The 140,465-nt window shown below is 51.6% G+C and overlaps 3 protein-coding genes across 3 annotated transcripts; 2 read left to right on the forward strand and 1 right to left on the reverse strand.

Annotated features, from left to right (window-relative positions):
* Positions 1–499: 499 nt before the first annotated feature.
* Positions 500–55,869, forward strand: URB1 (URB1 ribosome biogenesis homolog). The gene is made up of 39 exons (XM_058661700.1): positions 500–761; positions 2,521–2,660; positions 3,658–3,809; positions 4,501–4,633; positions 9,801–9,897; positions 10,705–10,790; positions 11,992–12,126; positions 13,418–13,542; positions 17,219–17,414; positions 19,214–19,351; positions 20,568–20,741; positions 22,819–22,948; positions 23,677–23,793; positions 25,144–25,256; positions 27,661–27,777; positions 29,157–29,273; positions 29,580–29,718; positions 30,462–30,632; positions 31,402–31,595; positions 32,924–33,142; positions 33,667–33,846; positions 35,083–35,941; positions 37,755–37,956; positions 38,450–38,636; positions 40,057–40,115; positions 42,410–42,603; positions 43,570–43,680; positions 43,774–43,837; positions 46,275–46,446; positions 46,992–47,097; positions 48,794–48,954; positions 49,364–49,475; positions 49,759–49,865; positions 50,236–50,379; positions 51,503–51,612; positions 52,290–52,487; positions 53,193–53,434; positions 54,141–54,707; positions 55,650–55,869. The coding sequence occupies exons 1-39, from the start codon at positions 638–640 to the stop codon at positions 55,838–55,840; spliced, it is 6,783 nt and encodes a 2,260-aa protein (XP_058517683.1). The 5' UTR covers positions 500–637; the 3' UTR covers positions 55,841–55,869.
* Positions 55,870–58,452: 2,583 nt separating this feature from the next.
* Positions 58,453–66,152, reverse strand: MRAP (melanocortin 2 receptor accessory protein). Its single transcript, XM_058661236.1, has 3 exons — positions 65,997–66,152; positions 60,728–60,827; positions 58,453–58,636 (listed from the first exon to the last, which is right to left on the reverse strand). Exons 1-3 carry the CDS (start codon positions 66,100–66,102, stop codon positions 58,519–58,521), a joined length of 324 nt encoding a protein of 107 aa, XP_058517219.1. The 5' UTR covers positions 66,103–66,152; the 3' UTR covers positions 58,453–58,518.
* Positions 66,153–76,987: 10,835 nt separating this feature from the next.
* MIS18A (MIS18 kinetochore protein A) lies at positions 76,988–86,630 on the forward strand. The gene is made up of 5 exons (XM_058661237.1): positions 76,988–77,307; positions 79,469–79,535; positions 83,181–83,303; positions 85,563–85,659; positions 86,545–86,630. The coding sequence occupies exons 1-5, from the start codon at positions 77,037–77,039 to the stop codon at positions 86,620–86,622; spliced, it is 636 nt and encodes a 211-aa protein (XP_058517220.1). The 5' UTR covers positions 76,988–77,036; the 3' UTR covers positions 86,623–86,630.
* Positions 86,631–140,465: the final 53,835 nt, after the last annotated feature.

Below are 140,465 nucleotides of genomic sequence, written 5' to 3' on the forward strand. Positions count from 1 at the left end.
GGCTGGGCTGGCACTGCCAACTTCCATTTCTCTAATTTGGGTGACTTCCCGCTCCCCCTTTAGCGGAGCAATCAGCCCAGAAGGATGTTGGTTTGTCCAAGGTATCCAGACTGAAACTTGACTGGTCTCTCCCCGCTGTCTCTTCTGGTTGATGCATCCTGGCAGAAGCCCAAGCTGGTATTATCAGTAAACCAGAGCAGAGCACCCGGGCAGACAATTAGCCAGAAGTCCGCTTTTACAAAGAGTAATGGTTCTCCGTTCTCCCAAGCAGCAGGGGCAGTTCCCCGCGGCTGATTTTCCCCTGGGCAGGGACAGTGGCGGACGAGGCCCAGGTGCACGCCTGGGTGGGTAACCACAACCGCCATGGCCCCCAACGAACCACTGCGAGGACCAACCGGACACACTTGTAACCTAGCAACCCCTCCTCCGGGTCCCGCCCCTTCCGCCTGCTCGGGCCTTGAGCCCCGCCTCTTCCGCCAGTCCCAGCTTCTCAGGACTCGGCCTCTTCCGCCAGTTTTGCCCCTGCTTCCTGGCCATGTGAGGGTCTGAGGCGCGTGTCTGCCGTCCGTGCCCGCTGTCCCTGGAGGTCCCCGCCCGGTGCGCGGTTGACGTCGCTCCCCACCCACCCAGTGCGGCTATGGGGGTTCCCAAAAGGAAGGCCCCGGGAGGCCGGGCCGGGCCGGCCAAGCGAGCCCGCCAGGAAGAGTTCACGGGCGTGCGGTTCAAGGCTCAGCTGAAGGACCCGCAGGCTGTGACTGCAGGTGCGTGCGGGGCGGTGGGCGTAGGGCCGGGTGCTCGGGTGCACCCCGCGATCTGTGCACCCCTGCAACTTTTGCGGGTCTCCGAGGGCCTGAGCCAGTGCCCCTGGGGAATGCCGGCGTCGCAGGCAGCAGCTTAGCTCACTGGTCCCCAGCCGCCCCCTCTCCTAGAAACTTCTAAGTAAGTTGTCTGAGCAAGAGGGCCTAAGGGTTGGGAGAGAGGCTGTATCCGCATTGCACAGCCTTGTCCCGTGACATCTGGCCACTGCCTCGTGCCGACAGGTGCCAGGGCCAGTAAGAGCTGGATTTGGCGAGCCTGCTGGTGACTGTGGGTGAAGACTAGGGTGCTCTATGGGGGAGTGTGCTTGGGTCTGGGCTCCCTTTGGATAATGTTCGCTTGGAGGTGGAGTGCAGGGGTGGGAGTTGGGGTGTTGTTTGCACCTGGAGAGGTTTCTGATGACGCACCCCCTGTTGTGTAGTGGAGGAAACTGGGGTGTCCCTGAAGGAATGGAGGGATGTGCATTGGGAGGATCAGAAAACATCACCTTATCATCATTCCAAGTGTGGGTGCTGTCAGTCCCTGCCAGGCCAGTGGCTAGGCTTGTCCAGAGAGATCCCCTACCTGATGGGTCACTCCCCAAATGGCCATGACGGCCAGGGCTGGGCTAGGAGGTGCTCCATTGGGGTCTCCCAGGTGGGTGCAGGGGCCTGGTGGACCATCTGCTGCCGCTGTCCCAGGAACATTAGCAGGGAGTTGGATTGGAAGTGGAACAGCCTGGAGTCGAACTGGTGCCCAGAAAGAATGGTGATTTTTCAGGCAGTGGCTTGACATGCTATGCCACATGTCTGCCCCAGAAGATATATTCAAACTTAAGATCTGATCATGTCATTTCTCTCATGACACCCTTCAGTGGTATCCCAGCACCCTCAGGATGAAATACAGTCATTCCTGTTACCTTATCTAGTGTGCTCAAGACATGTTGCTGGCTCTTGGAAGTCCTGCGGCTCGGCCATCTGTGCAGAGTTGGGTCTCACAGAACCCCTGCAGATGCCTCCACCACTAGGGCTGCAGGGGTCAGTTTCTTGAGGTTCTGGGTGGCTCTGCCACTGACTGATTATGTAGCTCCACCCCAGGGGCCTCAGTTGTCCCGTCTGTGAAACAGGAGGAAATATGAATGCTTGGGGCAGAGGGCTGCAGGGGACCAAATGGAGACATCCAAGTAAAGCTGTTGGTGCTGTTTCCTGACCTTGGCATGTGTCGTTTGTCCTGTGGCCGAGGGAAGAGATGCTAAGGGGTGGCAAGGGTCCAGGTGTGTCATTGTTGGAGCCGGGAGAAAGCTGTGAGTGTCGGTTGTCTTCCTGCCCTGCCCTGGTCACTGTCTTTCGGGGTCGTGGGTTATTACACCCTTGTGGGCTTGCTCAGGCAGCCATGATGCAATGCTGCACACGGGGTGACCTAATGCAGCAGATTGGTGTGACATGGTTCTGAAGGTGAAACGGCCAAGCCAAGGGCTCTGGTGCAGACTGCCTTCCTGGCTTTCATACAGCCACCTCCTTAGCCTATTGAGGAGCCCAGACCTATGGGGCTCGGGGTGCACCCTCAGCACCCAGAATCACCTCCTTGAAGGCCCTGTCTCCAGTGCAGTCGCTTGGGGGTCACCTTGTGAGCCTGGTGGAGGGTTTGTATTTAGGCAGGCCATGCTGGGGGAGAGCTGGTTCGTAAGGAGGCCGTTTAGAGCCAGGCGTACCTCTTCCTTTCCAGCCTTGGAAGCGTTCCTCTCCGCTGCCCGGAAGCTGCCCTGCGTGGACGTGTATGATGTGGTAGAAGGCTTCATCAAGATCTCGGTGGAGTGCGCCGAGCTTTTCCAGCTCCTGAGTGGCGAGAAACGACCCGAGAGTGAAGTAGGTAGTTCTGACCTTGATGGAGCCTTCCAAGTCAGGGCCAGCGGCCTACAGACACTCCGGCTCTGTGCTGGTGCCACGGGCATCCATCTGAGCACATCACTGCCTTCGTGACCATGGGGGGCCTTTCGCGGAAGACGCTGTCTCGTTTATGTCGGGTTAATGGTGGAGAGAAGGAGCCTGCGTTCTGGCTCAGTGTCTGGTTTCACCATGGTTGGTAGTGACATAAAGAAATAGGCACCGGCTTCATGGCTCTGACTGAGAAAACACTGGATTATCGCCTATATCCAGAGGGGCTCAAATGGAGGGTAACTGGGCACGGGTTGAGACCTCCGGGTCATGGCGGTAAAGTCAGAGGCTTGGACAGCCTCAGAGCCTGAGGTCCGCTCCTGAAAAGCATTTGCTTTTCTTTCCTGTTGTGTAGTTGTGAGCAAGCTGTCGGCCGTGTGGCTACATTGTGAGAGCAGGACAGGGCCTTGGTCTTGAAGGGTCAGTCTGCAAAACTGTCTCCCGCCTTACCTTGGCTCATGGACTGGAGACGCCAATCCTGCAGGTTGAGGTGGTTTTGGTTTTGTTTATTTTGATTTGAAAAGCAGAGCAGAGTTCTAGAGAAAGAAGGACAGAGAGAGAGAAAGAGATCTTCCATCCACGGGTTCAGTTTCCAAATGGCTGCAATGGCTGGAGCTGGGCCAGTCTGAAGCCAGGAGCCAGGAGCCTCCTCCATGTCTCCCCTGTAAGTGCAGGGGCCCAAGGACTTGGGCCTTCCTCTGCTGCTTTCCCAGTCTATAAGTAGGGAGCTGGATAGGAAATGGAGCAGCCAGGACTCAAACCAGTACCCATGTGGGATACCAGCACCCCAGGTGGTGGCTTTTCTTGTTGCACCATGGCACACTGGCCCCAGTAAGCCTTTGGGTAATGGTAGCTAAGACAAGGAACATTTTCTGGATGAGGGGAAGGTAGGTGATGATTAATAAGCAGTTCATCCCTGCCTTTGCAGTTGCTATTAATATTTCAAGTTTTTGAAGCCATCTTACTGCGGACAGCAGGCGACCTGTCCCATTTCCATGTCGCGGGGATCAACATAGTGAAGAAGCTGCTGAACAACCACATGAAGCTCCTGTGTGAATCCCTGTACGCCTCGGGTTACAGGTACGCTGCCTGCCCGTTTACCTTCGCTCATGAAGGACACATGAGCTGTTTCCAAGGATCTTGTCTGGGTCTCTGCCCCTTTTTCTTTCTCTGAGCCCAGCCCCCGGCCATTGCTCTGCCACATTGCTACGATCCTCACCACCCTAAAAGAACTCCTTCATCCCAGTGCTGGGTTCTCTGTGCCTGTCAGGTTTGTCAGGAGTGTCACTTGACAAGATCGTCCTTGGCCAAACTGTCCCATAGCATTTGCACCTGCCACCCTTGTTCAGCCTGCTCTACTTTTCTCCCAGAGATAGCCTTTTTTTTTTTTTTTTTTTTTTTTTTGCGTAGCACATTCTGTGCCTGTCTTGATGGGGCTGTGAGGTGCTTGCAATGGCGCCGCCCCAGTCCTGGGCCTTGCTTGTCGCAGGTGCTACCTGAATGGTGCGTCACAGGTGACTGTAGAGCAGAGGCGGTGCTGAGAGCTCGCTCTTGGGGACGCCACGTGGGTTCTCAGCCACATGCTTTGTTTCCTGCAGGGATCCTTGCCCAATGCTATGTATTACATTCTGTTCTAGTTTTACTTTTTATTAAAAGCAGGATGTGTCCATGGACTCTTCTGTCCGTCCTCAGCCTGGGGAGGGGAGCAGATGACACAGCCAGCTACACAACGAGCTGTCCCTGACAGGTCTGTTGTCTTTATCCCCTGCAGGATGGCTCGAGCCTGCCTGAACCTGCTGGCCGCCATGGTGACCCAGGGGCCCGAAGCTGCCAGGGATGTCTGTGGCCACTTTGATTTAAATAAAAAGACCTTGTACACCCTGGTGACCAAGAGGGATTCAAAGGTGAGTGCCCCAAGTGTGTTGTACCTTTTGTGTCCCCCTCCACTTTCCCTCCACCCCCTCTGGAGGCTCGCAAGGTTTTCCACTGTATCTCACAACTTGGTCCCACCTGCCTGGAGCAGGGCCCGGAGGAGGGGCCCTGTGGTGGAGCTTGCCCAGGCTGTCCCTCGGGGCTCAGGGTGCAGCCTTCCCAGTTGTGGGAGCGAGTCTACTGGTGAGCGTGTCCTCCACTAAGTAACCAGGGAACCTCTGTAAGTGGAAATCCTTGTGGCGCTAACCCCGGAAGACTTGCGTGATCTGGGACTCGCACCTGCCAGTTACTATCCTAGAGTGGGTAGGGCTGGGTCGTACCAACAGAAAAGGGGCATGTGATTTGTTTGTATGGCCGAAAAACTGCAAAAAAAAAAAAAAATTCCCGGTGGCTGGTGATGATTCCTGGTTTGGCAAGACTGTTGGGGAGGTTGCCCACGCCTGAGAGAGGCTTCCATCCCTTGGCACCTGCCAGCTCCAGGTTGTACCCTGGTGCTATGAACAGTCCCGAGTGGTAGTACCCTCTGCCTGAGCGTGACGTACAGGTGTGATGGCGTCCACCCAAGTAGAGATCCACACCAGCGTCACTCAGGCCAGAGCTATATGCCCCTCTTCTTCCAGCATGCCTGGGGGTGACGCAGCTCCCCTTTGGCAGCTCTGGGGCCTGTACTGTGGTACTGAGGTGTCCCTTCTGGAGGAAGGCAAGCCAGGTCCTAGTAGCTCGTAGCTGCTGTGCTTGGCCTAGAGTGCCGACAGGCTCCATTTGCTGAGGCAGGGCTCATGACATCCAAGCACCGTTTTCTAGAGACGTGTGTTCTGTCTGCATGTGGGGGGGATTTCCATGGTTCTTTGCTCTCAGCTGGCCTAAGCCTGGTCCCAGTTACCACTTACCTGCCCACCTTCCAGTCAGTTCTGAATTAGAACCTTCCAAGCATGTAATTGAAGTAGATCAAGGTGCCCTGGCCAGATTATGGGATGCCCTACCAGGGCCTTGGCTTCCTGAATTCTCTCTATCTCTTTTTTTTTGTTGTTTTTAAAGATTTGTATTTATTTATTTTATTGAAAAGGCTGATGTACAGAAAGGAGGAGAGACAGAGAGGAAGATCTTCCATCCAATGATTCATTCCCCAAGTGGCCGCAATGGCTGGTGCTGTGCCGATCCGAAGCTAGGAGCCAGGAACTTCTTTCCAGGTCTCCCAAGTGGGTGTAGGGTCCCTGGGCCGTCCTCGACTGCTTTCCCAGGCCACAAGCAGGGAGCTGGATGGGAAATGGAGCTGCCGGGATTAGAACTGGCACCCATATGGGATCCCAGCACATTCTAGGTGAGGACCTTAACCATTATGCTATTGTGCCAGGCCCTCTCTCTTTTTAAAGAGACTTATTTTTATTTCTTTAGAAAGCAGTTACAGAGAGACAGAAATCTTCCATGCACTGCTTCACTCCTCAACTGACTGTAGTAGCCAGGGTTAGGCTATGCAGAAGCCAGGATCCAGAAGCTTCTTCTGGATGTCTCACATGGATGCAGGGGCCCAAACACTTGGGCCATCTTCTGCTGCTTTCCCAGGTGCTTTCGCAGGGAGCTGAATCAAAAGTGGAGCAGCTGGCACTTGAATGGATGCCTGTGGGGATGCCAGCATCACAGCAGGCGATTTTACTTGGTAAGCCACAGCGCTGGTGCCCCTTCCTGAACTTTCATCTTGGGGCCAGGGCAGGCTGTGCTTCTCAGGGAGCTGTAGAGTGGGAATTACTGTTGAGTTGGAGTGTTTTTACCCTCTTTCCTTGTTCTTCCGCATCGGTGTCTTAAACAGGAATGGTACCTAGATACACACCTTTACAGCCTAGGGCATGTCAGGGATGCTCACAGATGGAAGAAGCTCCTGGCTGCTAAGGAGCATACAGCAATCCTAATCTTGGATGTTGGCGTGTGCTCTGACGCTGTAAGGTCTTCCCCAGCCCTTGTCTTTAACACTACCACACGCACCATCGATCAGTTCCCAGTGTCGTCTCATAGACCCAGTTCCGACTACCCCCAAATAGGTTTATGCTCCATGGCGAGGGGCGCACGTTGTGTCTGGCTGATAGGTTACTTAAACTTCTTTCGAATCTTGGGAGTTTTTCCTACTTTGCCTCACCCAACACCCTTTGTTATTGTGTGTGTGTGTGTGAGAGAGAGAGAGACTTTTAGTTGTTGAATGTACTAGTTAAGTGTTTTTTTCCCCTCTCCTTTTATGAGTGCATTGGAACATTATTTAAAGCCTTGTGCACGAAGAGGATTATGGATATACTCACTCAGCCAAAGAAAGCATTGTTAAAATCCTGTGCCAAAGAGCAGTTTTACCAGATACATCGTGGTCTGTTTTAGACAGGGTTTCGCAGAGCAAGCCTTAAAGGTTCAGGACGCCCTCTTCCCGGGATCATCACGCCGTGAGGTCACACGAGAGGAATGAGGAATAGGCGCAGGCCTGCTTTGGGTGGGAGTGGGTTCGTTTCATTTCGTTTCTTTTCTCTTCTCTTTCTTTCTTTCTTTCTTTCCTTCCTTCCTTCCTTCCTTCCTTCCTTCCTTCCTTCCTTCCTTCCTTCTAAGAGTAATTTGTTTGAAAAGCAGAGTTTGAGAGAGAGAAGGAGAGACATAGAGAGGGCTCTTCTGTCAGTCTGTTCACTTCCCAGTTGGAGGTGGGCTAGGCTAAAGCTAGGAGCTCTGAGTCTGCCCTGCCAGTGGCAGATGCCAAGCCACTTAGGCCATCTTCTGCCGTCTTCCCAGGTGTATCAGCAGGGAGCTGGATTGGGGTGGAGCAGCCGGGACTCACACCTATGCTCCTGTGAAATGCTGTCCTCAAAGTGACGGCTTAACCTGCTGCACCAGAGGGAGTGGGATGCCTGGGATGAAGTGTGCTGTGAGCAGCAACCCAGGCAGCTATGTGGACGCCTGCACTGTGTCCACCTTGGAGTGACCACCAGGCGAGTATGTGTCAGGGATTCCGTCCCATTCCTGCAGTGTTAGGGAAGTGTCTGGCATATACAAGATGGAGTTAGGTGATAACTGAATTGCTTTAGGGACCTGAAAAACAGTCTAGCCCAACTCTGCCATGTACAAGTAGGGTAGAAAGATCTAGTACAGGAGACAGTGGGTCCAAGTGTCCAAGTATTCCAGGGCCCTGACTCCAAAAATGCTAGTTGAACAGAAAATGGGACCGTTGTGGGTCCTCTCCACTAGCAGGGAACAAGCACAGCCTGATTCATTCCTCCAAGGCCAAGGGTTTGCCAACAGTCCTTTCCTGCGGTCAGTGTTGGAGCTAGTGCCGTCTTGTTTGAACAGTGAGGGAGCACGTGACGAGCTTCCTGGAGACAGAGACGATAGCCCAAGCATCTCAGGATCCTTGTATCAAAGCTAGCCTTGGGCCTGGCACGATGGCCTAGCAGCTAAAGCGCTGGGGTCCCATATGGGCGCCGGTTCATGTCCTGACAGCTCCACTTCCCATCCAGCTCCCTGCTTGTGGCCTAGAAAAGCAGTCGAGGATGGCCCAAAGCCTTGGGACCCTGCACCCGCGTGCAGGTTCCTGGCTCCTGGCTTCAGATCAGTGCAGCCCCAGCTGTTGTAGTCACTTGGGGAGTGAACCATCGGATGGAAGATTTTCCTCTCTGTCTCTCCTCTCTGTATATCTGACTTTGTAATAAAAATAAATAAATCTTTAAAAGAAAAGCCAGCCTTGACCAAGCAAGGGCGTGCTGAAGTATCACGTGATGGCGCACAGAAGATTCAGTCAGTATGACGCATGCACGAGACCTAGATCCTTGGGTGAGCCAGCAGGGGTGTGCGTCCTTTCCTTTCTCCCAAGGTCACTGAGACCTAAATGGTGCCACTCGGAGAGAAGGTGACATGAGTGGGCCGCAGCATTGAGAAGCAGCGGGGAGCTGCTCCGCAGTCAGGGTAGTCAGGCGTGTGGCCGTGGGGTCCTGGGCACTCTTGCTGTGGGCCTTTGAGTGAGCTGTTTGTATTTTTAAGTTGTTTTAGTTACTGAAATTGGCTTCAAAGGCAGAGACGGGCAGAAGGAGACAGCTGCCGTCCGCTGGTTCACTCCCCACCAACCCACAGCAGCCAGGAACACCCGGAACCAGGAGCCTCATCTGGGTCTCCCATGTGGATGCAAGAACTCAGGGACTGAGGCCATCTGCTGCTGCTTTCCCAGGTGTGTTAACGAGGAACTGGATTGGAAGCAGAGCAGCTGGGATTGGAACTATATCCCTTATGGGATGCCAGCCTTGCACATAGTGGCTTAACCCACTGCACAACCAACATCGGTCTCTTGAGTGAGTTTTTCTTTGCCTCAGTTTCCTCATGTGTGAAATGGCTGTGGCAGGCATCCGCACCTCGAGTTGCTCTGAGGACTTGATGAGGTAGCAGGTGTAATGGTCATCTTGGTCATCACTCCTGCTCCCCGCCCTCTACCGCCATTATTCAGGGACACAGAAATCTCTGGAAGGCAGAGACTGCTTCTTTAGTTTCCCTGGTATTCAGGGATTCAGTCTCAGTGATTCCGCTTGTTTCTTGGCGGTGAACTAGTGCACCTGCAGAGTGACGGTTGGGGAGGGTCCACTTCCAGTTCCACAGTGCAGGGTTAACCGCACATGTTGGCTCCAACATGGTCGCCCGGGGCCTTTCCTGACATGTGCTTTGGGGGCCTTACCATGTGTAGAATGATGCATAGTTTGGCTTAGCCGCTCATCAAGGTTTTTAGACTCTTGACAAGGATACCCACCATCCTGGGCCACATAGCTGAAGCCCACAGGGCAGTGCCGGCCACAAGGCCTGGGGAGGCCTGCAGCCTTTGCACCTGGGAGGGCAATGGAGGATTGCTCCGATCCTGACGCCCACATGGGAGACCTGGGAGAAACTCCTGGTTCCTGGCTTTGGACTTGGCCATTACAGCTGTGTGGGGGAGTGATCAGCGCATGGAAGGTATCTCCCTGTCTCTCTCTCTGTAACTCTGTTGTTCAAATAAAAGTAAGCAAAGAACGCTGGCTTTGGGCTTCCACCGCCTGCTGACGGTGCAGCAGAAGAGCGCATGTGCCTGCCACTTTCCTTCTGCCCTTTGGTGCTATGTGGGCTGTGCCCTTGACACATGGTCTCCTCCGTCCTTAGGGAGTGCCCGATGTCCGGCTGGCCTACATCCAGTTTGCCCTGTCCTTCCTCATCGCAGGGGATGACAACACCATAGTGCAGGTGCTGGAACTGAAAGGTATGTGCGCATGCGTGTGTGTGGCGAAGCAGAAGTGGTGTTGGTTTGTTCCCGCAGTTCGGAAAGCACATGGGTGTTCCTGTTCCACCAACCAGCTGCCAGCCAATACCCTACCCTGGACGGGTGCCAGCCTTGGAGCAGCAGGGTGGGCAGACAAAGGTGGAACACACACCCATCCTATGTAGGATGCCAGCATTGCAGGCAGAAGCTTAATGCACTATACCACAATGCTATCTCCCTGATTTTCTTTTTTCTAAGAATAAAGAATTTGCTTTCATAGAGATGATGTGCAGAACAACTCACATTGGAATGGCTCAGGTGCTTCTGCCCTGGGTCACGGTGCGTTGGCCAGGGACACAGTGTGGCACTCCAAGGGGTGGCTGTCTCTTCAGGGGTCAGAAAGTACCAGGAGCGAGCCAGAAGCAAACAGAGTCACACAGAAGTCTGCCCTAGCCTGGTTCTCCTGCCGGGAACACAACTAAACAATAAAGTTTTAGAAAACTGTTGCAACACACACTTACTTTCAGACAGTCAGTGTTGCTTTTACTTAATGTGAGTAAAGAAAAAGAATCATGAAACTGCTTAAATTCTGTCATTGTTTCGCCTTTAAGAGCTCTTGGTTTACTTTGTCAGGTAAGGGGTTAGTATGATACAGTGAATTTGTATAATTAAAAAGGACAATGCTAAAGTCATTTCTGGAAAAAAAAAAAAGGCAGGTGACATTGCTTCCTAAACAGTACTGTGTGCCCACCTGTTTTCCTTTTCAAAATACTTCTGAGTTTAATGCTTTGAAACTTTTCTTTTCAGAATTTATTCCTTGCATTTTTAGCTCGGGTATAAAGGAAGATAGGATTTCTACCATCAATATTTTGTTGTCCACACTGAAAACAAAGGTACGTGTTTGGTAAACAGCACTCCCATTATCCCTTTTTTGCTCTCATCAGGGAAGAGGGATTCCCTGGAGTTTTGTGAGGTGCTAGGACCACTACTGCCTTCGTAGGGGGTTACAGTGTGTAGGGTGAATGGGAAGCAGTTACGGAAGCAGACACTTGCTCTTGGTGATGAACAAAGACCAGGACCAAAAAAAAGCTGAAGATTGGCAGGTGTTTCACATCCTGTCAACTGTGGGAGAAAAGCCTTGTTTGACATTGCCTGGTAACCCCGTGTAACCATCTTGAGCTTTATTTACTTGAAAGGCAGAGTTAGAGAGAGATGAGAGAGAGAAATCTTCTGTCCACTGGTTCACTCCCCAGATGGTTACAGTGGTTAGGGCTGGGTCAGACGGAAGTCAGGAGCCAAGAGTTTCTCCAGGTCTTCCTCGTGTGTCTTCTACTGTCAGGTTATTAGCAGGGAGCAGAGTCAGAAGCAGAGCAGCTGAGACACGAACCAGCACACACATGAGCTGTTGGCGTTGCAGGCCATGGCTTTACCCGCTATGCCACAGTGCCAGCCCCCACGATGATGCTGTAGTGCAGGGGTGGGGAGCTTCCTGCCTGCAGGCCACTTCAGGCCTGCAAAGATAATTTGATCTTGGCCCTGCCAGAGCAACCACAGGTAGGATTCAAAATTGATTAAATCTGTAGCAGGCTCATTTTTATTTATTTATTTATTTATTTATTTATTTATTTATTTATTTATTTATTTTCAGAAAGCCAGTTCAGGCTCATTTTTAAGTTGATAATTTTGTATGTCCCGCAAGTGATGTTATAAATATCTGTTGGCCTTTGGCAAGGAAAAAATAGATTCCCCACTCCCTGTTCTAAGAGAATATTTAATAAAGTAGAAAAGGCAGCTTGCCTAATGTAAGTAGAGGAGATACACGGCCATGCATAAATGTAATCTCAGATGATAAGCAGTGCCTGTGTGCTTACACACATGTGTGTGCTTACACACTCGCACACGTGTGCAGAGACTGAAAGAAAATACACCAGAATGCTAACGGGATGTCTCAAGGTTGAGAATGTGGATGGATTTCATGGTTCTGTTTTCCTTTTTGTTCAATCAAGTTTTTGCCATTAGCATGTGCTGTGGTTAGGGGGATGAAAACACAGCAGAGGTCACTGAGGAAATGAACCGAGTTTCATCCTCTTGCAGGTGGTTCACAACAAAAGTATCACGAAGACCCAGAAGGTGCGTTTCTTCACGGCGCAGCTGTTGAGCCACATAGCCTCTCTCTACTCCTGGAACGGGATTGCCGACGTGAGCCCCGACAACCCGGAGGCCGTGGAGGTGCGTGGTCCTCGGCGGCTCACAGGTGCCCTCGTCCCGGGGCGGGGGTGAAGGGGTCCTCCCAGCTGAGAGCAGAGAGCCTCAGCAGCATGCCACACCCTCAGGAGATCGGTCTCTTTGGACTTATAGCTATCTGGCTAGCTGGTCCTAGTTTCTGTGCCACAGGTTTTGTAAAATTTAAAAAAAAAGTTGTAGCACTAAGACTTCTGTTCTGCTCCCTGAGTTATCCTAATCTGTATTGGATTTTGTTTTCGTTAATGAGAAGCCCGTTGGCACCTTCGGCCAAGTGGGCAGCCCCTGAGGTTTTCCTGGGATGCATGTCCTTAGCTTTAGACCATCGTGCCCACCCCTGCTCTTTCCTTCAAGTGTCCACAGCCTCAGTTACAGATGTGAATAATTTTTTTAAAGGATGTTTTCTCTCTCTTTTTTTTTTTTAAAGATTAATTCATTTTTATTGGAAAAGCAGATGAGGAGACAGAGAGCAAGATCTTCTGTCCAGTAGTCCAAAGCCAGGAGCTTGCTCCAGGTCTCCCACACGGGTGCAGGGTCCCAAGGCTGCTTTCACAGGTCACAAGCAAAGAGCTGGATGAGAAGCAGGGTGCCGGCATTAGAACTGGTGCCCATATGGGATCCTGGCGTGTTCAAGGCGAGGACTTCAGCCACGAGGCTGTCAAGCTGGGCCCAAGATGTGAATAATTTATTTTAGAGCAGCTAATATGATACCAGATTGAAAGCAGTCACTCTCACATCAACCCAAGTCCAGCATGCATTTGAACTTTCCCCCTTTGCGTTTTCCCTAGGGACATTTCTGAACGTGGACTTGGCCCGAGTCATGAGGACTCACGCTTCCTGCTAGCTCTTTGATCATTCATCCACCCCCGTGGCCCACTGTAATTTTCTTGCTTTAGTCTTGATGACTTTCGCCCAGGTCCTCCTGTCTTGAACTTGTCTTTACACCCCATTGCCAGGAAGCCTCAGGGGCTTCATAAAAACCCTCGCAAATGTGGGGTTTTGTTCAGAAGAGCAAGGGAAATTAAGTCATTTTTAAGCTTTTAGAAAGACATGTTGAATCGCTTCTCGGCCTTTTGGCTAAGATCAAGTGTAGAAAGACATGTTGAAATCCGCCCCGTGTGAGTGCCTTTCCATCCTGCTGGTGCGTCCGTGTTTTGCTTCCTGCGTCTTGGGCTCTTGGACTGATGCTGAGTCTTCAGTGTCGTGGAAGTCATCTGTCTTTATGCCCTAGCTGTGCAGAGGCTTGGGATTCAGCGTTTCCGTTTTGCACCCCTCTCAGGTGTCTGCGGGAGAGGCGGGGAAGGCCATGGTGCGGGAGCTGGTCCATGGCTTCCTGCTGGAGCTTTGCTGCTCGCTCAAGCATGGCATTAACTTCTATGATGCGTCCCTGGGCACCTTTGGCAGGTAAAGTGAACCCTTTGGGGACACGGGAACTGTTCCTCAGATGTTACCACGAGCATGACTGCCTAGTGCAAATAAGGACCTCATGCAGCTGTTAGAATGGTGGGCGTTGCCTCACCTCGGGGGATGGGCAGTGAGAGACAGGGAGAACTTCTTGGTGTTCCATGTCCCACCCCAGGTGGAGAGCGGTTGTAAAGGATTCTGCAGAGGATGTATCCTTTCTCCCAGGGAGGGCACCTGACTGTGTCCTGACTGCTCCACTTCCAATTCAGCTTTTTGCTAATGCACCTAGGAAAACAGCAGAAGATGGCCCAAGTGCTTGGGTCTCTGCCACCCAGGTGGGAGAGATACATGGAATTCTAAGTTCCCGGCATTGGCCTGGCCAAGCTCCAGTCACTGGAACCATTGTGTGTGTGTGGGTGTGTGTGGGTGTGTGTGTGGGTGTGGGTGTGTGTTTTCCCAGCTGTTCCACTTGTCATTGCGTTCACATTTTGTTGTTACAACAAAGTGCCTAAGGAAAGCCACTTGGGCTGGAAGGAAGCTGGTTTTGCCCCCTGGTTTTGGAGGCTCACAGTCTGACTGTGGGCTGCCACCTTGCTTCAGCCGCCAGTGACCCATGGCTGTGCTGAGGTGGGGCACACAGACAGAGAAAAGCATCGTACCACAGGCAGGAAGCAGAGCCAAAGGCTGGCCTGGCTTACAGGTGCCGCCAGCCTGCTCTTGAGCACTCCCTCCGCAGAGGGGTCTAAGGACCTCCCTCCAGCCACGCCTCAACTGCATAATTAGATTAAAAGTCTGGTGCCCACCCACTTCGCGCTGCTGACCTAAGAGCTTAGCAATTACACACTTAAGGCCTTGGTGAGTCAAGTTGTCTCTTCATCCTTTTGTTTCTCTTTGCCTACTTGGTTTTACTGTAGCAATTTGCTTTTGTTTTTGTTTTCTTGTAGTAGTAACTCCTTTCACCTGCCAAGTGAAGGTGTAGGAATTTGAAATCAGTGAGAAACAAAAAAGGCAGGTGGGCAAAGACCTTGCGCTGGCCTGAGTTTTAGAAATGGTTTTATGACGTTGCAAAACATGCACTAAGCTCTGGAGCACTTTGGATTAAAACCAAACTGGGCCTTGTGTGATGGCCCAGTGGTTAAATCCACACCTTGTATACTGCAGGATCCCATATGGATGCTGACTCATGTCTCGGCTTCTCCACTTCCCACCCAGCTCCCTGCTTGTGGCCTGGGAAAGCAGTCGAGGACGGCCCACAGCCTTGGGACCCTGCACCTGTGTGGGAGACTTGGAAGAAGATCCTAGCTTCTGGCTTTGAATCGGCTCAGCTCTGACAATTGCAGCCACTTGGGCAGTGAACCAGTGAACAAATCCTTCTGTCTGTATCTCCTCCTCTCTGTTTACCTGACTTTCCAATACAAATAAGTAAATCTTTTTTTAAAAATTATTGAAAAGGCAGATTTACAGAGAGGAGCTACGGAGAGAAGAAAGATTTGTTCACTGGTTCACTACTCAAGTAGCTATAATTGTCAGAGCTGAGCCAATCCAAAGCCAGGAGCCAAGAGTTTCCTCTGAATCCCCCATGTGTATACAGAGTCCCAAGGCCTTAGGCTGTCTTTTTTTTTTTTAATTATTTATTATTTAACTTCATTAATTACATTGTATTATGTGACACAGTTACATAGATACTTGGATTCTCCCCACCCCTCCCCAAACCCTCCCACCATGGTGGATTCCTCCACCTTGTTGCATAACCACAGCTCAAGTTCAGTTGAGATTCCCCCATTGCAAGCGTATACCAAACATAGAGTCCAGCATCTTATTGTCCAGTCAAGTTCAACGGCTTCTTAGGTATATCCTCTCTGGCCTGAAGACAGAGCCAGCAGAGTATCATCCCAGTCAATTGAAAGCTCCAACATACCATCAGCAAAAATTTACATCATTATGGAATTAATTGACATAGTAATGAGTAACCAATATGTTAAAAGTAAATGCGAGTTCCCAGCCACCTTCTGTGACCACCTCACCTATACTTCAATTTTAGTTTATACACAACATATAACATTCAAAACATGACATGTTATACACTTAGGCTGTCCTTAACTGCTTTCCCAGGCCACAAGGAGGAAGCTGGATGGGAACAGGGACTGCTGGGACACAAACCAGTACCTATATGGGATTCCGGCACATGCAATGCAAGGAGTTTTAGCCACTAGGCTACTGCGCTGGGGCCCAATAAAAATGTTTTAAAAATAAATCTTGGGCCCAGCATGATAGCATAGTGGTTAAAGTCCTTGCCTTGAACGTGCTGGGATCCCAAATGGTCGCCGGTTCTAATCTCAGTGGCCCTGCTTCTGATCCAGCTCCCTGCTTGTGCCCTGGAAAAGCAGTTGAGGGCAGCCCAAAGCCTTGGGACCCTATACCCGCATGGGAGACCTGGAAGAGCTCTGTCTCCTGGCTTCTGATCGGCTCAGTTCCAGCCATTGTGGTCACTTGAGGAGTGAACCATCTGACGGAAGATCTTTCTATCTGTCTCTCCTCCTCTCTGTATATTTGCCTTTCCAATAAAAATAAATAAATCTTAAAAAAAAATCGTTAAAAGCAAGTGATTAGACAACAAGTTAAGCCATTAAAAAGGAAGGTGTCATATGCCATGTTTGTATTTTTTACACTGACACATTCGTTGTTTTCATCTGAGGAAAGAGCTCAGTGAACTTTTGGAAGGGAGTTCCCCCTGCCGAGGTTTGATTTTGCCATTCCCTTTCCTTTCCTTTCTTTTAGATTTACCTTTTTTAAAATAAAGATTTACTTATTTTTATTACAAAGTCAGATATACAGAGAGGAGGAGAGACAGAGAGGAAGATCTTCTGTCCGATGATTCACTCCTCAAGTGACCGCAACGGCCGGTACTGCGCCGATCCAAAGCTGGGAACCAGGAACCTCTTCCAGGTCTCCCACATGGGTGCACGGTCCCAAAGCTTTGGGCCATCCTCGACTGCTTTCCCAGGCCACAAGCAGGGAGCTGGATGGGAAGTGGAGCTGCCGGGGTTAGAACTGGTGCCCATATGGGATCCCGGCGTGTTCAAGGTGAGGACTTTAGCCACTAGAGCACGCCGCCGGCCCTAGATTTACTTTTATTTGAAAGACAGAATTACAGAGAAAAGGGGAGAGAGGTTATGCGGTGGCTCACCCCCCAGATGACTGCTCCCGTGTGGTTGCAGGTGCCTAAGTCCTGGGGCCATCTTCCACTGCTTTCCTAGGCCGTTACCAGGGAGCTAGATCGGAACTGGTGTCCATAGGAGATGCCAGCACTGCAGTTGTTGGGTGACAAGGTCCTTGTTTGTGTAATCTCAATGCCTGAGCTGGCCAGCTGATGGATGGCAGGGTAGGGCAAGAGCAGTTTCCTTCCCCCTTTGAAGCCACATTGAACTCAAGGTAGAAAAGGAGAAATGAGTGAAAGACTGTCAGTCACAGGAGTCGGGGGTTGGGATTGCAGGTCCTCAGGCGGGGAGTTGGGACCCCACGGGCCATGGCCTTGCCCCCATCCCCTGCCCCCTGTGAGGAGCTGGGACACATCCCCTTCTCCCCCCCCCCCCCCGCCCCCAGGGCAGCCATGGAAGGGGGAGTTGTAGCATTGTGAGCGCCCCCTGCTGACTGGCCAGCTGCCCTTTCTCCCCAGAGGAGGCAACCTGACCCTGCTGCACTTCCTGCTGGGGTTGAAGACAGCAGCGGATGATGAGCTGGTGGCCGAGCTGGTGGTGAACATCCTCAAAGTGTGCCCGGACTTGCTCAACAAGTACTTCAAGGAAGTGACCTTCTCCTTTCTGCCCAGAGCGAAGGCCACCTGGCAGAATAACATCAAGCTCCTCAACAAGGTCACATTCAGGGTCATGGCTGGGGCCGGAAATCTGGGAGGGTCCCTGCTGACGTTCTAGCCCTGTAAGCACTGCAGTAGGAAGACTTCCTCTCTGGGCCAGAAGTGTGGTTTTTGATCCTGTGAATTTTGTGTTCTTGTCCTCTAAGTACAGCCTTGTTGCATTTCACTGAACTGAATTTTGGGTCTTGAGGGTTTGTTTTTCCTTTTGAATTTGTTGAAATGGGGTGTCTTCCCCATTGAAGTTTTGCTTGGAGTGAAAGATCTTGTTGCCTTTTGGCAAGCACAGGAACAGCCACAGTGCACCAACTGTGGCAGAGTTCTTAAAAATTGCTGTTTCAGTGACTTTGAATAAGCTCTGTGATGTGGTCTGCTTGTTGTGGCTGTCTGTCAGTGTCCTTTTGTTTTTAGTTAAAGTTTAGACTTACAGAGAGACAGGGAGAGACCCAAGGGAGAGCTCTTCCATCTGCTGGTTCACTCTCCGATGAGCCATGGTGCTTAAAGTTGAGCTTGTCCAAAGCTGGGAGCCACTCACTTTCTTCCGAGTCCCCCACATGGGTGCAGGGGCCCAAGGCCTTGGGCCATCCTCTGCTGACTTGCCAGGGAGTCAACCACAGGGAGCTGGAGTGGAAGTGGAGGAGCCAGGACATGAGATGATGCCGGTTTGGGATGCTGGCACTGCAGGCAGAAGATTAGCTTGCTGCAGCACCATGTTGACCCCAGTGCCCTTTTTTGTTTTATGAATACTTATTTATTTGAAAAGCAGAGTTAGAGAGAGGGAGAGACAGAGAGAGATCTTCCATCTATTGGTTCACTCCCCAAAAGGCCTCAATAGTTAGGAGTAAGCCAGGCCAAAGCTAGGGTCCAGGAGCTTCATCTGGGTCTCCCACATGGAGACTTGATCTTCTGCTGCTTTGCCAGGCCCTTAGCAAGGAGCTGGATTGGAAGGGGCGCAGCCAGGACTTGAACCTGTACCCACATGGGCTGTCAACAGTGCGATCAGTAGCTTGCCTGTTGGGCCACAACGCCAGCCCCTGTCAGTTTCCTTTCCATCTCATGCCAGCAGCCCTCATCTTCCCATGAGAGCGCTCACTGAGATTTTTGGCTGTGCTGCTGGGCTCCAGGGAGCTTTCTGTCCGTCTGCCTGATGCAGAGATACCTGTGTCCTAGGCTTCTAGCTGGGCCTGGTGGCACTTGGGAAACAGGCCTTGATCCCGAGTCCCTGGAGTCTCCTTGTTTGCCCTTATGTGCCCACGTGAATCCTGCGGTGAGAATGTGCACTGTGCCCCTTGCCAGGGAGCACACAGTCCCGCTGTCAGCACCCCTCTTGGGAGCTGCTTTGGGCCCCACTCACCCAATGCAGGGCATGGGCAAGCCTGCTTCTTGCAGGCCTGGGGGCCAATCCTGGCTGTTCCTCTATCTCTGTGGTCCTGGGGCTGTGGCTTAGCTTCCTTGATGCCCAGTTTTGTCACCCATAAACATGTTTTGTTTTTACTGTAAAATGTGTCCACCCCCAAGCTTCCAAGAGGTGGCACAGCCCATCAGGTGCCCAGGCAGGGCGGCGGGAACTGGGGGGCAATGCTGTTACCGGCTCTGGTGGTGATCATTTGCTGTCAGAGGTTCTGACACACTCCCTGGAGCACAGATCAAGCTCTGCTTTGGGGTGGCCAGACTGGGAACAGATGACCTTGGGGACCCCAGGCCTTATTGTTGGTGGCAGCTTTCCTGTTGGGTGGATGGCGCACATCAGGCTTGACAGCTGCTTCTGACATTGTCTGACTCTTCTTGTCCTCTTTCTAGATCTATGAAGCCCAGCCGGAAGTTTCCCGAGCGTTTCAGACCCGGGAGTTTATCCCCTTGCCGCGCCTGCTGGCCATGGTGATGGTGACCACTGTGCCCCTGGTCTGCAACAAGATCATGTTCACCCAAGCTTTAAATGTAAGGCCATATGGTTGTCCTGCTTCCAGAATGTTCTCCCACTAAGCCTTCTGGCTATTCTACATGATTGCTCTTGTGAATTCCAGCCTGGATGCGTTTGATTGGGTGGCAGTGGAGGGAGGGAGCCCTCTATAGGACCAGGCAAGAAGGGCTTTGGTTCTATTGGCCAAATCATCATATGCAAAATCAGGGCACAGTTGGCTTGCCTGTCTGTTCTGGAGGAACAGAAAATCATATCACAAAGCCTGTGTTCAGTGTACATTCTTGGGAGGTTGTGTTGGTGCACCCCTCTGCCACCCACTACCCCCAGCTTTCTTCGGGTGGGCTGGGAAGTGAAAGGCTGGCCCTCACCTGCTCATATGGGATGCTGACATCACAGAATGCCAACCCCATCTGAAAACTCATCCAACAGTGACATCTGAGGATGGGGAGGGAAAGAGCTGATTTTGGAAACAGGACATAAGGTATTTGGAAGCAGGGTGCCTGCTGTTTCAGTGTGTTGCCAGCCTGCAGGTGTCCTGCTGAGTCTTGTTTGAACCCTGCCTTCAGAGTGATAGAGCTGTTAGTGGCTTAGAACATTTTAGTGCAGCCCTCCTGCAGTGTGCCATGGCCACTGGGAATGCTGGGGCACTGGCCTGAGGCGGGCATTAGATTCACTCATGGGACCTCTCTGATCTGTGCGATCTCCAGCATCCCACCCCAGCTTCCTTCCTGTGCACATGGGGCATTGCCACGGTGCAGGTCCCGCATGTGCTGATCTGGACTGGGCTCTGGGGCTCTGGGCTCCCTCTTGGTGCCATGGCAGGATTCTGTGGTCTTTGAGTCTCACCTCTGTGGTGAGTGAGGACTCAGGAGACCTCCCTGGCTGTGGTTCGTAGTAGTAAGAGGCCTGCGAGGGGGCTGCTCGCTCCCTGAGCCGTGAGCTGTACAGCAGGAAGTACATGTTAGCTGAGTGGCTGTCAGAGATGGCTTACCAAAGAGCCTGTGGCAAAAACCACCACGGGACTTTTCAGCCTTTCATGTAGCTGTTTTCCTGGCACTGCCGAGGTAAGACCTACAGGCTATCTGGCAGGGCTAGCGGGGAGCGCAGGTCACCCTTCTGATGTAGCTGTCACGTATGTGGCTTTACCTTGGAGGAATCCAAGAAGAGCAAGAGGCATGCTCTGGGCACTGTGCCTCCAGAAACATCTGTGACTTCACTGTTTTGTATCCGCAGCTGGACAGCAAGTCTGTGAAGCACACAGCATTGTCCCTGGTTTCTGCCATTTTGAAAAGAGCGCTGAAAACCATTGAGCACTGCCTGGACAAAGAGGTGTGGCAGGGCCCAGGCGTGTACACAGCCACCATGATGGAGGAGTTTGTGCAGCTCTTCAGAGAGGCCCTGAGCAAGGTAGGCTGGGCCTGCACTCTTCCACTGCAAACCACGGTGGGAAGCGCAGGGCAGGGCTCGGGTATGTCCTGAGGCACGGGGTGCGGGGAGGGCACAGTGTGGTGGTGTGGGTGCCAAGCCCCTGCTGATAAAACCTGCTGCCTGCCATGATGGTGTAAGCAGCGCTGGTCACACCTAGGGCGTAGTGCAGAACTTTTTTTTTTTTATTTAGTTTTATGACACGGTTTCATAGGTTCTGGGATTCCCCCAACCCCTCCCCAGACTCTCCCCCCATGGTGGATTCCTCCACATTGTTGCAGTAGTACAGTTCATGTCCAGTCATGGTTCTTTCATTGCAAGCATGGACCATGCATAGAGTCCAGCCTCTCGTTGTCCAGATAAATTCAACTGTTTCCTTGGGAGACCATCCCTGGTCTGAAAGTAGAGCTGGCAGAATATCATCCCCTCCAATGAAATGCCACAACATAACATCAATAACAATTTACAACATCATGAAGTTATTTGACATGGTATTGAGTGACCAATATGTTAGAAAATGCAAGTTCTTTTTTTTTTTTTTTTTATTAATTTCATTGCATTATGTGACACACATTTTTTTTTTTTTATGCACTGGAATTCCCCCTGCCCCTCCCCAACCCCCCCCCCCCACGGTGGATTGCTCCACCCCGCTGTATTTCCATAGTTCAAACTCAGTTGAGATTCTTTCATTGGAGGTTTTGACCAATCATAAAGTCCAGCATCTAATTGTCCTGGCAAGTTCAATGGCTTCCTGGTGAGACCATCTCTGGTCCAAAGGCAGAACCAGCAGAGTATCATCCCAATCAAGTAAAAAACTCAACCTAATATTTACAACCATTTACAGCATTATGGCATTAATTGACATGGTATTGATTAACCAATATGTTACTAGGAAAATGCGTGTTCTCGACCACAACCTGTGACTTCCTCATAGACATTTCAACTTTGGTTTACATTCAACCATGGTCTATATACCTTAAAATGGCTATAGATTGCTATTCAGCTGTCTCTTGTCTATTTCAATGTTAGTAGAAAATGCAAGTTCTTAACCACATCCTGTGACTACTTCATTGGCATTTCAGTTTTAGTTTATACACAACTGGCTGCTATACACCTTAAAATGTTTATAGGATACTATTCAGCTGTCTCGTGTCTATTTTCATTTTTATATTTAGCAGTTTATAGTGTTGAAGCATAATTTTTCCTGAACTTGGTGAATTTTAGGATAGTCCAAACTGGCTTATAACTCTAACAAGGCATATGTTAACAGTTGAGGCACAGAACAGTTTTAGGAGGGGTGTGCAGAGAAATCTTCACTACCTTAGTGAGGAGTAACTAATCTTTGTGTCATACCGAGTATGGTGTATGTGAGTCCAATCTGACCGTTTCCTGTCTGGTTCTAAGCTTTCCTTGTTGTTCTCTGTCTATCTAGTCTAATTTTAATTTTTTGGGAGGGGTGGGGCTCCAGAGCGACCCTGATGGTCATTGTAAGAGAAGGTGGGGATCTAAAGTTGGAACTAAGTAAGGACCAGAGAAAGCTCCCATCCCTAGTGCAGAACTTCTGTGCAGGATTGAGAATTCAGGTCATCTACACGCTGTCCTGTGACAACAGTCACTGTGGCTCTCCTGGGATCGTGTAGCCCTTACACTTTGCTGCAGTGCCGACTGTCCCATGGCCCCGGGCATGGAGTGGCTTGGGAAGGCCTCCTTGGCCCTTCCTATGATTCGGTTTGCTCACGAGGGAGGCCAGGCACCTGCTAATTGTCCAGCAGCTCTGACACCACCCAGGTCACGTGGACCATGTGTCTTTTGCCTGGGTGAATGATCAGTCATCAGGGGGTTGTCTTCGTGATCATGGTTGTTTGTGTACCACGTCATTCCGGGGTGGGAACATAGCGTGTAGGGAAAGTGGCCCCAGTCTTGCCCAAGCCTTTTTCTGACATGCACGCTCACACACACTCAGGTACTTGCTCGGCCCCCTCTGTTTGTTGCCTGTGATTGCTTCCTTTGCTCGTCTTCATGAACGTGACCGATTCCTCGCTTCTTTTTCCCGTCTTAGATCTTGCCAGACCTGAACACTATCGTGTGGGTCTGGCAGTCCTTGAAAAAGCAAGATACAAAACAGGAGGACCGGAAAGGGAAGGAAGGAAGTGACAAGACCGTGGTAGCCCATGACGTTCCCCAGTGCGGTGAGGGCTTTGGGGGTGCCGGGTGGGCTGCAGCTGGCATGGGCAGCCCGGAGTGGCTCCAATCGAAAGGCTCTTGGATTCGTCTCATTTCTAAGCCCCTCAGTGGTTGTGACTGGGTCCTGGTCCTTTCTTTTCACTGAGAGAAAGGAACTGGAGTGGCCGTGCAGATTGAATGGGAGCAGCCCCGAGGGCCAAGCCCATGCTCTCTGGCTATGTGGCGTTTCCCTGAACGGCTGGTTGCCTGCTGCTCTGGCCTTTTGGGGAAGGGGAGGGATGGCCAAAGGGGAGGGCCGCAGCTCTCGTTCTGCAGGTAGTCATGGGCCACACAGCCTCCCGCTGGGCACTGTGCCCTTATTGTTAGTGAGGCCGTGGGCCCTGTCCCTGTGGCTGCATCGCATTTAACCCCTATCACAGCCCTGCCAGTGGAGCCCCTCGTCTGTCCCCTCCTTGCTCATATGAGAGTGTGGAAGCCCATGACAGGCTAGCCTGGTCCTGTCTTGAGGCCATCGCAGGGAAGCAGGGCCACACCCCGACCCCTTGAGCGGCCTCTGTCTTTCTACCACCTTGACCCCATCATCTGAATCTGGAGGGGTGTGTCTGTGACCCTAGTGTCTGGCATGTAGGAGGCTGCCATGTGGCACCAGGTGTGGCCCTGCTGCCTCGCTGCTGCTGGCAGAGGGCAAAGGCAGGTAGCTGTTAACACAAGGTGCATGTATGCTTTGGTGCAGATGATGCGGAAACCATTCTTCTGAAGGCCATCCTGCTGCAGGTCATCTGCCTCTATCAGAAGGTGGTGCCGCACGTGGTCACCCAGTACAACTTCGACTTCAGCAAGCTCCTGAAAGGTGGGTGGCTGGGAGCGGCAAGGCGTCTGCCGCGGTCTAGGCCCCTGGGGCGAAGGGAACACCCCCACGTACAAGAGGAGAATCCCCTGGTGTGGAGCAGGGAGCCTGCCTGTGCCCAGAATGTTTTGAAATACCTGGACTGTCTTGAGTCAGTAGAGGAACCCTTAGCTTCAGTGAGAGGAAAGGAGGAGCCAGCCAGCCAACCTACTGGGCAGCCCACAGGTCAGGCCACGTGAAGCCAGTGCTGAAGCGGCTTTTCAGGGGCAGGAGGTCAGTGTACAGCAGAAATCAGGACCTTGTCATGAGGACATCTCATCTGTAAGGGGCATCGCCACCCTGTGTTCTACCTACATGGGTCAGGGTCAAAGGGCAGCTTGTCAAACTAGCACGCTTGTCTGTTCACACTGCCTAGGGGTGCACTTGGCCCAATAAAATCACCTTTCTAGTGAAGACTTGCAGACCAATCAGACTTGGAATTGATATACGTGTTCAATAACCCCTTTCCAAAAGCTACAATACAATTTTTTATATATTTTTTAAATTTATTTATTTTTATTGGAAAGGCAGATTTACAGAGAGGAGAGAGAGACGAAGATCTTCCACCCACTAGTTCGTTCCCCAAATGGCTGCAACAGCCATAGCTGAGCTGATCCAAAGCTAGGAGCTTCCTCTTGGTCTCCCACATGGGTGTAGGATCCCAAGGCTTTGGGCCACCCTCTGCTGTCTTCCCAGGACACAAACGGAGCTGGATGGGAAGTGGAGCAGCCAGAACATGAACCATGCCCATATAAAATATTGACACTCAAAGGGGGCGGGGGATTAACCAACCAACTGAGGCATTGTGCTGGGCCCCACCATTGAATTTTTTTTTTTTAATTTTTAACAGCCATTAAACTTTTAACCACCCAAAGGTGGAAAGCCCACTTTGCTAAAGGGATATAAAATTTGCTCACATGTGGCCACGTAGTGTTTGATAGCTGTGTCCTTCCTTCCCAAGCAAGGGAGAAATCCAGAGCTTGGGGACCCAGGCTCTGGCTGTTGCCCTCTGTGTGGAAAGGTCTGTGCCCCATGTGAGGGATGACGTTAGCAAAAGCCCACACTGGGGGCAGTGTAGTGTGGTGGTGATGCCAGTGGCAGGACCGGTTCAGCCTGGGCACTGTGGCAGAGAAGGGCTGCCTTGGGCCAGTGGATGGTGCTGGGTGGAGAAAAATGTCTCAAGTGCATCATGCCTGGGCCCAGGCTGTGTGAAGGTGGCCATAGAATCCCATGCATGTGTATCCCTCTGGTACTGGAGGTGGTTGCTGAGCCATGCCTCTGGGTAACCCTCTGTTTCTTCTCTGGCATCCACAGGCATCATCTCCGAGCAGGGCCTTCGGGAGGAGGCGCCCCCCATTCTGCAGCACCACATGCTGAAGGTGGCCCTCGAGCTGCCTGCCAACAAGTTTGTGTGGCTGAAGGCACAGGTAGGGAGCAGGCCAGCCCAGGCATCTGCTAGGAACTCAGCTGCCCCATAGGGCAGGACTGTGGGGGTGCGGTGGAAGATAGGAGCCGCTCTTGATCTAGAGGCGCCTGGTTGAGCCGAGCAGTCCCTGAGAGACGGTGCGCTTCGGAGCAGTCCCTGACGCGGGCTCTGGGCTGCTGGGGAAACAGGCACTTCGGAGCAGTCCCTGACGCGGGCTCTGGGCTGCTGGGGAAACAGGCACTTCAGAGCAGTCCGTCGTGCAAAGATACTCTTGCCAGGTGTAGGGAGTTTCCATTTATTTACCTCCACTGTTTTTTTTTTTCTCAGTTATTTAAAAACTTTTTGGGGGAAATAAACACACACTTCCTCTTCTTTGTCCTCAACCTGGAAGAACGTAGGGAGGAGCTGGCAACAGCGCGATCCCGCAGAGGGCTGGGTGTGCTGAGGAGATCCCTAAACACAACCAGCAATTTTTTCTGTCTTCAGTGAAGTCTTGCAGGCCCTGCTGAAGAATGTAATACTGAACTATAAAGGGACGCTCAAGACACCACAAATACTGTGCCCTCAGATGCTCCAACTCTTCTGTGCAAAGATAGGGAGATGGCTCGGCACACTAAAGCTCAATGAGAGATGTGTTTCTTTGTAGCTCAGGTTACTAATACTTTTTGGGTTTTTTTGTTTTGTTTTTGTTTTGTTTTTTAAGATTTATTTTATTTTTATTTGAACAGCACCGTTACAGAGAGAAGGAGAGAAAGACCATGTGCTGGCTCACTTCCCAAATGGCTGTAACACCTGGAGCTGGGCCAGGTCTCCCACATGGCTGCAGGGACCCAAGCACTTGGGACATCTCCAGCTGCTTTCCCAGCTGCAATAGCAGGGAGTTGGATCAGAAGTCAAGCAGCTGGAACTTGAACCAGCATTCATGTGGGATGCCAACACCACAGTTAGCAGCTTTACCCACTGTACCACAGTGCCAGCCCCCCTTTTAAATTTATGTTTATTTTTGATTTTATTTTTATTATTTTAAAGGAATTTATTTGTTTTTATTTGGAAGGTAGATGCTTTTAGAGAGAAGGAGAGACCTTGGACCCTTCACCGCTGCTTTCCCAGGCCATAAGCAGGGAGTTGGATTGGAAGTAGAACAGCTGGGATACATCATAAATGAAATGCCAGTGCCGCAGGGTGCAGAATTAGCCTGTTGAGCCACCGTGCCCCTCCCCCACCTTCCAGATTATTTTGTAATGACTTGGATTTTGTGTACAGTAGAATTGGTAGTATGAAAACACACATCGGAACTTTTATGCAAGGCATCTCCAGTGGAGTGTGAAATGCTGTGGCCCTGCACTGTTTGTCTTCCCTGGTCCGAGCTGTGGGTCATTGTTTCCAGTTCACTGCTTGTGTATGCCCTATTAGGCTACTGTGTGTGCCTCCTAGAAAGACAGCAGCGAGGGATATGGAGGGCTCAGGTGGCTTTCCCCAAGTGGCGGCCCTGCGTGGCCTCCCCCCTGCTGAAGTCACAACCCCCAGCCTCCCAGACCAGTCACAAGAAGGGGCTATTGTTGATTGACTTTCTCTGTAGCGGAACTGGACCAGTTGGTCTTAATGATTAAATTGCAAATTGAATCGTTGCCTCTGAACAGAGCTAGTGCTAAGACATTTATTCCATGTGTCCCACCTGCTACAAGGGCATGTCCACAAGGCACTAGAAATCTCCCATGAACTTTCCGAAGTACCCTTATCTGAGGAACTAATGGCGGTATGATCTTCCGGGCTCAGCTGACCCTGGCATCGTGCCAGGGGCCACACAGACCCCATGGAGTTTAGGTTCAGGCCTTTCCAAGATGCATGGTCCTAGCCTGGGAGTCTTTTGCGGAGGAGAAATGTTGGCCAGGGCGATGATGCCTTTAGCTGCAGCATCCTGGTGCTGTGCCGCCAGTTCAGCCTCTAATGGAGTCACACGGCCTTGGGGTTGTCCCCCACCACCCAGCACGGGGCTGTGCACCATGACGGTCTGGGCTGGGTCCATGCTTCCCAACTATGTGAAGTAGGGCAGCAGCTCTGCCCAGCTCACAGGGCTGTTGGGAGGATGAAGTCAGTGAGTACCTGTTAAGACCCACGCTTGGTGCTGTCACACGGTGGGGTTTGCCAGTGTTGGCTGTTGGCACTGTTCCTATAGCTGATGTTTGGAGTTTTGAATGCGTCTGTGAACCTCTCAGGTTATTTGCACGTAGTCATGGGACCTGGCTGAGCTGTGGCTGCAGCGAGAGGAGAGGAAGGGCCTGAGGCGGCCTGGGCACAGGCGCACCCATTGGCTTAGTGAGCAGCGGCCGGTGAGATTTTAAGGTTGTGTGGTTGCATATGTAATTACATGCCTTCAAAGCCTCCCACCATCATTTGCCCTCTAGGAAGGCCCGGATGCAGAGCATGTGGCAGAGCGCTCTGTGTTCTACCTGCTGATGAAAATGTTTGTGACCAGTAGCCACCTGCAGCTGAAGTCGTCCACCCAACTTCTCATCATGAAGGTGAGTCCTCTCTCCGCTGTCCCTACTCTCAGTGGTCAGCTCAAGAGCATTGCCCATGGGTCTGCTGAGCAGCAGGTGCCCAGAAAACGCTTCTCAGAGTCAGGAGGTGCCAGAACTTTTTAATTTATTTTATCGGAAGCTCAGATTTACAGAGAGAGGGAAAGACAGAGAAAAAGATCTTCCATCTGCTGGTTCATTCCCCAAGTGGCTACAATGGCTGGAGCTGAGTCTGTCTGAAGCCAGGAGCCTCCTCCAGGTCTCCCATGTGAGTGCAGGAACCCAGGGTGATCCGTTACCTTTTTCCAAGGCCACAAGCAGGGCTGGAAGGGAAGTGGAGCAGCCGGAACATGAACTGACACCCATATGGAATCCCGGTCCAAGCAAGGCGAGGACTTTAGCCACTAGGCTACTGTGCCAGGCCTGCCAGGACCATTTTTAAGTCTTAAAACAGAAGGCTTATGGCAGTTTGTTGTGTCTTGAACTCTGCCACATTTCCGGGAGCCAGCGTGTTAAAAGTGGAAAGGCAACATGGGCTTTCAAGTCCAACTCCCAGATTCAAATCCTAATGTTACAGAGGCACTTTCAGAGGATCTTGGAGAATGGATCAGAAAATAAGTTTATTCTGGTGCAGAAAGTTTCAAAAATCCCTTCACAGTTTTCCCATGATACTCACTTCCCACAGACTTGTCCTTGTACTTCCTGGGTGGCCTTGGGCCACTGGCCCCACCTTTCTAAAACTGTTAGGGTGATGGCATGTGTCGGGGCAGGGCACGCCTTGGCCGACTCACGCAGCCCAGTCCCTGTGAATGGGAGGAATTGGCCTGCTCGGCTTTCTGTGGAGACCTAGGCCTGTGGACATGGGCCTCGAGTCTGCCATCAGGCCATCCCTGTAGGATGTCATTGAGTTGCCTTGTGACTCCAAATCCCGCCTCAGCCCAGCTTGTGTTTTGCGGCATATGGGGGCAGTGTCTTACTAGGTCTGAACCTGCAGCTGCCACTGTGACAGCATCAGAGGGCACTGCCCATGGAGTGCTTCCTACCGGGCTAGGGTCGAGGAACCAGGAAGGTTCCTATCATGCCCACCAGCCTGGGTCTTGCTGAAAATTCAGATTTCTCCCCGTTTTGTTGTTTGGGAGTGAAGAGCAGGCCCGGACAGCAGCGAGTCGGGGTTCTAATGTCATCTCTGATGGAGCTCACGATGGTCTCTCTCCCTGCCCTCTCGGGGATGTGGCTGCTGTTACAGCATCCTTCCTAGAGGAAGACTGCAGGCCAGCCCTGTCCCACCTTATGCTCCCTGTGCTGGGATGCAGCGGCCTAAACTGAACACGAGGCGACTTCTGGGCTGACTTCTCCCCATGCACCTGTCACTCTCCCACCAGATCCTGCGGGACACTGGCGTGTTTGAGCACACTTGGCGGGAGCTGGAGCTCTGGCTGGAGCATTTAGACAACACAGCAGAAGAGCGCAAAGAGGCTGTGATTCAGTTTCTGGAACGTGTAAGCAGCATCCGCACGTGTGGAAGGGGGCAAGTTTGGGGTGAATCACTACAGGCTGGCTTCAGCCGCAGCCTGTCCAACATGGTGATGGCTGTGCCAGGTGGTATCCCTGCTTCGGGCCTCTGCCTGGATTCTTGCTGAGATCTCCAAGTCAGCTTGGCTTTGGGATCTGCACCACAGGAACCCAGGGCCGCCCCCTGCTTCATTTCCTTGGGGGAGTTTGCTTCTGCTCAGACGTACGCCACAACAGTGCGCTTTGCATGTGACACCATCTGAGCGTCCCTGTCTTGGCTGTCTCCCACCCAGGTGTTGTTGACTTTGGTGGCGAATCCCTACTCCTACACGGACAAAGCGTCTGACTTTGTCCAGGAAGCCAGCACGCTGCAGGCCACCCTAGCAAAGCAAGACGCCGATGATGTCAGCATCCCTGTGTCCCACATCGATGGTAGGCGCGGCTCCCTCTGCGTGGCGCTGGGCCCTGCTGGTGAAGCCACAGTGGGCCTGTGGTGACAGAGGGCGAGAGTCACACCAGGGCCTCAGTACACCTTGGCCCATTCTTCGGCGTCAAGGAGCAGCCTGCTGTGGAAGTAAAACTTGCCTTGTTTGTTCATGGACTGGGAAATAAGAATCGAACTTGCTGGGTTGTATTTGTCTGTGTGTGCCAGGTGCTGCCCTAAGTTTCAAACCCCTAGGGGAGGTCGGTGGTTCATGGGAGCTCATTTTGTCAATGGATAAGGCAGCGAGGCAAGAGGGTAATCCAGTAGCTTTTTCCAGCTCACACAGTAACTATACAGCCAAAGCGGGATTCGAACCAGGCACTCTGGCTCTCATCTGTGCAATTTTGCCCCTTTTACTTTGGCTTGTCTGCCTGAAGGTCCAACTTAATCATTATTGGGCTTCTCACATGACTTGAAAGTTGTAGCTCTTACCGGCCCCACCAAGCACACTGCGTTCTGTCGGAGACGGATCTTAAAGCCTCCACGGGCACAGTGTGCCCCCTGTGTTAAAGATCAGACAGCATCCTTCTTTCCCCTGAGCCGTGTCGAGATCTTGGTTTTTTGCTTTGCTTTGCTTTGCTTTGCTTGTCTGTTGCTGACTGTCCACTTGCTCCTCCCAGCCTGGAGGCTCTCTGCAGTGGGGCTTTCTGATGGGTTTGTGTCAGCTCGGGTCTCTGCTGGTCTCTCTCAGATGTTCTCGATATGGTGGACGTCCTGGTGGAGGGCAGCGAAGGCCTGGATGAAGAAATAGGGTTCTTGTTAAATGAAGACATGGTCCTGCTCACCTTCCCCTTCAGTGCGGTGGTCCCAGCAGCCCTGGAGGCCAGGAACAAGCTGCTGCTTGGGACGGAGAAGGAAGCAGGTACCTGTGGGCAGTCGCGATGCTCTGACTGCCTAAGGCCCCAGGCCTGTGGGTCTCAGAGGGAGGGCGGGGCGTACCCCTGGCTGCATGGCCAGCAGCCGTGACACAGGCATTTTCTCCTGGTATTGTCATTCCACGGCTCTTGATGCTAAAGGTGAGTCCCTTGCAGGGACTTGCTGGGCCCAGCAGGTGCTCACAGATCATGGCGGTATAGGGAGGGGAGCTCAGACTTGGGAGCGGTGGTAGGTAAGCCCTAGCATGTCAGTAGTTTGAAGAGAAAAATTCTTTTCCATGACCTTGTCAGTGTCCAGAGCAGGCTAGGGTGCTCTGCTGGGAGCAGACAGGGACCAGGAACCCGCTATAGCTCTACCACCTCCGTGTGTGGCTTTAGGATCCCTGGCGAAGGGGAGGAGACAGTGGAGCAGCAAGCAGGGCCCATCACGACCTGCAAGGGACTGAAGCAGGCATGTGGTCACCCCTTCCGACAGCAGCACTGTGTGCTGAGGCATCGGAAAGAGTTGGGCGAGCGCTTAGGGAGTGCCTTTGGCCTCTGGAGAAACTGTCCAGTGGAGGATGTCAGGCCCTGAGGTCTGATGTGCTGTGTTCACTAAGCCCAAGGCTATCAGTCCATAGCAGCCGTGCCTTCCTCTGGCTGGTTGTACTACATGCCCGGTGTGGGTATGGAAGTGGCTGTGGGAGGAGGAGGAGGTGCTGGTTCTGGAGGGCGGTCCCTGCAGGCCTTGTGTTCATGCCTCTCACTCTGTTGCAGGGGAAGACATCGTAGCGTACCTGACTGCAGTGCTCACCGACCTCCTGCACTCACAGCGGGACCCACTGGCCCTGTGCCTCCTGCTCCAGGCGTATGACAAGTGTGAGCCCCAGGGCCCCCCATGCTGCCCTCAGCTTGCCCGCTTTCATGGATACTACAGCCTATGGATCCCCGAGCAAGCCCGGGAGGCCTGGGTAAGCCAGGGCGATCTGAGTGCTGCGGGAAGCTGCTCTCCCTGCTCATGTCCCTCACATGGAGGGGATTTAATGCAGCCAAGAGAGCGCTCCTGCTTCCATGATAGTGAGAGCCACCAGTCGTGGTTCCAGTGCAATGTCCTGTGGCACTTGGCTTACTCACAAAGCCCCAGGCAGGCGCCATTGTGCTAAAACTCACTGGGAAGGTAAAAGAAAACAGTTTTCTTCCAGTGGATTTCACTTTGTGGGGGTATGTGCGCATGTATGTGTGAGTGCTTCCAGTGCTGGCTGCACGTTCAGAAGCAGATAGCTTGGAGTCTCTGTGATACGGACGGGATTTCTGTGTGTTTGCTGGGCCGTGCCAGGTCCCATACTAGCTGTCTGAACCCTTAACTGTGCCCTTTGGCAAGCCAAGGCTCCAAGTGATGGCAGAGCCAGGACTAAAGCGGGCAGCCTGGCTGCAGAGTCGCCACCCATCACAGCTGCCGCCAGCACCCTTCATATGCAGGTCCAGGTTGTAGGTATGAAGTGTCCTGCCCTGTTTCAAGCTGTGACAAATTCACTGCTGCTTCCTACAGGTGACCCAGGTGTGAGCGTGTGCCCTGCCTCCAGGGCACCAGGTCTGCACCTTCTCCGCCTCTGCCTCTGGGGTGCGTCTGAGAGGAGCACAGTCTGAAAACCCCTGAGTTTCAGGGCACATGTTGTCAGGCCTAGGAAGTGAGGTATTGATGAGAGTGAGAAGCACGTAGGATGTGGTGGCGCAGGCAGTACCTGCGCTCCTCTCAGGGATTCTGTTGGGGGATGTGAGCCACAGCCATGTGAGGCAGAAGGGTCCAACAATTTGTCCCAGCACGGTGACACCAGCGTGATGACTCCAGCACGGCTCCTGGGGGAAGACCCTCGGAAGGCGGGGGACTTTTGGCTGAGCCGCTGTAAGCCTGCAATTTTCCACATTCCCAGGGACGCTTCTAGGCGACCCCGATGATGACAGTCTTCCCTCTGCAGGTGCAGGCTCTGTTCTCCAGCGCATGGAGAAACTGCCTGATGGTTCTGCCAGCAGCAGTGTGTGCTGAGAGATGTGTGGGACTGATCGTGGACACACCCGAAGGGATGGGTGTGACCGGCTGGGGCTGCTCGCTAAAGGGCGGTATGAGTGAGCTTGCTAGGGATGTGTGACTGGCTGAGCAGGAGCTGGGCATGTGTGACTCGTGGTCTGGGAACTGGAGTGGCAGCGCTGAAAGGCCACCCGGCCCCATGTTCTGAGTCTTCGTGCACCTTTACTGGGGAGCATTCTGGTTCTGCATGTCACTTTGTGCCTCTGCCTCCAGCCTCTGCAGGTGTCTGTCGGCCCTGTGCCCGATGCTGCCCCCGTGGCCTCCAGCTTCCCCGCCCTGCTGCAGGCAGCCTACGAGAGCCAGACTCTGCACGACGAACTCGTGCAGGTGCAGCTGCAGGCTGCCCTCCCACACCTCCTGCTGCACCAGATCCCGCGCTCAGCCAAGCACGTGCTGCTCTACCTGCGGAGCACCGTGGACAACTTCGGCCAGGTCAGCCCAGGGCACCCACGCTCCTCTCAGGCAGTGTGGTCTTCTCAGGGTCGGGGCCCCACCCAGAGACACGCTGGTGTGCAAGAGTCAAGTCAAAGTAAATTGCTTTCATCGGGGCTTAGGGAGACGGGTCTGAGGATGACCCTGGGTGCCTGGCGTGCATGTGAAGGAGTTGTCCTTTCCTCTGTCCCAAGTGTCCACTCCTTTTCCTTGTTTGTTTATCTGGGAGTCGGAAGGACCAACAGGGCTCCCATCTGCTGGGTCCCAACTCAGATGCCTGCTGCAGGTGGGGCAGGAAGCCAAGAGCTCAGTCCAGTTTCTATGCGGGGTGGGCAAGCAGCCCTCTAGGGTTGAGCGTTGCAGCCAGGCACTGCCAGGTAGAATGCAGGGGTTGTAGCCGCCAGGGCCAAGTGCCTGCCCCAAATGTCCTTTGCTACTCTGGGGACATGTGCTTGTCAGTCGCTGTTCCGGTGGCCGTCATCCCTGCCCCATCTGAGGCTTGCATACATCTCTCATCCCCACAGCTGGGCAGAAGCACGGGGCCTGCCCTGCTCCTGCTCTGCCTGGACCTCCTCAGGCGCCTAGTGCTGCACTGTGAGCAGCTCAACACCCAGAACCGGCTCAAGTATGAGGCCGCTCAGGCCGAGACCGACCTCTTTTTGGACATGGAGTCCATGGCCTCGCTGGAATTGGCCAATGACAAGGTACTGCTGCCCTCTGCCCCTGGGTCCCCAGTTAGCCTTTGCCCGAAAAGTCACAGATGCGGCCTCTCCCTCCACTTCTGGTCGGACGCACATGCGTATGTGGTAGAAAGGTAGGGAAATGCAGAAAAGCACAGCAGAGCCACTACAAACTGCCCCTTTGCCTCCTGCCCAGAGAGGGGCTCTGGTATTTGCAGGCACTGCAGACAGCTGCCTCGATGTCTACCTATGATCCTAAGCAATCTGGCCTGCAGGGTTTTCACCCTGAGTCCTGATGGCGGAAAGCAGGTGCACGTAGGGAATGCCTGCTCCCAGCGGCAAAGTCAGCCCCTCACTGCTGGTGTCAGGTCAGGCAGTACTGTGTCGCTGGGGCTGGCCTCATGGCTCCTCTCGTAGTCTGCCACGTGAGCGATGTTGCTGCGGCTAAAAGGCAGCAACAACATTCCCCACTGCCGCGTCACAGCCCTCTTGTTTGGCCTTAAACTTGACTTTTTGGGAGGCCTTTGTGCGGGTGCTGGGCATGGGCTGTGCACCTGTGGCACATGAGGGGCTTCTGTGCCACTGGCTAGCTGGAAGGGGTGAGGGCTCCTTTTGCCTGGTGAATAAGAAAGCAGGGTCCCTCCCAACCTGCTTCAGGTGGAAGTTGGGCAAGGCTGGGTGGGGCAGTGGGCTCAGAGCTCTCTCCTGTCCTAGCCGGGGTGCCCAGCTGCCTTCTTATCTCAGCTGCTGGGACATTTGGACCCTGCCTCCTCCTGAAGGTAGAAGTAGGCCCACCACTTTCAGTTTGGGGCTGGGATGCATGGTCACCCCTCCCCACCTGCTGGGAGATGACACCCAAGGCCCTCCCCCAGATTTCCCCAGGGGAACAAGGCTGCCAGGGAGAAGGCAGTGGGTGACAGGTGTCCATTGCATTCATGTCTGTGTGGCCTGTCCTCTGCCGAGTGGTCATGAGAGCCAAGTGGCATGCAGTTAATCCACGCAGGCTGAGTGCAATAGGCAGCTGCTCATGCTCTAGGAGCGCTCCCCAACTCCCAGGTGCCCATGACCGTGCAGGAGAGGCCATGTGTAGTCGTGAGTTGGTGTAGCTATGACCAGACAGAAATTGGGGCATGGTGGGGTGTGAGGGTAGGCTGGGTACAGAAGACCGCTTCCCATTCTCTCAATAACAAAGGCCCACCCTCCCCCAGAAGTCCCTGCCCTGAGTACTGCCCTAGATGGTGCCTTGTCACTGTCTTGCAGACCCTGGAAGAAGTGCTGCTGGCCGTCCTCAGACACCCGACGCTGGAGGGCTGGTTTCTGGCCCTGGAGCGGCAGGCCCTGCCCCCGCACACCCTCAGCCCCATCCTCGTGAAGCTCTTGGCAGCCCACCTCAGCTCAGGGATCCTTCAGCTCCTGGCAGCCTGTGCCCCAGTCCTCCAGAGCCTGGGGCAGCTGGGCCTCCTTGCCAAGTACTCAGAGGCCATCACTCAGAGCATGCTGAAAGAGCTGCAAGACAAGAGAAAGCGCTCAGCTCCATCACCCCCGCCCAAGACCCTCCCTCAGCTGCAGGCCCTGCAAGAGCTGCACCCCTACATGGAAGGCGCCCAGCTCCGTGAGGTCACACTGGCCTTGCTGGGCCTGCCCGAAGCCCACCTGCTGACCCAGAGGCCCACCAAGGCTGCTGGGAAGGAGAGGCACCTGAGCATGCTGGGCAAGACCCTGGTACAGCTACTGACCCACAGCCCCCGGGAGCGGCTGCAGGGCGGTGAGCTCCTCTGCTCCGCCGAGTCCCTGAGGGGCCTGGCAGCGCTACTCCCCACGCTGGCTGTGGATGAGCTGGACACAGTGTTCCTCCACGCACTGCAGAGAGACCCCGAGCTGGCCCCAGTGGCTGGGGCGGAGCTGCTGCACTATTGCCTGACCCGGCAGACGCCAGCTGCCCTGGCCATCGCTGCGCTGCTCCTGAGACAGAGCTGCACCCATCTGCTGGGGTTCGAGCTGTGGTGCAGGCAAGCCAGTGCAGAACTTGGCTCGCAAGAAGCCATGGATGACTTCCTGCCCCTTTTCCATGAGTACCTGCAGTGCCACAAGCAAGGGCTCTTCACACGCCCAGCAGGAGGTACAGGGAAAGAGGCTTGGGCCCCCCAGAACTTCTGAATTGTAGGGGCTAAGGTAGCAATGTTGTCCACTTTTAATAACCCTAACAACTGTGCATTCTGATTGCGGAGAAAGATAGTCACAGCTCCTTGCCCCCCAAGATTCTGAGCTACCCCATAGAGGCTTTGGTGGGGCTGGGCGGTGATGGGGGTCAGAGGCTTGGGGTGCTGCACAGTGATGGGGGTCAGAGGCTTGGGGGAGGGCTGGGCGGTGATGGGGGTCAGAGGCTTGGGGGAGGGCTGGGCGGTGATGGGGGTCAGAGGCTTTGGTGGGGCTGGGCAGTGATGGGGTCAGAGGCTTTGGTGGGGCTGGGCGGTGATGGGGGTCAGAGGCTTTGGTGGGGCTGGGCGGTGATGGGGGTCACAGGCTTTGGTGGGGCTGGGCGGTGATGGGGGTCAGAGGCTTTGGTGGGGCTGGGCAGTGATGGGGGTCAGAGGCTTTGGTGGGGCTGGGCGGTGATGGGGGTCAGAGGCTTTGGTGGGGCTGGGCGGTGATGGGAGTCACAGGCTTTGGTGGGGCTGGGCGGTGATGGGGGTCAGAGGCTTTGGTGGGGCTGGGCAGTGATGGGGGTCAGAGGCTTGGGGGAGGGCTGGGCGGTGATGGAGGTCAGAGGCTTGGGGTGCTGCACAGTGATGGGGGGTCACAGGCTTGGGGGAGGGCTGGGCGGTGATGGGGGGTCACAGGCTTGGAGGAGGGCTGGGCAGTGATGGAGGTCAGAGGCTTGGGGTGCTGCACAGTGATGGGGGTCAGAGGCTTGGGGGAGGGCTGGGCGGTGATGGGGGTCAGAGGCTTGGGGGAGGGCTGGGTGGTGATGGGGGTCAGAGGCTTGGGGGAGGGCTGGGTGGTGATGGGGGTCAGAAGCTTGGGGGGGCTGGGCGGTGATGGGGGTCAGAGGCTTCGGGGAGGGCTGGATGGTGATGGGGGTCAGAGGCTTGGGGGGGGCTGTGTGGTGATGGGGGATCACAGGCTTGGGGGAGGGCTGGGTGGTGATGGGGGTCAGAGGCTTGGGGGAGGCTGGGTGGTGATGGGGGTCAGAGGCTTGGGGGGGGCTGGGCGGTGATGAGGGTCAGAGGCTTCGGGGAGGCCTGCGTGGTGATGGACCTGAGTCATGGAGGCTGGGTGAATGAGGGGGTCGCCCGGGGAACTAGTCAAAACCAGAAAACGCAGATTCCCTATGGGTCGCCCACATAGTTGGCAGGTACTTTAATAGTTGGACGTTATCTGATGCCGCCTAGAGTGCACATTCATAAGAAGCTGAGTGAGAAGGGAGGTGTGAAGCCCAAATGGGGGCAACTTGCCCACTTCTCCTTAGGTGCTGTGTTGCTCGCGTGAGTGTTTCTGCCTCACAGCTCTCAGCATTTTGCATGCCTCCTCCCGGTGACGTGTTTCACACAGGATAGCTCTTCTTCCCGTCTGCTATGGCACACCTGTCCTCAGGTGCCCTTCTTGCTCCCATGCGTGCTCAGAGCTTTGGTACACCCACTCCTGGCACAGCCTGCACTCCAAGCTATACCCGGGACCCACTGGATGAGGAGTGTCCGTGGGCCTGGACACTGATGGGAGGGAGTGCCCAGCAGCTGCTGAGTCCCACAGCTGACCCTCGGGTGTGCTGATATGGAACAAGGGCCAATTTCCATGGGTTTGGTGCCAAGCTCGAGCTATGAGTGTGGACATGCCAGGGCCACAGGATAGATAGATGCGACCCCTGGGAGCTGGTGTGGCTGCCCACCAACCTCACCTGCCTGTGGTGACTTCTCCCTGTGTCTCTGCCCTAGTGTCCTCCACTGCGCTTCCTGTCCTGAGGAGGGCCCTGTGGAGACGGCTGCAGGACAGGCTTCTCGATGCTGACGACTGCGCAGCCTCAGGCATGCACCAGGAGGTCCTGGCCCTGCTGGTACCGTTCGCAAGAGCCAAGGAGCTACACGTGCTCATGAGCAGTCTGCCGGCCGTGCTACAGACTCCAGGCACTCAGAAGGGGTAGGAAGACTCTGGGTGCTGGATGGCTGCCTCTCCCACCAAACTTTGCTGTTCTCTGTGGGAGTGAGAGAGACATGGCTGCATTGCTGTTGTGCTGGCCGGTGGATGGGAGGGCTGTTCCATTGAGAAGTCTTCCTTCTGGTCCTCTGGGCACATTCAGCTGCGGGTGGCAGGCAGAGAGCAGAGGGGCTCAGAGGCGGGTGATTGCAGGGAAACCATTGGCAGCTGCCCTCAGCAGAAAGGCCCCATTACATTGATGGGCAGCAGTGCTGTGGCTGAGACACACTGGACTTGACAAGCCTAGCCTTTGAACCATTTCCTGGAGTGCTGTTACGGCTCTCCTTGGTTGTAGAAATCCTGGGGAGTGTCAGACGTGGGCCTGAGGGCCCCGGAGAACCCTTGTTGGGGGTCCACGGGGAGTTGGGCTCAGGGTGTCTGTGCTCCTTGTGCTGCTGCGTCTCACCCAGCCATGCTGTGCTATCTCCCACTGCAGCTGGGTTGTGGCAGACGCCATCTCGGCAGCCTTGGAGGGGTCAGCGGAGGAGCTGCGGGGCTGGAGAAAGACCCTCCTGGAATGCTGCATCAGGTGGCTGGTCGCAGCTTTCAGCGGGGGCCAGCAGGCCACGGAGAAGCCTCGGGAGGCGGAGCAGCAGATGCTGGGGAGGCTGAGTGAGCTGCTGGTAGGTGACACGCGTGGACACCAGAGTCACTTCCCACAAGAGAGAATGGGTGCATGGGACAGGAGAAGGGCCATGCCCACAGCTGGGGCAGCACCCCGAATGCCTTCTGCCAACAGGAGTGGACGTTAGATTTTGCCATGTGCTTTTGCACATCTGCTAAGATACTTTGGAAGATCTTGCGTTTTGATTAGCCCATCGACAAAATGAACTACAGTCATTGATTTCTGATTATTAAGATACCCTTGATGTTCCTGGGACAAGCCTACTTGATTCCAATGAATTGTGCATTTTAATACGGATAATGCTGAATTTGATTTGGCCAGAATTTGTGCGTGAGGAGTATTTGGACACAATATGGGAAGAGTTCCACTTGTATAAAATCCTGGTTGATGGGATGTGTGTGTGTGTGTGAGTGTGTGACATCCACTTCCCTCCTCTGATCTCCAGAGCGTTTTGACTTACTGGGTTTTGTCAGTGTAAAGCCAGCGGACCTACTCACTGTAAATGGAGGCTAAGCAGAAAACCCAGAGGAGGAAGCAGAAAGCCTCCTAGGGCTCCTGCCTGGCACATCTCTATGCCCAGTCATCTCTAAGTGAAGTCCTGAGAGGAGCTGCTGGGGCAGTGAGAACCCATCTTTTTTTTTTTTTTTAAGATTTATTTATTTTTATTACAAAGATATACAGAGAGGAAAGACAGAGAGGAAGATCTTCCATCCAGTGATTCACTCCCCAAGTGAGCTGCAACGGCCGGTGCTGCCGATCCGAAGCTGGGAACCTGGAACCTCTTCCGGGTCTCCCACATGGGTGCAGTGTTCCTAAGCCTTGGGCCGTCCTCGACTGCTTTCCCAGGCCACAGGCAGGGAGCTGGATGGGAAGTGGAGCTGCCGGGATTAGAACCAGCGCCCATATGGGATCCCGGGGCATTCAAGGCGAGGACTTCAGCCGCTAGGCCATGCCGCTGGGCCCGAGACCCATCTTTTAAACCACGAGGAGAGGGAGGTGCACTCAGGCGAGGAGACACTGCTGCTGGCCTGCCCTTCCTCAGGCATTGGTGGCACTGTGGCCCCCCGGGCACAGCCAGCCTGCTGCGGGCAGTGGCCTGAGTGCCCACTGTGACTAGCCGGGCCCTCTAGTGCCAGCGTAGCTCCCGTCACACAGACCTTCTCACGCCAGGAGTGGTTTTCACAATGGACCACAATGGGGAAAGGAACAAGGGCACTCAGAAACTTCCTGTTGCCCGTCTGCCTAGAAAATATCCCAAAAATCTACTAGCAGAAATAACTACTTTGAAAAAAGGAGTGCTAAGGTGTGTTACTATACAGATGCCTTCCTAATGTTGGTGTTGCTGGATTTTCTTCTTAAGGGTTTTTAAAATTCCCTGAGATGATTCCACACCCATTTTTTGCTTATTTTATCCGCAGCATACACTTAATGAAGTTGATCCTGGTGACTGGCAGAAATTTGTAAAGACAGGACTCAAGTAAGTGGATTTTATTTTCTTGGCGCCAAAGGGATGAAATGTCGTCCACTAGTCTTTGTGGTTTTTTGCCATTTTTAATATTGTTTACATTGCTGAGGGATGCCTCAGATTAGGGTGGGGAGAGTCGAGGTATAGAGGAAGATGAGTGAGACAAATGTTTCAGTTCTTTTGTTTTTGTCCTGCCAAGTCTGCTGTCGGGGAGGGAGGAGGCCACGCCGTTGTCAAACTACATCAGCACCCAGGGATGGGGGACGGTCATTTGATGACACCTTAAGACCTTGATGTGGGGCAGAGTGTTCCAAAGGTGTTACTTGAGTGGTTTCTGTAATTCAGAGACTTCATGTAGGAAACCCGGAAGAAGCTCCTGGCTCCTGGCTTTGGAGCCCAGCCCCAGCCATTGCGGACTTTTGGGGCTTGGGAACTAAACCAAAAGCCCAGGGAAAAAAATGTGGATTTATGAGGAACCTGTAAGACTCCTCATATTTGTCCTAATTCATTGTCACTCACCCCTGCACCCCAAGCCTCGTCTTCTGAAGCTGTGCCCTTGAGTGCATCGGTGTTAGAGTTGTCCTTGATGTGTCACTGTGTGTTCTAACAATCGTGTTGCTTGGTGTGTGTTGAACATTACATGTGGTGTCTCACACTTTGAGTGTCCTTTTTCTCAGATGCTTCTGTTTTACCTAGACCAGTGCTTGTTCATCCAGGTCATTCTTGTGACCACCATAGAATATTCTGCCTTCCAGGTGGAATATTCCACCCTTTGCCAGGAATTCTTTGAGTCAACCCTCCATTGACAGAGATGCGGCATATTTCCCCCACATTCCTCCTTGCTGCGTGGTCCAGCAGTGACTGTCACACATCTTTTTTTTTTATGTTTATTGCAAAGTCAGATATATATAGAGAGAGGAGGAAAGACAGAGTAGAAGATCGTCCATCCAATGATTCACTCCCCAAGTGACTGCCACGGCCCAGGAGCCAGAAGCTCTTCCAGGTCTCCCACGCGGGTGCAGGGTCCCAAGGCCTTCGGCCATCCTCAGCTGCTTTCCCAGGCCACAAGCAGGGAGCTGGATCGGAAGCAGGGCTGCTGGATTAGAATATGGGATCCCAGCACATTCAAGGTGAGGACTTTAGCCAATAGGCCACTGCACCATAGGCATCGGTATGCCTCCAGCTCTTGGTGGTGTTGAGCCCTTGAATGTGGGCATGTGTGAGTCCCCCTTCCCTCATGTCATCACTGACACTTGATCCATTTTGAGGCAGTTGCAGAGTTGTGGAAAAGCATTTTATTGTCCTCATAATTAAAAAGAAATTGCACTTTGCTTGAAAGGTAGAGACACCAAGAGAGTTTCTGTCCATTGATTTACTCGTCAGCACCCGTAACAACAACTGGAGCTAGAATGGGCTGTAGATAGGATCTTGGAGCTGAGTACGGGTCTTCCACATGGACGGGAAGGACCCAGCACTGAAGCCATCACCTGCTGTCTCCTATGGTGTGCACTGGCAGGCAGCTGGAGCGGAAGCAGAGCCAGGGTGTGGGCGTTACAGAAGTCGCCTTGCCTCCTGCGCCAAACACCCATTCCTATACCTGTAAGCTTCGTTCTCCTGGTTATGAACTTGAAACAGAAAATTAGGTCACACACAAGGGGAGAAAGAAGCAAAGGAGGGTCAGGTTAATGACCACTACAGCTGACCCTGCTGGACAAGTGACATTTCTTTAGGCTTTAGAGGTGGGTTTTGTGTCTGGCATGCTTACTGCACATTAAGTGATCATTGGCATTTCTGGCTGAGACAACCTCCTGCCTCTGGAACAGGGGAAGTCCCTCCTTCCTTTAGTGGGTTCTGAAGGGATTTCACAACTTCCAAGCCCTTGGATGGAAAGTTTGCATAGAGCATTGAGGAGGGCAGCGGTCCTGGCAGGGTGGGCTTGGCAGCCCCGAGGGCAGGATCTGCTTAGGCTCTGCTCTTCTGCTGGCTCCTGGGGCCTTAGGTAAGCAGGCATCTGCTTGGCATCTGCGTGTTAAGATGACTGCACTGTGTTGCCTACCCTCACCCTCTGGAGAGGTGCCCCTAGTGAAGGTGAATGGGTTCGCATGTGAGAGCGAGAGTGGCCCTGCCAGTGGTAGAACCTGCAGGGCGAGTGTGTCACTGTCGGCTGGAAAACAGCCTTGTGCTGTGTCTGCCAGTGCTGTTAACATAAAAGTGCTAAGAAACAGGTGGTTTTCTGAATTTTGCTTTGCTTGTTTTATTTTGTTTCCCTTTTGATGAGCTCTTTTCGCTCTGTGTTCTGCTGCTAGGTTTCGGTACCAGGACCACTCGTTTCTGCAGACCCTGCATGCGGCCATCCAGCTCCTGTATTCCTCAGCAAGCCCCATGCAGGCCCAGCTCACCCAGCTCCCGCTGGTCCACACGATGCTCACCCAGCACTCTCTGTTCTTGCCCACGCTGCTGGAGTCTGAGGAAGAGGAGAGGCCCGACAGCCAAGTGAAAGGTGGCCCCCGGCCCGCCTCTCCCACTTCTGACTTGGGTTCCATTTCCTCCTCCAGCAGGCAGCTGTGCACCAAGGTGTCTCTAGCTGCCATGTGTCTTCAGAGCTTAGGGAACGTTACCAAAACCATGTTAGAGTTTCTTCTCGTTTCTGTCCATTGTAAAGTAGAAAGCAGCTTCCTCTGACTTACAGACAAGGCAAATGCAGCCCTGGGTTCCTCAGGCCCTACTTGGCTTACAAAAGTAATATTTGGGATCTTAGTGTGGGCTAGCATTGAAAGCTAGGAAGTTAGATTTGGAGAATAAAGTGTAGGCAAGTGATAGGAAGTTAAATAGTGGCGCAGATTATTTTTATTGGAGAGACAAAGAGAGCTCCCATCTGCTGGTGCACTCCCCAGATGTTTGCCTTGAGTAAGACTGAAGTGCAGCTGGAAGTCAGGAATGCAAGCCAGGTGTCCCACGTGGGTGGCAGGAGCCCATGAACTTAAGCCATCAGCACCACCTCCCGGGGTCTGCATTGGCAGGAACCAGAGACAGGAATCCAGGACAGGCTGGGAGACTCTTCCCACGCCCATATTTGGGCTACATTCCTCACTAGAGTAACTGTGTGCTTTGCTACCCACATGAGGGGTGCAGGGGGTGCGAGAAGGCAGTATGGAAGGTCCCCCATTCTGCCACCACACTCTTCCTAGAGAAGAAGTCACATCCCTGAATCCTCAGCAGTTACCCTAGGCTCAGTCCTGCTTCCCTTGCTCTGTGGTTTAGCGTTGGGAGGACCACCTGCAGGTGGGGCAGTGAGCAGAGCGTGACGTGCGGCCCACGCAGAGGCCCAGAGAGACGGGTGATGGGGAGGGTGTTCATGAAAAGGAATCCCCATGCTGCTCCTGCAATGGTGGTCGCTAGGGGCCGCCTGACTCAGACCCCGAGCGTCACTGTGGGGCTGTGTGTCTCCTGACCCGCTCTCTTTCAGAAGCGCTGGTGGACCTGATGCTGACGGTGGTGACAATGTGTCCCTCCGTGTGCGAGAGCAGCCACTTCGCCGTGCTTCTCGGGGCCTACAGTGCCACCCTCAGCGTGCTGGGTGAGGCCTGGGGGTGAGCGTGGGGAGCTGGGGAGCACTGGGATGGAGGATGAGGGGCTCCCCTCTCTAAACTGACCTGTGCTTGACTTGTAGACCAGAAGCTTTTACTTCTGCTGCGGGCGTACGAGCAGAGCAAGCTCAGCCTCGTGGACTTCAGGTGTGTGCCAGGGCGCCATCACAGCGGCAGGCCTCATGATGCCCGGCCCAGGACCGTGACCTCATCTCTGCCCAGCAAGCGCTAGCCTTGGCATTTCTTTCCATTCCTGATTGTAGGGAGAGGGTGAGGTGGGCGAAGCTGCCCCCACCACCCAGGAAACACGACTCCTTGCCTGGGTGTCCCCTGCTGACCATGGGCACCTGTCTGTCCAGGAGCTGCCCCACAGCATCTTACGATACAGGAGTTGCTCATGACAACAGAGGCTGATTAGACATGAAGTCAACACTGTCCTGTACTTGTGGATTCGTCCGTGTCCCAGATACCCAGAGGTGCTTTGCCCACACCAGGCAGATCAGGGCCCGTTGGAGGCAGTTCTTGCCACACTGAAGCCCCCATTTCTCCATCGAGCCCCCTGCCATGCAGAGAGCAGAGTGCTGCCTGGGGAGAGACTGGCCAGAGTGCGTGGGGAAGGAGCCTAGCGCCAGCTCCCCAGAGGGGAGAGTGGCTGGAGGCCGTGACACCCACGAGACTCTGGGCCATTGAGCACACAAGCTTTTCCTTTTTAAGTCATTGTCACCCACATGCTGAGAAGGCCGAAAAGGCCCAGACCAGGTAGCCCTGCGGTACATAGCACTGGGTGCTCTCTGGCAGTCATCAGTCGGGGGCCGGGTGATGGGGTGTCACAGAGTATGACAGTCTGCCTGCTGGGAGTATGGGCACAGCAGATAGCCTCTTGCACGGGCCTCCCCGTGTTAACATTACCCACCTTTGTTTCGGGGAGTAGAGAGGAGGCTGTAGTTAGGGGAATTCCCTTTGCAAGTATGTACCTCGAGAGCTGTTGGCCAAGCACCTGCTGTTGAGCAGGTCTTTGGCTTGGCAGGGTCATGACCACCAGGGGCCATAGTGACAAAGTCTCTGGTGAACCAAGATGTGGCTCCTTCTGAGGTCATGGTGCCATTCATGGTGGGGGAGGAAGGAATGGGGTGGAGCCCAGGTCATTCCTAAGAGAAAGGAAGTGGTATAATGTTCGGTTTTTGTTCTTTTTTTTTTTTTTTTTAAGATTTCTTTATTTTATTACAAAGTCAGATATACAGAGAGGAGGAGAGACAGAGAGGAAGATCTTCCGTCTAATGTTTCACTCCCCAAGTGAGCGCAACAGCCGGTTCTGCGCCGATCCGAAGCCGAGAACCTAGAACCTCTTCCGGGTCTCCCACATGGGTGCAGGGTCCCAAAGCTTTGGGCTGTCCTCAACTGCTTTCCCAGGCCACAAGCAAGGAGCTGGATGGGAAGTGGAGCTGCCGGGATTAGAACCGGCGCCCATATGGGATCCCAGGGCATTCAAAGCGAGGACCTTAGCCGCTAGGCCACGCCACCAGGCCCCTCAGTTTTTGTTCTTAAGGGGGCCAGGGTGGCTTCCGGTCTAGTGCAACCTTTGTCTTCCCACAAGCTACTCCTAGGGGTGTCAGTTTCCCTATAGGGCATTCCCCACTCTTTGTGGCCCCAGTAAACCCAGTTTCCATCTGAACACCCAGTGTCCTTCTCCATGTCTTCACTGGCAGGTGTCAGGGTGCAGGTGCAGTTACAAGGAAGAAAGGAGACTCCAGGACGGCAAAGAGCTTTCTATCAACTGTATGCTGGTTTCAGGCTCCCACTTACAGAGATGGGACAGGGTCTGGCACCAAGCACAACCACCTCCCCACTCCCCCAGTACCCAAGCCGTGTGGGCCAAGGAAGGGACAGGAGCCCTGAGGGCTGGGAGGTGGGAGGGCCAGGGCGAGCAGGTGGCCCATTGGGATCCTAGGATGGACATGTGGCAGGAAGGCCAGGCTGGCTGGGTGTGCAGGACACAGGCACCAGACAGCAAGTTTCCGCTCCATGGGGAGACCTTCCAGAGTGGAGGTGTGGCCCTCCTCACAGGCAGGTGGTGCAAGCACCCCTGGAGCAGTGAGGAGGAGGAGGATAGGGAAGAAGCAAGGCCTGCATCATTTTCTAGGAGTCATTGCGCCTGAGAGCTATAGCATGCTGGTCCTGCACACACACCTGCTTCTCTCATAGCCATGTGTGCTCAGGGAGGGGTCAGGATCCGTGGTCCAGCATGGACTGTGGCCATGACACTTAACCCTGGATGGGTGACCGGCTCCCCAATCGAACACGAGAGGAAAGTCCTTATGCCTGCCTTGCAGGGCTGTGAATCGGTTATCATATTCTAGGAAGTTGACAAACAGTGCCTGGCACCCCCAAATATCATTATCACCAGTCCTGGGAGCGCAGTTGCCTCCATGAGCTCCAGAAGGGTGTGCTGGGGAGTAAGGGACGGGGTGTGCGTGACGTCATGGGTGTGAAGCGTGCCTTGATGCTAGCTAGTGTGCTCACTGCTGCTACCGTTACTCTGTTCCCGGTGGGCCCCTGTGACCATTCCCCTCCTCTCTGGCCCTAGGGTGCTGCTGTGGGGCCCAGCAGCCGTGGAGCACCATAAGACATGCCGCAGCCTGGGCAAGTCACTGTGGCAACAGCCGAGCCCTGGGGACATCCTGCGCCTGCTGGATCGTGACCGTGTCATGCAGACCATCCTGCATTTCCCCCAGCGCCGGAAGCTGCTGCCACCTGAGGTACCCCTGCTGCTGGCATGCCCTTTCCCCTCCGCAGGTGCCATCTGCACCCTCCACAGAATTTGTAGTGGTGTTATAGTATTTATGGAATAAAATTCTTAACCTTGCCAAGGTACAGAGCCCCAGCACTTCGCAGCCACATCGCTTGGTGTACATCACAAAACTGGCTTGAAGCAGATTCCAAAGATCACATATTACATGTACAAATTCCACCTTTCGTGAAGCCACATTTTTATGCTCTGAATATTGGAATTCTGACAGTAACAGGCAAATTAACAAGTCGAGCACCCCTGACCCAAGGCCGAGCACCCCTGACCCAAGGCCGAGCACCCCTAACTCAAGGCTGAACACCAACAAAACACACCATTTCCCATCTTGGAGCATTTCAGATGTGGGATTTTTGCAGTAAGGGGTGCTTAGCCAGGAAAGTCTGTGAGCATTTTAACCATCTCACATCTGAAACATGCCAGTGCCTGGCCCTCTGGCTGAGGTCCCGGAGCCTGTGTGATGGACTTGCGCGTTCTACTTGGTTTGGGTTCTTTCAGGACGAGCAGGAGCCTGTGTTCAAAGATAAGAATGTGGCGGTGGATCTTGGTGGCCTCTATGACCCCTGCTTTCTGCTGCATCTCTTCAGTGAGCTGACCAGGCCCGGTGAGTGCCAGCCTCCTGTGGGAGCCCCGAGGGGCAGGGCCTCGCCGCGGGGACACCCAGATGGCCGCATTCTGACCGGGGCGTCTTCACCTATCCTCTCAACTTTTCATGCCAGTGATTTTTTTTTTTTTCCAACAAAGTCACAGTTAATATTTAGAATATAAAGTGTTGTGATTTTTTTTTTTTAAATAACATTTGTGTTTTTTAGAATCTGTCAGTGTCCCTTGTCCTGGATACTTTCCCAATTTAAGGTTTATTTATTCGTATTTATTTGAAAGTCAGTCAGAGAGTGAGGAGAGGCGGGGAGGGAGAGAGCTTCCATCTGCTGGTTCACACCCCAAATGGCCACGTTGACTGGAGCTGAGCTGATCAAGAGGCCAGAGCTTCTTCCAGGTCTGCCATGTGGATACAGAGGCCAAGGACTTGAGCCATCCTTTGCTGCTTTCCCAAGCAGGGAGCCGGATCAAAAGTGGAGCGGTTGGGACATGAAGCACTGGCTTCGGGGTCACTCACCTCTGTTCCTTCCTGGCTCATGGTATGCTGCAAATAATGAAATCACCTTGGTTGATGGCTGGCGTAATGGGTAAAGCTGCTGCTACTTCCAGTGCTGGCAGCCCACATGGGCACCAGTTGGAGCCCTGAGTCCCACTTCTGATCCAGGTACTTGGGCCTCTACACCTGTGTAGAAGACCCAAAACAGGCTCCTGGCTCGTGGATTTGACATGGCCCAGCTCTGGCCATTGTGGTCATCTGGGGAGTGAGCCAGTGGATGGAAAATCTCTCTGTGTAACTTTTTCAAACAAATATGAATTTTAAAAAAAGTTAGAGGCCAATGCAGTGCTTCAACTGGCTAAATCCTCTGCCTGCAAGCGCCAGCATCCCATATGGACACAAGTTCATGTCCTGGCTACTTCACTTCTCATCCAACTCCCTCTTGTGGCCTGGGAAAGCAGCAAAGGATGGCCCAAGGCCTTAGGACTCTGCACCCATGTTGGAGACCTGAAGGGAGATTCCTAGCTCCTGGCTTCAGATCTGTGTAGACATTGTGGCCATTTGGGGAGTAAACCAGTTGATGGAAGATCTTTCTGTCTCTCCTCTCTGTAAATCTGCCTCCAATAAAAATAAATGAATCTTGGGCCCGGCACGATAACATAATGGTTAAAGTCCTCGCCTTGAACGCACCGGGATCCCATATGGTTGCCAGTTCTAATCCTCGCAGCCCTGCTTCCCCTCCAGCTCTCTGCTTGTGGCCTGGGAAAGTAGTCGAGGACAGCCCAAAGCCCTGGGACTCTGCACACGCGTGAGAGACCTGGAGTAAGTTCCTGGCTCCTGGATTCAGATTGGCTCAGCTCTGGCTGTTGCGGTCACTTGGGGAGTGAACAGTTGGGCAGAAGATCTTCCTCTCTGTCTCTCCTCGTCTCTGTATATCCTCCTTTCCAATAAAAATAAATAAATCTTTAAAAGTAAATAAATAAATAAATCTTTTTTTATGTCCATTCCTTCCACAGTAGGGAAGGGCCAACTGCAGCAGAAGTGCTGGGGAGTTGGAAAGAGACTTACATTCCTTGGGGTGTCCAGCACTGCAGCTGCTACTGGCAAAATAAAATATCTTCCAAATTGCCCCCAAATCATGCAGCCCTAATGTGTGGTGTGATGTACATGTGTGTGTTTAATGCTATATATTTATTTCCTGTAGAATTCGTGGTGGATTGTCGAAAGTTTTTGGATTCCAACGCCCTGGGCCTCACCATCGTGGCCCTCAGCAGCTACGACCCCCAGATGCGAGCCGCAGCCTACTACATCTTGGCGGCCTACTACTCGCACCTGGAGGGGGCCCGGTTCCGAGAGCAGTCCCAGGTGAGGGGGCAGTGTGTGGAGGCAGGAACTGCCAGGACGGGATGCAGGAGCCTCTCAAGGCTTCGTTCTCTGGGGAACCAAAGAGGGGTGCACAGGCTTCCTTCTTATAGGTAGACAGAATGGATTCATTTCTTGGGTCTTCTTCTGGAAAAAGAGGCTGTTGTCCACGGGGCGCTGAGCCTCAGAAACCAGTGCCCCATGACAGTAGAGGAGCACGAGCAGGTAGAAGTGGCGTCAGCCTTCTCTCCGCCGTTGGGTGCAGGCCTGACTCAGGAGGACGGAAACCTTGCCTGCGAAAGCCTGGCCTTTGATGGGTCGCTGGCTGGGGGGTTGGAGCAGGTGCGTCCTCATGGAGCAGGGCGGGTCCCTGTGCTGACAGCGCTCATCCTCCTCCATCCTCATCTCCAAGGTGCTTTACCTGATGGATGTGGTCCGGAATGGGATTCGAACCCCCAACATGAGGCTCACTTTCACCCTGGCTCTCTTCATCGCCAAAGCAGCCCTGCAGATTTTGAAACCAGGTACCACAGCTTACTTAATTAGCTTGAGACTGAGCTAAGTCTACATTTGCACAGAGTTGGTCACCCTTCTGTGGTGACAGACATGTCAGAAGCCACTCAGTGCTCATAGGAGTGAAAGGTTGGGAGCCACGGAGGGATCCTGACCCGTGGGGGGCATCCTGTGCCGTGGACAGAGGTAGAAATCAGCAGGAGAACCCCAGCACAGGGCTCAGCCAGGCCCCAGGGCTGGCAGGGAAGGGGGTGCCGTGGGTGCCCGTGGGACCTGACTGCTTGCCCTTCTCAGAGGATCACATGTACTTGAAGATCAGCAAGTTCCTGCTCTCCCACGACTACCTGAACATGGACAAAGTCCCGGGCTTCTTCCAGTTCTTCTACAGCTCTGACTTCCAGGTGACACCCTCACAGTCCGCAAGCCGGGTCCCTCAGCTCCTGCTGTCACACCGCTGTTGTCCTGTCCATTAAACCTGTGTGTCTGTCTACCGAGAGCATCAGGGCTGTGTTAGAGTGGGAGGGTTGGGAAATGAAATGCGTGGACTTTTTAGGTTGGCCTTGTGGAGCGTGGTGGTGAATGTTGGGTTGAACGTTAGCTGACTTTCCCCAGCTCTGTGTTTGAACATGACTGCTCTATCCCTGACTTCGAGAAATGGGCCCCAGGCTGCTGTCCAGCATCCCCAGCCACTGCTGCCCTTGGAGTCGGGCTGCCACATGGGGTGGGGGGGACGCTTTCTTGACACCAGCACCCCGTTTTCCTGATCTGCAGCAAAAGAAGGAGCAGGAGTGGGTGCTGGGCCTGCTGCGAGAAGGCATCCGCGACAAGCAGTGCTACGAGCTCTACGCCCGGCGTGGCATCTTCCGCATCGTGCTGGCCTTCTTCAGCAGCCCCCTGTGCGACCAGGCAGCACAGGTGAGCCTGTGGGAGCCGGCCACGTCTATGCTCTTCCTCAGTTCCCGCTGGGAGGCTGAGTCCAGGTGGATATGCCACCCCCAGCCCATATGTGCTTGGTTCCCACAGTGCCAAGAGAAGATGCCAAGAACAGTCCCTGCTCTTGGCTGCACTGCACAGGTTGACCCTGGCATGCACATGATGTCGTGACACCCTGCCTCGGCTGTCCTCGGGTGACGTGATCCTGGCGCACGCATGGTGTCACAACACCCTGCATCGTCTCTCCTGGGATGAAATGCCCTTGGCTGATAGGAGCGCTTTGGTTTTTCATCCAGAGGGAGGGGCCGGTCGGGGTTAGATGCCTTTGGAGCTGGTCCAGGAGCCCGGCACAGCACCCTCCTTCACACTCATCTGTGGTGCTCTCAAGTGCCAGGATTCTACCTAAGGCCCAGAAGCTACAGTCAGTAGGGCCCAGGACCCTGGCGTCCTCACCTGCCTCCGGTCGGACAGTCTGCACTCACAGCTCAGTCCCCCAGTCTGGGGACGGGGTTGGGGAGGTGGTTCTAAATACCCCTGGTCATCATGAGGAAGCTGGAAAGCACCCTTGGCATTCTAGTTCCCAGCTTCTGTTTCTGACATGACCCAAGATGCAGGCAAGCTGGAGTGAGTCAGGATTAAGAAACAGGTTGGGATAAACTCAGAGGGGCAATTCTGAAGCCGTCGGTGAACAGCTGAGGGACAGCCCCCTGCTGTCACCCCTTCCCAGGTGTGAAACAGGGCACCTGTGGTTCACAACAGGGCTAGAGATGAGCCATGCCAGCTCCCAGCTCTGGCCAGTGCCTGTGGGCCGAGCGATATCTGTGGAGCATCCCTGCTGGCCGGCTGGTTGTTGGCTGGTTGTTGGCAGGAATCAGCGAGGGCGAAGGCCCTATCCTCCCAAGGTCCAGGCACTGCTGTACACACTCTTGTCCCTGGGCTGTCTCTCGTGGGGACGGGGATGGGCTCCTGCCAGTCCAACAGTAACAAAAATCAGCAGAGAAAATGTGCCCGGCAGTCGCCACCTGTAAGCGCAGTACCACCTTGAAGATAGAAGGCCCTTCCTTTGGTCACTTTTCAGAAGTTAACTCGCATTTGGGGTTTCCAGAATTGGATTCTAGAAATCCTGCAGAGCGCCGCACGGGTGGCCAGGTCGGCCTACGAGATCATCCGGGACTACAGCCTGCTGACGTGGATTGTGCACATCCTGGAGAACAGGTAAGGCCCTGCCCCTGCAGCCCCTGCAGCCCCTGCAGCCCCTGCAACCCTTCCCCTGGAGCCCCTGCAGCCCCTGCAGCCCCTGCAACCCTTCCCCTGGAGCCCCTGCAGCCCCTGCAACCCTTCCCCTGCAGCCCCTGCAGCCCCTGCAACCCCTGCAACCCTTCCCCTGGAGCCCCTGCAGCCCCTGCAGCCCTGCAGCCCTGGAGTTTCAGGGCCAGCTTGCTGTCATGGCCTGCAGCCTCAAGTTCCATGGCAGCTCCATGGAGGCCACGTGGGACAGTGGGTGACAGCACGCCATCAGGAGACAAGGAGTCAAGTCCATGTCCACTGCAGGGTGTCTCAGAGGACAAGGACTGGGCTGGGTCACAGCAGGCAGGACCTGGAGGTTATCCATTCTGATGACCATTTCGTTTCCAGGGGTTGCCCAGGTGTCCTGGATGGACAGCTGGTTCTAAACAGTACCCACGGGTCTGCAAAGCCTGGGACAGCCATCTGGTTAGAGGGCAAGGGCCTCATCTTGGTCATTGTTGCTGGCTAGGCAAGCACCCTGCATCTGCTCCGAGGCCTTGCTCAGTGGGGTCGGGGGGAGCTGGGCTGCGGCCTGGTGCTCCTCCACGTCTTGGTCGGCAGGCCGGTTATGGTGACACTGGAGCGTGGTTACGTTTGCTTTGCAGGTTCCTGGAGACCCCACTGCTGTCTCGCGTGATCTGCTTGCTCCACACGCTGTGGATGACCAACCTGGGAGACAAAGAGGTGCGGGCCGACGAGCAGCCTGCTGGCCAGCCTGGCTCCCGTGAGCCCCCCAAGATGCTCGCCCTGCATCTGGTCAATGAGTTCCTTTATGTGTTCCTCTCGCTCGCGAAGCACCTGAGGTGAGCCCGCCCTGCTAGACAGAGGCCGCGCGGCCAACGCCGCTCATGGGTACCACATCTGTGTCACCACAGAGAGGTGGTGTCAGGGCCCCCTGAACTTCACGCTGTCCCCAGCCAAAGCTGCGTGAGACCGGGTTGTGTTGTACTTTTGTGTCTGAACCCAGACACTGCGAGGAGGTGATGGTTCACAGGCGTGCATTTGCCATGACCTTCAGCCCAAGCCAGGGCACGCCCAGGCCAGCCTCCTGGCTCCAAGAGCCGAGAGCACGCCCCCGCCCGGGGGTCTTGACTGCTCGTGGTTTTCCCAGAAGAGCCGAGTGCTCGGGTCCCACTGTGTCATGGAGAAGACCTGGAACATGCTCACGGGTCCGCTTCTAGGGGGCTGGCAGTGGGGAGGGGGACACAAGGCTCTCACGGTGGGAGCTTTGGCCTGTTGTTGGATGCTGTTCCACACTGCTCGGTCCTGCCTGGGAGGCACGTGGCTATATTGAGCACCAGCTGCTGTTTGAGTCAACAGCGTTACATGTGAACTGGGCGTCAACAGGAAGACCCCCACTTAGCCGTGGCCTACAAAGAGCTTTCCATTGCCCCCAGCCTGCTGCTCAGGCTCTGCCTCCTTGGCACACCTCCCCCCTTGGCTGACTGCGCCCCCAGTCCCGGAGGCAGCCCTGACCCAGTGTGCAACACTGCCTTCCCCCCAAACAGGCCCACCCTGGCCCCCGCCCAGCTGACCAGCTTCTTTGGGACGCTGGACTCGGTGCTGAGGTACCAGGCCACTGTGGTGCGAGCCTTCAAGGCCATGGACCGCTTCGTCGTGAATGAGACCGTGCTCTCGGCCACGGACACGCTCGTCCTGCTGCACAAGTGGAGCCTCATCGAAGGAGATGCTGGGCTCCAGGAAGACCTGAGGGTGGCCATCGAGCAGTGCCAAGTCAGGGAGCTCGCCAGTGAGTGTTCCCCACTGCTGCCTGTGACCCCGCCCTTCACTGTGCCCACACCGGGGTGTGGGGACACCCAGAGCAGCCAGCCCACTCCCCCTCTGAGCCATGTCTCCAAAGATGCTGGGACCTAGGCGCCAGGCACAAACGGCTACACTCGGAGCTGGCGAGGGCTAGCTTTGAGTCGGGTGTTTCTGGTTTGCAGAAAGTCGCTTAGCCTGCAAGCCTCAGGACACTCAGCGGTCCGCTGGGGACGGGGGATGGTCAGGAGCCCCTGGGCCCCTCTTGGAGCTGTGGTACACGGTCCGAAGGACAAAGACCAGAGAGGGGCCTGCATCCAAGTGCTGCCAGCGCCACCTGCTGGCGGCTCCCTCACATGAACAGGAGGGGAGGCGATGGCACATGCCGGTGTAGTGCCACTAGCGCCACCTTCTGGCAGAGCCCTCACATTGACAGGAGGAGGGTGATGGCGGCTTCCTCACATGGAGGGGCAGGAGGGTGATGGCCGCTTCCTCACGTGGAGTGGCAGGAGGGTGATGGCGCCTGCTTCATAAGGGTCCCGTGAGGATTGTATCACCACGATAGCGAGGAAAGCGGGTAGCGGGTGCAGAGCTATTCCTGGGGACTGCGTTCCCATCCCACTCCCGCAGGTAGGGTGCCACCTGGTGCCCCGGGGGCTCCCTCGCTCATGGCCTGTTTTCCATACATTGAACAGAAATGCTCAAGGAGAAGGGCAAGCCAGCCGGGCCGGCCCGAGCCCGAGGCCCGCGTGGCCGGAAGCAGACTCCAGGGGAGGCGGAGGAGACGGCTGACCCCGAGCTGAAGGCGGCCTGCGTGGAGACGTGCCGGGGCCACCTACGCTCCATCCTGACGCACTGGGGGCCCGCGGTCCCCGACCCCGAGAGCGAGGCCCCACACCCCGTCTACGCCGCGGCCACCCTGGTGGTGCGCTGGGTGCTGCGGGCTGCGGTGGGGCGCCCACTCAGCAGGGCCGAGGCCGCGGGGCTTGTGGGCTGGCTCCGGAATCGCATCTTGCCACACCGGGCGCTGGTGGCTGGGCTCCTCGCAGACAGCACCGTGAGGAGCCACCTGTTCCTGCTGTACAGCCGGCTCTGCGGCGCTGAGGGCCTGGCCGGGCCCACGCAGGATGTGGCCTGCCTCTTCACCTCCGTCATGCTGCAGCTGGTGGCGGCAGGGGACACGGTGGGCAGTGCCTTGCACGCAGAGGTCGAGGCACTGTGTGCTTCCTGTCTGCAGGAGGACCTGGACGAGGCCACCCGAGGTACTGCTGGCTCCCGGTGGAGGAGGGGGAAGGGTTGGAGCAGGGGCGGGAGTGGGCCAGGCCTGGGTCAGGGACTTCTGCTACTTAGAGCTTGGTGGCCCTCTCCCAGAAACCTCCCTTGGTGCCATGTTCAGGTGGCCCCATGTCAGTTTTCCTCCGTTGTCCAGCCAGCCTAGAGGATGGCGCGGCAGAGGCCTCCCACAGCAGGAGACAGGGACTGCACGTACGCATGTCTCCTGGCCTCTCTACCTGCCTGCTCCTGCCCTAAGTATGGCTGCACCCTTGCACACTGCATCAGGCCCAGCTCCCTGCCTCCCGGTACCTCCCGGTGGGAATCAGGGCATGCTCAGACCACGGGCACCCCCTTCCCACAGTCTGGGAGCTGCCCAGCACCTGCTGCGTGTCCCTCAGCATTGCCTTAATGCTCAGTGGGGGCAGCTGTTGGTGACAGCCCCACCCACCTACACACACAGACTCCATGTCCCACCAGGGACCCTGCCACGGAGCAGAGCGCGTGCTGACACGTGTGTACATGCATGCATACAACACAGTTTATGTGCTTGGTGTAGAGCAGACGTCTAGAGGTTTGAATACACGAGTGAGCCAGTGAACAAATAGCACAGGCTTTGCACAGCTGTAGGAGAACTGGGGCCAGCATGCGTGGCCTTGCCCACGTGGGCGGGCCGTCAGGAGTGGGGATGGGGAGAGGACTGTGGGGGGCACCCACCATGGTGCCCTTGTTGCCGGAGCGGTAAGGACACCACAGCTGCCCCCTGGGTCTCTACTCGGTGCTCCGAGCCCAGGAGACACTTGGCTTGTTTGTCAGCGGAGTGTAAAATGAGCCAAGATGACCCAAGCGTTGAGCAAGGGCCAAGTCCACAGGCGGGCCTTGTGGATGGCCGACCTGCCCTCACTGCCTACCTCCTTGTCATGCCCCCGCAGCCTCCGCAGCCTTCCTGGTGTCACTGTACGTGAAGGACGTCTGGCTGGGGGCCCTGCGGCCTGACACCCTCAGCACCTACGTCCGCATGGTCTGCAAGGCGGCAGCCTGCGCCCGGGGCCAGGGCGAAGAGGAGGAGGAACCGGTGGTCACGCTCTGCGCGGGCCTCGCCACCTGCAGCCAGCACGCCTGAGACGCCCCAACTCCCACACTGCCACAGCCGCCAGGTCCTGCCAGAAAACCAGGGGCACAGATTCGAGGGGAGCCCGGCACATGGACTGGGTTCACTCTCGGCCCTCGGTGGGGGACAGGGCACCCCATACTGGCCCTGCCCGCTGGAGCGGGCTCTGACCTGTAGTGGGCCTCTCCGCTATGAACTGTGTCAAAAAGGTGTCAGAACCTTTTTGGACAAGCCTGAAGACGGACACTAAGCCTTCTGGAAGAAGCCATGCCAGCTTTTTGTGCGATTTCTTTTTTTGTTTTTTAAGAAAGCTCCCGCCAGGGTTGCTGAATATTTTATTAAGGAGAAGGAATTGTGCTTGATCATTACCGTGTGTGTGACATCGAATAAGCTGCGTTTTTCGGCAGCCGCACCTCAGACACGGTGGATTGCATCAACTCCCGCTAATAAACGCCTGTTTTTGTAAGGCGTTTCTGTTTCACTTGTCGCTCCATGGAGACTGTTCGTCCCTCATCCAGGGCTGGAGCATCTCACACACTTCACCAGGAAGCATCTTACCGTCCCTCGGAAGGCCCTCCTGCACACCCCGTGTCCACCGGGATGGGGCTGGTCTCTGCTCTGTTCGCCCACCCAGTACCCAGAGCCCCGAGGGGCATGCCTGCACTTGGCCGTGCCGCCAGAGTGCCTCAGGCTGTGCAGTATGCACAGAGGCTTGCTGGCCTGTGGCCCTTCCCGCAGTGGGAAAGCAAGGATCGTCACCCTCCTGCCACAGCACTCCCCTCCGACAGCCCTCGGAGGCGGGAATCCCCCCAGTAGACTTAGGTTGGACTCAGGCCTGCTCAGGTCCAGCCAGGGTCATGTGTCCATCCCACCGTCTTTACAGTTCCCTCCCATCCTTTTGAACGGCTCACTGGCATGCCTTTTTCTTGTTGAGTATGCCAAGAGGTGCTGTCCAGGAAGGTCTTAGTCACCCGGGTTGGGGGAACAGTGTCCGCCTGTGTCCACCTGCAGCCCAGTGAAGACTGAATGGGATGTGCAGCTGTACTGCCAGACAGTGTGCTTCACAAGCACCCAGGGGTGAGGGTGGAACCTCACATCTACACACTAACATCGTGTGAAGTCCCGCAAGTCATATAGGTACTACAGCGGCCTCTGTAAGGGAACTGAGGACCCCTGCATCCTGGCAGGCCCCATGGCTGCCACAGGACAGTTGCAATTTTTTAAAAAGACTTATTTATTTTTATTACAATTTCAAATATACAGAAAGAAGGAGAGACAGAGAGGAAGATCTTCCATCCAATGATTCACTTCCCAAGAGACTGCAATGGCCAGAAGAACTAAGCTGATCTGAAGCCAGGAGCCACGGGCTTCTTTCGGGTCTCCCATGTGGGTGCAGGGTCCCAAGGCTTTGGGCTGTCAGGGACCAGGCCACAAGCAGGGAGCTGGACGGGAAGTAGAGCTGCTGGAACACAAACTGGCGCCCATATGGGATGCTGGTGCTTGGAAGTGGGTGATTAGCCAGTTGAGCCATCGCCTAACAACTACATTTTAGAGGCTATAGTCAGAACAAAGCCCACCTGCCTCTTACTGACGGCTGTGGGATGTGTTGGCAGGAGGGAGGTTGGTAAAAGGATTGAGTTTTCCAGGTTTTGTGTGATATGCCCTGCTGCCTTCTTTGCCCAGGCCAGAGCAGTAGCAAGTAGAGGACTGAATCTTTGGGGATCTCAGATCTGGCCCAGTCAGAGGCCCATCGCTGCCAGCTTCCAGGTGATCTGTGCCAGCATTGGAGGCTGCGGTCCCTTCTGGGGCACAGCTGCTGGCTGCCCTCCCATGGGTTCTGTCCCCAAAAAGCCATAAGGACAGATGTGGGATATGACTGCGGTACCCCGACTACAGGCTGGCCTAGCAGTGTGGACATTGGTGCCCACTGGGCTCTGCAAGCCTCCCCAACCTCCCAACCACATAGGCACAGCCTGGCCAAGTGAGCCCAGGGGCCACGGAGTGTTCCAGAAGGAGCCTGGCATTGTGGTGCAGCAAGTTAAACATCCCATATCAGAGTGTCCATTTAAGTTGCGGCGGCTCTACTTCATCCACACCAGCTCCCTGCTGATGTGCCAGGGAAAGCAGCAGAGGATGGCCCAAGTGCTTGGGCCCCTGCATCCACATGGGACACCTGGAAGAGGCACCTGGCTCCAAGCTGTTTTGGACGTTTGGAGAATGAACCAGTAGATGGAAGAGCTCCGTCTCCCTGCCTCTACCATTCAAATAAAGCAAATCTTCTTTTAAAAAATAATAGTTTCAGAAGAAATGGGGCAGTGGCATCATGAGAACTAGCCAACAAGGGTTTTTCATCTTCAGGTATCTACATTTTATTTACCTAGCCTTCCCAAAATGGCCCTGACCCAGTCATTACCCACTGGAGCTATCCACTGCTGGAAACGGGCTTTGGGCAGAGGTGTTGCGGGTGCCACTGGCTGGGAGTTCCCCAGCCCCCTGGGCCAAGGTGCAGGCTCTATTTGCAGAGACCTCTGGCTGAGCCTGCTCCCAACGTCAGCAGGCACTGCAGGATTCCCAGTGGAATGCACACTCCTGGGTGAGTGCTGCAGGGGGCCGCAACCGTGGTGGTGGTGGTGGTGGTGGTGGTGGTGGTGATGGCAGGAGAGGGTCCAGTGGCTTCGCTACAGTCTCCGTCAGCTCCAGCTCTGCTCCCTGGCTCCCCCACCCTGCCCTTGGCGGGCCTTCCGCAACCAGGAGGGGAGGTGGAGGCTGAAGCTCCACGGGCATGCGTGGCGGGACTGCAGACTGGTCCTGTGAACACATGGAGCATAAAGGGCGTGTGGCATCAGAGAGGCAGGCTGAGCACTTCCCAGGCCCCACTCCTGTCTGGCCAGAGCCAGCGGGCAAGGCAGCAGGGGAGGTCAGCCCAGCTCACAGAGCCAGGCCTCCCTACAGCTCACAGCTTTCTCCTGGAGGGTGCTGGGCAAGCTGACCTCGCATCCAGCCACTTGCTGGAGTCTGGCTCATTCCTACTCACACACCAGGCTAAGGAATCTACCTCCCCTGGTGGATTCTCTAGCCTGACAAAATTGGGGGGTAAATGGACTTGGCAGCTCCACTTCCGATCCACTCTTCTGGAAGAACCAGGAGGCCCAACACCCAGGAAGGCAGCAGAGTGGCTCAAGTACTCAGTCCCTGCATCCACTTGGGAGACCTGGATGGAGTTCCAGGCTCCTGGTTTCAGCCCCACCCAGCCCTGATTTTTGGGACCATTTGAGAAATGAACCAACAGGTGTGAGATTTTCTCTCTCTCTCTCCTTGTCACCCTACTTTTCAAATAAATAAAAATGAATCTGAGACCACCAAACACAGGCTGCTGACCTGGGCTTAAGGGGAACAGCTGCTGTGTGTCCCCTAGGGCCAAGAACTCCTCCCCACCCCCCCAGAGAGGAATAACCTTTGCCCTCACAAGCTGTCCCTGGCACAGGACTTGCTATGAGTCCCCTCGGAGAGGCAGAAGGAAAAAAGATGTTATTAGTGTATGTGGTGCTCTATCACTGTGGCAAAATATCTGAGTTGTAGAAGCTGAAAGCACAGGTTTCTTCATGGCTCAAAAGCTGGTGCCGGCCTCTGCTCTGTGCCCTCTGCTTTGCTGTCTCTGCTGCCCAGCAGGTGGCGCAGCCTGCACCTGCTCCTGGATTCTGCGCCCCAAGGCTTCAGTTGATGGACACAATGGTCCTCCAGTAACCCGCTGCCTTCTGGGTCAGTTGTCCAACCCTGGCCCCATCAGCTGTGGGCAGGGAATAGGGTCCCCAGGGCGTGACGGCCACCAGGCATCTTACACAGGGAAGAACATGGAACCAGCAGGGGCTGGGTTGCTTCGGCGGCTCCTATCTGGTGCCTCTAGTTTATTTTATTATTATTATTATTATTATACTTTTGACAATTTTTACATAGTTAATTAGGGTAGGAAATTTCAAGGGCTACAGGAAAGTGGGTAAGACTATTATTTCCACCTTGTTTCCTTCATGTAACTGAGACTAAGGGGGATTTTAAGGGAGAAGCCCCACCCAGTCTCCCACCCGCCCCATGCTCCAGTTTAACCATCAGGGCGGTGGCAAGAAGGAACACACAACCCTCCAGCCTGTGCTCTCTGCCAGCTTTGTGCCCAAAGCAGCTGAAAGCCTCACAGCACCAGTTGGTGACAGAGTGGCCAGACCTGCCCAAGCTGTGGGCCCTGTTTTCCAGGGGAGTGACTTGGCATTGGTTTTGGTGGCCCATGGGGTCAATGTCAGCCTTGTTCTTTCTTTTCTTTTTTAACTGATAGATTTGCTAGGTCATAAAGGTCACTGTTCCAAGCCAGTCTTTGGACACTCACAGCTGTGCAACCCTGATCTCATTGGAGGGCATGTTGTCATCCTTTCCTCCTCTTGCAAAGAAATCCATCAGCAACCACACCTCCTCCTCTCCACAGCCCTCCATCCCCAGGGGCCTCGGCAACCCAGCTAATCTGCTTCCTGTCCATAGATGGCTCTGCCCTCTTTTGATATCACTGGCATTTGGGTGGCACTTGGCAGGGAAGCTTTGTTAGCAAGCAGTGCGTCCTCTATGGCTCAATTCTGAACCAGAAGATTTGCAAATGCCTGCATGGGAGGGACCTGCTAACCTGCCCCCAAACAAAAACACTAGGAAAGCGCACAGGTTGGAACCTGGGACCAGGGCGCACTCGGTCTAGTGCAGAGTGAGCCCTCCACTGCGCACACCTGACTCAGTGGAGCCATGTGGTGTGTTATCACCGGTCATTTCGCAGAGGCTACCTGCACCGCGCTGCTCTGGGGACTCGGGGGTGGGAGCGGGGAGGTGGAATGAGTGTCAGTGGCCTGCATCCCTGACCCCTCTCACCTCACGGGCAGGGAGCCTGACCAGGACATGAAGAGCAGGATGAGGAAGAGGAGCACCACGAAGGCAGCCAGGCTCACCCAAAAGGCGATGACGATGGAATCTGTGGAAGGAAGGGAAGCCACTCAGGGCTCAGAGTGGGGGTTGGACCCCGCCCCCTGCAAGGTCTGGGAAGGGGTCTCTGAGGACAGAGGCAAGGGCAGGCTTCCAGGAACGCAGGCCCCTGGGGTTAGAGATCCTGAAGAAGGTGGAGCTGGTGCCCTGGGGGGCGCTGCCTGCTCAGGAGAGGCTACCCTCTGGCTCAGTTCAGGGCAGTGGCCAGAAGGAACACACAGTTTCCCAGCCTTTGCTCTCTGCCGAATTTGTGGCCCAAGGCAGGTGGAAGCCACAAAACCCTCTTGGCCAAAATAAGTGTCTTTTAATTTCACTTTGCATGAACTATTTTTTAAAAAAGATTTATTTATTTTTATTGGAAAGGCGGCTCTTCGTTTGCCGGTTCACTCCTCCAGATGGCTACGATGACCTGAGCTGTTCCGAAGCCAGGAGCCAGGAACCTCTTCTGGGTCTCCCATGTGGATACAGAATCCTAAAGCCTTGGGCCATCCTCTGCTGCTTTCCCAGGCCACAAACGGGGAGCTGGATGGGAAGGAATCCTGGTGCTTGGAGGTGGAGGATGAGCCAATTGAGCATTGAGTCGGGTCCCACATGAACTCTTTTGAAGGGTTCAGAGAGCACATTGGCTTAGTTGGTTGACTCCAGGTTAGGATGAGGAATCCCCCGAAGGGAGATGCAGCACAGCCTGCTATCTGCAATCTTTTCCTGGCCCCAGCAGCTGGTGTCTGCGACCCCCTGAACCACCAGTGCGCATCCGGGGGAGATGAGACGGGAGGCTTACAGGGCAAGGAAGGGAGGACAGAAACTTCTCCACAATGGACCAGCCTTCCTCCGCGTCACCCTACTGGGGGTTCCCTGTGAGCAGCCAACAAGCCTGAGTGCCTTTAGACTTTTCCAGCACTGGAAAGTGGCAGTTTGGGCCCCTGAAACACAATGTTCTCTGCAGTAAGGACAGCAAGGAAACCAAAAAAAATGTGATACCCTTGACAGCCTTCCTGACAGTGCTCCCAAGTTCCTGGTACAGGGAAGGGCAAGCTGCTAGCCAGCAGCCTCTGGGCCTGACACTGTGTTCCTGTAGGGAAGCAGGGGTGACTGGGTGCTCATTTCCTGCCTGGGACAGCCAGTGCACGCATGGGAAAGGGGCGGGGCCTCCGTGTGGGACTCTACTCAATGGGAGGAGTCCCTGGCAGGAACTGCTACAGATGTCTAGCCCATGCACTGTTACTCTGAGCACTGACACCTGCAGAAAACTAGGAGACACGGCCCCTGCCCCACCCCTGAGGGAGGGAGGGCAGGATGAGAGCCCAGCAGCTATCGTAATGTGTGCAGGGCAGCCACTAAGTCACAGCTGCCTCGTGTTGTTTGTCCTGTGAGCTTAGCCCGGAGAACCCGGCCACAGTGTTCAGTTCAGGGTGCCACAACTGGCTTCTCAAATCAGGGACAAGAAGGAGATGTGGGAGCCAGGCTGGGGGTTCTTTGTCTGCTTTTAGTTATTTGTTGGAAAGAGACAGAGATCCTCCATCCATTGGGTCACTCCCCAGATGGCCGCAACAACCAGAGCTGAGCTAATTCAAAGCCAGGAGGCAGGGGCCAGGAGCTTCTTCTGGGTCTTCCATGTGGGTGGCAGGAGCCCAAGGACTAGGGCCACTTTCAACGGCTTTCCCAAGCCATGAGCAGGGAGCTGGATTGGAAGTGGAACAGGCAGGACTCAAACCAATGCCTGTATAGATGTGGGTACCACAGGAGCCTGCTTTGCCACAACACTGGTCCCCTCTTTGCTGCCTCGAGCCGCATGGTGGGTGCTGTGCTGTGACAGCTCTGACTAGCTCCTCCTTAGGCTCTGTTTGCAAGGTGACACCTGTTCTCAAGCACAACTGGCCCCTCACTGCCCACACCTGGAAAGTGGCAATGGGGGAGTGTGTCTGTTAGTTAATGCATGTGGACTTTGTTTTTCTTTCTGCTACCTACACAAGGAGGGTAACAGCTCTACCCATGGGACCTGGATTAGGAGTTCCCAGTCAAGTGGAGACAGTCTCAAGTTCACAGCGGCTGGTACTGGTCCATGTGGGGGATTCAAGTACCTGCACTTCTGACAGCTGCAGGATGGGCGGTCCTGGGACCAGCGTCCTGCTCCCTCCCCACCACAGGGGCCGAGGTAACTGTACCCTGACGACCCACTGCTCTAGCTGGCTGTCCACTGACCCACATGTGTGCTCACCCATCCGTGCATAACCCCTCTTTTTTTCTTTTTAAAGATTTATTTATTTTTATGGGAAAGGCAGATTTACAGAAAGAAGGTGAGCCAGAGAGAAAGATCTTCTGTCCCCTGGTTCACTCCTTAAATGGCCTCAACAGCCGGAGCTGAGCCATTCTGAAGCCAGGAGCATCTTCCGGGTCTCCCATGTGGTTGCAGAGTCCCAAGGCCTTGGGCCGTCCTCTACTGTTTTCCCAGCCATAAGCAGGGAGCTGGAGGGGAAGTGGAGCGGCCGGGACATGAACAATATGGGATCCCAACATGCGTAAGGCAAAGATTTAGCCACTGAGCCCCCACATCAGAGCCGACATTTCTTTTTCAAACATGACCCCAAATACTTCTCTGTTGGACCAGGACACAAAATAAGACTGTCCAGGGTTAGTGCTAGAGGTGCTGCAGGAATTCTAAAGAGGGGATGAAAGGATTTTTTAAAAAGATTACTTACAGAGAGAGAAGAGAGATCTCTCATTGGTTGATCTCACCTCTTGGGCCAGTCCGGAACCCCCATGAGTGGGTGCGGAGACCCAGGCGCTTGGGGTTCACCACCCACTGCCTCGCCATGTGCCTTAAGCAAGAACCAGGTAGGAAGTGGAGCAGCCAGGACTCGAACCAGTGCCCCTTGGTATTGCAGACAGGTGGTAGTTTATCTCTGTAGGCTGCAGGGCCAGCCCCTGGAGGTTGGCACTTGCTGACTGGCCCCTGCAGGGTGGGGCTTGCAAGAGTAGCGCCACAAACCCTTGGTGGGCTACGGTCCTCGGTGGCCTCTTTGGCTTGCCACACGGGTGTCTGGGACATCCCCAGCTTGGGATATCTGATTCACCTGGGCTGTGTTTTTTGTAACCCCTCTAGGTAGGAGCATTCTTGAGGTGGGGGATTTTTGTCTAACCCTGAACTTGTCTTCCAGAGAAAGCAGAAAATGAATCCAGATAAGCTCTAAAGACTGGGGCCCCTGGGACCCAAACAGGAGTAGAAGAGGCTTGTTGGGAACAGCCCCCCACTGGCGCCCCAGACCCTCGATGCTGCGTGGAACAGGACTGGCAAGCCTCCAAAATCAGTCTGGGATCTTCTCCTCCAGATCGAGACCGCCTTGGGAGCAACGCGCACACACACACACACACACACACACACACACACACACACACGTATGTGTATGTATATTTTTCCTGGCAGATTTCTCAACAGAATTTAACTTGCTAGCATTCCAGGATAATCTTTCAATTGTACATGTTTGCCTCTTCTGCAGTCTGCGTGCGAACTTGAGTTATTTTGGCCGTGCCCTGGGACGCGTCACTTGAACAACTGCTGACTCATCTTTCCCTAGGCCCCGATGGCAGCTTCCTCACCCAGGGTCCAGGGTCGTTACTGGGGCTGAGGAAGGTTCTCTCTGTCACCTCTTTCTGTGCTAGCCTCTAACTGTGGTGCAGGTACAAGAACAACTTTCCTCTTACACTTTTTTCCCCCAATGATTTACTGATTTAACACACACACCCCAAAGCTAGCAAGCTGGAATGCAGTGTCTCTCCCACATGGGTGGCAGGAACCCCCAGTCTTTGCGTCAGGCATCTCCCTTGGTTGCCCAGCTCTGGGCCAAGGAGATTGTTTACTGCAACAAACCCACAAGTTCAACCTCTGCCCTCCTTATAGAAAAAAACAAAACAAAAAACTTCCATTTCGGGGCAAGCAGCTGCTGTGAGGCTGGGAGAGGGCTGGGCCCTCGCAGCTAAGACACTGCAGTCCCACACTGGAGACACGCACTCAGTTCTGGTGTTGGCTCAACGCAGGCTTGGGGAGGCTGTGGTGGCAGGCAAAGGAGTTGGGGTCCCTGCCACACAATGGGGGAGCTCCTGACTCCCAGCCCTGAGCTCTCTCTCCCCCTATCTCTCATGGAAAATCCAAATTATGAAAAAAAATTATCCATCTATTCCAAAATTTTCCACATGCAAATAAGCCTTCACTTTTACATATGTAAAATGGACTTACTAAGTTTTACTGGAAAGGCAGATGTACAGAGAGGAGAGGAGAGACAGAAAGTCCACTAGTTCACTCCCTAAATGGTCACAATGACTGGAGCTGAGCCAGTCCAGAGCCAGAAGTCAGGAGCTTCTTCTGGGTCTCCCACGCGGGTGCAGGGTCCCAAGGCTTTGGGCCGTCCTCGACTGCTTTGGACCAGCCCCGACTGCTTTCCCAGGACACAAGCAGAGAGGTAGAAAGGAAGTAGAGCAATTAGGATTTAAACTGGCGCCCATATCGGATCCCGGAGCAACCAAGGTGAGGACTTAAGCCACTAGGCTACTGTACCAGGCCCAAGAAACCTCCCTTTAACAGAGTGTGGCTGGCACTGTGATGTTTGAAGGTTTTCTATCTGCAGTGCTGGGCTCCCATGTAGGCACTGGTTCGAGTTCCAACTGCTCCACCTCTGATCCGGCTCCCTGTATGTGGCCTGGGAAAGCAGTAGCCGATGGCCCAACTCCTTGGACTCCTGCACACCCAATGGAATACACAGAGAAAACTCCATGTTCCCAGCTTCAGACTGACCCAACTCTGGCTATTGCGGCCGTTTGAGGAGTGAATCAGCAGATAGAAGCTCTCTCTCTGCCTCTCTTTCTGTGTGTATTTGCCTTTCAAACAAATACATACTTCTTAAGAAAAAAAAGAAGAAAGAGAGAGACAGAAGAGAGGAATCTTGCTTTAAAGGAGTATTTTGTCTCTTAACATGCTGAGCTCCTTAGCAGGCCAATCACAGCTTCTTATACGTGAGAGCACATCTCAGTCCCCTCAGTTCTCTCCACCTGCTCCCCGGCCCTGTCCTGTCTAGAGACAATCAGTGAACAGAGAGCTGCGTGAGCGCGAGCCAGACGCCCGCACCCGAGCCGCAGCCTGGCTGGCTGGCTGAGCCTGACTTACGTTTGTTGGCTCTCAGCCTCTTCTCATCCACGGGAATGAGGTCCAGGTAGTCTAAGTAGTATTCATAGCCACTGGACGGAGCAGACGCGTTGGTCCTGTTGGCCATGCCCGCGGCACTGGGCGGCCAGCAGGCGGCCCGCAGCTCTCAGCAGGCGCGGGACTGACTCCAAGCACACCCCCCCCTACGCTCCCCTGGGGAGCAGATTGCCTAACTGGTTTCTGGAAGAATCATCCAAATGTGTGTGTTGGGGGAGTATGTGCCTTGTCTGAGACACTGGGCAGGAATGAAGGTCAGGGGATGACTGACTTCAACCCAGGCCGGGCAGAGGAGCCTCCCGTCTCATCCTGACCCTTTCCTGAGACAGCGCCAAAAGAAACAGAGCCGGGGTATGGAGGGCAGGCTTCCGGCCACTGCTGGCCACGGACCGCCTCCCTGGGTAAGAGAGCCAGGCAGACAGACAGGTGCTGGGGACAGGGGTTAGAGAGAGAGAAAGAGCGAGAGAGCTCCAGGGAGCTGGATAGGACAGTCCTTGCCTGCCTGCAGTACTTGAAAAGTGATTAAAACCCAAAGGAAAGCCCAACCTTGCCCTTGACTTACACTGAGACAATTCTCCATGTTATTAAGAACATACAAGCTTAAATTCAACATCTAAGGGTAGAAGTTGAGTGACGCTGACCCTGAATTCACTCATTCATTCATTTTTTTAAAAGATTTATTTATGTGTTTCATGGGACCGGCGCGGTGGCCTAGCAGCTAAAGTCCTCGCTTTGAACGCACCAGGATCCCATATGGGCACCAGTTCTAATCCCAGCAACCTCACTTCCCTTCCAGCAACCTGTTCGTGTCCTTGGAAAGCAGTTGAGGACGGCCCAAAGCTTGGGACCCTGCACTCGAGTGGGAGACCTGGAGGAGGTTCCTGGCTCCTGGCTACAGATCGGTGCAGCACTGGCCATGGTGGTCACTTGAGGAGTGAATCACCGGACAGAAGATCTTCCTCTCTGTCTCTCATCCTCTCTGTATATCTGACTTTCCAATAAAAATAAATAAATCTTTAAAAAAAAAGATTTATTTATGTGTTTCAAAGACAGAGAGAAAGATCTTCCATCTGCTTGTTGACTTCCCAGATGGCCATAATGAAAGGACTGGGCCAGTGCAAAGCTAGCAGCTTGCGCTTCTGCTGGGTCTCCCGCGTGAGTGCCAGGGGCCCAAGCACTTGGCCCACCCTCTACTGCTTTTCTAGGCACATCAGCAGCGAGCTGGATGGGAAGTGGAGCACGCAGGACTAGAGCAGCCCATATGCAATCCTGGTGTTTGCAAAGTGAGGATTTAGCCACTGAGGCATCACGCCGGGCCCAGGGTGCTCTGGCTCTGCCCTCCCACAGGGTAGGTGGGGTACTCGGGTGCCCCCCAGCAGGACACCATTTCTCTTCCGGTGTCCACAGTGACTTCACATATCCCCAGTGCAAGGACACAACGTGCTATTTCCTCGCTCCTCCAGTGTGGGCTGGCCTTGCAGCTGAGTTTGGCTTTGACTGATAAGACCAGTAAGGTTCTAATGAGAGTTCTAGGCCAAGGTCTCCCAAAGTCTCACACACTTCGCTGCCCCTGGAACCCTGCCCGCTTGCTTTGGGAATAAGCACATCACAAACTGGATCATCAGAGACCTGTTGCCCAATCGACAGCCACCAAACCCCAAGGCACAGGTCGCCCGCCTGGCCTCTGTGCTCCCAGCTACGGAGGTGGGGTAAGCAAAGCGGACACCCAGAGAATACCCATCGAGACTGCCTTAAATTGCCCATCTGCAGAATTGCAGGACTGGGTTACATGAGAATTCTGTCTTTCATGTCACCGGATCTATTAGCTCTTGGTTTGCCTTTAAAGATTTATTTTGGGCCCGGCGCGGTGGCCTAGTGGCTGAAATCCTCGCCTTGAACACGCCAGGATCCCATATGGGTGCCAGTTCTAATCCCAGCAACCTCACTTCCCATCCAGCTCCCTGCTTGGGGCCTGGGAAGGCAGTCGAGGACGGCCCAATGCATTGGGACCCTGCACTCGAGTGGGAGACCTGGAGGAAGTTCCTGGCTCCTGGTTTTGGATCGGATCAAGCTCCGGCTGTTGCAGTCACTTGGGGAGTGAATCATCAAACAGAAGATCTTCCTCTCTGTCTCTCCTCCTCTTTGTATATCTGACTTTCCAATAAAAATAAATAAATCTTTTAACAAAAAAGATTTATTTTGTTGATCCAGCCAAGTGACAGAGAGGGGAGGATGAGAGATAATGACAGAGAGAGAGAGAGAGATCTTCCACATGCTGGTTCAGTCCCCAAATAGCCGCAGTGGGTGGGGTTGGACCAGGTCAAAGCCTGGAATCTGCAGCCCCCAGTCTCTCACCTTGGCGGCAGGGGTTCAGGCACTGGGCCAGCATTCACGGCTTTCTCCCGTACTTGAGTAGGAAACTGGATGAGAAGCCAGACAGCAGGGACTCAACCTCGCTTTCCGAGGCATCACAGGTGGTGGTTTAACATGCTGTGTCCCAAAGCCGGTCTGCAAAGCTGGCCCATAATTAGTTTTTTTTCTTGTTTTTTTTTGTTTGTTTGTTTGTTTGTTTGTTTTTTCAAGACAGGAAGGCTACCCTGAATTTTCTGAGAGGGCCCAAGGTCATCACAAGTGTGCTTTTATGAAGACAAGATATGGGCCTGGTGCAGTAGCCTAGTGGCTAAAATCCTCACCTTGAACACACCAGGATCCCATATGGGCGCCGGTTCTAATCCCGGCAGCTCCACTTCCCATCCAGCTCCCTGCTTGTGGCCTGGGAAGGCAGTCGAGGACGGTCCAATGCATTGGGACCCTGCACCCGCGTGGGAGACCCGGAAGAGGTTCCAGGTTCCCGACTTCGGATCTGCGCGCACCAGCCCGTTGCGGCTCACTTGGGGAGTGAATCATCGGACGGAAGATCTTCCTCTCTGTCTCTCCTCCTCTCTGTGTATCTGACTTTGTAATAAAATGAATAAATCTTTAAAAAAAACCAAATAAATCTTTTTTAAAAAACAAGACAAAATGTGCTGTGGGTGGGGAGGACAGGAAGTGACATGATGGAAACTAAGCCTCTGCCTGCAGCATCAGCATCCTGTATGGGCACCTGTTTGAGTCCTGGATGCTAGACTTCCAAGCCAGCTCCTGCAATGTGCCTGGGGAAGCAGCAGAGGATGGTCCAAGGCCTGGGGCCTCTGAACCCACATCGGAGATGGAGAAGAAGCTCCTGGTTGCTGGCTTTGAACCCGCCCAACTGTGGTCGTGTGCCCATTCGGAGAGCGAATCAGCAAGTAGAAGAGCTCCTCTCTCTGTGTACCTCTGCCTTTCCAATAAAAATAAATAAATCGAAAAGAAAAAGATTTGCAAGAACAGAGATCTGACTACAATCGAGGAAGAAAGTTGGAGGGAAAGGCATTCTGATAGGAACCACAGCCAAGGACAGCCCCCAGACACTGGCAGGGCAACAGAGCGTTCTCCTGAGGGTCTCCAGGGTACAAGCCTGGGCCACACCTCAGCTTTAAGCCCCTGGAGTCTCCCCTCCCAGACTTGTGACCTCCAAAGCGAAAATCACAAATCTGTGCTGTCTGAGCCACCATGTTTGAGGTGATGTATCCCAGCAAGTGCAGGTCACCAAGACACCCTGGTTTTTCAGGTCTCAGGGCTGCTGCAAGGGGCACACCCTGCAGGCTGACCCTCTACCCGGGTCCCAGCTCCTTGCTGAAAAATGGGGCTTCTAATGCCCAGGGCAAGGCATTGTGGGATCCCCACAGAGCACCCTGCTGAGACTGTATTCTTTCTTTTTCTCTTTCTTTTTAAATAGATTTTTAAACTTATTTTTATTTGAAAGATAGATTTACAGAGAAAAAAGAGAGACAGAGAGAAAGAGATCTTCCACCAGCTGCTTGCAACAGCTAGAGGTGAGCTGATCTAAATCCGTTATCCAGGAGCTTCTTCCAGATCTCCCATGTGGGTGCTGGGACCCGAGGATGTGGGCCGTCCCCCTCTGCTTTCCCAGGCTGTAGTTGGGAGCTGGATGGGAAGTAGAGCTGTTGGAACACAACCTGGTATCCACATGGGGTGCTGGTGCATGAAGGTTGAAGATTACGGTGTGTAACCCCTCCTCCCCAGGTTAGTGTCAGTAAAATGTTTTTCCTCCTCTCTTCCCCATTTCCTCCTCCTCCCTCTCCCCACGTGATCTGCAGGTGCAACAATGGAGTGTGCACACTTCCTGTCACAGAAACCCCTAGAGCAGGCACCATCACCTTCGAGCTCTGTGCAATAAATTAAAGGGGCAAGAAAAACAGTGCTCATGAGCAAAGTCCTTGGGAGCTATTTCTTCAAATAAATGTGTCATTATGATCTCAGAGAGTGACCTTGATGGGGGTGTTAGCTCTTACTGAAAAAAAGCAGGGGACCAGCGCGGTGGCCTAGCAGCTAAAGTCCTCACCTTGTACGTGCCAGGATCCCAAGCGGACACCAGTTCTAATCCCGGCTGCCCTGCTTCCCAGCCAGCTCCCTCCTTGAAGCCCTGGAAAGCAGTGGAGGACGGCCCAAAGCCTTGGGACCCTGCACCCGCGTGGGAGATCAGGAAGGTACTCCTGGCTCCTGTCTTCAGATTGACTCAGCTCTGGCTATTGAGGCCACTTGGGGAATGAACCAGCAGGTGCAAGATCTTCCTCTCTGTCTCTTCTTTTCTCTGTAAATCTGCCTTTCCAATAAAAACAAATACATCTTTAAATAAAATAAACACATCTAAAAAGTTAGCTTTAATGGCGAAGGAAACACAGATCTATAAATATAAAAAAGATTTACATGCCATTTTGTAAAAGTAAATTTTTCCCCAGCAGTGAGAATAGCACAATAAAACTGCATCGTCACTCAACTTCCACCACGATTGAAGCCGTAGCTAATTTAGTTTATTCCTCACTCCTCCCTCTCCTCCCATTCTGAATAACTCTGTTGTAAATATTCAGTATGTGTCTCTGAAGGGGGACTTACAGAAAAATAAAATCATGGTACAATTATCCTATTTGAAATAAATCCTTTTACAAATTTGCTTATTTTAAGGCAGAGGGAGACACACACACAGAGAGAGAGAGAGAGAGAGAGAGAGAGAGAGAGAGAGAGAGAGAAAATATCTTCCATCTACTGGTTCACTATCCAAATGGTTGCAACCATCAGAGCTGGACTGGTCTGAAACCAGAAGCCTGAAGTTTCTCCCAGGTCTCCCATGTGAGTACATGGACCAAGGTATTGTCCTTCTTTGCTGCTTGTCCAGGCCATAAGCAGAGAGCTAGATTGGAAGTGGAACAGCCAGGACTTGAACTGGACCCCATATAGGATGTGGGGGTCCTCAAACAGAGGCTTAACCTACTGTGCCACAGAACTGGCCCCACAGTCCCTTGCCTTACTGGGTGCAGGGACTCAAGGACTTAAGTTACCATATGCTGCCTTCCAGGGTGGGCATTAGCAAGAAACTGGATCACAAGTGGAGGGGTTAGGATTTGAACCAGGTATTCTGATATGGAATACATAAGTAGTAATTTAACAGCTGTACCGAATGCTCATCTGTAATTCCATTTTCCATGAATTTCCTGAAGTGTCCTCGTGTATGTAGTTGTGATAGGTATCGCATATTATTTTCCACGGAGGGCATAATAGCTTGCATTCCTATCCGCCTTGTAGAAAAGTGCCTGTATTTCAGGGCAAAAGCATGGACATTAGGTCAGACTTCTCAAACTCCCTGAGTTCAGCCTGAACTAGCCCAGGCTACTGTGGCTACTTAGTGAGTGAATTAACAGATGGAAGACTCTTTCTCCCTTTAAATCAATCAATCAAGTATTTAAAAAAATTTCAATTTTTTGGTCTGGTGGTTGTGATTATTGTACTTGGGGGCTGGAGACCTTGGTTCTGCTTTTAGTCAGAATTCTTTTGATAGGAAAAGAATTCTTTTGATAGTATTCGATTCTGAATAACTCAAAATGCAGACAGGCAGACTGAGTGGAGCCTTGCTGTGATGAGTGGCCCAGGAACACTGGGAAGGGTGGTCCCTGGGACCGAAGGCCACGGTGAGCTTGGTCTCTACCATGCCTCTTGCAGGGTCAGGGTCAGTCCATGGTGTTCCCCATGGCTTGAAACATGGCTGGGGATTGGTCTAGAGCCATGACACAAGAAGGAAGGGTGAACAGAGGACCCTCCCTCTAAGAGTTGGTATGAAAAGTTCCAGGAGTGTGCTGAGCCTGGCTCTAGTTCAGCCACCTGTTTCCCTTGAACTGTTTTTTTTTTTTTTTAAGATTTATTCATTTTTACTGGAAAAGTGGATATACAGAGAGGAGGAGAGACAGAGAGGAAGATCTTCCATTCGATGGTTCACTCCCCAAGTGGCCGCAACGACTGGAGCTGAGACAATCTGAAGCCAGGAGCCAGAGCTCTTTTGGGTCTCCCACGCGGGTGCAGGGTCCCAAGGCTTTGGGCCGTCCTCCACTGCTTTCCCAGGCCACAAGCAGGGAGCTGGATAGGAAGAGGGGCTTCTGGGATTAGAAACAGCGCCCATATGGATCTTGGTGCACACAAGGCAAGGACTTTAACCATTACACTATTGCGCCGGGCCCCTCCTTGAACTCTTTAACTGTGGACAGGAGGATGGCCAGGACTGATCATTAGGACAAGGGCATAGCCCACTCCTTGCCGGAGACCAGCTCCAGCCGAGAGTTCGGAGCTCGGGAAGGGTGCGTGGATGAGGCGTGAAGAGAGAAAGAAAGGAGACGGACCACCAGGATTCCTTGATCGTAGTGGACTAAGCGAGAAAGCTGTCCGCTTTATTTATACAGAAGCAGTACAAAGTTTTTTCTTAGGGGCATATTAACATAGCTTCAGGGGGGCACAATTTACAACTTTTTGAGAAATGATTGAGGAAGGATTCCACATTCCTTGCTTATCTTGGCTTGCCAGTCTTCATCTGCTCTCCTCAGGTCTGGGCTATAACCTAGGCGCCGCCTGTGACAACCAGACCCCTACCTTGAATTATGTATGAGTTAAAAGGACTGGGGCCTTGGTCTATGGGGATCGGGGTTATTGACATTAGTTGGCCATAGGTCTGTAAGCTCACACAGTTTGTTAACCAAACAAGTAAAGCAAGGGTAAAAACGGCAGAAAGAATTGCAGTTAGCAATGAGCTAAGTTACTCTATTTAAGTTTCAACTCTACAATGGATGAGTGAGTGTTTCCAAAGACAATTCTACAAATTGATTCAGTATTAGACAAGGCATTATCCATTCCAACGTTGCAACCAAGAGTTTCTCAGTAGACAACACATCTTATACACTAATACACTCCTAATACAATTCTTATTCTACAACTTATCTATCACTAAATGGGAGAAATACATCAGGAGAGAAAAAACATGAAGATCTAAGACAAAAAGTTTTAAACATTACATTCCTCTACAACTGCAGGCTCTACAACTTCATAAGTGATCAAACAATAATCAAAAATATATCTTTATGATATTAGTGAAATCACCCTGTATTTCCTCTAGCTAAAAATTTATGAAAACAACTAAAGCAACTACATTTTCTAAAGAATTGCAAGGACAGGCTAACCTTTAAGACCACAGTAACTATATTTTTTGCCTTAGCAGGATAGGCTTCAGGGTTACAGTAGCTATATTCTTTGTCATAGCAGTATGGCCTTTAGGGTCACAGTAACTATATTCTTTGTCATAGCAGAATGACCTTTAGGGTCAAAGTAATAGGATAACTTTTAGGGTTCCTCTTATCAAGCCATTCCCCAGAAAGCATGCTAAATATCCGGGCCAGATTTTATGGCAATGGGTAACCAGCACAGACTTAATTATACTCCTGTGTGTAGTTAAAGGCCCACTCACCAGGACATCCTCAGTAACATTAACTCTTAAGCTCACATTGGTTGTAAAAGCCATCTCACAGGGACAGACAATGCCTCAATAGATTACATAGTGGGGTGGTTGAGTGCCCATGCGAAGGGGGGTGAAAACTGCGTCAAGGTGGTCAGAGATGAATCCACTTAGCCCTGCTAAGCAGCTGGTAGCTCCCCGGGCCCTGCCAGACAGGGAGCTGTTCTCTTCACACCTTCGTGTTATTCACACCTACTGCATGGACTCCATCAACTCCTGGGATGGGGCAGGCGTGAAGAAAGACCTTCAGGATGGACACCCCACCACTGTCAATTGACACTGTGCAAAGGGGCTCAAGAGGGCTTGGCAATTTAGTTGGACTCAGCCTTATTGCAATCTCCTACTTGCATAAGGAAGAGAGGGGAAGGTTGGGATTGGTTGTCCGACTAACAGTATGATTACACAAGCCAAGATCACCCTATTGTATCTCATTGTATCCTCACATAAAATACATCTTCATGGTGACCTGGTATTTCAGATTTATAGTACAAACACACAAACTCCAAAGTTCCTATCCAAATACTGAAAAGCTCATGTGGTTGTGTCAGTGCTATGACAGATAGATTGTACTTGAAGACTGCAGTATAGGAAAGCCAGGCTTGGCTCCTCAAAAGTAGCAGCAGGAGGAAAGTGAAGTTAAGGGCAGAAAGAATAACCCTAAAGTCCTTGAAGTATTTCCTGCCAGTTGGAAGCTGGTTAGCAAGACCAAACTGACCCCTAGGAAGCCTGCAAAGCATCCGAGAGGCACCTTTTCTGGCTGTGTGCAGGCTGGCTGACAGACCTGTTTATCAGACAGGTCAGCGAGTCTTGGGTGAAGTGCTCAAACGGCCTGTTTCGTCTTTGTCATCTGACCCAAACTTAGCAATCCTTTGTTCTCTGTCAACATGGTCCTTATTTCCAGAAATAAGCTCCTTCATCAGTAGCCCCTTCTCAGACAAAATACCTTGGCAGTAGCCGAAGCTGCAATCGTAAAGAAACCAATCTCCAACTAGTTAAGAAGTACGGCCTGCTTTCCCACACCTTTTTGGGTCAACCAATGGATGCCATCATATAATATATATATTCTGACTAGACCTGGACCACTATGGAACACTTTCCAGGCCCCATGGAGAGTAGCTGGGTTTGTTGCTCCTGAGCCTACATCATATATACTCGGTCCCGGATCAACCTTGTATTAACCTTTACACAGATTTTGTTTCTGTTCACATTAACTTTATGCTAAAATTCACAACACACATGTTCATGGACACTGCATTGCTGGATCCGCACAGTGATGAGTGTGCTACAAATTCTTTTTTTTTTTTTTTTAAAGATTTATTTATTCTTTATTACAAAGTCAGACATACAGAGAGGAGGAGAGACAGAGAGGAAGATCCTCTGTCCGATGATTCACTCCCCAAGTGGCCGCAATGGCCGGTGCTGTGCCGATCCAATGCCGGGAACCAGGAACCTCCTCCGGGTCTCCCACGCGGGCGCAGGGTCCCAAAGCACTGGACTGTCCTCGACTGCTTTCCCAGGCCACAAGCAGGGAGTTGGATGGGAAGCGGGGCCGCCGGGGACTAGAACCTGCGCCCATGTGGGATCCTGGCTCATTCAAGGTGAGGACTTTAGCCGCTAGGCCACGCCGCCAGGCACCCCCCCTTTTTTTTCTTAAAAAGATTTATTTTCATTGGAAAGGCAGATTCACAGAGAGAAGGAGAGAGAGAAGATCTTCCATCCGCTGGTTCACTGCCCAAGTGGCAGCAACAGCTGGAGCTGAGGTGATCCAAAGCCAGGAGGCAGGAGCTTCTTTCTGGCCTCCCATGTGGGTGCAGAGTCTCAAGGACTTGGACCATCCTTTGCTGCTTTCCCAGGCCTCCAGCAGGGAGCTGGATGGGAAGTGGAGCAGCCAGGACAGGAACCGGCAACCAAACGGGATGGCAGCACTTGCAGACGGAGGAATTGCCATTGAGCCATCGCACCGGCCCAGTACTCATTCCTTTAGTCTGTGAAGATTCCGATTTCCTTTAGGTTTCTGACCGTGACTACCTCTCGGGGGTTGTGATGGGTTCATCTTGGATTTCTGATTGCAATGCTTTTGCTTTTTTGCTAACAGCCAAAGACGCTAGGATGGGAAGGCAATTTTTCGCACTTTACCTAACCAAGCAAAGTGGGCAGTGACATGGAAAACACCATGGAGAGACAGGTGTGTTTTCCGTGGTCCGGGAGTCAGCTGGGCTCTTCTCCACCAGCTTTCTCTCCTGATGTGTTTCTAAGTCAGAGGCTGGCTTTAGGAGGCAGCTGCGCAAGTGTCACAGCAGAACCCTAAATTAAACCTGGGACCAGCCTGTCCAGTGTGTAACCAGCCAAGCCAACCCATCAGGGTGGTAGACAAAGTGGGTGTTTATTTTGCAAAGCACAGAGGAAGGAGACAGGCAGCTTCGCGTTTGCGCCCTCTAGGGCTCTCGCTAAGATCTTGCTCCAGGAAGTACAAGGCACCCAAGAATTTCCTTACAAACTGCTTTCTGCACCTAAGGAAAGGACCACCCCCCAAAAACAAAATTACAGCAGCGCTAACAGAGGACCATCATTTGCTAATACCGACAGCACGGGAACGCCTGGAATGTACATATACGTATCCTTAAAAGCCATCCTCTCCCTCCCCACAGCCAGAAGCCGACGAGGTGGGCCCGGGCCTCCCTACAGCAGAACTGAGCGCACTTAAATTCGAGGGGTGCGTACCACCTCGCGGGGGCAGTGGGTGGCAGGAGTGTGCTCTCATCTTTCTCCCCGGTTGTCCTACACGGAGGGCTTGGCAGTTCAGTTTGGGGCCACCCCTTCCCCAGCTACGCCGCCCCAACACAACTGGAGGTAACGCTCCACCATCCTAGGAGGTCTCCACTTTTGGGTGGGGGGGTGGTGGAGACTTGGCGCACGCGCAGTGCTCGCCGCCTTCGTCTAGCCCGGCGAGGAGCATGCGCACTGGAGGCGCCCCGCCTCCTTCCCTGCGTTCCTTCTGGGCGGGAGCCGGGGCCGCGCATGCGCAAGGGGCGTGCTGGGCGTGGCGCTCGGGCGGCGCGGGCGATTTGTCCGTCATGGCGGGCGCCTGGTCGCCCGAGTGCTCCCGGGGCAGATGGGGCGACTCGTCGTTGTTAGGAAGGCGGCTGTCGGAAGACTCGAGCCGCCAGCAGCTGCTGGAGAAGTGGGCGAGCGTGTGGAGCTCGGCGGGCGAGGTCAGCGCGGAGAAGGCGCCACGCGAGGAGGAGAATCCGCTCGTGTTCCTGTGCTCGCGCTGCCGGCGGCCGCTCGGCGACTCGCTCAGCTGGGTCACCTGCCTGGAGGACACCAACTGCATTCTGTTACGCTGTCAGTTCGGCCTCGGCATTGGGGGCAGGGATGGGGGGTCGGGGGTCCCCGCCGCCCGAAGGGCTCCCCGCTTCTGCACGGCCCCGAGGCAGCCGGTTCGGGGGTGAGAGGGACCTTGCTGGGCGTTCCCCTGGTCATTTTACGGGGTGCAGTGCGCAGGAATTAGCCGTAGGGATTAATAACAACAACAAAAAAAGGCCGCTTGACTGCTAATTTTATATATAAGAATAATATTTCTGGTATTATGTTTTTAATGCTGTTTTAAAATTAAAAAAAAATAATGCATAATTGCTGGTTCACTCCCCAAGTGACTGCAGTGGCCAGTGCTGCGCTGATCCAAAGCCAGGAGCCAAGAGCTCTTCTGGGTTTCCCACGCAGGTGCAGGGTCCCAAGGCTGTGGTCTGTCCATGACTGCTCTCACAGGCAACGAGCAGGAAGCTGAGTGGGAAGTGGAGTTGGGACTAGAACCCGTGCCGTATGGGATCCCGGTGTGTTCAAGGCAAGGACTTTAACGTCTAGTTTATCACATGAGGCCCTCTTATTTTTTACTGATATAGGAAAGCTCATTAGTAGCTTTCCCGCTGCTGAGTTGGGGTACTCGGGGGACCTCCCGGCTGGTCCTGGTCCTTCCCACAGCACTCTCCTGAACTGAAGTTGGAGTGCTTGGAAGTGTTTGACCTGTCTTTGTACAGGAATGCTCACTCGGTTGCAGGTGCAGTAGTTGGATCCTGCAGTTTGCCTTTTTCTAAGAACACCTTGTAGAAAGGCCTTGAGGCCTCTGTGGTCAGTGTTCAGGGGTGGGGGGCCCGTGTTGTGGCGCCGTGGGTTAAGGCGTCCTCACTTGTGATGCTGGCATCCTGTGTGGACTCAGGGCCAAGCCCCCTGCTCCACTGCAGATTTAGCTTCCTGCTAATGTGCCTAAGAAAGTAGCTGTGGGTGGTACACGTCCTTGGGCCCTTGCACCCGCGTGGGAAACCCTGAGGAAGCTCCTGTCTTCTGTCTTCTGTTCCTCATCTGGGTTGCAGCCATCTGGGCATGTGAACCAGTGGATGGAAGATCTAATTCTTTCAAATAAATAAGTCTTTAAAAAAGTAAGAAGGTGCAAGGAAGGCGTTAGAAAACTCAGGGCTTCGTAGTCTATGTTAAAATAAATATAGGACTCCAGGGGCCAGTACTGTAGCATTGTAAGCTAAGCCTCTGCCTGTGATGCCAGCATCCCACATGAGCGCTGGTTCAAGTCCTAGTGGCTCTACTTCTGATCCAGCTCCCTGCTGAGGTGCCTGAGAAGGCAGGGAAAGAGGCCCAAGTCTGGTTCCTGGCTTTGGACTGGCCCAGCTTGGGCCTTTGCAGCCATTTGGGGAGTGAGGAGTGAACCAGCAGATGGAAGATCTCTCTCCGTCTCTTCTCTTTGTAGTTCAGCCTTTCGTTTTGTTGGGGGAGCTGCTGGGATGGGACAAGCATGAGGTGGTTCCGGCTGGGTTGGGAGCAGGATGCAGAGAGGAAGGATCCCGGAAGCAAGATGGGGTTCTTGAGCAGTTGTGGGGCTGAAGGGGGGCCTCGCCAAGCTGGGGTAGAGTGGGCAGGGGCTGGATGGAGTCCGCAGTGGGGTCACTTGGTATCCGTTCTGCTCCCGTCTTTGGATGCTCCAGCGACGTTTTCTGCTACTTGTGGGGTCCCGCTGTGACCTTGGCCAAGTCGGGGTGCATGTGGCGGATGTTGGCTGGGCATCCTGGGGCTCTCCCCGCTGCTGTTAGAGAGGCATGCATTGCCCTGCAGTTGCTGCCTGGGTTTGGATCCCATCATTGGTGTCAGGTGGATGCTATTGGTAGTCTGTAGTCTGGGGTCTGGTTGTTCTCAGTTCCCCTACTGAGGGAATGTGCCCTGCCAGTCTCACTGGGCAGTGCCAGTGCTCTGTAGGGAAGGGAAGGAACTCACCCCTCTCACACTCTGATTCCAGAAAACCACTGTGCTTTTAGCTTGAACCCTGCTCTGTGTGTGTGTATGTGTGTGTGTGAGTGAGAGAGAGAGAGAGATTGATTGATTGATTTGGGGCTCTTGTTTTTCCTGGTCCTCCGAGCTCTGCAGGGACAGTGGACTCACAGCTCTCGCAGCAGCATCTTGTGTGAATTCATTTGTGAATTCATGTTACTTTCCTCTCCAGCTGTTTCCTGTAATGTGTCGGTGGATAAAGAACAGAAGCTCTCCAAACGTAAAGATGAGGACGGTTGGTGAGTATGACCGACTCCGTGTGAACGTGTACGACACAAGTGTGTGCTGTCAGGGGGAGCCCTCCTGGGTGACCAGAGCGAGACCTTGTTGGGATAAAACTTTCTGTGGTAATCCGTGCGCAGTGAGGCACTCAGCTGCATCAGCTGAGTCATGGAGCTTGTCGCTCTCCAAAGGCATGCCTGACACTCCCTTTGGCATCTTTGGGCTTGGTGCAGATGTACATTGTAACAGAAGCAGCAGGAAGCGTGGGCACGCGGGACCCGTGCTGTGGCCACCTCCTGGCCATGAGGAGGCTTGGCAGGGAGCCTGGTGCTTCTGCCCACTGTTGGTGGCAAGGGGGCGTCCCCTACCTGTGATTTACCAGTCGGATGCCCTTATTTATTTATTTATTTATTTATTTATTTATTTATTTATTTATTTATTTATATATAAGGGCTTGTTAAAGTTCATAGATGCTTCATGTGTAAATGGTAAAGTACTGTGTAGGTACTGGGTTACCACTGAGAGCTCATACTTGGCAGGGTACTGACTCACGGTGTTATTCGCTGCCTGCAGTGCTCCAGTAGTTTCCCAGGGCTGCTCTGGCTGCAGGTGAACAGGGGTATTCTGCACATGGGCCCTTTGCCACTCCGTAGCTCCCTCTTGCTTGATTGCAGAAACCACTAGTGAGTGATTCCAAGTGGCTCACTTGCTGAGTAGAAGTTAGAATACTTTGGAAATCATGTTTTGTAAGGCTTATTATTTGTGAGGCAGAGTGATAAGAGAGAGGAAAGAAATATCTTCCATTTTCCGAAAGACATCTTCTGTCTACTGGTTCGCGCCCCAGATGCCTGGGCTAGCTGGGGTTAGGCTGGACTAGAACTAGCAGCCAGGAATTCCCTCTGCGTCTCCCCAAGTGTTAAGCGTTCAAGGACTGCTATTAGCATCCATGGCCTGCCGGGCACACTAGCAGGAAGCTGGATCGGAAGTGCAGAATAGCCAGAACTTAAGCCAGGCACGCCTTTGCATGTGGGATGATGGTGTCCCGAGTGATGCCTTAACCTGCTGCAGCGCAGTGCCTGGCCCACAGAGTAGTAATCTGTGGTGTGCAGTTCACTTACCTCTGCAGTTACGGGGTCTGTGTTACAGTGCAGTGGATTAAGCTGTTGACTGTACTGCTGGCATCTGATAGCAGAAGGCCTGTTGGGTTGGAGTCTCAGCAGCAGCCCTGCTTCTGATCCCGGCTACTGCAGCTGGGCAAGCAGCAATGATGGCCCAAGTTCCTGGACCCCTGCCATGCGTGTGGGACAGCCGGATGGAGTTCCTGGCTCCTGGCGTCAGCCTGGCTCAGACCCGGCTGTTGTGGCCATGTGGGGAGTGAGCCAACAGATGGACAGTTGTGCCTGTGCCTAGGGCTCCCATCTTTGTGCAGTTTGAATAATGTTTTCTTTTTCTTTTTTTTTTTAAAGATTTATTTATTTTTATTACAGAGTCAGATATACACAGAGGAGAGACAGAGGAAGATCTTCCGTCCATTGAGTCACTCCCCTAATGATGCAACAGCCGGTGCTGCGCCAATCCGAAGTCGGGAACCTGAAACCTCCTCCGGATCTCCCACACGGGTGCAGGGTTCCAAAGCTTTGGGCCGTCCTCGACTGCTTTCCCAGGCCACAAGCAGGGAGCTGGATGGGAAGTGGAGCTGCCGGGATTAGAACCGGCGCCCATATGGGATCCCAGGGCGTTTAAGGCGAGGACTTTAGCCACTAGGCCACGCCGCTGGGCCCTGAATAATGTTTTCAATCAGAAATAAGTCTAGCTGTTACTGATTTACTGTGTTGGGACTGTAATATTACCATGGACACTTACACAGTGGCAAATGGAATGGGCCAGTGTGGCATGGCTTCTGGAAGCTAGTGAAGGTAAGGCAGAGGAAGAGAGATGTAAATTGACAGGAAGAGTGTGTGTGCGACCCAGGCTGGGAACTTGGCTAGAAGGAAGGAACAAGGAGCTGGAGAATCAGCCGGGCATTAATATAGAATATTTATGCATTGGGCCCGGTGCGCTAGCCTAGTGGCTGAAGTTCTTGCCTTGTATCCGCTGGGATCCCATATGGGCACTGGTGTGTGTCCTGGCTGTACTACTTCCCATCCAGCTCCCTGCTTGTGGCCTGGGAAAGCAGTGGAGGACGGCCCAAAGGTCTGGGACCTTGTGCCCACATGGGAGACCAGGAAGAAGCTCCTGGCTTCGGATTGGCTTAGCTCTGGCCGTTGAGCCCGCTTGGGGAGTGCTCAGCAGATGGAAGATCTTTTTCTCTGTCTCTCCTTCTCTTTGTGTATATGCCTTTCCAATAAAAAGAAATAAATCTTCACAAAATATGCATTTTTGTGATACCTGTGTGGGGCATGGCCAGAAGTGTGACTCTTTGGAAAGACAGCTCTAATATGTCCTGAGCATACACCTGAGACTTTTTTTTTAATTTACTTTTTTAAAAAAGATTTATTTGTTTGTATTGGAAAGTCAGATATACAGAGAGGAGCAGAGACAGAGAGGAAGATCTTCCATCTGATGATTCACTCCCCAAGTGGCCACAACGGCTGGAGCTGCACTGATCCGAAGTCAGGAGCCAGGAGCTTCTTCCACGTCTCCCATGTGGGTGCAGGGTCCCAAGGCTTTGGACTGCGCTCAACTGCTTTCCCAGACCACAAGCAGGGAGCTGGATGGGAAGTGGAGCAACTGGGACACGAACTGGCACCCATATGGGATTCTAGGGCTTGCAGGAGGAGAATTAGCTAGTTAAGCCATTGCATTGCTCCAAGACCCTTTTTTAACACCTGTTAATGAGGGAACTGGAGGTTGGTTCAGAGGAGTGGAGGGCAGTGGGCAAATCCTGCATGGCTCTCCGGCCTGTGGGACTTTTCTGTTCACCAGGATGATTTGTGTCCCTGTTGGACTGAATTCACTTGCGGTGCACTGATCTTCTTTGTTGAGGTTGTCATTTACCTAAATATGACCCAAGCTTTCTGCCAGCGTAGGAACAAGGCGAGGCTTAACTCTGCACCACAACACTGGCCCAGAGCTTACACCAAAAAACCAACTTCAAGGGCCTGGCCGCGGTAGCCTAGCAGCTAAAGTCCTTGCCTTGCATGCACCAGGATCCCATATGGGTACCGGTTCATATCCCGGCATCTCCGCTTCCTATCCAGCTCCCTGCTTGTGGCCTGGGAAAGCAGTTGAGGACGGCCCAACGGTTTGGGACCCTGCAACTGCGTGGGAGACCCAGAGGTGGCTCTGGGCTCCTGGCTTCGGATCGGCTCAGCTCTAGTCATTGCAGCCTTTTGGGGAATGACTCATTGGACGGAAGGTCTTCCACTCTGTCTGTCCTCGTCTCTGTATATCTGATTTTGCAACAAAAATGAAATCTTTAAAAAAAAAAAGCTTCACTATCTCCTCGGATACATATGGCGGTAAGGCCGTCTTCGCTGTCTTCACATTTGCTATAAATATCTCACTGTCATTTTTTCCTTCCTAGCAAGAGTACGTGTAGCTAACTGGTCAGAATAGCACACATTAGCAACGTAAACGTGTAAGCATCGGGGCGCTCACCACGGGGTTTCCGTGCGGCAGGTTGCTGCTCGCTCCCTAAGCCGTGGCGTGTCTCCCTGCAGCGTGCTCGAGACGTTGTACTGCGCCGGCTGCTTGCTCACCCTGGGCTACGTGTACAGGTGCACCCCCAAGAGCCTCGACTACAAGAGGGACCTGTTCTGCCTCAGCGTGGAGGCCATCGAAAGGTCAGTGTCCACGGCCGGGGCGGTGCGTGTGAGCGGGCAGAGCCCGTCGACTGTGCGTCCTCGTAAGAACCTCTCACGGTGAAGACAGGGAATCTGTTTTTTCCACTTTGTTTTTGTTTTTTGATTTGTTGTGTGTTTTATTTGAAAGGCCGAGTTGCAGAGGAGGGACACAGAGCAGGAGAGGCTTCAGTTGTTGGTTCACTGCCTAGAGAGCTGCAGCAGCTGGAGCTGAGCTGAGCAGAAGCCAGGAGCTTCCTCTCCCAGTGCTTCCCCAGGCCATTAGGAGGGAGCCTCTGGGACTCAAGCAGGTGCCCCAGGGATGCTGACACCGCAGGTAGAGGCTTACCGTGCTGTGCCATGGTGCTGGCCTCATTACGTTTTGATTTTGGAGATGTCAGACACTCCTAAATTATAGGAGAAAACATTGAGGATTTTTCGGGGGGCAGGGATAACAATTTTTTTTTTTTAAAGATTTATTCATTTTATTACAAAGTCAGATATACAGAGAGGAGGAGAGACAGAGAGGAAGATCTTCCGTCCATTGAGTCACTCCCCAAGTGAGCCGCAACGGGCCGATACACGCCGATCCAAAGCCGGGAACCAGGAACCTCCTCCAGGTCTCCCATGCGGGTGCAGTGTCCCAATGCATTGGGCCGTCCTCGACTGCCTTCCCAGGCCACAAGCAGGGAGCTGAATGGGAAGTGGAGCTGCCAGGATTAGAACCGGCGCCCATATGGGATCCCGGGGCTTTCAAGGCGAGGACTTTAGCCGCTAGGCCATGCCGCCGGGCCCCAGGGATAACAATTTTTTTTTTTTTTAACTGGCTGTACTTAGCAGAATTGTTTCAAAGCAATTATCTGGGTAAGTCTGTAGCCATTGTTCCTTTGCACACACTTCCTCCCAGTTTTAGCCTCCTAGAAAATCATAAAAAAGGTAAGGATTTCAGCACTGATTAGGAAAGTCTTTCTGGTGTTTGGAAAAATAGAAATAAACATCTAGCAATTTTCTCTAGTAACTTTTTTTGGTGGGGTGGGAAATGCAAGGATATGTCTTGAGATGTCTTGGCCCCCTGCGGTTTATAAAAAGTAAGGGTGTGGCAACAGTGTGCATTAGGGGCTGCCTGCGGACATCAGTTCATGAATCCCAGGTCCCTTGATGACCTTCCACTGGCCTTTCCCTGGGACGAGCGTTGAGTCAGCCGGTTGACAGTCCCTCCCGGTTCCCCACTCTGTGCACTTCCATCAGCCCCAGGACTGCAGGAGGGTCCCAGCAGCCTATGCAACAGGAAAGAGCAATTTAAGAAGCAAAGAGGGTGCCTGCATATTCAGTTATTTGAAGGATCTTTCATTCCTGTTGAATTTCATGGGTTTAGTTTGTATTTGAAGTTTGTCATTTGTTTGAAGGGGACAGTTAGAGACGGAGGGAGAGATAGTGAGGTCTTGTACCCACTGGTTCACTGCGCAGGTGGCTGCAACAGCTGGAACTGGCCCAGACTGAAGCCGCGTGCGTGACTGGAATTCCATCTGGCTCCCCCACGTGGGGCTCGGGGGCCCAAGCACTTTGGAGCCATCTTCCGCTGTTCCCAGGCCCATTTAACAGGGAGCTGGATGGGAAGCGGAGCAGCCAGGACTTGAACCAGTGCATCCTGTGTGAGCAGTAGTCCCCAGCTGCTCCGCTTCCTGTCCAGCTCCCTCCTAATGACCTGGCAAAGCAGTGCAAGGTCACCAAGTGCTTGGGCCCCGGCGTCTGTGGGAGACCTGGAAGAAGCTGCTGGCTTTGGATCAGCCCTGCCCAATACCTTGCAGCCATTTGGGGAGTAAGCTAGCAGATGCAAGATCGTCTGTCTCCTGCTGTCTGTATCGCTCCTTTTAAGTATAATACAGAATATATATGTATGGAGAAAAGGTCCGCTTGGAAGTGCTGCATGTTTCTGACGTACACAGGAAACAGGCTTCTTCAGGGTCTAAGCTTGTCATTAGGATGTCGAACTGTGGGTGGTAAGGTTTTGCCACGCAGCTTGCTGAAGAGCAAGTTTATCCCAGTAATGAAATGGTTGTAATATTGCAAGATTGATGTGGGGACCCATCTAGACAAAACTGCTGTGGGGAAAAACCTGAGTTTATGTAGTATAGCTTCCTGGGTGGGGACTTTGCAGAAATGCTCTTGTTTGATGATCCAGTGTTAAGATGCTTAGTGACGGCATTCATGTAGCGTTTGTTCCCCGATCACATCGTGACTTGGAGCCTTACTGTCCTTCAGCTATGTTCTAGGGTCCTCTGAGAAGCGGATAGTGCCGGACGACAAAGAGCTGTTGAATCTGGAGAGCAGAGTGGAAATCGAAAAGTCTCTCCAACAGGTAACTTTTGTTCTGCATGTTTGCTTTCCTTGTGTGAACAACTTCCTTCCTGTTGGTGAGCAAGAGCTTTTTCGCAAACAGCTTCGTAATGCCGCCTGCCTGATTGAGTGCTTGCCCAGTCAGCAGGAGCTCCGGTCATCTCAGTTGTTTGTGAAGTCGACTTCTGAGAACTAAACCATGAGCTCAAGTTGATGAAGTGGAAGGAAGGCATTTCGTGCCAAAACCGAGAAGTGTATATTCCAGAACTGTTAGACTGGAAACACGTCTTTGGACCAAATCTTCATTTTATTTGATTCAGTTCCTGTGGTATAAGCAGCCTGCTTGTTGGATGCTAGCATCTTTTCATAGCCAGATAGGCTAGATGGTGGGCAGTGTTTAAAGGAACTGTGAATAGATTGAGATCTGCCAGTAATGGAATTGTGTCTTAATTTAGTTAGTGTGCCTTATTTACATACAGCCTGTAGTTCCATCTCCCAAGCCACTGAGTAGTTTCATGTGAGACGTAAAAATTTTTTTTTTAACGAGACAGAGGAAGATCTTCCATCCGATGATTCACTCCCCACGTGACCGCAATGGCCGGTGCTGTGCCGATCCAAAGCCGGGAACCTCTTCTGGGTCTCCCACACGGGTGCAGTGTCCCAAAGCCTTGGGCCGTCCTTGACTACTTTCCCAGGCCACAAGCAGGGAGCTGGATGGGAAGTGGAGCTGCCAGGATTAGAACCGGCGCCCATATGGGATCCCGGGGTGTTCAAGGTGAGAACTGTAGCCGCTAGGCCACGCCGCTGGGCCCCTGAGATGTGAAATGTTTGCAGTTACTGCATGTCCAGCTCCTGTGCCCACGGGCGACTTACAGCCTCGTGTTTTTCTGTTTTCTCGAACCCACAGATGGAAGAGGTCTTGAAAGCCCTGCAGACAAAGCTCTGGGAGATGGAGTCCAAGTTCTTCCCCAGCAGCAAGAGCTGACCCTGCGGGCAGGCCTGCCCTGTGCCGTCTGCCCCGGCCGGCCGCCGCGCAGTGGGAAGAGCGCAGGGCGCCTCGGCAACTGTACGCCATGGCGAGCAGTGACTCTTGTCCACGTTCCAATCTGTTTTATGGAATTGGAATTTGGGTATTTTTATTTAGAAGTTAGGTGGCTCTCTGAACTGTCCTTTCTGCTGTATCTAGTTTTCCTTCTTCATGGCTTTTTCTTTTACTTGGTTCATGGTATGAAGGGCGCTCAGCCTCAAGGGTTTCCGTACCGCCCGAGAGCCCAGATACCCGTGTGCCTTCCTGTGTGCAGCCCTCGGAAGGAAGCAGGTGGTCGCAGGGTGTGCTGGAACCGAGAGCAGGGCAGCATGGAAGTGCAGGTGCTTCGTCCTGCGCACTGAGCAGAGACTGCCTGCTTCAGAGTTGTCACGCCCGAGGGTGGGATTCTGGGGGGAACGGGGTTTTCAAAGTTTCCATAATGTTCAGACTCTTACAGAACGTATTATTTTTGTCATCAGAAAGAGAATAAAGGTTAGTGCACAGTGCCCCAAGAGCGATTTTCACATGGTGTCAAAAATCCCTGCGCCATGCCATGCATAGGGCTGAGTGCAGCAGTGTGGCAGCTGGCTCAGGTGGGTAAACAGCCCCACATCTGTCTGTACCCCTTCTGCTGGGCACAGATGAGGACTGCAAAGTGGGAATGAGCACTCCCTCCGCCCCCAGCTGCTCCCTGGGGTCCTCTGGGAGCACCGAGTTCTCACAGCCCTGTGCTGCAAAGACCCAGGCTCGCAGACTCCATCCATCACTGCTGCTCGGTTCTTCTTGCTAAGGTGTCAAAACCTGCGCGTTCAAACTGAGTGAGCCCTTGTCTCCTCACTCGCGGGCTCGCTGATGGGTAGATTGTGGTCCCGTGGCAGCAGTGCCAGCCCATGCCAGCCACCAGATGGTCAGCCTACCTCGGCTCACACACACGTGTGTCCTTGCTCTGCCTGTGTGCTCCTCGGCTCACGTGTGTCCCCTGGCCTCTGCCTGTGTGCTCCTCGGCTCACATGCACGTGCCCTGGCCTCTGCCTGCCTACGTGCTCCTTGGCTTATACGTGCCCTGGCCTCTCTGTGTGCTCCTCGGCTCACACATGCCCTGGCCTCTGTCTGCTTGCGTGCTCCTTGGCTCACAAACACGTGCCCTGGCCTCTCTGTGTGCTCCTCGGCTCACATGCACGTGCCCTGGCCTCTGCCTGCCTGCGTGCTCCTTGGCTCACACACACGTGCTCTGGCCTCTCTGTGTGCTCCTCGGCTCACACTTGCCCTGGCCTCTGTCTGCCTGTGTGCTCCTCGGCTCACACTTGCCCTGGCCTCTGTCTGCCTGTGTGCTCCTCGGCTCACACGTGCCCTGGCCTCTGCCTGCCTGCGTGCTCCTTGGCTCACACACACGTGCCCTGGCCTCTCTGTGTGCTTCTCGGCTCACACATACGTGCTCCGGCAGCTGTCCGCTTGCACGCTGTTGTGGCACCTGTGTGGAGGCTCGCTCAGGTTAGACAGGACTGTGTTCGGTCACTCGGGACTGACTGGCTGCCCATCACTGCTGGTGCCCACTGGCTCCCTAGCTTGTATGCATGGACACATGGGACATGTGCCTCAAACCAATTTCTGACTTGCATGGGGCATGTTGGCAATGCCCTTACTGTGCATTGAGAAATGTGGCTCAGGTGCCCATGTGCCTCTTTGCCCCAGGGCCCTTGCTTAGCTCCCCATCTGTGTGTTCATGTTCAGACACACGCACTTACAGCAGCTCTTAAACACCATGTCAGTTGGTTGCTGCACAGTGAAGCTTCTGGAAGTTGATCCGGAAGCTCCCAGGAGCAGTCCTAGTCCTTGGCCTCCCTGAAGGGCGGTCTTTGCCACGGCGCCCGGAGAGGTCCCCACCGGGCTGTTTGGGCTGTTCACTGCTGCATTTCTCTGCACCAGGCCAGGCGCTCTGGGCAATCCAGGACTCACCAGAAGGCTGCTTTTGAAAAATGTGTCCTGAGGTCGGTGCTGTGACACTGCAGGCTAATATTCCACTTTAGTCATCCTATGTGGTTGCAGGTTCCTTTCCTGGCTGCTGTCTTTCCCTTTCAGCTCCCTTATGGCCTGAGCATGCACACCCCTGCACCTATGTGAGACCCAGAGGGGGCTGCTGGCTTCTGGTGGACTCAGTTCTGGCACTCGTGGTGACCTGGGGAGTTAACCAGTGAAAGGCAGATCTCTTCCCCCTGGCTCATGTAAATCTGCCTTTCAAATACAAATAAGCAAATCTTAAAATCTGTGTCCTGCATGTTCACATCCACAGCCTTATCCACTGCGCCTCCCACACTTCCACGTCGGTGTCTGCCCAGGGTGTGGCCCCGCTGCAGGCTTCTCCAGTGGGCAAGAGCAGGAGGGCGGCTCCTGCAGCATCGGAAGCTGTTGCTTTTTGAGGGAGCAAGGCCTTAGTTGGGAGAGGGTTCACAGTGAAGTTGCTTGGCCAGGGCACCCGGGATGTGAACTGGTTCCTGTTGTGGCTGTTTCCTCAGCTGTGACAGTGGGCCCCAGCCACCTGACCTGCATTCATCGGGGGTCATGAACTCGCCCGGAGCCCTGTGCCCTGAGTCCCCCCACCAGGTCTGTGTGTGTAAGAGGCTGTGGGGCCAGGGCACCCCTCACACCTCACTGCCGCCTCCAGTCTCCTGCCCCCTCCCTCTGTCCTTTGCCCCCTTAGCCATCACTGTTGCTTGCTTGGGTCGCTCTAGTGTTTCAGTACTTCCTCCCTGGCCCAGTAGACACGTTAAGTGAGTCTTCCCATGTTCGGCGTCATTGCAAAACAGCACTGAGTTGTGTGACCGGACGCCTTCTACTAACCCCTTCCCTGCCAGGGTGGCCTGGCTGTGTGCCACTTTTCCCTGTCAGCGTTCTGAACTCCCCATCACTCAGGACACTGTCCTGGTCCCTGTCCTTTTCTGCATGTGTAGCTCTGACTGTCCTCCACAGGCCTGCTTGAACGCCATCTCCTCCAGGAAGCCCTTCCTGATTGCTCAGCTGGAAGTAAATTTCCTTCAAGCCCTGGTGGTGGTGGGGGGGTTCTTGCTTTGATGACTTCCCGCAGGTCCTCTCCAGCCCTGGCTGCTGGAGCCCAACTGTACAACCTTGCATCTTGCATCGGAGTGAGGCAGTTAGCCCTTTCCTTCTTTCTTTTCCTTTTTTTTTTTAAAATATTTAATTTTTTTTTAAGATTTATTTATTTTATTACAAAGTCAGATATACAGAGAGGAGGAGAGACAGAGAGGAAGATCTTCCGTCCGATGACTCACTCCCCAAGTGACTGCAATGGCTGGTGCTGTGCTGATCCAAAGCCGGGAACCTCTTCTGGGTCTCCCACACGGGTGCAGAGTCCCAAGGCTTTGGGCCGTCCTCAACTGCTTTCCCAGGCCACAAGCAGGGAGCTGGATGGGAAGTGGAGCTACCAGGATTAGAACCGGCGCCCATATGGGATCCCAGGGTGTTCAAGGCGAGGACTTTAGCCGCTAGGCCACGCCGCCGGGCCCTAAAGATTTAATTATTTGAAAAAGAGACAAAGCTTTTTCCATCTGCTGCTTCACTCCCTGGTGGGCCACGCTGGTTGTTGCGCGAAGCCAAAGCTAGGAGGTTCTGGGTCTCCTATGTGGGTACAGGGGCCTGGGACCTTGGCTGTCTTCTGTTTTTCCCAGACCATCAGCAAAGAGCTGGCGCAGAGTGGAGTAACTGGCACCCTGTGTCGGGGATACTGGGCATTGAGGGCAGTGGCCCCTCGGTTAGCACTTTGCATCCCCCATCTGCTGGACAGATCTGTCAGTATGAAACACACACACACATCTAAGCTGAGAAAAATGTGTACAGGTGTTCTGAAGAGCTCTTAGTATTTCAGACTTGACATATAAGAGTAAAAACAAACCCCTAATGCAATGATGTTTCGGCATAAAACCGCTCACTGCATAAATAGGAATTCAAAGGAAAATGACCAAATCCATTTACATGAGTAATTACCCACCTGGGATCATTCCCATGTCTGTTCCATCTACCTTCTCACACACTGTGCTAAAAATACTTTGTATTAAGTAATTTTTCTGGAGTGGGCAGTAAAGCACAGCTTTGCACCTGTGACGTGATGCCCACGTCACAGTACGTCTCCCCGTTGTGTGCTGTCTGAGCGTGTAAGAAGCCGGCAGACCGCCAGCCACGCGAGGTGTGGCGGTGCACAGCCCCGGGGTGCTCAGGAAACCTGGGATGGGACGCCCCGGGGTGTTGGGGCCAAGTGGACATCGCTGCCCCTGTAAGCTCAGAATGTGGGCTGGAAAGGTGTCCAGGGTGGGTTTCTTTTCCCAGAGCCCCTCTTCCTTGAGGGGACAGGATGCCCCATGGGAGAGGCCCCTCAGCATTTGAGTGTGGAAAGGAATTGGGGTATGGAAGCGCCCCAGGCGGTCCAGAGAGCTGGCCCTTCCCAAGGTCTCTGGTCAACTGTCAGGGTGGGCACATCTTGGACTTTGCAGGAGTGTTGACCCTTAGGTGATGTCACCCCCCCTGCAGATCCCCATCTGGGCTTCCACCAGAGCCAGATGTCCCCATCTCCCCGCCCTCTGGACGCAACTGTTAATACCCTCCTACCCCGACACCATCCTCGGATCAGTGAAGTCGGCAGCATTTCAGAACTATCCAACCACTCGGGATATGTGCACATGATGGTTGGTTTTCCAGGGGTTGTCACTCTGGGTGTGTTCATTCCCGAGCTGGACCACTAGGGGTCGCATTTCTCCCACAGAAACCCTCATGTCTGCCTCATTCACTACCTGGGTGGGGACTGCAGGTGCCTCCTTACTGTGGGAAGGTGGTTTCTGCCCCCTGTCAACCCCCTTCCCGCCAGAGCTGAACCCGCATTGCTGTAACCCAGATCCTTATTAAAACGATACTCAGGGACTCTCCGTTCTCCTGTCCCGGGGCCAACAGGTGCAAAAACGTGTAGTGTTCATCCTCAAGGTGGTTTATACAAGTGGGCCCACAGCCCCTCTCCCCCCTGGAGATTAGCACTTTACAAGGGGTGGGGTGTTAATTGTGGTTTCTCTTTCAGTCATTTCCTAATGACTAGGGTTCCTTACTCAAGTACTTCCATCCCCTGGTGCTTTCTGAACCCCTGATGCTGTGTTTGCCAAGCTCACTTCAGAACTGCCAAGGGAGAGGCGGCAGACTCCTGAGTCAGTGGCTTCCAGTTTACCTTGCTGGGGCGGCTCTGCCTTGCAGGACTCCCCCGGGAGCCTGCCTACCCTGGGCTCCCACTGTGGATTCCCTGGGAACCAGCCAGGAGCCAAATGTTATTATCCCTGTAGGAGACAAGGCATCCCAGGGGTACTGTTCAGATCAGGACACTTTCCCCCAAACTTTTAGCTTCAGATGATGACAACGGGCCCTCTTTGGCCACATGCTCCACACCCCTCGGTTTAGCTTAGCACTGGCAAAAGAAATTGTATGTGGACTGAACACGTATACACGTTTCACCTCATTGGTGCTTCCTAAACAAATCAGTGCCCATAGTACTATATCACACTAGTGTTTTTAAGTCATCCGGGGATGGTTTAAAGTCTCCGGGAAGCAAAGCGGGCATTCAGTGTAGCAGGGAAACATTCAAGCACCGAGATTCGCTTCCCAGTTCTGGTCTCGTTCCAGCTTCCTGCTGATGCAGACTCCAGTAGGCAAAGGGGATGCTTTCCATGGGTGGCTGCTGCCCCCCAAGGGGGAGACCTGGATTGTGGTCTGCACCTCCACTTCCGTTTGTGGGCATCTGGGCAGTGAACCCATGGACGCTGCTCTCCCTCTGTCTCTGAAATAGATCATACATTTTCAAAGTCCACAAGAGACATGCACATGTTGTATGGAACTCTTGCATCGGGTTTGACATCTGTGGCTGGGGCAGCAGTGGGGGAGCTTGGAATGGAGTGCTCTCAGATACTCAGAGACAATTGTGTCTGATGATAGACTTGCATTTGGTGAAGCAGATTCTATGTCATACTTGAACATCAAGTTCATATCCTGCACAGAAGGCAGCGGAGGCAAAGTGGGAGTTGAGTGAGGTCCCACCACCTGGGCTGCCTGGAGCCTGGGGTGTACATCCTGCCCTGCCTGCCGAGCCTCGGGTCAGCCAGCAGAGCTGTTCCCAGCCTGTTCCTCAGCTGTGTCATGAGGGGGTTGCAGAAGGATCTGCACATTTCCTTCTGCGATGACTCTAAAACGTTCTGTTGTTTTAATTAAGAACAGGATGATTCGGGGGCTGGCTTTGTGGCACTGGGTGGAAAGCCGCTTCCTGCTATGTTGGCATCCATATGGGCACTAGCTTGAGTCCCAGCTGCTCCATTTCCGATCCAGCTCTCTGCTAATGGCCCGGGAAAGCCGTAGAGGCTGGCCCAGGTGCTTGGGTCCCTGAAGCCTGTGGGAGACCTGAATGAAACTCCTGGCTCCTTGCTTTTGCCTGGCGCAGACTTGACCATTGAAGCCATCTAGAGATGGAACCAGACTGACTTTCAATAAAGAAAACACACACACACAGGGGACTTCAGTCCTTCAAAATCTGAAACTTTCTTTTTTTCTTTCTTTTTTTTAAAAGATCTATCTTACTGTTTGAAAAGCAACGAGAGAGAGAGAGAGAGAGAGTCCTCCATTCGCTATTCACTCCCCAAATGACTGCATCCCCTGGGTCTGGGCCAGGCCAAAACCAGAAGCTATGAACTCTAAGTCTCCCACATGGGTGCAGGGGCCCAAGCCCTTGGGCCATCTTCCACTGCTTTTCCCAGCACGTTAGCAGAGAGCTGGATCGGAGGTGAAGCACCCAGGCTCAAAAATGGCTGTGTCATAAGAGATGCCTGCATTGCAGCTGGTGGCTGAACCTGCAGTGCCACAAATGCCAGCTGCTAAAACTGTTACAAAACTGGAAATTCTTCACATCACTTCGGGCAATGTACTCGAAAGATACTGTGTAACATTACCTCCAGGCTGTGTGGGCATGGTAGGCGCCTATGGCACAGGTGAACTTCCTGTTTATAGTTGGGTCCTGCGCCCAGGCTCATTCATTCCATGTATGGAAATATTCCCAAGTTTGAACAAACTCCCTAATTTCAAACACTTTTGGTCTCTAACATCTTGGGTAACATATCCTTGGGCTGCACTGATTTGAAAGGAAAGCAGGTGAAGCTGGCCAAGGCTACACGAGGCATCTGTGATTGCAGGGTGCAAGAGAGATCATGCCAGATAAGTCTAGGATGTATTAACCAAGCTTGGTGTTAACAGGTCCCACAAGTCCATATAGCAATCCAGTCTGAATTGAAACCGCAAGAGGAACAGTCATTACTATGAAACCCGTCAATTAAATTGAAGACCTATGTCCCAGCTTCCCCAACAATACAAATTATCCTAAGAGACGTGCAGCAAATAACCTGGACACACTTACAAAGCTGCAGACATTCACCCTTCCCTGGCTTCTCTGTCCATATTCCATTATTGCTAGGCTTTGCCTCTCCTGGAACTCTTGAAAGTCACAAATCAGAAATACAAAGCATCTTAGCATTCACATCTTCACTGGCTCACCCTGTGAATAGAGGATGAGGAACACAGACAATCAGGGGCCATGTTAAGGGGCTACCTGTTCCTCAGAGTCTGTCCATGGGAAGCCAGAGAGCCATCCGGTACTGGGGAGGCCGAGAGCCAGTATGTAAGAGGCACGGGACCCAGAGAGTGAGCGCCTCCCCATCATAAGCCTTTATAGGGGCGTGTGAGGGGAGTGGTTACGCAACAATACAATACTGCACCTCTGAGGTTCCAGGTGATGATAGGTGAGCATCACAGGTGGGCAGAAAGGAACACATAGTTGGGGGAGGGGAAAGGAGTGGCTTCCAAGCTTGTGACCATGAACTAGCTGCCTAGGACCACAACACTGCAAGCTGATGGCCAGGCAGCAATATCCTGTCCTTCGGCAGACTGAGGTTGCCTGGTTGGCCAAGGCTGCTAGATCCAGGCAGCAGGTGGCTGGCAGGTGGCATGTCTCGGTGATGTTCTCAAATCAGTGCGTGTAATTCTGAATCGAAGGAAGACACAGGGCTCAGAAACAATTTATGAAACAGCTTGTCTGGTCGCCAGCATCGCACGCAGAATCTTAATCATCCTGAACATGCCCTGATGATTCTCGTGTCGTCACTCCCCTGGCTTCCTGCCAGTGAGCAGAAGGGGCTGTGTCATTTCAGCTGTGTCAAAGACCTGCTCAGGTTTTCCTGGGCCCCGCCGTCGCCCATCCCTGCCTCCCATTAGCAATGTCACAGCTAACCCAAACTTAAATTAATCAGCCGTGGCTGTCAGGTACAGAGCAGGGCAGGAGGATTCCTGCTACTCCCGCCACGCTGCCCACCGCCACCACTGCTGCTGCTGGGCAGGGTTTCCAAGGCAACGGCTGCTGTCTTTCTTTCCACCAGGAGGAAAACCTAGGAGACTCCAGTCCTGATGTGGCTGTGAGAGAGCCCTTGGCGGAAGGGGGTTGGGGAGAGCTCCTGAGGCGGGGCTCTTGCATCCCAGCCTGGCTTTTTGTGTTCTTGTCTGAAAAACAGACGTGTCTTCCCCATGTTTGTTTCTTCTATCCTCCTGGTGGTGGGCGTTTGTAAAAGGCACATTGGTGAGCCATGCAGAAAGGCACGCCCTGAATGCTCGAACCCTTCTGAAGAAAAAGGGTGAATGTTTTCATAGGAACAAAACTGCAGAGGCGCAAATGGCCCCAGAGACTGTCCCCAACCAGAAAAGGTCCCATCTCCAACAGGACAATGACAAGAAAGTTAAGGGGATGGGAGAGAGAGAAAGAGGGACTGCTAATGATACACACACACACACACACACACACACGAGCTGTCACACACACACACACACACACACACACACACACACACACACGAGCTGTCCCAGGCTCCGCAGTGCAGAGGCCACCGCCTGTAAAGTCTGTTGAACAAAGGCCTCCCTGGTGAACCTAGAGTGACAACTGCCAGGCTCCTGCTATCTGGGGTGATTCCCAGTTACCTAATGTGCTCCACTGAGGCCGGGTGGCCTTGGGAGAGAGGAGTGGAGTGGTGTGGGGAGCCTGGAACTGCAGTTGGGACAATGGCCCAGACCTTGGCACTGATCACCTATGCAGGAGTCTGGTAAGTGGTTTTATTTATTTGTTTTAAAACCCAAGAGACAGAGCTCTCCCATCCACGGCTCACTCCTCCTAAAGGTCTACAATAGCTGAGGCTCTGTCAGGCTGAAGGGCAGGAGCCAGGAGCTCCCTCTGGGTCTCCCATGGAGTAGACAGGGACTTGAACCCTGGTCCTCTGACAGTGTCTTTGCTGCCATGCCAAACGGCCCCTTTGTGGTCAAGGGCTCTGTGATGGCTACATCAGGAGCTCATCTGTCAGAGCTTCTGTCTGAACCTCCCTGAAGTTCACAGGAGGACGTGTCCCCATGATGGTGGAGTAGGCTCAACTTCTGCTCTTCCAGTTACATGGAAGCACTTGTTGATCCTTCCCTAACTGGATAAGGCTTCCTAACACAACAGTCCTGACACCTTCAAAAACAAGACCCAAGAAATATACTTTTTTTTTTTTTTTTTTTTTTTTTACTGGAAAGGAAGATCTTTTTTTTTTTTTTAAATTTTTGATGATGTTACAAAGTTGACCAGAGTGAGACTATTGTCTCCAAATCTTCCCCCTTTTCCTCCTTCATCTAGGGGAAGGGGACAAATTAGGGGAGAAGCTGCACCCAGCCTCCCCACTGCCCCAGTATCTGGAGGATGAGGAACACCCACCCAATGTCAACCCAGGGTCTTCAGTGTGGGGCCTGTTCTGTGGGTTCTACTCGAGCGGCTTAAGCAGTTCTGAAATGCTGTCAATGTCACCAATCCAAGGATGAGGAAATTTTGGCCAGATTTATACAGAGAAGTACACAGAGAACGGTTTTCCATCCATTGGTTCCCTAGCCAAATGACTGCAATGGTTGGAGCTGAGCTAATCCAAAGTCAGGAGCCAGGAGCCCGTTCAAAGGACTTCCACATAGGCACAGGGTCTCACTGCTTTGGGCCATCCTCCACTGCTTTCCAGGCCACAGGCAGGGAGCTGAATGGGAAGTGGAGCAGTTGGGATACAAACCAGTGCCCATACAGGATCCCAGCACTTGCAGGCAGTGGATTTAGCCACTGAGTCATTGTGTCAGCTCCAAGAAATGTACTTTTACTGCAGAACAATTAGAAGATTCTAGAATAAAGAAGGCAGAACAATCCTCTCTTGCACCAAGAAGATGTGGTCTAAATATACAACACACAAGTAAACATGAATGAAATTCCATCATTGCCACAGGGAGGGAACGGGACATCCTTGTGTTGAGTGACAAGCCAGGCATTGGGGAATACCTGTGTTGTTGTCTCCATGGAGACGCTGAAAAGGGCGGGGGCGATGAATACTAGCATGGCTGCCAGAGTTGAGGAGGGGTGGGGAGAGGGGTTGGAGAGGCCGTGGTCAAGGGGAAATACCTGCTAATACAATGCAGCACAGCAGGGTGACTACCGTTGACAGGAATTCCTGGGACATTTCGAGAACAGCCCAGCCAGAAAGGCTATTGTGAGTCTTCTCAGCGCTCAGAAATGGTCAGTGTTGGCCAGTGACTCTGACCTGACTGTGTGTGAGATGTCACACTGTGCTCCATAAATACGTACTACTGTGACGTGTCTACTGAAGGTGAAAAAGCAAAGAGGCAAAAGCCTCACCAGTATCCAGGCATCCGTTGACAGCACTGTTAATATATCACTGTACACCCTTCTGTAGGATGTCTCATGCATTTTATTCACGCATAGAATGATCAAAATGACAGTGTGCCGTGATCATATTAGGAACAGTTCTCAATGCCAGCAAATTTGTAACTCGGTTTTAACAGCTGGGTGATACCGCACAGTACTGAATAGTTTCTTTAACCAAACTGCTGGTGTCAGGCACAAGGCTGCTTGCAGACACGCTGTGCTGTGAACAGCGCAGTAAGGAACATCTTCAGGCGTGGGATCACTGAGCATGTGTATAGGATAAACAGATGTGGATTGTGAGCAGGGAGGGAGGGCTGTTACATCTGGGCTCAGGTTACAATTTGCTTGTGGAGTGAACCCTCAGTAAGAATGAATGAGAAGGCACAGGCTTTAGCTCTCATTTGGACACAGAATGCCGAGCTCCTCGCTTAGCCTCTCGGTTTCAGTCCTCTTATTTGTGATGGTGTGATAAAAATTAGGGTGATTAGTAAAATCTGCCCCTTGAGGTGAATTTCTTTTTTTTTTTTTTTAAGATTTATTTATTTTATTACAAAGTCAGATATACAGAGAGGAGGAGAGACAGAGAGGAAGATCTTCCATCCGATGATTCACTCCCCAAGTGAGCCGCAATGGCTGGTGCGCGCCGATCCAAAGCCGGGAACCTGGAACCTCTTCCAGGTCTCCCACGCTGGTGCAGGGTCCCAAAGCTTTGGGCCGTCCTCAACTGTTTTCCCAGGCCAGAAGCAGGGAGCTGGATGGAAAGTGGAGCTGCTGGAATTAGAACCGGCGCCCATATGGGATCCTGGTGTGTTCAAGGCGAGGACTTTAACTGCTAGGCCACGCCGCCGGGCCCTTGAGGCGAATTTCTTAAAGGATGAGAGAAGGTAAGGGTGTGAACGGAGATGGTAAAGTTGTGAAGTAATTGCACACGTCTACAGGAACTTGGAACTTGCTTCCCAAGATGCAATGAAAAATAAAACAGAGATTTATTTATTTATTCATTTATTTGAAAGGCAGAGAGAGAGAGAAAGAATCTTCTGGTTCACTTCCCACAATGGCCAGAATTGAGCTGATCTGAAGCCAGGAGCCAGGAGCCAGAGCTTCTTTCTGGGTCTCCCCCACGGGTGCAGGGGCCGAAGGACTTGAGCCATTCTCTGCTGCTTTCCCAGACCACAAGTAGGGAGCTGGATGGGAAGTGCAGCAGAAGGGACTTGAACTGGGATGCCAGTGGCGTGGGCAGCAACTTAACCTGCCTCAACGCTGCTCTTTCAAAAAAAGCAATTTTTAAAAATTCTTATTAAAACTGAACCTGGCTCCACGGCTCAGTGGCTGAATACTCGCTTAGGATGCACCAGGATCCCGTCTGGGTGCCAGTGTATGCCCTCACGGTTCCACCTCCCTTCCAGCTCCCTGCTTGTGGTCTGAGAAAGCAGTCAAGGACAGCCCAAAGCCTTGGGATCCTCCTGGCGTCTGGCTTCACATTGGCTCAGCTCTGGCCATTGCTACCACTTGGGGAGTGAACCAGTGGATGGAAGATCTTTTTGTTTGCCTCTCCTTTCTGTAAATCTGCTCTGCCTTTCTAATAAAAGTAAAAAAAAAAATCTAAAAAAATTATTGTAAAAACTATGTTTTTGACATTCCCTGAAAAGCTTTGTCAAGTATATTATTCTCAGAGTGTGTGAAACATAAACAGAAAGAGAGAGAGAGAGAGAACCTCCTGTTTCCTGATTCACTCCATAAACGCTGGGGCCAGGCAGAAGCCAGGAGCCAGGAACCCCATCCAGTTCTCCCACATGGATGACAGAAGGCCCTTTTACTCGAGCCATCCACCTGTGGCCTCCCAGGTGGTGAATAGTGGAAAACTGGAGACAGAAGCAGGCAGGAGTCCGCAGCAAAGCTGATCTTTATGAACCATCCAGCAAGCGTTGCATAGCTTGGAGGACCTGCGCCTGATGGAGGCTCCTTAGGGGACAGTGGTAGCCGGGTTTCCGGTAGAGAAGCAAACAGCCGGCCTGGGTTCTGAACTGTCACCAACAAGAGGCAGCAGAGGCCTGCAAGGGCTCCCCCTGGTGGAGGGGGAAGTGCCTTGCTGCTTGGCGCTCCTGGGACGGTGGTCACTCCCTCCTTTCCCCATTGTCCCCTTGGCTCCCACCAGCCTGGGCCAAGGCTGTAACGCTGTCCAGTTCCAGAGACCAGGGCCAGCCTGCTATCAAAGATTTAAAAAAAACAAATTGGGGCCCGGCGGCGTGGCCTAGCGGCTAAAGTCCTCACCTTGAAAGCCCCGGGATCCCATATGGGCGCCGGTTCTAATCCCGGCAGCTCCACTTCCCATCCAGCTCCCTGCTTGTGGCCTGGGAAAGCAGTTGAGGACGGCCCAATGCACTGGGACACTGCATCTGCATGGGAGACCCGGAAGAGGTTCCAGGTTCCCGGCTTCGGATCGGTGCGTACCGGCCCGTTGCAGGCTCAGTTGGGGAGTGAATCATCGGATGGAAGATGTTCCTCTCTGTCTCTCCTCCTCTGTGTATATCTGGCTGTAATAAAATGAATACATCTTTAAAAAAAAAAAAACAAATTGGCTATTGGAAGAGGAGCTTGCAGCAAACATTTTCAGCTAAAAATCTCTGGAATTCCAGCCACACCCGGGAGCAGTGCCGGTGCAGGTGAGCAGAGCTGAATGCCAAGGCTTCCCGGGCTCCAGAGCGGCAGTTTTGCTGGTGGAGACAGCACCTGTCCCTTGCTGGGCAGAAGCAGGGGGATAGGACCGATGTCAGTGACCACGCACCGAGGCGGCTGGAGCCTGCCTTCCTTCAACACTCCTCCCGGGCCCCTGAGACACAACACGCAGCATCCACATGTGGTGTCCTTGGGACAGGGTCCCTGGAGCACAGCACAGTCCCTATGTCTCTCCTAGCTAGCAAGGTAGCTTCCCGCTGCTCCTCGAAGCCAAGGGGACTTGTGGGCACAGGGTAACCCTCACTGTGCACTCAGCAAGTGGAGGAGAGAGGGAGCTGGGGTCCAGAGAGGACAGGGTGGAGATCTCCCTGCCCCTGTGCTGGCCCGGGCCCCACCTGCCTGCTATCAATCAAGGTTGTGTGGATTTCACTGCAAGTCTTCAGGGTCCTGGAGCTAAGCATAGGACAGTGGCCTGGGCTGGAAGGAAGTGGGAACACGACACAAGGTTGCTTCTGGCCGTGGTGATGCTGAAGACCAAGGGTACGTGCGTTATACCTGAGCAGATACAGTTAATGGTTCATCTTTCTTGGCTTCCCAGTCGAGAGAGCGCCCTTGCAATCATCTTCCATTCATTGGTGTGCTGCGGGCCACGGTTCCATGCCTGTGTATTTGGCCGTCTTAGCCTGTGCCATTGGAAGAATGGAGGGGAGAGTCTTACAGGTGAAACACACTTCGATGGTAAAGTCTAAAGCGAGGCCTGCGGTGTGTGGCTAGTGTGCATGGCAGTTCTCAATGGGGCCCCACCTGTGCCCCGAGACCTGGCTGCCCACCTGCACCCCGGGACCTGGCTACCCACCTGCACCCCGAGACCTGGCTGCCCACCTGCACCCCGGGACCTGGCTGCCCACCTGCACCTCTGAGACCTGGCTGCCCACCTGCACCCCGGGACCTGGCTACCCACCTGCACCCCGGGACCTGGCTGCCCACCTGTACCTCTGAGACCTGGCCGCCCACTTGCACCCCGAGACCTGGCTGCCCACCTGCACCCTAGGACCTGGCCACCCACCTGCACCTCTGAGACCTGGCTGCCCACCTGCATCCCGAGACCTGGCCGCCCACTTGCACCCCGAGACCTGGCTGCTGACCTTCAGAACCTAGAATCTGAAAAGGCATCAATTTGGAGGAAATGAGTGGCTTTTTTTTTACTTGCTTCCAAATATAGTTTCTATCTTTGATGATTTCCTCTTTTCAAAAGGCTGACAAATCATCATAAGGGGGTGGGTTTCTTTATTTCTCTATTTTAAAGATTTGTTGATTCATCTGAAAGACGGAGTTACTGAGAGGGAGAGACAGAGGAAGATGGGGGTGAGAGAGAGAGAGAGAAAGAGAGAGAGAGACCTTCTATCCCTCCCACTGGCTCACTCCCCAAATGGCTACAACAGCCAGGGCTGGGCTAGGCCAAAGCCAGGAGACCGGAGTTTCTTCTGGTTTCCCATGTGGGTGCAGACACCCAAGCATGTGGGCCATTTTCTGCTGTTTTTCTCAGGTGTAGTAGCAGGAAGCTGGCTTGGAAGTGGAGCAGCCAGGACTCAAAGTGGTGCCCAAATGGGATGCTGGCGCTGCAGGCAGTGGCCCCACGTGCTGTGCCACAATGCTGGCCCCAAGGCAGAGCTGATTTGGGTTTCTTGTCTTTAACCACAAGGTCAAGACGTGGCCTTGAGCTGCCAAACTCTGGCCTGAGTGACTGTGGACAATGTGAGAGGGGCACACACTGGTTCCAGGCATTGTGGTTAGTGAAGCCAAGGGTTGTAGAGAACAAAAATGTGGGAGGAAAGAAATGATGGTAAGGGAGGGAAGAGGTCAGCACAGTGGCTCAACAGCGTAATCCTCTGCCTGTATTTATTGGGCCTGGCGCAGTAGCCTAGTGGCTAAAGTCCTCACCTTGCATACACTGGGTTCGCTTAAGGGCACAGGTTCATATTCTGGATGGTCCACTTTCCACCCTGCTCCCTCCTTGTAGCATGGGAAAGTAGTGGAGGGTGGCCCAAAGCCTTGGGACCCTGCACCCGCGTGGGAGACCTGGAAGAAACTCCTGGCTTCAGACGGGCCCAGCTCTAGCTGTTGTGACCATTTGGGGAGTGAACCAGCAAATGGAAGATCTATTTCTCCATGTCTCTTTTTCTCTGTAAAATCTGACTTTCCAATAAAAATAATGAAATCTTTAAAAAAAAAAAAAATGGGAAAGGCATGGAGGGAGGAGGACTCAGTTGGTTTAGGAGCTTCCAGAATCCTCCATCCAGGCCTCCCACACAGTAGCAAGGTCCCAAGCACTTGGCCCATCCTCCACCTCTGTCCCATGTGCATTGGCAGGGAGCTGGATCAGACGTGGAACAGCTGGAACTCGAACCGGCTCTCATAAGGATGCCATCCTTGCAGGCAGAGGCTTCACTAGCTGTACCCCAATGCCGCCCCTCCCTCCCCATCCAGAACATAGTCAGTTAGGGTTTGTGTATCACACACACACGACGACCTGTCAATCTTTCTTCCTTGTTGCCGGTTTTACTGCCCCGAGTGTCCTCCGAGCAGTTGCATTTGTGGCCCGTGGCAGCTGACAGGCACAGGAATATCATTGTCTCCTCTGTGGGGCAGGGCCAGAAAATGTGCTCAGCCCCAGACTTTTTTTTCTTTTTAAGATTTATTTGTTTATATCAGAAAGGCAGATTTATACAGAGAAGGAGAGACAGAGACACGAGACAGCTGAATAGTATAGCAGCCGGTTGTGTATAAACTAAAATTGAAATGCCAATGAAGTAGTCACAGGATGTGGTTAAGAACTTGCATTTTCTAACCTATTGGTCACTCAATACCATGTCAAGTAACTTTATGATGTAAATTGTTGTTGAGGTTATGTAGTGGTTTTTCATTGGAGGGGATGATATCCTGCTAGCTCTACTTTCAGGCCAAGGATGGTCTCCCAACGAAACTGTTGAATTTATCTGGACAATAAGATGCTGGACTCGCCTCATGGTCCATGCCCGCAATGAAGGAATCAGGACTGGTTATGAGCTGTACTACTGCAACAATATGGAGGAATTCAGTATTGGGGAGGGCTTTTTGGAGGGTTGGGGGAATCCCAGCACCTATGAAACTGTGTCATAAAATGAAATAAAAATAAGCTTTTTTAAAAAAAATCTGGACAATAGGATGCTGAGTTTTCCAACATTATGTATGCTTACAATATCAGGATACACTTATATAGAAGAATGATGGACTTGTGACTGGCAAAGGACTATATTGTAACAATGTAAGGGAAATCCGTGGCGAGGAGAGGGAAAATGGGGAGGGTAAAGCCCTGACCTTACAGAAACGTACAATGAAAAAAAAAACACAGGTGGGGTTACATTACAAATGTAAGTAATCTAAAAAAATTATTTATTTATACCAGAAAGGCAGATTTATAGAGAGAAGGACAGACGGAGAGACAAAGATCTTCCATCCACTGATTCACTCCCCAAGCGGCTGCAATGGCCAGAGCCGAGCCAATCTGAAGCCAGGAGCCAGGAATTTCCTCCAGATCTCCTATGTGGGTGCAGGGTTCCAAGGCTTTGGGCCGTCCTTGACTGCTTTCCCAGGCCACAAGCAGGAAGGTTGGATGGGAAGCGGGCCTGCTGGGACATGAACTGGTATCCATATGGGATGCTGGTGCCTGGTGATGGAGGGTTAGCCAGTAGAGCCATCGTGGCTGTCCCAGCCCCACTTTTCTTGCTGTGGCTTCCTCACAGCTCTGGCAGGTGTTGCTGGGGCCCAGGTCCCCAAACTCAAGGCCTTCATGTTGGAATATGAAGAGGCAGACCTGAGCCTACTGCCCTTGCCTTGGCTAGGGAAATTCAGTCTTGGACAGCTTAATGACAACTATGCAAATTACCTCAGGTTTCTTTGGGGGCTTTTTCAAGGCTTGGGGGGAAAGTAATTTTTTTTTATATAAAGTGGGGTGGGCAGGGGGAATGCTCGGAAACCTTTTGCCAGTGGAGTGCTTTCCTTCTGTTGCTTTTCCAGCTTCCTGGATCCTGGAAACTTCCAGGATGAGGTCAAGCTGCTACCTCAGCGTGGGTGTGTTCTTTTGTTACAAGACACATGGAGAAGGAGGTGGAGAAGGAGGAAGAGAGGTTCCGGCTGTAGATCTTCCCTTCTGCTGGCCAGGCAGCTGTTTTGGTTTGCAGGTTAAATAAACACACGACTAGAGGGGAAGAGGAGAAAGGGGGGCTTGAGACCCCCAGGGCCAGCTCTGTGAGTGAACCAGGGAGGACGCGCTCATGTCTCTGGCCTCACCATATGGTGTGGAACAGCAAAACAAGTGTGTTTCTGGCACTGACCTCGCTTGGCTGCGGTCACTTGAACAGGCAGCCCAGGCGGAACGCCCGTCTGTGAGTCCAACTCCATTCAGCAAGCTTGTCCCAAACAGCTGACCCTGAGCTGAGGCCTGGAGACGGAGGCCAGAGAACCCCCATTTGGCGACAGGAAGGGGCAAGGGCCCACAGCTCTGGGGCCGCCGCCCTCTGACCTTGGGCTGCCTCCTCAAGGTCATTAACACCCCGGTCTGCAGGACAAAACGATCAAACTTCATGGAGAAACTGAACCGCCCAAGAGAACGCACGGAAATAGCATGGGTGAATTCCTTTGGATTGTAAGTAAGAAAACCCACCCCAAAAGGATTCAACCAAGAAAGGGAATAGCTTGGCAGGCAAGATGGAGTTGTTCCTGGAATTCATTGGACAGTTTAGCACTGGAGGCCACAGCGAGGCCAGGCAAGGGCTGTGCTGGGGTGTCTCCCTGCCCAAGGGCCACACCCTCCCTGTCATCTCCCCAAGACTGCTCCAGTGGCTGGTCTCTGCAGCGTTCTCACACAGTGTGTTTGGCTCAGTCAGCGCTGGCCAGGATGGGCAAACCCCAGGTCCAGACGTCTCAGGGAAGGATGCAAAGTGAGTGTCCGTGTCGGTTGCTGGAGCTGCTGTGGCACACACAGACTGGAGGGTCACAATGGAGATGGGAAGCCGGAGACAATGGTGCAAAGAGGCAGGTGGCCTCCTGCTCCCCATGTCCCCCACCCCGGGGTCTTCCCTTTGTGTGTACCTGTGCCCTATATTTCTCTTTTTATGAGGACATCCATTAGCTTAGCTATTTTAAAAAGTTTTCTTTTGTTTATTTTAAAGGCAGATATATAGAGAGACACAGAGAGATTTTCCACCTGCTAGTTCACTCCTTCAAATGGTCATAGCAGCCAGGGTTGGGCCAAGCTGAAGCCAAGAGCCTGGCGCTCCATCCAGGTCTTCCTCAGGGATGACAGGGGCCCAAGTACCTGGGCCATCTTCTGCTGCCTTCGCAGACACATTAAGAGCTGGGTCAGAGCGGAGCAGCTGGGACTTGAACCAGTGCCCATGTGGTATTCTGGCATTATAGGTAGCAGCTTCATTTGCTACACCATGATGCTGGCCCCATTCTGGCCTCTTTAACCGCCTACAAGGATGCCCCAACGTCACCACCCAATCACCTCCCAAAGGCCTCACTCCTGACACCCCCATGTCACAGGCAGATCCCAACTGGTCCATCAGGTAATGGGTCAGGATTGGCTCTGCTGCACCTTAGCATGATGGCAACTGGTGTCTCTGTATGTTCCCACAGACATGAGCCCATTGCTCCAACATGGTTCCCAATGACCCATGTGTGTACAGCTGTAACATGAAAGATGCTGGACAATCGTCTCTTCAGTTACAACTTTTCTGTCCAAGGTAATGAGAGACAACAGACACCTGTGGTCCAGCAAACGTTTCTGGGGAATCACCTAGTGGTCCCTCTCAGCCAAACCTCCCTGTAGTTCTCACTGAAACCACGGAAGAGCTGCTTCCTGGGAAAGTGTCCTCAGCATGCAATCCACATGCTGAGCCTGCAGCCCGTGGCTCCCACACAGACCCCACTGGAGCACACACTTTGGGCAGCCAGTGCCAGCAAACCCCATAGTACAGGCTGATGTGCTAGCTAAGCGCTTCTCCCACTCTCTGCTCGCTCAATGGCCAGAGTTTCCTCACTGCCTTTCAGGGCTCCTGGCTGCTCTAGGATCTCATTTGTTTTCCAAGGCTGGGGGACTTTTGCTTGGTTAGGTCTTTACAAATACCTGAGAGTGGCATGTGGAAGCCTTGGATGATGGTGACTCTCTCCCCCCCTTGGCTTCCTCCCCTCAGCATTCTGGGTGATGATGATTGGGGTTTTGCTTTCTGCCAAACCCTGCCAGACTCAGTGAGGCGCTGAAGGAGCTTCAGGTCAACAGGAAGGTGGTTTCTGGGAATCGAACATTGTGTAAACAGTTTCAGCTTCAAGTTCAGGTGGAACGTCATTGGCTCCTGTACCCCCCACCAGAAGTCAAATCCCTAATAATAATAATAATAATAATAATAATAACAACAACAACAACAACAACAACAACAACAACACTTAGTATTTGTGCTTTCCTGCCTCAGGAAAAGAGATGAGTAAGGAGAAACTGCCGTGCTGCTTTTTTGTCAGATGCTGTATCCTATGTGGATATCATCCTTGGGTGCTATGGCAGCTTTCTTGCAATCATGAGGACAATATAAGGATTGCAGGCTAGAGGGATAGCACTGAATTGGGTTTCTTCTTATTCTTAAGATTTATTTGCTTATTTGAAGGGTAGAGGTACAGAAGAGTAGAGGCAGAAAGAGAGAGAGGGAGGGAAAGAAAGAGTTGTTCTATCTGTTGGTTCACTGCCTAATTGGCCACAATAGCCAGAGCTGGATCAGTCTAACGCCAGGAGCCAGGAGCTTCTTCCAGGTCTCCCACATGGCTGCAGGGGCCAAAGCACTTGAGCCACATTCTCCATTGTTTTTCAAGGCTATCAGCAAGAAGCTGATTTGGAAGTGGAGCAGCCGGGACTCAAATCAGTACGCATTTGGAATGCCGGTCCTACAGATGGCAACTTAATTCACTATGCCACAGTGCTGACCCCAGCAACTGAGTTCTTAATGACCGCATAAAATCAATGAGTCAAATTCTAGAGTCTTCTGGCCTCTATACTACTAAGTTAAGAACATGCATGCCATCGTAGCTGCTTTTGATTGGCTCCTCGCTTACTCATAACAGCCTAGCTGTCTAACTAATAGGGGAACATCTGTTACCAATAAGATCATTAAAATATTGTTCTTGTCCCTGGCTATCAGGAAAGTAACTTTGCCATTTTGCTGTTTGTGAACATTTGAACTTGGAAAACCAAGTTTTTTTTTTTTCCCCAAGACCTTTGCTGAAAAGACTTGGAGCTGTTTCAAAGAGTAGCAACTGGTGGGTGTTTTGTGATCTGCCAGGAACCAAAGCCTAGGAGTCGCCTGGACATTGGTGACCAACTGCCAGTGGGCTGCCTGTGGTCCTCAGGATGCTACTAACGCTGCATAGCTCCCTGTGAGCCTTTGGTGAAAGGCAGCTGTGAGGCGCTCTCCTGATGGTGGCCTGGGCTGCAGGTTCTGCCGCAGGTGTGCCCCAGGAGGGCCAGGGGCTGCCTCCTCTCTCACACTGCACGAGTACAGCGGCCATCTGGTTCACCTCCATGTTCTGCAGCCACTTCAAGGTAAAGTGTGTTGCTAACAAGCTATGTTTTGGACTCAAGTAAAACTTTTTATTTATTAGTTGAAGGACAAATGAGAAAGAGAAAGAGAGAGAAGGAGAGAGGAGAGAGAGAAAGAGAGCAAGCTTCCATTTGCTGGTTCACTCCCCATATTGCTAAAATAGTTGAGGTTGGGCGAGGCCACAGCCAGGATCCCAGAATTCCACCTGGACTTCTTCATGTGAGTGGTTAGGGTCCTAAGTGCTTGGTTTATCCTCCGCTACTTTCCCAGGCATATTAGCAGGGAGCGCAATGGAAAGTGAAGCTGCTGGAATATGATTTGGTTTTCTGATGTGGAATGCTGGTAGTGCAGGCATAATTAAAAACATTTTTTTATATCCAAAATGAAGCCAGACGTGATGGTGGATCCCATTGGGTTCGCTGTATCAGTAGGCTGCTCCAGGGAGGGCAAAGCAGTCTGGTAGTAGCAGTCCTGTACCTTCCTGAGAGCTACACCATTAAGCCATGGCTGCAGCCTGAAATGTCCACAGTAACTAACTAGAATTTGAGCTACTTTCTTGACTACTGTATTTTTTTTTTAACTTTTCTTCTTTTAGTAATACTCGGGTGACATTAGATAATAGCGAGGAAAGCACACACACACACACACACACACACACACACACACCCCTAGGTTGCATTTAATGCTAATGGAGCTCGCAGCCTTGGATCAGTGTGTCACAGCGAGGGGTGGGGCAGGGCAGGACAAAGTCACTGGGCATCGTCATCAGCTCCAGCCACCACACTGAAGACTTCAACCCTGGTCCCCACCCCCCCGGGAACATTAGGCCAGCAGAATTATAGTTCCTAAGATGCGTACCTCTGCACCAGATGGCAAAGTAAGTATCAAAGAATTGATGGCCAAGGTCAAACAATTCCAGTGAAGACACTTGGATGACTCGGTCAGAATCAGAGATGCAGCTGCCCCAGACTTCACGTCTGTGTTGCTAAGCTTCAAACAAGCCGGGCGGATGGAGATTCCTTCTCCATGGCTCATCGTTTTGATCACATTATCACTGCACATAGCAATTTTTTCCATCAAAAAAAGGCAAACTCTCAAACTATAGCTTCTGATTACAAGACACAATTAACTCATTATTTCTTTTATTTCTCTCTTCACCCCCACCCTGAAGATGACAGAGCAATGGACATGCAAAACCCTTGATTAGAAACACCTGCCAAGGAAATATTCCCAAATGCAGCTCATTGCTGAATCACGCAGTCAAGGATGGCAATGTCCACCGAACTGATTGAATTTCTTGAGCCAGGCCTTCAGTCAGAAAGCAAAGAAGTTATCCAGGACAGTGAAGGAATGCTAGCCTAGTGCCAAAGACCTGCTGCTCTTCCACGAACTGGATGTTTCAGCGTTGGCATGGAACATAGAGGTTCAGAGGATACTGGCTGTTGTTTCCTTGTGATGACATTCTGTTTTTGAATAGAAACAACTGCTTTGCATTCGTAAGTCAAAACCAAACCAGGTTCCCCATTCTTCCTCCTCTACTCACTGTAGTACTCTGTAGAGAAGAAAGTATGAAGGGAAAAAATTCCAGGCTCGCATTTCTTAGTGGTGGGTGGGGAGGGGAATCGCTTTATTGAGATGAAATTCACATAACCTAGTTTACCCACTGGGAGAGTACAAGTCGGTCAATCATCTTGACTTTATCCACAGAGCTGTGAAACATATCTCGACAATTCATTTTGGAACATTCTTGTCCCCTGCTTAAAAAAAAATCCCATACCTTCTAGTCTTCACGTTGCACTTTCCTGTCTCTCCCAGCGTGGGCAACAGGCAGTCGCCGTGGGCCGACCTGTTGCAGACATTCGGTACGAACAGAATCGTCCAATGTGTGGGCTTCGATGGCCAAGTTCTCTCATTAGACCAATGCTCTCAAGCTGCATCCCTGGGGCACAGGTTTCAGTGGTCCGTTGCTTTTCATTGCTGAATACTATTCCATGGTACAGGTGAATTTCACAGTATTTTCCACCTGTCAGGTGCTGGACGTTTGAGCATCTTTACCGGCTAGCTACCGTGAATAATGCGGCCAGGAGTATTAACTCGCGGTTTGTATGGCTTGCTGATGAGCACTCCTTCTGAGAAGCATGCCATTAGGGGGCTTTGTCATTGTGCTACGATCACTGTGTGTGCTTGGACACACCCAGGTGGTGGGCACGATGGGGCGCGGGCATTCATTCTGGGTGATCTTCTGACGCCAGCAAGGGACGGAGTGGACATGAGATGGATGAGTTTGTGGCTGTTGTAAGGTGCATACTATTTTATAGGAAATATATATATTATTATAGAACTATACTCATTAAAGTAATGTTAGCATGTCTAGTATAATAAAGACATACACCAGCCATAGTCATCTGTCATCACCCAGTGTCATGTACAGTGCGCAGGAGTCCCTGCTGCACTTGTGTTGGACTAGAAGCCCGGAAGGTTTTCTCTGTGAAGGCTGTTCATCCAAGATGATCATCCTTTTCAGACTCAAAGTTAGAGAAGCTTTGAAGAGAAAGGACTCATGCCTGTCTAGGGTCAGTACTCTCTCAAGGACTTTCTGGAAGCCCTACAAGCAATCCCAGCCGGTTCTATACATACTCTATGCTTTGCACACTGCTGCCCAGCCAGCATCTGGCTTATTGCACTCAGCATGAGGTCTTCCAAGTTCAACCACATTGCACGTGACAGAAACTGTTTTTAAGAATGAATTAAGGGAGAAGGAAATGAACAGACATTTTTCAAAAGAACAGATTCAAATGGCTAAAAGACATATGATAAGATGCTCAGGCTCCCTAGCCATCAGAGAAACAAATGAAAACCACATTGAGGTACCACCTAGCTCCAGTGAGACTGGCCTACATTCAGAACTCTACTAACACACCTGCTGGTGTGGATGTGGGGTGAATGTACCCACCTTCACTGCTGGTGGAGGGCAGCCTGGTACAACCACTGTGGAAATCAGTATGGAGAATACTAGGAGAATTGCAAATAAATCTGCATATGACCCAGCTATCCCGCTCCTAGGAATATACCCAATAGAAATGAAATCCGCATGTGAGAAGGGGATCTGTAATCTTATATTTACAGCAACACAATCTACAGTAGTGAAGACATGGGAACAATCCAGATGCCCATCAAAAAGGCGTGGTTAAAGAAACTGTGGTACATCTACTCCATGGAATATTATTCAGCTATTAAGAAGAATGAAATCATGCCATTTACAACTAGGTGGTCCCAACTAGAGACCATTATGCTCAGTGAAATAAGTCAATCCCAAAAGGACAAATACCATATGTTCTCTCTAATACAAGGAAACCATCATGGAAAGTGTAACCTCAATAACCTGATCCATACTGTTTTGTTTGGCTGCATTCCATGTGTTTTGATGTTTTTGATTTTATTTTCATTTCTTCCAAGTGGTTTCTTTTCTCTTGTCAAATTCATTGCTGGCTCATGGATTACACTGTGGTATCATTTTTCCCAAGAGGCTTTTGTGTTTTCTTTTTGTCACCTATGCATTGGTTATTCAGTGGCATGCTCATTCAACTCAATGGTGCATAATCAATGCAATATGCATCCCTACTTCCAAATCACAGATGAACTCCCAATGAAACTGCTGGACATATCTAGACAATGGGATGTTGAACTGACATTGTATAAGCAATGTCGCTGCACACTTAAATAATAGACTGATGGAATCATGACTCCCTATGAAGGACTATACTATTGTAATAATATGGGGAAAATCAGTTGGCAGGTGGGAGCTTGGGGGCTGGGGAAATCTCAGACCCTATGGAATTGTGCCATAAAATTCAAAATAAAAAAGTGAAAAAGAATTAATTACGCATTTGTGCATATCTAACTATATCATCTATTTATATTTAACTATCATCCTTCGGTATAGACATGTATCTACTCATCTATCTGTCTGTCATCTATCTCAACAATGTCATTACCCACTCGATAAACCACCTGTTTATAGACACTAGGTGGTTTCCCTGTCTTGGCTCTAGCAAATAATGGCATAGCTAAGCTGGGAGAGCAGCTGTCTAACAAGTACTGGTCCCACTTCCCTTGGGTCTAGGCTCAGCAGCCAGATGGCTGGGACTTGAACTGGTGCTCATATGGATGCCTACAACACAAGCCGGCTCCACATTCTGGGTTCGATTTGCATTTCCTTGATGGTTATTTGAGAATCTTCATGTGCTTGTTGGCTATTTGTATATCTGCTTGGAATGCTGATTCAATTCTGCTGCCCATTTTATCATTGAATTGTAAGAGTTTTTATATCTATAGAAAAAAGCACCTGATTAGATAGGTGGTTTGTAAATAACCTTCCTCTGTTTTGTGGGCTGTCTTCTCACTAGCTTTGTGCTGTCCTTTGAAGAACAAAATCTTTTAATTGATGCAATCATGTTTACAGATTTTTTTTTGCTTTTGATAGCCCATCTAAGGAGTCACTGCTAATTTAAAGTCACCAAGATTTACTCACATGTTTTCTTCTAAGAGTTTTATGGGCATGTGCTCCCAGGGGGCCTCAGACTGCTCCTGAGGTGATGGTGGGTGCCAGACTGGGTGGCTTGGGTGTCAATGGCACCGAGTGAAGCCCTGGAGTCTCCTTGAGGTGCACCCTGGGGACTTGGTGGTATGGGTTTACAGGGGTTTAGGGGTATGGCACAGGTGGGGGCAAGCAGGGACCTGGGGGTTCATGTCCAGATGAGGAATAACTTCTGAGGGACTTCCACAGATAAGGCCACTGTACTTACAGGGCTAGATCGTTGAACTCACCAGTGAGAATTGGAACAGGGAATGGATAATGTGAGGCTGGACCATGAAGTCGACAAATACGTGAGTGAATCAGGTCTGGGGGTAGAATCTGTGTAGGAAGTAGGTAGGCTGACCCATGTGGAACAGCAATCTCTGTTGGTATGTACAAGAACTGTGGCTGGGAACAGGCCTGGTTGGGAAGCTAAGGGGATGCCTTGGCTGGAATGGGGTTCCCACTGGTGAGCACAGAGCTGGAATGAGGACAGTGGAATGGGCTGGACATGATTTCAGTAACTCTTGGCATGAGTGTAGACTGGTCTGGGGAGTGCCAGACTGGGCTAGACTTCGGCACCCACTGGTGCTCAGTGAGAGTCAGGGTGGGTGTAGACAGGCTGGACTAGGTTTTGGCCCCTGCTGAAGCATGTGAGAGCTGTGTCTGGGCACAGACCAGGTGTGGCCAGGTGTTACCAGGTGTAACACCCAACAGTAAGAACTAGAATAAGTATGGGCTTGTTGGTTCTCCTATGTAGAGAATCATATCATCTGCAAATAGAGATAATTTCACTTCCTCTTTTCCAATTTGGATTTCTTTAATTCTTTTTTCCTGCCTAATAGCTCTGGCAAGGACTTCCAATAGTATATTGAAGAGAAGTAGTAACAGTGGACATCCCTGTCTAGTTCCAGATTTTAGTGGGAAGGCTTCCAATCTTTCTTCATTTAGTATGATGCTGGTGTTGGTTTTTTTCATAAATTGCTTTGATTGTGTTGTAGGATGTTCCTTCTATACCTATCTTGCTCAGGGTTTTCAGCATTAATTGGACCCAGCACCCCTCTTTAAAAGAATGTAGCTTACATCTATCTTATTGCATTGCAGGTTTTAAATGCTGCCATATAGAGAATGACTCAAGGCCTTGGGACCCAGATCACATGGGAGATCTGGACCAAGCTTATTTTTTGGCAATAGACTGAAGTCGGTGAAACTTCAGCTGATGGATAGGTTTGCCATAGTCTGTAATGTGAGGAACTAGGGACACACAAATCCAACACACAGCTTAGCCTTGCCTGGACACGAGGTCCCAGGTCTCCTCACAGCCCCCCGCCCACCAGCAGCACTTCCCAGGTCCCCACAAACACAGGGTTGGGCTATGCCCCACATTCATTTTTCTGAGAGTCTACTGCTGGCCATCACGTCAGCTCTCTACCCCATGGGGCCCAACAAAATATGTACACTGAAATATAAGGTCATGCGAGGCTATGCTATGTGTTGGAATGAGCTAGACTCTTCTGTAGAGCTCTGAGAGCCTTAAATTCTTTTTTTTTTTTTAAGATTTATTTATTTTTAGTGGAAAGGCAGATTTACAGAGAGAAGGAGAAACAGAGAAAGATCTTCTTTTACTGGTTCACTCCGCAAATGGCTGGAGCTGAGCTGACCCAAAGCCAGGAACCAGGAGCCTCGTCCAGGTCTCTTTTGTGGATACAGGGTCCCAAGGCCTTGAACCATTCTTCACTGTCTTTCCTAGACCACAGGCAGGAATCTGGATGAAAGTGAAACAGCTGGGGCACAAACCAGCAACCACATGGGATGTCTGCACTTGGAGATGGAAGATTAGCCAGTTGATCCAATATGCGGCCTCAACTCTTGAATTCTTACTGGGTTGGTGAAGAGTCCACATTCTTCCAGGTCCTTCTGAACCCATTCCATACAACTACCAGAAGAAACCCTAACACCCAGTGGGTCACCTCGTCAGTTCATAAGCACAGGGAAATGAGTGAACTGACACTTGCAGGAGGTCATCCCTTGGAAAGTACCGCCAGCTTGACCCCACCAATGGTGGTCCTCCCTGTATAGCCTGGAGAAGCCATCCAACTTCTCGACAGCCCTGTGAACAGTAGTGCCAGTGCTACTGGCAAACCTCACACCTAATAAACAGTATAGCACAGTCGTGCCTGCTGAAGGGTGTTATCTGTTTGCCAAAATTGGCACACAAATAATTTCATGCATACTTTGTCAGATTATGAAGCTTAAGTGCCATGATGTTTGAAGACTACATGATGATGTATCTTGTTTCTAATGGAATAAACTTTCTTTGTTTTTATCTTACCAGAAAATTGTACAGTAGCATTTAAAACCTGTAATGCAATAAGATGGATGTAAATTACATTCTTTAAAAGAGGGGTGCTAGGAAAAAATAGTTACTAGAGACAAAGAAGTTCATTTTACACCAAAAAAAGAAATAATAATAATAATAATACTTATCAGTAATTATTTGCATTACATATAAATGACTTAACATTCTAATCAAAAGATAAAATAAAGGCCTTCTATTTTTTATAAGCCATTATTCAACTGTATGCTGTCTCCAAAAGACATTCTTTGGCTTCTACAACATAAATCGGTTAAAATAAAAAGGATAGAAAAAATATACAATGCTCACAAAAGGCAGCTAAGTGGCTGGTTTCAATATTTCTGAAAGGTATGGCTGGGCTGTAACACCAAACAGTAAGAACTGGAACAAGTATGGGTCAGTTGGGCAAATGCTGTTCCTGGCAGGATAAGAGTAGACTAAATCAGTCTGGGCCAAGACCCACCGGTGTGTGCGATATCTGCTACTGGGGGATCTGATAGAGGAGGTTGGGGAACTCCTTTGCTAGGATGCAGTGCCTGTAGGTGAGCACAAGAACCAATGCCATACACAGCCTCTCTACCATCCTGTACCCAAGGATGGGGAAAGGTCACCCGGTATCAACCCAGGGTCACAATGGGGTGCATGTTTTGAGGATTTTACCCATGTAGATGCGATGGTTCTGCAATGCTGTCAATCTTGCTCATCTATGAATGAGGAATCCATTCCAATGTCCACTGGTTGACACAGTCGACTTTATAGTCTCCATTCACAGATATTTGCTGTCATCATTTGGCTGGGGTAGTTGTCCATATGTTCTGTTCTCCATTCTCTGTTATGGTACCAGATGTCCTCTGCAGGCCCCAATGGGCTACCATATTCTCTATGTGCATCAGGGCCTGTCATACAGCACTCCATCCTTTACACTGAGGAGGCCCGGTTCTCCTAGGTGGGTTATTGGGCCTTAGCCAGGAGACTTGGGCCAAGCTGGACACTCTACACCTGGGGCTCCCTGATCTGACAGCCACCAAAAGGTGGGCCCAGTGAGCTGAAACAGGAGACCCAGGCCCCTCTGAATTCCCACCCCTGGGGCTCACTGACTTAGCACCCAGCGCCCCCAGACTGGCATGGCTCATCTTACCTCAGCATCCACCAGCGGGGACACCCTAAACCTGGGGCTCCCTGATCTGGCAGCCACCAAAAGGTGGGCCCAATGACCTGAAACAGGAGACCCAGACCCCTCTGGATCCCCACCCCTGGGGCTCACTGACTCAGCACCCAGCGCCCCCAGACTGGCATGGCTCATCTCACCTCAGCATCCACCAGCGGGTGCTTCAGCCTAGTTCGATCCAACCTGCCCCTAGTTCCAGGTTGTGCTGATTAGTGCTTCAGCCTAGCCCAGTCCAGACAGTCCCCAGTCCCCCAATGTTGAACCTACTGGTGTTACTGCCCAACCTGGCCCCTCCTGCACCTCATCCTGGTTCTCAGATCTGCCACTGGATGTTATGAACTGGCCCAGCCTGGTCCATTCTCAGACCTAACCCACATATATGCTGGTGGGTACTGTAACCTGGTCTGGTTTGGGCTGCTCCTTGCCTTGGTTCTTATGCTTACCTGCACAAACTGCAACCTGACAAAGGAGTTCACCAAGCTCCTCTATCTGGTTTTTCCCAGTGGCAAATTTTGCACACACAAGTGGGTGCTTGGCCCAGCTTGACTTTGTTCACCTCTTGCCCTGGCAGGAACCAATTGGCCTATATCCTTTCTGGTTTTACTGTTGGGTGTTGCAGCCTGGCCACACCTGGTCTGTGCCCAGACACAGCTCTCATGTGCTTCAGCAGGAGCCAAAACCTAGCCCAGCCCATTCTACACCTACCCGACTCTCATGACTACCAGTGGTGCTAGAGTCTAGCCCAGTCTGGCCCTCCCAAGACCCAGTTCAAACTCATGCTGAGGAAGATTGCAGCCATGTTCAGTCCAGGACAGTGTACTGACTCTCGCTCTCATGTTCACCAGTAGGAATTCCAGCCTAGCCAGGGTATCCCCTTAGCTCCCCAGCCAGGCCTATTCCACCCACAGTTCTTGTGTGTGCCAACAGAGTGCTGTTCCACATGGGTGAGCCCACCTACTGTGCCCCTCAAGATTCTATCCCCAAACCTGGTTCACTTATATAGTTTTTAACTTCATAGCCCAATCTCACAGTACCTGTTCCCTTTTCTGACACTTGTCAATGAAAGTCCATCAGGTCTCTCTGCTCATCCCCACCTGTGCCACCTCCCAGACTCTTTGTAACTCCACACCCTCAATTTCCCAGACACGGAGGGCTTCTCCCAGAATCATTGGTACCTGGGCTGCTCAACCCGGAACCCCCAGCTGCAGCCATGTTAACTGGCAGGGTCAAGCACCACACCTCAGCTCAGCTTCCTCTGAGCTCCACCCACAACATGGCGGCAGTGGGAGAAGCCAGGGTCCTGAGCATGCCCAGACCTGCCTGAGACCTGCCCACAGCATGGTGGCTGTGGATGGAGAAAATTTTGGGACCTCAAGCCCAGACCAGCTCAAGATTTGCCCACTGAATAGCAGCAGTGGATGGAGCTAAGGTCCCAAGGATCAAGCCTGGCCCAGCCTGGATCCCTTAGGTACAACCAGAGAGCTGGAAGAAGTTGTCACTTTGATGTTTGCATTCTATATGTCTGTCCTTTTTGTTCTATTCCTCTACCACTGCCTTCTTTTTTGTTAAACAAGTACATTCAAGTGTTCCAAATTCATCCTTTTTTGCTTCTTTCACTATATAATTTGCATTTTTCTTCATTGTCACATCTTAATTTGCAACGATCTAACTGGGGCCAATACCAGCTTCCTTCCAAAACCATACAAAATTCTCTTTCTGTATTGTCCCAGTCTCTCCTTGCTCCCTTGAGTTTTTTTTATTGTCTAAGTTACATTTCACATTATGTCTACCCACTGTCACAGTTAAATGTATTATTTTATACAGTTACTTTTTACATGGAAAGAAGAAAAAAAGTCATAAGCGAGAATTGCTCTTTTATCTTGTCTTTTGGATGTGTGTGTGGTAACCTCACCGTGTTTTATGTCATCCTGTGCGTGTGAGTCACTGCTCAGGGCCCTTTCATTTCAACAGGACTCCAGTGCTTACTACAAGACTGTTAATGACCAATTCTTTATCTCCTTCCCTTGAAGGTCAGTTTTGTTGAATGTAGGATTATTGGTTGACAATCTTGTTTTTGCTCAAAACCTGGACTGGGTCATCATCCTATTGACTTCTAGATTGTATAGCTTCTGGTGACATGAACCTGGTCCGTGATAAGTCACTTTTGTCTTGATGTCCTCAATGTTTTTCTTGGCCTTTGGATAGTTTGATTATGATGGTCTAAGTGTGAATTCCTTTGAGTTTATTCTACTAGAAGATTCGTGGATGTGTGGATAGATGAATGCCTTTTATCAAGTCTGGGAAGCTTTCTGCCACCATTTCTTTAACTATTCTTCCTGCAGCAGTCAGGACTGGCCAGTGCCCAAATGGGAAGCCAGAAATTTCATCTGGACCTCCCACATGTGTGACAATGGCCCAAGAGCTTGGCACACATCATCTACTACCTTCTCAGGCCTGTTGGAAGGACTTAGATCAGAAGGGAAACAGCAGGGACTTGAACCAAATGCTGGCTTTGGTAAATATTAGCTTAACTTAATACACCACACATTAACCCCTGAGGACACTTTTAGTTTTAGTTTTTGTCCTTCTTTTAAAAAATTATTATTATTATTTTAAGATTTATTCATTTTTATTGGAAAGTCAGATACACAGAGTGGAAGAGAGACAGAGAGGAAGATCCTCCGTCCGCTGGTTCACTCCTCAAATGGCCGCAACAACCAGAGCCGAGCTGATGTCAAGCCAGGAGGCAGGAGCTTCCTCTGGGTCTCCCACACGGGCACATTATCCCAAAGCTTTGGACCATCCTCGACTGCCCTCCCAGCCCACAAGCAGGGAGCTGGATGGGAAGTGGAGCTGCTGGGATAAGAACCAGCGCCCATATGGGTTCCTGGCATGTTCAGGGTGAGGACTTTAACCACTATGCTATCATGCTGGGCCCCAAAATTATTTATTTTTATTGGAAAGGTAGATTTACAGAGAGAAGGAGACACAGAGAGAAAAATCTTCCCTCCATGAGTTTACTCCCCAAGTGGCTACAATGACTGGAGCTGAGTCATTCCTAAACCAGGAGCCAAGAGCTTCTTTCATGTTTTCCACATGGGATCAGAGTTCCAAGGCTTTGGGCTATCTTCAACTGCTTTCCCAGGCCACAAGCAGGGAGCTGGATGGGAAGTGGGGCTGCTGGGATTAGAACTGGTGCCCATATGGGATCCTACTGCATTCGGGTGAGGACTGTAGCTGCTAGGCCACCGTGCTGGGCCCTCCTTTAGTTCTTTAAATCATATTTAAAATAGCCAATTTTAAGCCTTCACTTCATATGTCTGAGGAATTTTATTGACTGCTTCTCTCATCCTGTGTTACTCATATTTTCTTGTTTCATTGTCTGTCTCCTCCTTTGTTGCTGTTGGCTGTGGTATGGAATACCAGATCCTTTAAATAACAGGACAATTCTGGAAATCAGGCTTGTGGTCTTCTCCATGGTTTGCTATTTCTGCTATTTGCTTTTTTCTTAGCTACTTTCTGAAATGTGACTCTGGTCAACGTGTGGCCGATGGACTCTCTGCTCATTTATCTTTGTGGCATGCTAGTGAATGGACAGATCTGTGCTAGGAAGTCTCCCAATCTGTGTGTGTGTGTGTGTGTGTGTGTGTGTGTGTGTGTGATGGGGCACACCTCAACTCTGATCCAAGGAGCTCACAATTCCACCTTGATCTTTACGTCTTGCTTCCTGAGCTCGTAGTCTTTTGAATGTATGTAGCTGTTTAGATTCCCAGGAGGACGCTGGAACTTCCTAAAACTTCCTTTTGAACAATTTTCCATTTTTTTTCTTTTGCATTTTCTGGTAGTTCTCTTGTGCACACCCGAGCCGTTATTCAGTGTCTACGGCAGCTGGCGGCAAAACAATTGTCCGTGATTGTTCGTGACAAATGTCCTCTGAAGAAAAGGCTGTTGGCCTGGGAGAGCTTGAGTCACATCCAATAAAGATGGCAGGGATAATGAGGACTTCCCAGAACCGACAGGCTGAGTAAGCCAGCTTTCTGGGCACGGGCTGTCAAGCAGCAACAGTCCTCTTCTTCCTTCTGAACCCTCACGCTGCTGGCTTTCTCCACCATGGCTGCCTGTTGGTTTTTAAAAGCGTTGCAAATATGGGAGTGGGCAGATGGGGAAGCCACAAATGAAAATACCACAGAGCTCCCTGTTCCTACTGAGATCCTGCCATATTCCTGGAATAAGCGTGTCCCAGATTGCTGCCAGCATTCGGTTCATTTCTGCATTTCTGGAGAATTCGATCCAATATCCTTATGCCAGCATACTTCCGTTGGCTTCTACTAAAGAGAAGCGTTTCTGAAAATGTTCATCTGCCATTTTGGTTTCCTGTCCTCCTCTTGGATGCGTTTTCATGCTGGTGGTGCCAGGAAGCTTTGGAAGGTCATGTGAGAATCTCGGTGGGGCTTTTAATCATCATCACAATTGTCAAACACTATCCTGAAAAGCTTTGGTTTACACAAAGTTACAAAGAATGGGAAAACCTCTCATCAGTTCCCAAACAAATCATATTCCAAATCCTGCTTCTTGGTGTTTGCATCACTTTGTATTTGTAGGACTGGATCATCTCAGGCTAGAGAAGCAGGTGCCTAACAGCTACTCAAGGTGAGCCAGGGGCCTCTTCCTGAAGCTCTTTGGGACAAAATGAGAAAAAGAGCAACTTTGCCATACATCCCCACCAACAGAAGACACTTCGACTCAGCCAGCCTCTACTTGCCATTTATAGTTGCCTCCAGTCCAGCTAGGCTGACATGTCCTAACTGTCCCTGGCTTCCCTTACACCATGGATTCCATATTCTAGTAGACATACTACATCAACTACCTACTGCCATGCCCTGTCTTTTACCTCTTGACCCGCCAGGGACATACTGTCCAGGAAGTCAACTTCATTGGGAAGTGACTATCTTTGTTTTTGGGGAACAGCCAGTAGAGACACTTTTATCAACCAGGTCATTGCCAGAGACACTTCCTAGTCATTTCCCATGGCACTGCCCCTGTTAGTGTTGATGGGCAAACTTGACTGGATTCACATGAGGGGAGTATGCAGGGGCAGCTGTGGGCTGAGGACCGCTGAAGGGCCCTGGCTGTGACCCTGAATTCTGGGTGTCTTTGGGAGGCTTTCTTCTTTTCTAGTTATTAATTATTTTATTTTTGATGATTTTTACGTAGTTGATTAGGGTGATTAGGGTCAAGGGCTACAGGAAGGTGGGTGAAATCACCATTTCCACATTCTCTTTTTTCCTTCCTGTATTTGGGGGAAGAGAGGAGATCAGGAGAGAAGTCATACCTAACCTCCCAAACACCTCTGCAGTTTGGGATGGAGGACAGCTACCCAATACCACCCCAGGCTCCCTGATGTGAGGCATGCTCTGAGGGTCCTGCTCATGAGGTTTTGATAGTTTAACAGTTCTGAATTACTGCTGATCTCGCCACTCCAAGCATGATGAAATCTCTCCAGAATTTACCCACCTTAGAGTCTCTGTTTGCTCAGTTATTCACTGCCAACACATGGCTGGGATAGTTGCTCATTTTGTTCTGTCCTCCATCCTCTGTTGTGGTACCAGGTATCCTCTGCAGACTCCAGTGTACTGCCATATCCTCCATCTGCACCTGGAGATGCTGTCCACTGCTCCATCTAAGCCACTGAGGAGGCCCAGCTCTGACGCATGCAATCCATGGTCAGATCATGGAACCTGCACTTCTCTTCATTGCTGGGGTTCTGAGACCAGAAATTCAGTTGGGGGGATCCCCATAGAAACTTCATCTGAGGTGATCCTAGACCTGTTTTTGTGTGTGCTTGCCAACACAGGGTCCGGCACAGCACATCTCCTGAATCAGCTTATGCACATGCTGGTGGTTGCAATTGCTGAGTCAGTTCTGCCTCTAACCCTATCTTTTACACAAACCAGTGGGTGTTGTAGCCTACCCCAGTCCTGCCCACCACATCCTCAGCCTTCATGTACACTAGTGGGAGCTGCAGCCTAGTCAGAGCGATCAGCAGTAACCCCACCCATCCCGCCCCCTGCCCTGGTTCCCATACTTGCCAGTATGTACAGCAGACTGTTCTAGTCTGTCCCATATCCCATTTAGTTTTCATGTGTGTCAATGGGCATTGAAGCATAGTTCAACCCAACCAGCTCCACTATCCAGCCCACACATGTGCTGGCGGGTGCCACTCTCTATCTAGTCATGCCTGCTCCAGTCCTGGTTCTCATGCTCACTAGTGGGAGTGGCAACCCAATAGGGAGATGACCACTGTTTCCCTACTGGACCCACTCCCACATCTTGCACTCTCCAGGTGGTTCTGCAGTTTAACTTGGCAGAATTAATCCCCAATTGCCAGCATCTGCCAGCTGATGCTGTGGCAAAGTCCATCCAACCCACACTCACTCTGAGTTATGCATGAACCATGAAGCCAGCAGGTGTTGTAGCCCCACCTAGCCTGGTCTTCCCCCATCCCAGCTCAGGCTCTCCAATGGGAGTGGTGGTCCAGCAGGGGAGTCCTCCACTGCCCCTCTCCTGCTGGGTCTCATGTGTACTTGTTGGGTATCATGGTCTAGTCTGGCATGACCCCCCTCGCCTCTCCTCATCATTTGCCAGTGGGTGTTGTAGCCTGGCTGGGTCTGGCCCACCCCCAATTCTAACTCATGCTGGTGGGGGCTACAGCATAGCCCAGCTCATCCAGCGCCCAGTCCTGGGCCCCATGTGAACTAGCTTGTGTTGTGACCCTACCTGACCCAATACACACTCTATTCTGGTGCTCAGATTCACCAGCTGGTGATATGAACTGGCCCAGCCTGGTTTGCCCCCAGCCTGGTTCACCTCCAACCTGCACTCATCTGCAGGGCCTGTGTCCCGACAGAGAAGTTGCCCAAGCTGCTCCGTCAGAAATTCTCCCAGTGACAGATCTTGCACACACCAGTGGGTCCATGGGCCAGTCCCGCTTAATCTATCTCCTGTCCTAACAGGAAAAGTGACCTTTCCTGACTCGTCTTCACCCAATCTGGTTTTTACTATTGAGAGTTACAGTCCAGTCAAGCCTGGTCCGCACCCAGACACAACTCACACATGGCTCAACAGGGGCAGCGACCTAGCCCAGCCTAGCCTGTCCTACACCAACCCTGGTTCTCATGAACACCAGTGGGTGCTGGAGTTCAGCCCAGTCTGAAACACCCCAGATCCAGCCATGCCCAGACTAGACAGCAGCCCCTACTCCGGCGTTTGCATTCACCAATGGGAACCACAACCCAGTCAGGGCATCCCTTTTGCTCCCCAACCAGGCCTGTTCCCAGTCATAGATCTTGTGAGTACCAGTGATTGCTCTGACCCAACTTGACATAGCCCCTCACCTGTCTTGGTCTTTGCCTTTGGATGCTGTATCCTGGCCTTGCCCGGCCTGCTCTCCATCCCAGTTCTTGCTGGCAGGTGCTGGAATCTGGCCCTGCCTAGTCTGCTGCCATCCCTGGCTCATGCAAACCAGTAGATGTGATAGCCTAGCCCAGCATAACCTGTGCTCCAGCCTGGTTTCTGTATTTGCTGATGAGCTAGGGTTTGTTCAGCCCTGCCTGGTCCACCCACTTCCAAAACCAGCCCACACGTTAGCCACACCCTGAAAAAGCAGTGGAGATAGAACAGAGGGTTTATTTCCATGTTCCCTGTGGAAGGCCCATGAATGTTCCCCTGCCCGTGATATCTATACCTGCAATCTACAATTGGAGCTACCTTGCCCAGTCTGCCTGACTCGCAGGCTTGGACCATGTGCTCACCAGAGGGAGCTACGACCCACTAGGGGAGTTCCCCAAGTTCCCCCTACTCGGCCTACTCCCAGACCCAGATCTCATGCATGCCAGCAGGTGCTAGGCCCTTGCCTGGGATAGCTTGCTCCTCCATCTTGGCCTAGTATGAGCTGGTGAATGTTGCAGCCTGGCCTTCCTCACAGCCTGTTTTAGGATGCACATGTGGGTGCTGCTGCCTGGACCTGCCCAAACTATTCTTGGTCCCTGTTCCTGTGAGTGTTGGCAGGTTCCATGGTCACACCTAGCCCAGCTCATCAGCACCCCAGTTCTTGAGCTAGCCAGTGGGACTTACATTTCCACACAGCTTGGCCCATAAATCCTCCACAGAATCTTCCCCATGACCTGGTTCTCTTGTGTGCTGGTTAGTTTCATGGTCCATCTAATGTGACTTGTGCTTTGTTCCGACATTCAATCAGGTACTAGGATCTAGCCCTGCTAGACAGGCTCCCAGCCCCAGCTTTCACATGGACTGGCATGTGGTGGTCAGCAATGTTCCATACTAACAAGTCCATCTCAGGACTTCCATGTGGGCTGGTACATAAGTCTGAGCCATACAGATCATCCAATCTCTCCCCTCTAAATGACCAGGTATAAGTCACTTCGCTTACCTGCAAATACAGTGGCCTTGTCATTGGGAGTCCCTCAGGATTCATTCATTCCTCACCTACACATACTGTGGCCTTGTCCATGGATGTTCTTAGGCAGTAATTTCAGACCTCCAAGACTCCAGAGCTCGTTGCTGGGCAGCCAGTGTGTGTGGGGGTCCCTTTGCATTCCCAGGATTTGCCCATCACTTGGCAGCAGTGGACAGGGAGCTGGGATCCCCAGAAGGCAGCCTGGCCTGGCACAGGTTCTCCCAGATTCAGACACCTGCACCTCTGAGCATACTTACCTGGACTCTGCCCCTCTGGGAGGTTTTCAACTGATATTAGGCTCCAGCTGTCAACTAGCTTGATGAGTCATGTCACAATTGTCCAGAGCTTTTCTGCTTGGCATCAGCAGGTGGCCTGAGCTCCAGAGGAGTGGATGCATACAGCCTGAAGCACCACTTGCATTCTTCCTTTTCGAAGAATACCGTCTAACCTGTTGTCCCTAGCAGCTCTCCCAAATCACAGATCCCCCAGGTGTTTCCCCTTGGCTTCCTGGATCTAGCTACCAGGCATAGCTTGGTATGCTCTTTGGGGGTAGTAAGACATGGCCTAACTATAGCCCCAGTCCTCACTTCATATTAGGATACTAACTCCCAGATCCCATTCCAGGCTGACTGAGTAAGAGACTCCTGTTGGGAAGACCAAGACTCTGAGTAGGTGAGTTGGTTCCCAGCATGGCACAGCTGCTAAATGGCAGGGTAGGGACAAAATGACTCTCAGTCCAGTGTTCCCTACTCAATGGCTAATGCATTCATCCATTGGCATTTGTGGAGGATTGGGCCTAACACCCTTCAGATAGCCAAAACCACAGGGGCTCATGTCCTTCATTTAAAGTGGTGTAGTTGTGTGGGTTATTGTGATTTTGTGGCTTAAGCTGTTGCTTTGGATACCTGCAGTCCATAATGAAGTGTCCATGCTGCTTGCTGATCCAGCTTCCTGCTGAGGCACGGGGGTGGGGGGGTGGGGGAGGCAGCCAATGGGGGCTCAGTTACTCACATGGGAGACTTGGATGCAGTTTTGGGCTGCTGACTTGGCCTGGCTCAGCCTTGGGTGTTGCCGATACCTAATGAGTGAGTCGGTATGTGAAAGATCTTTCCCTTTCTGTCTTTCCCCTCTCAAATTAATCTTTACAAAAAAAACTACATGATTTACATACAATCTACACAACGTTTCCTGATACTTTACCTATTTTGGAATTTCTTTTTGTTTGAAAGACAGAGAGCTCTTCCACGCACTGGTTCGCTCCCCAAAGGCTGCGATAGCCGCAGGTGGACTCTTGGTCCCCGGTTGACCAGAATCCAATGGGTCTTCAGATGTTCCACTCCAGGGGTGTACATGACCAGGAAGCAGGAACTGAAAATGAAGCTGAAACCTGAGCCAGATGCTTCCACATGGAACACAGACATTCTATGCAAAGACTTGACCATTACTCCAGACACCTGCTCCCTTCCTTACACTTTCAAACCATTACTTATTTGTATTATGAATTATCATACATAGGTTATTATTTGGATTATTTATAATACTTAATATTATGCAATGCTATATAAATCATTGGTATGCTGTGTTGTTTAGGGAATAATGAAAAGGTACAAAGGCTGTGCGTGTTCACTACAGATGCAGTTTTCAAAAAGTCTGTACATTTGCACTGTACATTGATCAGTTGAATCCAAGTGTGGGCTGCTTGGGAACCTGACTGCATTGCTGCTATCACTGCTGTTGTTTTTGCACCTAGATTTCCTGCCCCCCAGACTCCCCAGCTTGTCAAGACTTTATTCTTACATATAGCAATAGGGGCTTCCTTTTTTCAGTATTTTCAAAAGCTTCGTGGAAATGATGCCTTACTCTGTCACTTGAGCATATTGGCTGCTACTGAAGCAGATGTAAATGGTTTATGAGACAGGCTTTTAGCACGCAGAAGCCAGTGGTATAAAAATGACTACGGGTCACTGATCAACCTTATTTACTTGTTCGTTTTTAAGAAAAAAGGTTGGGAAGTGTGGCATGAGCCATCCCTTTTGGGCACCCTCACACCTACTGGGATCCTTGCTTTTTGTTGCTCCCCACATTTGGCCAGTGGCAGTGACAATGTTAGAACTGCTAATGAACTGGACCCAAAATGTTGTCTAGACAAGGTCATACCAGGAGGTGGCGCTCTGAGCAAGCTACAGAGAGGATGCAGTTGGACCTCTACTGTCTTCTCTGGGATAGAGGTTCCAGGAAGGCCTTCCCCATAGATATATCTTGCTATGCTCCTTGGAGAAGAGAGGAGGCGTGTGGGGTCAAGGGCATGGGCCACCAGAGTGCGATGCCCCCATGGACTGTGTGAGCTGTGGCTGGTGAATATCAGGCTTACAAGAGTGCTATCCTCTGTCACCTAGGAGACCCTGAAAAAGCAGTGGGGATAGAACAGAAGGGTTTATTTCCATGTTCCCTGTGGAAGGCCCAAGAACATCCCCCTGCCCGTGATATGTATACCTTTATCTACAGGACCTGCTAATGTCCCTGATTATTCAGGAGGGTCCAGTGTAAACTTAAGAATCATGCTAAATCGGGAAGGTCAGAGCGACTCATGACCATGGCAAAAAGACCAGGTGGGATGGCCATGAACTGGGGAATCTAGCTGCCTCTTGACACTGGATAAGGGAGGACAGGGGGTCTCTCCTGAGAAAGAACCAAGTGATGCCAATACCTTGGCATTAGCCAAGTATGATTTTGGATCCCTGCTTATAGTCTTCATAATGCTATGGATAGCTATTTTGGTTTAAAAAGTAATACTAGGGCATGGTGCCCACTGAAGGGCAGGGAAGGGTGCATAGGGCAAAGCGACTCTGCTCTCCCTGCCTCGGTCCCCATCCCCGCTCCTGGACGGCACTGCAGTAGCCAGTCGGTGGTGTGTGTCCAGAGATGGGCTGTGCACACGTAGCATACATGTCCACCAAAATACACTTTGTACACAGTGAATCATTAGTCACAACACTACACTTTCCTCCTTTTTTTAAAAAATTCATTAAGATGGAGCTAATTTTTAAAAAAGATTTTTTAAATTGAAAGGTTGATTTGCAGAGAGAGAAGGAGAGACAGAGAAAGCTCTTCCATTCGCTGGTTCACTTCCCAAGTGGCCTCAACAACCAGAGCAGAGCCTATCTGAAGCCAGTAGCAACGAACTTCTTTTAGGTCTCCAATGTGGATGCAGGGTCCCAAGGCTTTGGGCCGTTCTCTACTGCATTCCCAGGCCACAAGCAGGGAGCTGAATGGGAAGCAGGGCTGCCGAGGTACAAACTGGTGCCCATATGGAATCCCAGCACATGGAAAGTGAGGATTTAGCCACTAAGCTGTTGTGTTGGGCCCAGGGTGGAGCTATTATTTTTACTCATTTTTTTTTATTATATTGTTGACAATCTTTACATAATTAACTACGGTAGAAAGATTCAGGGGCTATAGGGAAGTGGATAAGACTTTTATGTCCACATTGTTTCCTTCATGTATCTGAGGTAAAGGGGGATATTGAGGGAGAAGCCCCACCCAGTTTCCCACCCGCCCCAAGTCCCGGATGTGGGACATGCTCTGAGATACTTGCTCAAGTGGTTTTGATAGTTCACCAGTTATGAATCGCTGCCAGTTTCGCCACTCCCAGCTCAATGAGGTCGTTGAAGAATCCACTGATTGTCACAGTCCTTCATAGAGTCTCCATTTGCCCAGTATTTCGCTGCCAACATATAGCTGAGGTCGTTGATTGACTTGTTCTATCTTCTGTCTTTTCTTGGCTAGGGTTCTGAGTCCAGCAGTTCGATTGGGGAGATCGGTGGAGCTAATTTTATACCAGAATGTATGGTGCTGAGTCTTTCTCCTGTTTCTTCCTATTTATTAGAGGCAGAGGGAGTGTGAGGGAACTCTCGTCCACTGATTCACCCCGCAAATGCCCACAGTGCCCTCTCCCCATGGCAGAGTATGAGGCTGAGAGCCAGGACCTCAATTCAGATCCTTTAAGTGGGTAACAGGAGCCATTGCAGCTGCTTTCCCTGAACCTACATCAATAGGGGACTTGAGACGGGAGCCGGGCCTGGGAATGAGGTCCAGGCACTCTGACGTGGGATGGCTGCATCTGAGTCATTGGGCTAAATGCCCAGAACCACCCTTTCCATGGTGGCATCAGCTCCTCTCTATCTGGCTCTGCCACTTACAGAACCCTTCACTTTGCATGGACATTTGAGTTGTTGGCAACCTCCTTCTAGTTCAGCTGCTGCTCCCGTCAACATTCCATGAATACTACCACATGCGCATCTGTAAGGGTGTTCCAACCACTGATGAAAGAATGGAATGAAAAGATAAGTTGATTTAGATACCAAAAATATTGAAATCCATGCAGCATTTTTTCATGATATGTATTTTCATGACCCTGTTGAAGACCCCCTTAGAAGAGACAGATATTTGGATATCAAAATGAACTTAATTTCAAATTCCATTTGCACAAACTTTCTGATGCATGCCCCTAGAAGTCCTCTCATTACTTGAGTCCCCTTAAGGAGCATGGCTCTGGCAAAGGGAGTGTGTGTGCTTTTTCGTCTGAGTAGGTAACAGATGAGTTGTTAAAACATTCCCACAACGTTTGAATGTATCTCCTCCCCAGCCCCTGCCCACTCTATGTATTATTTACCTCAGTTTCCTCTACACTCTTAGAGACCTCGATCAACTCTGAAAGTAGAGACTGGAGAAGTCACCAGTGTTCATGCCCAGAAGGCTTTCTGTTTTGTGTCCTTGCTCACTGCACGTGTGGGACCAGTGCAGGTGTAGATGTGGGTGCGGAAGCAGATGAGGGTGCAGCAGCAGGTGCAGGTGCAAACTTTCCTTTGCCAGCTCTCTCTGTAGCAGGCTTCTTCGATGCCTAATGAAGAGTAGGACCTTGCAGCACACATGGCAGAGTCTGGGGCGTTTGAGGACAGAATGGCAGCAGCCAGCAGCTGCAGGCTCCGTGAGAAGTAGAAACATGAAGGCATGACTGCATTTTCAGGCCACATCACGGTCATGCCTCCTGACTGCCCTGCGTCTGACACTCATCAATACTCTCCTGGTAATCTGGATAACAACTTTATGTAAGGGGAAGCCATCCAACCCCTGCAATAAAAAATGTATCAGGTTGCTTTGCTGTTAGCCCTTTCCTTCCGACCTGGTTTAGTACTGTCCCTGTCTCTCGCCAGCTGGACTATAACCCAAATAGCAAGATCAGTCCACACAAAGACCCTGATTTATTTAAAAAATTTTTAAAAGATTTATTTATTTTATTACAGAGTCAGATATACAGAGAGGAGGAGAGACAGAGACAGAGAGGAAGATTTTCTGTCCGATGATGCACTCCCCAAGTGAGCCGCAACGGCCGGTGCGCGCAGATCCGAAGCCAGGAACCAGAAACCTCTTCCAGGTCTCCCACGCGGGTGCAGGGTCCCAATGCATCGGGCCGTCCTCAACTGCTTTCCCAGGCCAGAAGCAGGGAGCTGGATGGGAAGTTGGGCTGCCGGGATTAGAACCGGCGCCCATATGGGATCCCAGGGCGTTCAAGGCAAGGACTTTAGCCGCTAGACCACGCCGCCGGGCCTGATTTATTTAAATTTTAAGAAAGCTTGATTAATTTATTTGAAAGTCAGAGTTACAGAGAGAGAAGGGGAAAGACACAGAGAGCTCTTCCATCCACTGATTCACTCTTCAAATGCCACAATGATCAGATCTGGGCCAATCCCTACCCAGGAACTGGGAGCTTCTACTGGGTCTCCCATGTGGTGCAAGGCACAAGAACTTGGATCATCTTTTGCTGCTTCCCCAGGCACATTAACAGGGAGCTGGGTTGGAAGTGGAGCAGCTGGGACTCAAACTAGTGCCCACAGGGGATACTGATGTAGTGGGTAGAGTTTTAACTTGCTATGCTGTAGTGCCCGTCCCCCAATTTTCTTCCTTCCTTCCTTCCTTCCTTCCTTCCTTCCTTCCTTCCTTCCTTCCTTCCTCCCTCCCTTCCTTTTTTGAGGATTTATTTATTTGAAAAGCAGAGTCACAGAGGGGGAGCGGAAGAGAGAGACAGACAGATAGAATCTGCTGACTCATTCCCCAATGGTCTCAGCAGCTAGAGCTGGGCCAGGCCCAAGCCAGCAGCCTGGAGCTCCATTCAGGTCTCCCACATTTTGGGGCAGGGCTCCAAACACTTTGACTATCTTCCACCGCTTTCCCAGGCACATTAGCAGGAAGGGGACTTGGAAGTGGAGCATCTGCGACTCAAACTGGTGGCCACATGGAATGCCAAGCATCATAGTAGCTTAATCGACTGTGCCACAATGCCAGCCCAAGTCCCTAATTTTTTCCTTTCTTTCTCTCTCTCTTTCTTTCTTTCTTTCTTTCTTTCTTTCTTTCTTTCTTTCTTTCTTTCTTTCTTTCTTTCTTCCTTCCTTCCTTCCTTCCTTCCTTCCTTCCTTCCTTCCTTCCTTCTTTTCCTTTCCTTTCCTTTCTCTCTCTTTCTTCAGATTTATTTTATTTTTTATTGGCAAGACAGATATAGAGAGAGGAGAGACAGAGAAACATTCTCCATCCACTGGTTCACTCCCCCAAACAGCTGCAATGGCTGGAGTTGTTGATCTGAAGCCAGGTGCCAGGAACTTTTTCTGGGTCTTACATGTCTCCTATGCAGGTGTAGGGTCCCAAGGCTTTGGACCATCCTCTACTGCTCTCCCAGGTCATAAGCAGAGAGCTGGAAGGGAAGTGGAATAGCCAGGATACAAACCATATGGATGCAAGGTAAGGATTTAGTCACTAGGCTATCATGCCTGACCCAATTTATTTCATTTTTACTGGAAAGGCAGATTGATAGAGAGAAGGAGAGACAGAGAGAAAGATTTTTCAACTGCTGATTCACTTCCCAAATGGCCACAACAACCAGAGCTGAGTCAATTGAAAGCCAGGAGCTGAGAGCTTCTTCCAGTTCTCCCATGTGGGTGCAGGGTCCAAGGCTTTGTGCCATCCTCGACTGCTTTCCCAGGCCACAAGCAGGGAGCCAAAGATGGATGGGCTTAACAGAAGGGAAGAAAATCGGAATAGGAGCTGAGAACAAACCCCACACACATGGGATGTACAGTTGTCAGTGCGAGAAAACAGCAACCAAAGGCTCCTGAATGGAGAGGTCTGATCTCGTGGAACAATGGTTGATCCATCTTTCAATGTTTCTATTAAAAATGAGTGGGCCAAAGCTACTCAGTGGGCTAACCCACGTTCTGTGAAACCAGCATTCCATAGCAGAATGTTGGTTCAAATCCTGGCTACTCCATTTCCCATTCAGCTTCTTGCTAATGTGCCTGGGAAAGCAGCAGATGATAGTCTAAGCACTTAGGCCCCTGCCACCCACATGGGAGAGTTGGCTGGACCTCTGAGTTCCTGGTTCTAGCTCCTGAGCCAACCTTGGCTTTTGCAGCCATCTGGGGAGTGAAAAACATCATTTAAAAAAAAATAATGGAGATGGATTGCTCACCCTCTTTTCAACAACTGTGGCATGCTTGTGGCCCTGAGTTCAAACAGCATGTTGCTCCTAGTGAATAGTAATTTTCCAAAAAGTTTTGTGCTTTTGACATCATAGTACCACTGGACACTCTGCAGATGGCCAGGGTCCAGGTACATCAATATAGACATATCCCTCACAACAGTAAGGTCAACCTGAAGCCCTTCTTGACCCTGTGTCAAAAAGCACATGGACATGCTGAGGTCACCCACAAAGTAACTACAATGACTGATAATTGCAAGGAGCTCCGCTTCTCTAGGTACTCGAGCCTCCCAATCAAAACAAGACTGGGATCTCTGTTGTCTCCCAAATTGTGGATGCCACGTCATTTCCAAAATTAGAGAGATGGAAGGATAAAAATATTAGTGGTATTATTTATACGACAACAGCAGACATTATGCTACAAGCCAGGACTTCTTGAGAAAAAATTCTGACAAGGAATGATTCACTTCTTTCTCCCAGTAATTCTATGAGGTGGCGATTCTGACTATTCTTATTGAAGAAATATGCATGGTAAGGCCAAGGGACACATGGAGGTCATACTGATTAGATGTGATGGCCAGTACAGTGCCACCCACTAGTGCTCACAGCTTCTTCCAGGGGAAACCTTGCAAAGATCCTACTTGGGACATACATGGACGCCTCTGGCAGTGAAAGGAGCACTGGATTAGGAGTCCAGTGACTCAGTATGCCCATTCCACAGCCCTGGACGTGGTAGGCAACTGCTGTAAGCTTTGAGATTTGTGTCTTCAATTGAGCAACAGAGATGATGCCATTCATCGCCCAAAGAATTGAAAAGATTGAATATAATAATCGGGGCATTTACTAAATGGGCTTAGTAAATAAACCTCAGGGCTGGAGTCTCAGGCAAGGGCTAAGATTTGGTCCTTTGCTTTGTTGGGACTGTGTTCATTCAGCAAATACCTCAACGGGTCCATCTCACCTGTCAGAAACAACACTAAATAAACGTTGGTAAATTATCCTTAATATGCTTTCATGTATATTAAGCTTTTTGTACAAGAAGTTCCCATTTGTTTCTAGGAATGCTTCCAGTTTTAACATCCTGTGATTCTTTTTCCAAGAATTTATTAATAGTTAGAGAATTCCATTAAAAATAAGTAATCCTTAAAACTGCACTGTATTAAATGAATTTCCTTTTATGGGAGTTGCCTTGTATAGCTAAAATGCCTCCCTCTAGGTGGAAGCTTATTGTAAGAACTTGGCCACTGAGCAGTTTGGATCTTGGAAGAGAATTTGACCAGCAGCTGGGCCATTCCCGACTGCTTGTAGACAAAGGAAGTCTTTCCATTGTGTGGTGCAGCCTCCTGTACTGCAAGGGTTACTTGCTGATGAGGTTTGCATGTGGTGGCTTAGCTGTCATCACGAACTCGAGTATTGGCAACCAATCCGATCTGGGAATCATGTAGAATGAAGCATATATTTATCTGCATTTAAATTTTTTTTAAAACTTGAAAGGAAGAGAGCTGGAGAGAAAAAGAGAAAGAGAGCCAAAGAGAAGCAGAGAGAGAATCATCTGCTAGGCTAGTGAACTCCCCAAATGCCTGCAACAGCTAGGGTTGGGTCAGACTGCAACCTGGAGCCAGGCGCTCAATCTGGGTCTCGTACGTGAGTGTCAGGAGCTCAGGCACTTAGGCTGTCACCTACTGCTTCCCAGGATGCACATCGGCAAGAAGCTGGATGGGAAGAGGAGCTGGGACTTGACCCCAGGCACTCTGCTGGGGGCTGTGGGTGTCCCCAAGCAGCAGCTGAGCCTGGTGTGCTGTAAGGCTCATTTTACTCTGAGTTTTAAAGAGGAGGCAGCAGGTCACAATGCATGTCAATTAGAGGTTCTCAAACTTTGAAGTCAAGGATGGGGAACCTTTTTTCTTGTGGATATTTATAACATCATTTGTGGACCATGCATGGGGCTGGCATTGTGGCTCACTAACTAATCTTCCCCTTGCAAGTGTCGCAGTCCCATCCAGGCATCACTTTGTATCTCATCTGCTTCATTTCCCATCCAGCTCCCTGCTTGTGATCTGAAAAAGCAGCAGAGGATGGCCCAAAGCCTTGGGACCCTGCATCCACATGGAAAACCCAGGAGAGGTTTCTGATTCATGGCTGATTGCCTCAGCTCCAACAATTATGGCCATTTAGGGAGTGAACCAACAGACCAAAAAAAAAAAAAATCATCTTTCTGTTTCTCCTTCTCTCTCTAAATCTACCTTTCCAATAAAATAATAATAATAGTAATAGCAATAATATTAAAAATGTTAGGTGGCTATGGATTGGTGGAATTCCAAGTCTCTCCTGCAGTTGCTGTGACTCAGCCAGTCAAAATGATTTCATGGACCTTTATGGCCTATGGGCCAAGTGTCCTCCACTCCCTTGGGATGGAGTGGGTCATAGAACTTTCAAGAACTTATTAATGGTTGAGGAGAAAAATGCAAGTGCACATAGACGTTTATATAAAATTTGAGCCTCCTCTAGATTGAGAATTGAGTGGGGGAGCATAGAGAGAGAAAGAGAGAAAGAGAGAGAGAGAAGGGGGGAGGAGAGATAAGAAATAGACTTGGGAGGGGCCATTTAGTCACATTCCACATTGAAAGATCAGAATTTGATGCTCCCTGACTCCAGCTTCCCACCAGTGGAGATCCTGGGAGACCGTAGTGATGTGTCAGGTAACTGGATTCCTGCCACCCAATGAGAGCCCAGGGTTGTGTTCCTTGCTCTCGGGTCTGGTCTGAGATGTTGTGAGCATTTGAGAAGTGAACCTGAGATGAGAGCTCTTGGTCTGTCTGTCTCTCTTTCTGCGTTTCAAATAAAAAGATATAGTAAAATTTTGGCTGATGTAACTTCTTAAATTTAAACCTGAATTTGCAGACTCTTGTGTGACTGTATAATTTTCAGCATCTTATGCCAAATGAAAATGTAAGTTCTGTTGTTTAAAAATTAAGAAACATGCATGGGACTGCTGCTTTGGTGCAGCAGGCTAAGCCGCTGCCTGCTACATTGTTATCTTGTAATGCAGTGCCAGTTCAAGTCCTGGATGCTCCACTAGCTCGTAGTGCTAAGATCCAACTCCCTGTTCACGTGCCTGGGGAAACAGCTGAAGATGGTCCTAGTGCTTGGGCCCCTGCCACTCATGTTGGAGACCCAGATGGAGTTGAATGGCTCTGGATGGATCAAGCAGATGAAACATCTCTATGTATCTGTCGCTTTGGCTCTCAAAGAAATGAAATAAATCTTTAAAAATAAAACACCCCAAATTAGGCAACTCGAGACAGCTGTCACCAGAACGCTAATGCATTGAAGCATACCTGAGCCATTCTGAATGTGGGGCCCCAGTGACGGCAGGGAGTACAGGCTGCCACCCACCCTGGGCACCTGCAGCACCTGTCAAAGCTTTCTAAGATGTGGTGTCCTGCAGTGATTGGCATCTGGTGAGCTGGATATAAATTTTACTGGAAATTCAACACTGTCTTCCTATTCGGGGTATACACACACACACACACAAGAAAAGAAGCAATAAATACAAATCTCAGCAAATCCCAACCAAAGCCAGCCTGTCTCCTTGCTCCTGCCAATGCTGACCTCTCATGGGAGATAATGCCATAGGCCCCTCTGCAGCAGACAGCTGTGGGTAGATTGGCAGGAAACACATCCCTGGCATAGGCCAGGTCTCCAGGCAGGTGGCTCCACCAGGCAGGCTGTCCTGGGGTATCTGAGGTGCTATTTCTTTAAAGTCTGTTGCCTATGAAATGTGGCCCCTTTTTTCATTTTTATATTGTCAACCTCATGCCAGTATATGACATTTAATAAATGAACATTTCCTAACAACAAATGTGAAAACCAGCTGCCTTGAACCTAGAGCCCTAGACCCTCACATTTCTCTCCAGGATTTCCCACTCTTTTCATTCAGTATTTACCATCATTTTTCTAGCTGGGATGCTTGCCTGCCAATGTTGGATTGATCAGTGTTTGTCATTGTCTGTTGATTTCCGGAAGTAGGTATTTATTAGCTGTAGGAGCTTGAGCTATTTGGCACATGCTTCGTATTTTGGCTAATATCCTACCTTCCTGAGATGAAAGCCATACAAATTGTGTTCTCCATCTCCTTTAAAGCTGTGGGGAGGAATGTAACTTACAAGTCATGCATCAGATGCCCCTGCTCAAGGGCTTGATACCTCTGTGGGCACATGGAGAAGGGACATGCAGCGCAGGGAACCTTCTAGCCCTTGTGGTGGTGGCAGGCAGGCTGGGCTTTTGCAGAGTGGAAAGGGCAGGGTCTCTGGGAAGTGGCCCAGGTGTGAGTGGTGTAATTTTTCTCAAAGAGATGTCAGTCACTAGCTCCGTTTGCTTGGTTGAAGTAGCCAGGGTATGGGCCAGTGCTGTGGCTCTGTATGTTAGGTGGCCACTTGCAAGTATGGTATCCTATGTCAGAGTGCCAGTCTGGGTCCTGGCTGCTCCACTTCCATCCCAGCTCCATACAGACTGGCCTGGGAAAGCAGCAGAGGAAGTCTCAACAGCTTGAGCCTCTGCCACCAGAATGGGAGACCAGGATTAAGTTTTTGGCTCCTAGGATCAACCTGGCCCAGCCCTGGCTGTTGTGGCCATTCAGGGTATGTACCAGCAGATGCTAAGAACTTTCTTTCTCTTTCTCCCTCTTTTTGACATGCTATCTTTCAAAAAAGTCAAACAAATCTTTTAAAAAAACAAAGAAGAAGCAAGAGTGGAGTCTGTTGTTTCTAATTCAGAGCCTTGACTTTCACACACAAGTTGTGGCTCTCACTCTTCTCTCTCTGCTTATTATGCTTCCCATTTTTGGTTACTTTGGTCTCTATTTATATTAATATGGTCATGTAAATGTTTCCTTCTGAGCCAGGTTGCATATTGTGTATTCTTGTTTTCTTTCTCAGTTCAGGCTGTAATGAGCCTGATGCTTACCATCCCTGCATTCCAAAGTGAGGCTCAAGGTCATAGCTCAGATTTGTAATGGAGAATCCAAACATTGGGTTTTGCCTGTAGCTCACATTCTAGCCCAGGCTATGAAGAGTAAGTGCAGAAGCCCTATGGAGCTGGAGAATAGATGAGAAAGTTTGGAGAGAGCTGGCTGAGTTCTGAGAACTCTAACATCAACATTCCCACTCACCCACAATGCACACCTGGAAGGGATGGGAATCATGACCCTTCACCTCCAGTCTAAGAAAGGAGTCTCCATGGGTCTTGCTGGAGCCTGGCACACAACTCCAGGAACTTAAGAGAACCTACTGGATGGTGTCTCCAACCTTCTTTGACAAATTTGATGGTGCAACTCTGGGTCAGAGGGAGACCCCAGGAGAAAGATTATCCCTCTATTTCTGTGTCAGTATCGTCCATCAAAGCCACTTATCCAAGATTGACAGTTTTGCTGGAGAAATGTTGTTTTAAAGCACATCTAGCTTGTGACTTGGATGTAGCAATCACCTACATTTATATTTCCTTTCTTACATGACTTTTGTTGTTTTTCGCCTCAGTTTGTGATTGCTTTGTTTTCCATGCACCCCTCTGATCACCCCATGGGTAGTTTGTTACATCACACATATGCAAACCTGCCTGTCAGTCACTGGACTCAGATTCCTGTTCTCTTCTGCTGACCCTCTCCGAGGGCCTTTCCACCGTGTCATCTATTTTGCTTTCCCTTTACTTTCAACCTGAGAACCCTGGATTGGATCCACATCTTCCTGTTTGCAGTTCTCACCTGCCTCAAAGAAGGTGCTCCTGCTTCCTGAATGTTCCAGTCCTGGTGCTTCAGGAAAAAAAGCGCTGATTTTGTCTTCACACTTGATTAATCTTTGAGCCGGGTATAAATTTGTAGGTTATAATGTGCTTTGACAGGATTTTAAAAATTCCCCTGACTAGAATTTTAGATTTTAGAGATATTATAGAGAAGTAGGGTATTTTTCCAAATCTCACTTAGTGTGTAAACAGACTATTCTTCCCTCTATAACTGATGAGATTTAAAAAAATTTATGAGGCTTCGAATTTCATGATGATTCATACTAAAATCTCAATAAACTTTCAATTTGGAAACTGATTTTCTTAGGTTTTGAAGAAAATGTCTCAAGTTCTGTTTTTTAATTACATATATATTTCTTTATTTTCTCTGTTATTTCCTTTTACAGACCCTCTTTTAATGATTTTGAGCTCATGGAATGATCCACACATTTGTTTTCTTGTTTCTCCTTTATATGTCCAGTAGTTTTTTTTTCATGCTGCTGTCCAACTTTTTTTTCTGCTATAGAAAAGCAGTTTCAAGAAAACCATCATTATTTCTCAAGAGATTAAAAACAGTGGTGTGAGTGGTGAGAGTGGCAGCAATTCAGACCTGTTGAAATATCAAAACCACTCTGCCAGCTCTACCTTCAGACCAGAGATGGTCTCCCCAAGAAACTGATGAACTTATCTGGACAATAAGATGCTGGACTTTATGCCTGGTAGATGCTTGCAATGAAAGAATTTCAACTGAATTTCAACTGTGGTAATGCAACAAGGTGGAGGAATTCACCATGGGGGGGGAGGTGTTGGGGAGGGGTGGGGGGAATCCCAGTGCCTATAAAACTGTGTCACATAATGCAATGTAATAATAATAAAAAAAGAATACAAAAAGAAAAACATAACTGTACACAGAAAAAAAAAGAATACAAAAAACCCCCAAAACCCAGTAGTGTGCATTTGGCACGTGGCTAAGATGCCTGCACCCCCTACCAGAGTGTCTGGGTTCCAGTCAGAGTTCTGCTCCCATTCAAGCTCCTTGCTCTTGCAGGCTCTGGAAGACAGCAGGCGAGCACACCAGGGGTGGATCCCTGCCACTTTTAGGGGAACCTGAATTGGCTCCTAGCTCCTGAGTTTCGCTTGGTCCAGCTCTGTTTGTTACGGACATTTGGAATGTAAACCAATACATGGAAGATTTCCACCCTCTGTCTTTGTTTCTCTGCCTTTCATATACATCATTAAAACATTGAAAATAGATGGTCCAGAGAGTTCGCTTCTGATTTATATACCTGAAACAATGGGAAGCAAGTTCTTAAATAATGACTTTTACATCCTTATTCATAGAAATACAGATGAATGGACAACTAAACTGTGTGGACACATATATTAAATTATTCAGCTCATGGACATTGTACTACGTGAAATAAGCCAATCTCCAAGGGACAAATGCTGTCTGGTTGTACCCACCTAAAGTTCCTTCATAACTAGTGGAAGTTGGATGGTGGTGGTTGAGGGAGGATGTGGGTGATTTGAGAGAATTCTTACTGAGAGTGTAGAGCTACTGCTTTTCAAGATCATGAGAGTTCTGGAGAAGCAGGTGGTGATGTTGCTGGAGCAATGGAAAGTATTCATTGTAGTGTACACTGGAAAATGGCTACAATGGCATATTTCCTAGCATGTGATTTATTATCATTTAACATTTCTATTTAGAATTGTCTATTCTGATTGTGTTTGTAGTCTCTTGTGCCCATTTCATGGGTTTAACATCTTCTTGGGGTTGGCACTAGAGCACGGCTAGTAGAGCCACTGCCCGTGATACCAGCATCCCAAATGCGTACTGATTTGAGTCCTGGCTCTTCCACTTCCAATTCAACTCTCTGCTCATGTGCTTCGGAAAGTAGTAGAGGATGGCCCAAGTCCTTGAGCCCCTACACACAAATGGGAGACCCAGAAGGAGCTCCTGACCCAGAAACAACAGTTGTAGCCACTTGGATAGTGAACTAGTGTCTCTGGAACTCTCTGTCTCTCTCATTCTCTCTCCATAACTCTCCCCTTCATGAAATAAATCTTAAAAAAAGAAATTTCATCTTCCTAAGGAATGAATGTGTTTTTTCATGTTTCTTTCTTCTTTTTTTTTAAAAAATATTTATTTATTTTTATTGGAAAGTCAAATATACACAAAAGAGGAGAGGCACAGAGGAAGATCTTTCATCTGATGATTCACTTCTCAAGTGGCTGCAATGGCCGGAACTGAGCGCATCTGAAGCCAAGAAACAGAAGCTTCTTCCGGGGGTCCCTTGCAGGTGTAGGGTCCCAAGGATTTGGACCATCCTTGACTGCTTTCCCAGGCCACAAGCAGGGAGCTGGAAGGGAAGTGGGGCTCTGGGATGTGAACCGACACCAATATGGGATCCCAGCACGTGCAAGGTGAGGACTTTAGTCACCATGCTATTGCACTGGGCCCATGTTTTTTTTTAAAAAATAGATTTTCCTGGTTGCCAGTTTCTCTAGCATGTATTCCTGGTTGGTTTGGGTATTTGTCTTTCATATGAGCTTTCTTCAACCATCAGGTATTACTCAGTTTTCGTTTCACAGCTGAGTAAGGTAATGGGTACTTGACTGAGAAGTCAGTATGAGGAGGGCCTTTACAGTGGGGGGACATGATGGATGGCAGCTCTGGGGACCAGGGAGGCAGCCTTTTCAAGTGGGGTTCCCCAGTGTCCCTCTCTGAAGAGCTTCCTTTTGGGGCTCATCCAACTGTCCTGAGAAAGGCTAGAACTGCCCTGCATGGTTCTGAGCGGTGAGGAGGACAAGAGCGTA

The sequence above is a fragment of the Ochotona princeps genome, chromosome 3 (assembly GCF_030435755.1).
Source record: "Ochotona princeps isolate mOchPri1 chromosome 3, mOchPri1.hap1, whole genome shotgun sequence".
In the NCBI taxonomy this organism is placed as follows: Eukaryota; Metazoa; Chordata; class Mammalia; order Lagomorpha; family Ochotonidae; genus Ochotona; species Ochotona princeps.

Bases quoted from the DNA above. Each gene is read 5' to 3' on its own strand.
- URB1 (XM_058661700.1), top strand. From the start codon at position 638: ATGGGGGTTCCCAAAAGGAAGGCCCCGGGAGGCCGGGCCGGGCCGGCC. The intron at 27,778-29,156 runs GTGAGTCCTCTC...CTCTCCCACCAG, and splicing joins CCCAACTTCTCATCATGAAG to ATCCTGCGGGACACTGGCGT. The intron at 46,447-46,991 runs GTACCCCTGCTG...GGGTTCTTTCAG, and splicing joins GGAAGCTGCTGCCACCTGAG to GACGAGCAGGAGCCTGTGTT.
- MRAP (XM_058661236.1), bottom strand. From the start codon at position 66,102: ATGGCCAACAGGACCAACGCGTCTGCTCCGTCCAGTGGCTATGAATAC. The intron at 60,828-65,996 runs GTAAGTCAGGCT...TTCCTTCCACAG, and splicing joins GAGGCTGAGAGCCAACAAAC to ATTCCATCGTCATCGCCTTT. The intron at 58,637-60,727 runs GTGAGAGGGGTC...ATGTGTTCACAG, and splicing joins TCAGGCTCCCTGCCCGTGAG to GACCAGTCTGCAGTCCCGCC.
- MIS18A (XM_058661237.1), top strand. From the start codon at position 77,037: ATGGCGGGCGCCTGGTCGCCCGAGTGCTCCCGGGGCAGATGGGGCGAC. The intron at 77,308-79,468 runs GTCAGTTCGGCC...TTTCCTCTCCAG, and splicing joins CAACTGCATTCTGTTACGCT to CTGTTTCCTGTAATGTGTCG. The intron at 83,304-85,562 runs GTCAGTGTCCAC...ACTGTCCTTCAG, and splicing joins AGCGTGGAGGCCATCGAAAG to CTATGTTCTAGGGTCCTCTG.